This window comes from Carassius carassius, chromosome 21, assembly GCF_963082965.1.
Source record: "Carassius carassius chromosome 21, fCarCar2.1, whole genome shotgun sequence".
NCBI classification, from domain to species: domain Eukaryota; kingdom Metazoa; phylum Chordata; class Actinopteri; order Cypriniformes; family Cyprinidae; genus Carassius; species Carassius carassius.
The window spans coordinates 23,089,835-23,207,561 of NC_081775.1; the positions used below are offsets into that span (position 1 = coordinate 23,089,835).

A 117,727-nucleotide genomic window follows, 5' to 3' on the forward strand; every position below is an offset into this window, starting at 1 on the left:
AATATCTCTGTCTTATCCGAATTTAATTGGAGAAAATTATTTGTCATCCAATCTTTTACATTTTTAACACACTCTGTTAGCTTAGATAATTGGGAAGTTTCATCTGGTCTCGTTGAAATATATAGCTGAGTATCATCAGCATAACAGTGGAAGCTAATTCCGTATTTTCTAATAATATTACCAAGGTGCAACATGTATATTGAAAATAGAAGGGAACCTAGGACGGATCCTTGTGGCACTCCATATTTTACTGATGATAAATGAGATGACACCCCATTTAAGTAAACAAAATGGTAGCGATCGGACAGGTAGGATCTAAACCATTTTAGAGCCTGCCCTTGAATACCTGTATAGTTTTGTAATCATGAGTATGTCATGATCTATGGTGTCGAACGCAGCACTAAGATCAAGTAAGACTAGAAATGAGATGCAGCCTTGATCTGACGCAAGAAGCAGGTCATTTGTAATTTTAACAAGTGCAGTTTCTGTGCTATGGTGGGGCCTAAAACCTGACTGAAATTCTTCATACAGATCATTTTTATGCAGGAAGGTGCTCAATTGAGCAGACACAACTTTTTCTAAAATTTTAGACATAAATGGAAGATTTGAAATAGGCCTATAATTTGCCAGTATACTAGGATCTAGTTTTGGTTTCTTAATAAGAGGCTTGATAACCGCCAGCTTGAATGGTTTTGGGACGTGACCTAAAGATAACGACGAGTTAATGATATTGAGAAGCGGTTCTTCGGCTACAGGTAACAGCTCTTTTAGTAATTTAGTGGGTACAGGATCTAATAAACATGTTGTTGGTTTAGATACAGTGATAAGTTTATTTAGCTCTTCCTGTCCTATATTTGTAAAGCACTGCAGTTTATTTTTGGGTGCGATGGATGAAACTGAAGTGTTAGACGCTGTAGAATCTACATTCGCTATTGTATTTCTAATGTTATCTATTTTATCAGTGAAGAAATTCATAAAGTCATTACTATTTAACGTTGGTGGAATATTTGAATCAGGTGGCGTCTGGTAATTTGTTAATTTAGCCACTGTGCTAAATAAAAACCTTGGATTGTTTTGGTTATTTTCAATGAGTTTGTGGATATGCTCTGCCCTAGCAGTTTTTAGAGCCTGTCTATAGCTGGACATACTGTTTTTCCATGCAATTTTAAAAACTTCCAAGTTAGTTTTTCTCCATTTGAGTTCAAGACTACGAGTTACTTTCTTGAGAGAGTGAGTATTACTGTTATACCATGGCACAGTACGTTTTTCTCTAACCTTTTTCAATTTGATGGGGGCAACAGCTTCTAATGTATTAGAGAAAATAGTGCCCATGTTGTCAGTAATTTCGTCTAATTCATGTGTATTTTGGGGTACAAATAGCAGTTGAGATAGATCAGGCAGGTTATTTGCGAATCTGTCTTTGGTGGCTGGAACAATAGTTCTGCCCAGACGGTAACGCTGAGACATATAGTTAATATCAGTTATACGCAGCATGCACGATACAAGGAAATGGTCTGTAATATCATCACATTGGGGTACAATATCTATAGCAGTAAGATCGATTCCATGCGATATAATTAGATCTAGTGTATGATTAAAACGATGAGTGGGCCCGGTGACATTTTGCTTGACTCCAAAGGAGTTTATTAGGTCAGTAAACGCAAGTCCTAATGTATCATTTGCATTATCAACGTGAATATTAAAATCTCCCATGATTAGCGCCTTATCAACTGTAACTAGAAGGTCTGAGAGGAAATCTGCAAATTCTTTTAGGAATTCTGTATACGGCCCTGGTGGTCTATACACAGTAGCCAGAGCAAGAGATACATTAGATTTCTTTTGCATGTCTGACAGTGTAACATTTAGCAGAAGTATTTCAAAAGAGTTAAACCTGTATCCTGTTTTCTGGGTAACATTGAGAATATCACTATATATTGTTGCAACACCTCCTCCACGACCAGTCTGATGGGGCTCATGCTTATAACAGTAGTTTGGTGGAGTAGACTCATTTAGACCAAAATAATCATTTGGTTTTAGCCAGGTTTCAGTCAAGCAGAGTACATCAAAACTATTTTCTGTGATCATTTCATTTACAATAACTGCTTTGGGTGTGAGTGATCTAATATTTATGAGCCCAAACTTTAAAAATTGTTTTTGTTCATTTACTTTACATTTTTCTGGTTTAATTACGATAAGATTTTTTCTAGATCCTACTATAATGTCCTCACTATTTAAGACCAAGCGGAATCCTCTGTTCCGCCTCACAGCAAGTCCCGCGTGCTCAGTGATGCAGCTTCACTGTCTGCGGTTTGACTTTACTGAATCAAATTGAGGCCAATACAACTTATTGATCATGAGCCCAACATTTAGCAAGGCAGGAAAATTCTAACGAAAGGAAGACGTATATCATTGAGCTAATGCTGTTAAAGAGAGAGAGAGAGAGAGAGAGAGAGAAACTAGTCTAGGGCTATTCTTAAACTTGGAGCTCATTATATTGAAGTACAAATCCAAACACCAGAAACGTTATGCATTTTATTAATAATGAAATGTTATGCATTTTATTTATTCACATGCTGTATGGTTGAAATAATATTTTAGTTCACAACTTTAAGTTCCGTTGTTTAAAAAAATGCTTTATTGGCTAATGTTTCATAAACCTTCAGTTGTTATGCTCTAAAATCCATGCCATTATTAATTTCACAGTATTTTTACCACCTAAATGACTAATCTTTAGAGTCACAATTCTATAATGGTCAAAATTACTTAAGCCAATGTTATTTTCTATTGACATTATTTTATTATTATTATTATTTTTTTTTTTTGAATAATTGTAGCTTACATAAATAAGTTAAGCAAAACAAATATTCAGATTGGCCCATTATTTTTCTTCTTGTTTTCTTAAAGAATAAACATATTTTTTACAAGAATAAACATGACAACATATTATTAATTAATAAAAATAATTTAAGCAATTAAAACCTTTTTTTAAACTTGAATTTAAATACTATTAAACTAACTTTAAATTCTCAAGAAGTAAAAAAAAAGTTCTAAATGAACTTGTTAACAATATAATTAGAACTAACAATATAATTAGATTTTTTAAAATGAACAATTCCTGTATAAAATGGGACAGCAACCTTTATATCAGTGGTTCTCAACCTTTTTTTCCAACGGGCCGCAATATGGTCTAAGTGCAAGTCTACGCATATAATTTACATATTACGTCAGCAATACAAACCAACCTGATTTATAATATTATAGCCTAACTATTATGATATATAATCTACTGTTGTTTTGGTTATATTCACAGTGCTGGCTCTCTCCGACGAGAGAAATGCAACATTCGCAGATTTCACAATTCGTTTTCGTTTAAAACAATTTTAAGCTTTCTGTAGATATATTTTTAATGTACCTATGTGAGACACCACGATATTATGTTAATTAAAAAATTATACATTCATTATCATGAAAAAATTAAAGTGATGAGATGGTGCCTCCCTGTCATTAATGCACATTAATAATTTTTGCACAAACACTTGAATATGAGCTTCTTATCACGAGTAAAATTCATGCCAACAGCCAACATATTTAGCTTGATCAGAAGGTTGACTGCAAGAGTCGAGCGGGATGTTAAGAGTTTGTCTGTTTCTTTTACTGATTATTTTCGGGGTAAAGCATGATATAAACAGATTCACACTCAATCGCTTTTGCAATAATGCGTTCAAACAAATGTAATCTTACAGTGCTACTACAATCAGCATGCTATCTGATTTTGAAATCTTGAAGAAGTTAATCGATCTGTTTAGATAAAATAACTGACAAAAATATACTGTTATTTTCATCACAAACAAAATTTTCATAGCAGAAAGCAGCAATTAAAGATGTAATGCTTACAATGTTATTAGTTTGGCATGTGATATAGGGAAAAATGTTTACACAAAATAGCTTAAGCCACTTTGAAACTCTCCTGTTATTTTTTATTATTATTATTATTTTATATGCTTTGTTATGAACATAACATTTCAAACATACTGAAATACTTTATTCACGGAGTGAAGGTGAAGCATGTTTCTGGTATCAGTGCCCATGGAGGGGAGGTTGTTGCTGCTCACAGACTCTGCTGCGAGTGAGAGAGATGTTTCACCAGACGAAATGAAGACTACCAGCACATCCGCCAAAAATCAAACTGCAGCAATGCTCGTTCATCGATTTGCTAAGCTTTACTTTTGTTGGTCGCATGGCAGTAAATAATTCGATAATATGACCATGCAGTCAATACAGATATTTAATAAAAACATTAAAACAAGCAGGGCTGTAAAATAAAACAATAAAAAACGCACGCCAGGTCTACACCAGACACAAGTGGAACGATCCAACAAAAGACAACAGAACACAGTGATGGATACATTGGACACGATCCCCATCAGTGAACTGATGCTCGTTCTGTTTATGATGAAATGTTCTGACACTGTGTTCAGATGATTTGACACTATAGTGTGATGTCATCAAGTTTAGACACACTTTTCGCTGTGTGGCACAGATGACAACTTTCGCGTCCGGTGTAGACACAGACAGTGACTGCTCTATTTACAAATAAGTTCTATAAGAAAAAAAAAAAAAAAAAAAAAAAAACTAAACCAGTGGCATAACTAGATGGAAATATAAACTAGAAAAAATATTAACAGGTCCTCCATCCATGACACTGACTCACAGCGGAGCTGGCAATTTTAATCTGAACAGCTCTTAAAGCTGAGTGGATGGTTAGATGCATGATGGGCTAGTATTAAAAAAAAATAAACAAAATAAAAAAATAAAGGTTTTTCCAGCATTTAGGTATAACAGTACTGTTTTTTTTAAATCATCTTGTTGCAGTTATAAATTTGACTGCTAAATGAATGATAAAGAACTATATTAAAACTTGTTTTGTATAATTTCTTCGTCATTTGAATATTGATTTAAAAATCGGTTTAAATCATAAATCAGATTTTTTTTTCTAAAATAAAAAAAAAACTGGGATTTTTTTTAGGCCATATGATGTTACCCTACTTTAAAAGCAAGTAAAGAAGGTTCCCTTTAAAATCACTTTAGTTGTCAATTACTAAAGCTTTTTTTTTACATCGTGTGAATGTTGTTGATTATGATGAGAGAACTTGAGTTTAATCGTGAGGACGTTTTATTAATTCTTTAGAGTTTCAAAGATTTAATCGTGCCGGTTAAATTTTATTCGTTTCTTGTTTAAGGCAAATTAGGCCTAAATAATGGGAACGAAATTATACAGTGCTTTACATTTAAACATGCAACAATTTCTTAATCAGTTTACAGACATATTTTTCCCAATAAGTTATGTCAAAATAAAGGACAGGTAACAAATAACAAAAATGCATGTTGTTTTATTAAAGGAAAAAATATATTTATATTTAAAATATAAATTAAAATATAGGCATAATATATTAAAATATTGACATTTTGCATATTAATCCATGTAGCCTACCCCCCTAAAATAGGCTACCACTTTTAATGCTCCGATGCAAAGTAAACCACAATTTCTTTTGAATAATATAACAGATAATTAATATAATATAAATAATACAGCACACCTTTTAAATGTGTCAAATCTAAAATATGGTTTAATACCATGTATCTTAGAAAATACAAGCACAAACTCAGGCACAGGCTTGACATTTATCCTGCTTGAATTCGTTCTAAGAAATGCACATAACTTCATAAATACCAAACTTTCATCTGTGAATATTAAATATTTAAACTATAGTGTTTTTCTTTCATTTTCCGTGACTGAAGCAGTCAAATGTAACACATCAGCAAGGCAAAACTGACGTCTATTTGCGAAAATGTGCTTTGATGCACTTGTTTGATAACTTGTGGTTAAAGCGCCACTCAGCGGTCAAAAGCTGCAAATGCACTTTATACTGCCACCGCCGCGGTACGTGCGGCGGTAAAAGAGGCGTTTTCAATGTCTACTTAGTGTATGTACCATCGATCTCACGTGCTGACAACATGACGATTTGACAATGACCACATCGCTGATTCATGGCACCTATTCGGGGGAACATTGGCACAGGAAATCCAATTTATTTTTGCATGCTTAATTTCGAATACAATGACTGCACCAAGATTTTTCTGACTCGTTATCGGAAGCAGCTCATTGGATTTGCTAAACAATTATTTAAGTAAGCCCCACAGGGTCTACCCTCGTAGCTAAAACAATTTTCCCTCTGATGGCAAGACGTACCCATCCAATACCACAAATTAAGCTTTTGCCGAACACCAACGGGTGCTTCGCAGATAAAACAATCTCTCGAGAGATTATTTTGCAGATAAAACAATCTCTCGAGAGCCTCCCGGCCAGACAACCTCACCTTTTCCATTAATTCCAACACTACTAAAGTTTTAATCTCAAGTTTACTGACTGACCTGTACATGTTGATGCTCTCTGCGAACAAAGCCTTATGTATTTTTTGCACATATTCAACTGATTGGCTGTCATTGCATTTATTTGCACATTATCAATTTACAGATGTTGGACTATACTATTATCCTACAGCCATTTCTCTTGCACTGCTATTTTATATTTTTAAACTATCAAGTTTTTTCAATTTATATTTTAAGCAGAATTTTACTTGGGCGCCCCTCGTGCTGCCAATATGTCTGATTATTGTCAGTGCTTGATAATTCGCACACTATGAATTTAACACACCCATTATCAATTTTGTTTGTTGTAGCTGTGTTGCTTACATCAAACCAATGTTTTTACGGTTCCATGATTTTTAATTGTAACAGTGGCAAACTCACATTACCAGTGGTCAGGTGTTAATTTGCACTTTAACATTCAAAGTCTGGCAGGACTAAGTTGCATGCTTAATGGTGGCTTAATGCTTAAAGTCGCTTAATAAACCAGTAGGCAATGCACTTACAGAACAGAATGTTATTTTAACAACATAAATTATTATACACAGCAGCAAGCCACCTGTACATAAAAAAACAACAGCATAAAACATTTACTATATCAGGATTCATGATCGTAAACTTTTCATGTTTGGTGTCATTTTAAAGGTCTTTTGGCGATTGGTAAATTGGTCTCAATTTCAAAGTAGCCACTTGTATTATAAGAAAGATGGAGAACCTTTGTAGAATTGTGTTCTGCTGAGAAGGGGGTGTGTCCACCTTTAGGGGTCTGTGTCTATCTATCTAACTCCAAGCCAGGTGTGACCCTGGAGTCACGAGAAACTAACACACCAAAAGGTCTTTATGTTTTTACAACTGATTTGATTATTTATTTGTTGTTTGGTCTGAGTATAAAAGGGAAGTGACAAGACATTGCGGTGGGATTCTGTAGTCAGAAAACCCCCCATTCAGTCTGTGAGAGTCTCTGGAGCTCTGCACATGAACTCTCAATGCTGTGTGTCTCTCTGCTGTCAGGTATGATTCAAAAATGTAACTGTGTTAAAAAACACATTGTGCCCATAAAGCACTATAGTTGTTTGTACTACTACATGTGCACATAAGCTAGTTAAGTTATTCTCTAAATACCTGAGTTATTTGCATTTTAGACCATGTGTCTTATATTAGGATAACTGTTACATGTGTGACTATGTTAAATTTGATTGTCTCCTGTGTGGAACTCTTGGCTGTTTTCCCATATGGCTACAGTGTCTATGTACAGGAGCAGGTTGCCACCAGCTACAATGTAATTCACAATTGCATTATGTTTTATAAATTAGCTTCTAATTGTAATAACTACTAATAAAATGTTATGTTATATTTATATTACTAATAAAATGTTATATTTGATGTATTCTGAACTATCCTGAAATCATTATGACTAGTAAAATGTGAAGAGGCTTTTGTAAGATAGTGTTAAGCTATTATCAGTACCAATTTTGTGAAACAGAATTGTTTTATTATAAAAATATATACACAGGAAAGTTATTTTTACACAGAAGTCAAATACTTTAATCTAAAACTAGCTAAGTGAAATGTTATATGCCTGGTTGCCTGGTTGGAGTGTAATACATGAATATTTAACACAAACAAAAAAAAAAAAAAATTACACTCTGCCCTTTACCCACTGTTTGTTTATAGTGAATATATTTAAACACTTAAAATATATAAAAGTATCAAAAAATATATCCTATACCGTATTATTTTTTTAACTGTATAGTTGTGCAGTAAAATTCACTTTTTAAAGATTCACTTTTCATTCATGAATGTTTCTACTGGAGAAAAGCAAGGAATTTTAAGATGAAAATGATATGAAATGATCATTATAACAAGTAGATAGGCAGCGGCAGCAAGTCATTGTTAATAAGTCATTGCGATAGAACCGAATCCTTTAAATGTTTAATTAATTCAGGAACGAAACACCATCATTTGCTCAGAGACGCAAAACAGCCTGTGGCTTTGTTTGGAATTATTTTAGTCGAAATAGTGCAAAAACAGGCAATATGGTGTCTAAAACCCAAGTCTCTTAATTAACTTCTAGTTTATTGAACTGTTGTAAAAAATAAAAAAATAAACATTTGCAATCATGGTATTTTTTGGAGAAAAAAAAGACTTAATGTGAAATTGATTAACTATAGCCTATGAAGTGTAAAAGTATAAATATATACATTTTCTGCCCCCATGTCTTGAATTTGTGATCATTCTGAATGCATTTTAATAGACTTGAATCATGCAGTGAAAGAGAGCACTAGGCCACACTTAATGTTGTGTGCACTCTAGGTCTTTTGAATGTTTTAATTATTTATTTTATTTTTTGTTTTGAGAGAATATTCATCAAAATAACTCACTGGTTATGGTATGTTACTTAACTAGGCTGTATCATGTTATGAATAAACTAAAACATTTGAATTGTTACTTCAGTGTGTTTCTTCTGAGTTTCTTTATGTGTGCTGTTACGCTCATTTGTTTGAAGTCTCTCACAAAGTGACAGAGTGAGGCTCAACAGCGCCACCTTGAGATCAGAAATGGCCTACACCATCCATTATCAATCTTTGTTTACATTGAATGTAGGCTAATAAAATTAGAAGAATCATTCTCTCGTTAGGATGCCTCGCTGGTAAAATAATAATAATAATTATTATTTGTCACTTATGTTTTAATCCAGGCTACTTGTCTGGTTAAAAAAAAAAAAAAAAAAATATATATATATATATATATATATATATATATATATATATATATATATATATACAGGTCCTTCTAAAAAAATTAGCATATTGTGATAAAGTTCATTATTTTCCATAATGTAATGATAAAAATTAAAATTTCATATATTTTAGATTCATTGCACACCAACTGAAATATTTCAAGTCTTTTATTGTTTTAATACTGATGATTTTGGCATACAGCTCATGAAAACCCACATTTCCTATCTCAAAGAAATTAGCATATTGTGATAAAGTTCATTATTTTCCATAATGTAATGATAAAAAATTAAACTTTCATATATTTTAGATTCATTGCACACCAACTGAAATATTTCAGGTCTTTTATTGTTTTAATACTGATGATTTTGGCATACAGCTCATGAAAACCCCAAATTCCTCTCAAAAAATTAGCATATCATGAAAAGGTTCTCTAAACGAGCTATTAACCTAATCATCTGAATCAACTTATTAACTCTAAACCTGCAAAAGATTCCTGAGGCTTTTAAAAACTCCCAGCCTGGTTCATTACTCAAAACCGCAATCATGGGTAAGACTGCCGACCTGACTGCTGTCCAGAAGGCCATCATTTACACCCTCAAGCGAGAGCGTAAGACACAGAAAGAAATTTCTGAATGAATATGCTGTTCCCAGAGTGCTGTATCAAGGCACCTCAGTGGGAAGTCTGTGGGAAGGAAAAAGTGTGGCAAAAAACGCTGCACAACGAGAAGAGGTGACCGGACCCTGAGGAAGATTGTGGAGAAGGACCGATTCCAGACCTTGGGGGACCTGCGGAAGCAGTGGACTGAGTCTGGAGTAGAAACCTCCAGAGCCACCGCGCACAGGCGTGTGCAGGAAATGGGCTACAGAGAAGCAGCACTGGACTGTTGCTCAGTGGTCCAGAGTACTTTTTTCGGATGAAAGCAAATTTTACATGTCATTCGGAAATCAAGGTGCCAGAGTCTGGAGGAAGACTGGGGAGAAGGAAATGCCAAAATACCTGAAGTCCAGTGTCAAGTACCCACAGTCAGTGATGGTCTGGGGTGCCAGGTAAGCTGCTGGTGTTGGTCCACTGTGTTTTATCAAGGGCAGGGTCAATGCAGCTAGCTATCAGGAGATTTTGGAGCACTTCATGCTTCCATCTGCTGAAAAGCTTTATGGAGATGAAGATTTCGTTTTTCAGCACGACCTGGCACCTGCTCATAGTGCCAAAACCACTGGTAAATGGTTTACTGACCATGGTATTACTGTGCTCAATTGGCCTGCCAACTCTCCTGACCAGAACCCCAGAGAGAATCTGTGGGATATTGTGAAGAGAAAGTTGAGAGACGCAAGACCCAACACTCTGGATGAGCTTAAGGCCGCTATCGAAGCATCCTGGGCCTCCATAACACCTCAGCAGTGCCACAGGCTGATTGCCTCCATGCCACGCCGCATTGAAGCAGTCATTTCTGCAAAAGGATTCCTGACCAAGTATTGAGTGCATAACTGAACATAATTATTTGAAGGTTGACTTTCTTTTGTATTAAAAACACTTTTCTTTTATTGGTCGGATGAAATATGCTAATTTTTTGAGATAGGAATTTTGGGTTTTCATGAGCTATATGCCAAAATCATCAGTATTAAAAAAATAAAAGACCTGAAATATTTCAGTTGGTGTGCAATGAATCTAAAATATATGAAAGTTTATTTTTTATCAGTACATTATGGAAAATAATGAAGTTTATCACAATATGCTAATTTTTGAGAAGGACCTGTATATGTATATATATATATATATATATATATATATATATATATATATATATATATATATATATATATATATATATATATATATATTATAGCTATAGCTAGAAGGCTGATTAGCTGTAGCTCGACCGATATATTTATTATTATTATTGAGAAAATTAAAATGAAAGTTCGACGTGTATTCTACGATTCTCTTTGATGATGCAGTAACTTACCACGAGGGAGAAAAAAAATCTTCGGTCTATAGGTCCATCAGGCATAAGATATTTTAGCGGTAACGTGACCAAAAATATTTAGGACTTATCGATTCTGAATTTAAGACATTTTAAGGCCTTTTATTAGGAAAATGTTATTTAATAGTTTATAAGGACCCACGGACACCCAGGACGCAGGTGATGCGCGCATCTTTCCCGGTAGCACCTCTGGGTGGCAGCAGAGGATCACTCATCAGCTCAAGTTTTCTACGTCTTGAGTTTTTGATATGTCTTGGTTATGGATTTATTATTTTTTTGTACTTGTACTATAGTATGAATAAAAAAATTGTAATCTTCCATTCGGCAAATGGAAGATGACTCGGTAATATGTAATTGTTTTAAGTCCGTCCATTGCTACAATATTGTTCACTGTCTCGCAGTCAATCGCGTTTGTCATACCTGAAACCGTATACGTGGACAAACAAAACTTTTCTTCAAATTTTAAACGAATTATGTGAGAAACCTTTTTCTTTTTATGACGGGAAGATCCGCAAGCGTGTAAAAACACTTTTGATCCGATTGTGATCCGATTTGTGCTTGACATATCGCTGTAGAAATAAGATGACACGTATAGATTATATAATTATTTATATAGTCGATATTGTGGGGCTTAGTTCGCTTGTGCCTTGGACAGGCAGCTGCTTCAGCTCGTTTCGAGAATGCAAATAAAAAAATCAGTTATGTACTCAATCAGTGACAATAAAGTAATTGAATCTGGAATACGAATAATTCAATTTCCATGTAAAAACTAAATATTTTTATAAAATTATGAATAATTTTTTTCATGCCTGATTGTATAAAATCGTTTTTATTTGGGGGGGGGGGGTGCTGTTTTCCATGGTCTCATTGGTGATATTAAGTAATGAAAGGATTGTTCGCACAAAAATGTGAAGTTTGATTAATGGGTTTCGATTGATATGAGAGTGAGAAAATGAAAATGAATCCTTTAAGAATATGTTGCAACAGATTTTCTGAGATGAATGATCCTCATCCTCTCCAAAAGGGGGCAGACTCCACCTAAGAATAGTCTGCAATAGTTTATTATATTACTAATGTTTTTCCTGCTCAGTTCATTTATATGGCTGGGACTAGTTCCAATAAATTTTTAAAAGTAAAAGGAACATATGCAAATCATTTGCAAAATATCTTGCAATTTGATTCTCCAGTATATTTCATAGTGTTTAAACTGAATTTAATGATATTTGAGTCTGAGGAACACCGTATTTATTTAGTTAAACAGTCAACCTAATTACCACAGCTCTAAAATATACAATGATGAGCATTAGACCACAATATTCAAGAGTCATTTATTTTCAGAGATTGAGAATTATTAATATTAAACACTGTACATTTTATACATATGTTGAAGTGTGGTAGATATTAAAGCCATCAACCATTACAAAATAAAGAACTCTGTTTATCTGGGATGATGACAACCAAATGACAAAGCAATACAAACATTTGCAAACATTCACTGACAAAACACAGCAACACTAAATAATTGTTTCCAACACAACAGCCAACAAATCAGAAAGAGAGCTCAGAGAGGGAAATGTGGAAGTCATCACTGATGAGCTGTGGTGGTTCTGAAGTTTCTATCAAACCCTTCCAAAGTCACAATAGGATCTGAGCTGACCAGCTGGATTTATTAAGACTAGTGATGCCTTGATGACGACAAGGGACTATCTCATGAGACTTTGAACATATCGTTCAAAACACTGGGAAAAAAGCACAATTTCATAACATCCACAAATAAACACTCCACAACACAACCCCCTCATCATTTAACCTTCGTTGCTGTGGAATAGCAGCTTTTTGTGTAGTTAAGGAAGCAGATATTTCAGTCCAATTGAGGTGATCCAACTATGCATTTGAGGGGAAAAAAGATGAATTCTGAGAAAGAAAGAAAAACCTGATCGTTTAAAACTGCATAGATAAAAGAAAAGAGAGTTTTGGTCTAAAGGAAGACATTTCTGTTGATGGCCGACAGGTAAGCTGGTCCTATGTTTCTGTGTACACTGAAGACATTTGGCTCAAGCTGCGATCGAAGCCGCCCACCTGAAAGAAAACACTCTCCTCTGTGCCCGGTGAGAACTGGCAACCGGATCCTATGATGTCAGGCACCAAGCTGAAACCTTTGCATTATGAAAAAAAAAAGGTAAATATGGAAAAATTTTAAACTTGTATTAAACTCTCAGAAAAAAAAAGTGCAAAAAAAAAAAAAAGTCCTGTTAGCCCATACAGTTAGTACCTTGAGGTATTAATTATGCTACCAATGTGCATCAATGAGGGGAAGATAAAATTGTCTTTTTGAGGGTACTGGCCAATTTGTGCAGGTTTAAAAATCACTAAGATGAAATACAACAATAATAATTTGTAGGGTAGTGAAACTGGAGACAAATTGATTGGTAATATGAGAAAGAAAAATGACAAGATGACTACAAGCCAGATCAGTTGAGCTGTTACTAACCTTGTTGCCTATTACTGTTGATGAGCTGTATAATGTATGGCAACTGACAATATCAGGTATACTTAATTTTATTGTGATATTACTTGTTAAAAGTATTTATGGAAGTAAAAGTGTAGTCATATTTACTGTTCTGTGCATTTTCATTTTCATTAAAATTTTCGCAATTCAGAGTCGAGCAAAAGTAGGAAATACTAAACGCATTTTATTTTATTATTTCGCACAAGTCACACAAATGTGCAGTGTTTACCAATAGAAAATGACTTGTTTGTGAGCTATGCTTTATACAACGTTAATCTACTGACAATAGACACATTTTTATGCCCTAGTAATTTCACCGAGACTGCACTTTTAGGGGGTATTTGTGTACCTGTGGAAGAGGTGCTGGTGGAACAGCTCATGTGGAAGCCGTTGTGTTGGTTTGTGTTGAAGCTGTGGGACTCTGCAGGTTGATGGCCACCGCTGATGGACTGGTCCATTCTGTAGCCGTCGGCAAAATGGAAACAGCTCTGGAAATTGCCACGGTAATCTGTGAACACATACCCAAACACAAAGTAAAACATCAGAATCAAATGTTATTCAAATGTGTCTTTTTTCCATATGTTCAAAACTTAAACTAGTGACGGCGAAAACCACAGAAAGCCTGCATTCCTGTTTGTATTTCTATTTTTGGACTATTCCCCTGTTTCTCCGGGGTAGCTTCCAGAAGTGTTAAACAAGTAGTCTCTCTCAAAAGGGGGTCTTGGATTTGAGGTGGTACACACATGTACATCTGTGTCCTGACAAGGAAGTCGAACATTTTTCTTTCAAACTCTTTTGACAGACAGCTGAGCTGTTCTGGACTGAGTGGTTTTAGAGCAAAAAGCTTCCTCTTGTGGTTCCAGGCGTCTCTTTCAGCCCACATGTTCTGGCTGATGCACAAAGCACTGCAGACTACGCTAGCACTGAGATTTGCTGAGATTTTTCAACAGGTATATTCCAACAGATCAGAAGTAAAGGCAGGCAAGTGGAACTGTGAGAGTTTTGACTCTTATTTGTGGTACTTGCTTAGGAAATAATGATTACTAATGTTGTTTTACAATGAAATCAAAATGGATTTTTTTTTATTGGATAGTGCAGTGTTGCTTATAAATTACAGTATCTGTGCTCATAATTTTAACCCCATAAACACTTATTAGACTGAAGCAACTTCAGTTTTTAGAAAAAGCATGTCAAAATGTGAGTATCAAATATGATGCATCAGGATTTTGAAGAATGTTCATTGGTTCATTTCTTAATCACTGCATTGCACTGCATTGCACTGCATCAGATGTTTGTCCTACAATAAAAACTTGAGGGCTTTTAATCAGAATTTCATCTTACTTGTTGGCATATCATTATCTGCAACTTCAACAAATTATATATTTTTGCTCAGTTTTGGCCTCTGAATAAAACAGGTGGGGTTTTTTTCGTCGTTGAGTATGTGCTCCATATATCCTATATATCATACCATATCAACTATAAATCCTGATGTATCAAATATGATACTCTTCTTTTTGATTATGTATAAAAGTATAAAAGTCTCTGGCTATTGCATATGTCAGACTTCACAGGGTTAAAATAGTTAAGGAAAGACAAATCACAATTTCCTTTTAATGCCGACTTCACCTTTTATAACCTCATCTTATTGCTCAGATTTGTGTTAGGTAATGTGGCTTCTACCATGACTTTTCAAAGCAATCATACTGAACTATAAAGCAGATGAACAAAAATCCTATAGACTACTGAAAGAGGGATCTGGGGGAACTCAAATAATCTTAGCAATTGTGCAGTGGGCTCTTTTAATTTTAACCAGTTGGCAACTAACTAACAAACACTCAGAACAACCTATAGCAACACATAAAAAAAAAAAAAATTTTTTTAAATAACTTAGAAACCACATAACAACACTTTGGCAACCAACCACAACACCCAAGAATCATCGTGGTGACCAACACAAAGAATGGAAAAATCTAGTTTCATATCCACACTGAAAAAATTGGTATAGGATTTACTTTGAAGCAATTTTCACTTAGAAATTGTTAGTACATTTCACAAAGAATTACAAAGAAGTGCCGAGTAACACACAGAATTAAAATTTTGATGTAGAAAGACTGAAGTAATATTTTGTTGTAAAATGTGATCCAGTGTTTTCTTTTATTTACTTCGAAAAATACTTTTTTTATTATTATTTTTTTTCATAATGAGTTTTACAACCCGAATTCCAGAAAAGTTGGGACGTTTTTTAAATTTTAATAAAATGAAAACTAAAAGACTTTCAAATCACATGAGCCAATATTTTATTCACAATAGAACATAGATAACATAGCAAATGTTTAAACTGAGAAAGTTTACAATTTTATGCACAAAATGAGCTCATTTCAATTTTGATTTCTGCTACAGGTCTCAAAATAGTTGGGACGGGGCATGTTTACCATGGTGTGGCATCTCCTTTTCTTTTCAAAACAGTTTGAAGACGTCTGGGCATTGAGGCTATGAGTTGCTGGAGTTTTGCTGTTGGAATTTGGTCCCATTCTTGCCTTATATAGATTTCCAGCTGCTGAAGAGTTCGTGGTCGTCTTTGACGTATTTTTCGTTTAATGATGCGCCAAATGTTCTCTATAGGTGAAAGATCTGGACTGCAGGCAGGCCAGGTTAGCACCCGGACTCTTCTACGACGAAGCCATCCTGTTGTTATAGCTGCAGTATGTGGTTTTGCATTGTCCTGCTGAAATAAACAAGGCCTTCCCTGAAATAGACGTTGTTTGGAGGGAAGCATATGTTGCTCTAAAACCTTTATATACCTTTCAGCATTCACAGAGCCTTCCAAAACATGCAAGCTGCCCATACCGTATGCACTTATGCACCCCCATACCATCAGAGATGCTGGCTTTTGAACTGAATGCTGATAACATGCTGGAAGGTCTCCCTCCTCTTTAGCCCGGAGGAAACGGCGTCCGTGATTTCCAACAAGAATGTCAAATTTGGACTCGTCTGACCATAAAACACTATTCCACTTTGAAATAGTCCATTTTAAATGAGCCTTGGCCCACAGGACACGACGGCGCTTCTGGACCATGTTCACATATGGCTTCCTTTTTGCATGATAGAGCTTTAGTTGGCATCTGCTGATGGCACGGCGGATTGTGTTTACCGACAGTGGTTTCTGAAAGTATTCCTGGGCCCATTTAGTAATGTCATTGACACAATCATGCCGATGAGTGATGCAGTGTCTTCTGAGAGCCCGAAGACCACGGGCATCCAATAAAGGTCTCCGGCCTTGTCCCTTACGCACAGAGATTTCTCCAGTTTCTCTGAATCTTTTGATGATGTTATGCACTGTAGATGATGAGATTTGCAAAGCCTTTGCAATTTGACGTTGAGGAACATTGTTTTTAAAGTTTTCCACAATTTTTTTACGCACTCTTTCACAGATTGGAGAGCCTCTGTCCGTCTTTACTTCTGAGAGACTCTGCTTCTCTAAGACAAAACTTTTATAGCTAATCATGTTACAGACCTGATATCAATTAACTTAATTAATCACTAGATGTTCTCCCAGCTGAATCTTTTCAAAACTGCTTGCTTTTTTAGCCATTTGTTGCCCCCGTGCCAACTTTTTTGAGACCTGTAGCAGGCATTAAATTTTAAATGAGCTAATTAAGTGGATAAAAGTGTAAAATTTCTCAGTTTAAACATTTGCTACGTTATCTATGTTCTATTGTGAATAAAATATTGGCTCATGTGATTTGAAATTCCTTTAGTTTTCATTTTATTAAAATTTAAAAAACGTCCCAACTTTTCCGGAATTCGGGTTGTAAATCAGTCTGAAGGAAGTGCTGGACTTTTGATGTGTGTGAAGACTATCACCCAATAAAATCAGAGCAAACAAACACAGAAGGTCTCGTACCCTCAGCTGAAGGCAGGTTGTGGAAGGAAGTGTAGGGTTTATGGTGAGTGTGGAGGTGTTGCTGGCTGGAAGAGGAGTTCTGTTGTTTCTCTAGTGTTGGTGGAGGAGACGTGGCGGCCTTCAGGAGACTGATCCCTGGAGACAGCAAAGCTCCGGATAGCCTGCAAGAGAGAAAGTGAACGATAACTATTAAGATTAACGGTGGAAGATAAGCAGGCCAAAACAATGCTATAAAATTTCATGTAGAGTATATAATTTATATGAGTCCTGTGTATATTACTTTATAGTAACTTTATAGCCTCACCCCATCCTACCTTTAACCCTGAGAAAGATCTGAGAGGATTACCTCAGAAAAATAGTCACATAGCCTAAAGTGAAACATTATTTATTTAGTTTATTCATTTATTTTTTATTTACTCTAACATGCTTTATCCTTTTCCAATTCTTGTTAGAATGGAAAGTCAAGAGCCTGGTTTTGATTGCGTACAAGCCTGTTCTTCACTCCAGATGCCACTTATACATAACATGCCCCTGAATTACTGTACACAGTGATGGCTTTGGGGAAGTTATGATAGCTTGCTCATGCTTGCACACAATGGAACAAATAAAGGCTTTGTTAGTGCCATTAGTTGCAGCTGTCACAAGCAAGTCTTCAAATATGCAAAACCAAGTTCCAGCGAGACGTGGAGTGCCAACCCAATGGCCCTGTGAAGTCGTTCCTGCCCCCTAAGTAAAGGCTCTCTGCCTTTAGTGCACACATCAAAGAGTCATATTCAGAATTTCAGAAATGAACAGAGAACAAAAACAAACTCAAAGAATCGCCTGTTTAAACAGAAGTATGACAAACAGATGCTAGTTATGGAGAGATATTATGAGGACATGCAGTTATAATGTAAGATATGGAGGGACAGAGGAAATGAACAAATTAATGCACATTACTGCCTGTTCATTATCCCTAATGATATATGACATCAGCATTTATAAACATGTTTACTTTTCTTACTTAAATATTAAAGACCTCGTAGAATAAATATTAGGATTGTATTGCTTTTTCAATGGACCTTAAAGCTAAAACCAAAGTCCCTTTAAGGGGTATTCTTTACTCTTTGCTAAAACACATTCACTGTATAAGCTAGTCTACTCCCAAATACTGATAAAGTTCACTTTTAGAAGGTTAATATACTGTATGGTTCAAAGATTTGCAGTCAGCAAGATTTTTTTTAAACAAATCAATATTTTTATTCTGTAATTACACAATAAATATAGACATATAAATGCAGTTCTTTTGAATTTATCGAAGAAATCTGAAAAAAATGTTTTATCGTAGTTTCCACAAAAATATTTGGCAACACAACTGTTGTCAATATTGGTAATCATAAGAAATGTTTCTTAAGCACCAAAACATCCTATTAGTATGACTTCTGAAGGATCATGTGTCACTGAAAACTGGAGTAATGACTTCTGAAAATTCAGTTTTGCCATCAGAGGAATAAATTACATTTTAAAATATATTCAAGTAGAAAAAAAAATATTTTAAACTGTAATAATATTTCACAGTATTGCTGTTTTTACTGTATTTTTGATCAAATAAATGCAGCCTTGGTGACCATAAGAGGCTTCTTTCCAAGACATTAAAAATACACATTATTATTTACAGTCTTTCCTGTTTGGAAAAATGCAGCAAAAACATTGATGACTCATCCTGCACTGCACAAATTTCTGTCCAATCAAATGCTCTTGAATGAGAATGTCCCTCCCCCAATATCATGTGCAACCTAGCAGCAAGCAGCCAATGTTTGTTAACTGCTTTTATCCTTTGATATGCCCCATACAAAATACAAAAAAGAAAAACAAATAAATTAGCATTAATTAGGCCAGTGATCTCATGTGAGTGATTTTAACCCTTGTGGATTGTTCAAATTTACTACCCTTTCGGTATGTTCGGGATGAAAACAACCACTCAATTAAACTGCTGTAAAAATGTATCAGATTCATATTTCTTTTCTATTTTTTTTGCATAAATCTGTTAATCAACTTCAGTCCTGATCAAAACTACCAAATGTTTTTAAAAAATCAAGTTCATAAATGAACACTGATTTGGGGGGGGAAAGCACACAAAGGACTTATTTTCAATATAAAAGTAATTGTGGCTGGATTTTTTTTTTACTTTTTATCACAGTCTTGGGCATGTCAAAGATTAATAGCAACATTGGCTTTGATGCATTTTTAGTTTTTGTGCAGCATTAGATTTAAAATTTTTCTCCCTAATTTGTTGTTGGTGGCTGTTTTTGCCCCATTGACTTCTATTATAACGACATTTTTTGATTGCAAAGCCATGACACCATATAATCATGCATTCTTGATTGTTTGTGGTTTTCCCTTTTGGGAAGAGGTAAAATTTGTTATTTTTACAGTTGATCACTAGGTGGGACCATTAACCCTTTAGATAGGCCTGTGCAAAAAAAGGCTTAGTTTCTGGCTTGTATATGAAGCTATATGGAGTATAACAGCATATTATATTGTGTGTGTGTGTGTGTATGTGTGTGTGTGTGTGTGTGTGTGTGTGTGTGTGTGTGTGTGTGTGTGTGTGTGTGTGTGTGTGTGTGTGTGTGAGAGAGAGAGTGTGTGAGAGAGACCTTTGCGCACTTACCTTGATGTATTTCAGAAAATCAAAATGTACACCTCAGCTCTCAGAACTACATGGAGTAAACAAAAAGTGTATTTATGCACCTGCTGCTTGATGACTCTTGATGTAAGTCAATAACTGGGGACGTTCTGTATGCAAATTAGGCGTCAACTAGTTAAATTGTGCATATTTGCATCTAATTGAAAGGGAAATGCAGGTAAATAGGATAAACAAAATAACTAAAGCATATCACCTGGTGGTGATATAAGCTTATTTTATTAACTTATTTTATTACATGGCTTGGTTGAATTCCAATGTAGAATGCGGTCTGTTATAACCAACAGACCCCTGTGCGGAGTATAACAGACCGTTGCCATGAAAAACAGAGCGTTGCTATGGACTCACAGGATTCTAACCGTAGAGACGGAGCGGACTATTTAATTTAGCGGAAGCAATACAATCGGGTTTAACAATCGGGGGAGAGGGAGCGCTTCAGAACTCCTAACCTGATATTTAGATACTATATTTCAATAAATAGATTTATGCAAAAAAATGTGAACAAAAATATTTATCTGATACATTTTAATGGTGGTGAAAGTATTCGGTTGTTAAGTGTTGACGTAAGAAGCGCTGTTTCCGGGTCCAGGCCTCAACTCACTTCACTTGAGAATATGACCTCAGCAGCCGTTTATGAGCACTGTTTATTCATATTGATAATTTAAGCTAAACGCTTTCAAACTTACGATATACACTACAGTCTCCGTGCTCACAGCGTCCCAAACACAAATAATTTTTATATATTTTTTTTATATTTATATTTTCATTGTCTGCTATCTGGGAATTCGGTATGGAGTTAAAGGTTAAGATTATAACTTTTTCGCTAGTATTCTATCACATTGTGAGTTTATATTAGCACCTTTTGTTGTTTTCTCGTGGTAACTGATAGCGCAGACTTAAAAAGCGAATAGACTAAACAAAAGCAAAGTACGTGGATTTAAACACTTGCATGCCATCGTGCTGGTCATTTAATGGTGAGAAGAGCAGCAAGCAACACGAGAAAGGGCTTGACTTGTACCAAAGTTTTAGAAATGATTATGTAGCGTGACCCCTCCAGCGAGCTGTAGCTTATTTGAAGATGGTATTGCATTTTGGTTCATAATACATTATGTTCATAAATTTGATGCAAAGTAGATTTTTTTACAGGATTTTAAGGTTTTAAACTGGCTTTACCATCAAGAAAAGACGAGCATTTCACACATAGACCATCCGTACTTTTCACCATCAAAAGGCAGCAGGTGCATAAACACACTTCTTTTTTTATCGTTTACTCCATGTAGTTCTGAGAGCATGAGGTGCATATTTGGATTTTTTCAGATACTGTACATCAAGGTAAGTGCACAAAGGTCTCTCTCACACCCTCTCTTTCTCTCTCTCTCTCTCACACACACACACACACACACACTATAATTTGCACACACTAAAATATTATACTCCATATAACTCCATATACAAGCCAGAAACTAAGCCTTTTTTTGCACAGGCCTTTCTAAAGGGTTAATGGTCCCACCTAGTGATCAACTGTAAAAAATAACAAATGTTACCTCTTCCCAACAGGGAAAACCGCCAACAATCAAGAATCTCACACACACACAAACACTATAATTTGCTGTTATACTCCATATAACTCCATATCCAAGCCAGAAACTAAGCCTTTTTTTGCACAGGCCTATGTAAAGGGTTAATGGTCCCACCTAGTGATCAACTGTAAAAATAAAATGTTTTACCTCTTCCCAAAAGGGAAAACCACAAACAATCAAGAATGCATGATTATATGGTGTCATGGCTTTACAATCAAAAAATTTTGTTATAATGGAAGTCAATGGGGCAAAAAACAGCCACCAACAACAAATGAGGGAGAAAAAATTAAAATCTAATGCTGCACAAAAACTAACAATGCAGCAAAGCCAGTCTTGTTACTAATCTTTGACATGCCCAAGACCAGGGACGTGCACAGACATTTTGAGGGGCAGGGGCTCAAGTGAAATAAAGGGCACTTCTCATAATTAGTTTTTTTTTTTTAAAACAAAAAAGTATATATATATATATATATATATATATATATATATATATATATATATATATATATATATATATATATATATATATATATATATATATATATTAACGCAACTCTGACTTCCTTTAAAAAAAAAATAATTTAAAAAGTTTTATCTTCCTCAAACTCACGCAATTGTTTTATTTTCAAAAGATGTCTACAAAATAATTAGTTCACAAAATTATGCAAAGTTATTTTTGCACAAGGCACTACATCGTTTTAATTATTTTGGTGTTCAGAATCAGAATACATAACACTTTAAAATTAAACTTACCAAAATAATTGAGTAAAAGTTCAATAAAAGCCAATGTCATGTATGTATTTGTGGTGGTATGGAAAGGTTTCGAGGAAATAAAAAAAGTTAAATTACTTAAATAGTTAATTTATAAATATTGTTATTTTTAAAGTTTAATGTTAACTTATTTCTACTCAGTTTTATTTATTAATGTACCAAATGCAGTTACTCAGATTTACTACATTTTTTAGAGTGTATCCTCCATCTGTTTGCATCTGTAGATTTCTTCTAAATTCACCAATTTAGATTTCTAAATTTCAGGGGGAAAGACTCTTGATGTAAGTCAATAACTGGGGACGTTCTGTATGCAAATTAGGCGTCAACTAGTTAAATTGTGCATATTTGCATCTAATTGAAAGGGAAATGCAGGTAAATAGGATAAACAAAATAACTAAAGCATATCACCTGGTGGTGATATAAGCTTATTTTATTAACTTATTTTATTACATGGCTTGGTTGAATTCCAATGTAGAATGCGGTCTGTTATAACCAACAGACCCCTGTGCGGAGTATAACAGACCGTTGCCATGAAAAACAGAGCGTTGCTATGGACTCACAGGATTCTAACCGTAGAGACGGAGCGGACTATTTAATTTAGCGGAAGCAATACAATCGGGTTTAACAATCGGGGGAGAGGGAGCGCTTCAGAACTCCTAACCTGATATTTAGATACTATATTTCAATAAATAGATTTATGCAAAAAAATGTGAACAAAAATATTTATCTGATACATTTTAAAAGCAGTTTAATTTAGTGGATGTTTTCATACACGAACATACCGAAAGGGTAGTGAATTTGCCCACAGTGTACCGTTTTTGAAAAATTTCAAAGCATTTTCCTAAAATGTGGGTCAAAATAAGATTTGTCACCAAAAATCATTCCATTAGCTCAAACACAGAGAAAGTTGTGGCCAAAATAAGACTGAACTTTACCCCCTAGTGGACGAAAACGTCCCCAACAACGCATAAGGGTTAAACCTTTTTTTTTTTTTTTTTTTTTAGAAAACACTATTGCTATAAGTAACACTTTTTTAAACAAAGGAAATATTTCATGCACCTTTGGAGCATGTACATTTAAACAAACACATTATAAATTACATTTAAATTGCCTTTTGTACTATTGTCCACAGAGTTAAGACCTAGCAAAGCGCTAATGCAAAACTTGGACTCCAATGAGCTGATAATTCTTTTTTTATTTATGTTTCAGGCCTCGCGTGGGAGTGATATTTCCCATCGTTCATTTGCCCAGAATCTGATAAGGATTCCTTGGCTGTTACATCTGTTAGACCATTATGTAGTTTTTCACTCTTGGCCAAATTCACATTCCAAGGACTCAGTTTCATCAAAAGAGCATTTAAAAAAAAGACACTTTTTTTTTTTTTTTACTGTGCTCGGATGTAACCCTATGAGTCATGGGGCTCTTCTCAAACAGCCATGTCCTCAAAAGCTTTGCTAACATATTTCACAAGGCATGCAGCAAATATACATTTAGGAATTAGAGGGTTAGCCTGTGTTCATATGCAGGAAAGCTGTTCGGATCTAGTCGCTGGCTGTGATCTGACATACAGCCATGTGTTTCTGCGGAGAGCACGGCGGCAGCGTTCCCCCTGGGAGATGCTGTCAGCACAAGCTCAGGAAACAGTTATACTGTTCATATTTTTACAAGCAGCCTCTATGTGCAGCTAAAGTGAATCAGGCTATAATCACTGCCAGCTGCAGCTCGCTAAGGCTCCAGGAATGAGGGGAATCTTTCATATGCAAGATTAATCTCTCCCTTCGATATTTACCTTCACTGATCATCTGCTTTCACCTTCGCAGGCTCTTTTTGTGACTACAGCCTGTGTCTCACGTCAAGAGAGACTGTATGGGTGTATGGGTATCTTGAAAAAAGAATCACTGTTTTCATGGAAATATTAAGCAGCACAACTGACCCTTCGCAAAGACCCGCCCCCTTCACGCAGTGAAAAATACATCACGGAGCAAAGAGGAATCCGACACCGTGATGACAGAATAGACAGAACAGGTTATTATTGGTATGCAGCAGCAGCAGCAGTAATTCAACACTGAGCAAGACGGGGAATTGAGTCATGCAAAATTGTACTTATGATTGATTTTTCCTGAGCCTTTTGAATTGGTTATTTTGAGTCAAGAGTGATGGGATAGGAAACTTTGGTCTACTATCTTAAAAAAAGGCAATGAGGATGAGTCGACTTCAGGAACTTCAAAGCATAATGACCTAACCCTTAATAGTTTTCTTGTGGACAAAGTGTTTACAAATGGTATTTCTTCAAAGTAGCAGATTAAGTAATAAAGGCAAAGTGTTTAATACTGACTGTGATTCAGTGAATGTGACTCCATGGGAACATGTTTAAATATCCCAGAGCATCGCTTAGTTGACATGAGTAAGTCCTTACTCAGGACAGCAGACATGATTCAGTGAACATGACTCTTCTGATTATGATTCACTGGACGTGCTCCATGTTAAAAAACATAGTTACTTTACGTCTGGCTCAGAAAGTAACCATCAAAAGGATCAAAGAACTACTGTCTAAATGGGACATAGCAACTTTGACCACAAAAAAAGAAAAGAAAAAAAATAACATTAATGTGAACAAACCATTGGGGGTTTGAAGTTAAGTTTACACTGCTGACACACATTGAAAAGTTACATTTTGGATGATGGAATAATACTGTTATTAAATGCAGGCTGCGAGGTTCATGAAAAGCTCTGTCGTAGTGTCACATTCCAGTTTAAGAGGGGTCAAAGACCTTACAAATCGTGCAACAGAGGTGCTGCTTTGAGGGGTGAGGCAATCCTTATGCTAACAGACACAAATCCTCCAGGAGTCGGCTGGAGACAAAATAGATCAAGATGGAGTTTTTTCCCTCACATCCTTTTTGAATGAAGATTCATGAAGAAGAGTCCTCTGTTCTCAGTTTGTCTTGTCTCACCTGTCAGGTTGTGCTCCGCTGGGAGACGGTATGTATGAGAGAGCATGGATATCCCCGGTGTCTCACGGTAAGCTCTTCTGATTGAAGAACGAAGTGGCCGCTGACTTGGCACGGGTCGGTGGGAACCTTTCTGGTTTTGGTTAGCAAACTAAAGCCACTCGTGAGAGATCAGGCCCTTACTGATCCAAGTCTATTGCTTACTTCTAAACACTCAAAAGCTAAAGTGCTCAAACGCTCAATGCGCAGTCAAGCGGGGAAATTAGTTTTAGATACAATGTATCATTGTAGCTACTGTTTACATCAGCGGGTGATACTGAAACCTGCTGAAATGGACTCAAGTTCAGGGAATTTTATTATTTATTACTATATTTTATGACACAAAATGATGTTTTATTAACAAAGTTGGGGTACTCTGAGTAAGGGGTGAAATTCTGAGCTTGGAAGCCCTCCCCTCTGTCAGCACGCAAAATACGCATAAGCTTTACTCTGTTATATTATATGTATATATATATATATATATATATATATATATATATATATATAGTCAAATTAAAATTATTTCTGTCAAGACAAAAGTTTTCAGGGTCACATGATCCTTCAGAAATAATTCAAAAATGCTAATCTGATGCTCAGTTATTACCAATTGGTACTCAATTGTTAACAATTGTTCTTATTATCAGTACTGAAAACAGTTTTTGTTGCTAATTTGTTTTAATTATATTTTGTGTAAACCATGTTATTTTTTCAGGATTCTTTGATGGATTTATTTTTTATTATTCATTTATTTTTTTAATGTATTTTTTGTAACATTATAAATGTATTTGATTTATAAATGATTATTATTTATTATTATTATTTTTAAATCTTACTTAAACTAAACATTTGAATGCTAGTGTATCATGGTTTCCACAAAATAGTATTAAGCAGATTTTTTATTTTTTTTAACATTGATAATATCAGATTATTAAGGATTTATGAAGTATCATGTGACACACTTAAGACCGAAATAATTACATTTTGTCTTGAGATAAATTACATTTTAAATAAATACATTAAAATAAAAACGATTAATTTGAAATTGTAATATTTGTCAGTATTATGGTTTTACTGTATTTTTGGCAAAAATAATTGCAGCTTTCGTGAGTATAAAAGACTTCTTTCAAAAACATGAAAATCCAACCCCAAATTATTGAACAGTAGTGAACATATGCGTACTCCAATAAAATATGACATTTTTTATATCTTCTCATTAATACAAACCTGTTTCTCATTACCATTAAGGTACACCAGGATCAGCTATTCCTAATTTTACTGTAAAACTGTCACCTACAAAACATGTAAATGAAGCCATTGAGGTGCCAATGCCACCCATTAAGCCCCTCGGCCCTCGAACACTTCTGCCTCCCTCCATCTCAAACTCCACACAACGGAGACCACTAGATGTATTTTCACTGGCATATTTTTTAATATTAGCTTCAGAAAATGACACTAGTATTTGCGAAGTAAAAGGAGTCTAAATGGGCCATTTCAGCCAGGGTAAACACATTTAGCAATGAGGTCAGAGGCTGCAGCAGTGGAGTCAAGCAAGTTAGATAATTTTGTCAAAATGTTTAACGTCCTGCTAAACCATTTGGGAAAAACAAGAGCGGCAGCTGCTGTTGACTTTGGCAGCCAAGTGTATACTCTAGGCTTTAAACATGTAAATCAAAATGCTCCATCTTCAAATGTAAGTAGACATTTCATACCTGGTTAGTTGAAGGTCCTGGCAGAGATGTGGCGTTAGATGGATGGCATAAAGTGTGCTATATGTGCGTATACATTTCTGATCGGGAACCCCAACTCTTAATGAATTCCGCAAACAAGAAGACAGCCATTTTCTTAACACTGCGTTGTCAGTGCGACTGTATGGGGAAGTTATGATATAACAGCTGACACTAGACTTACTTGGTGGATAAAATACTACATTTCAAGCTCAACATATGCTCATTACTTCCACAAAAAGTTGATGTCCACCTTCATCTCATGCTTTGTGTGAAGGGTGTGTATAATCTTACATTTTCGCAGACTTTAACCTTCAGAATCAGTGAAGAGCAGAGTCCTCTATACGCTCGAATATGTCATCGTGACCTTCGGTGCAATTGCATATAGAGTTACAAGTGTATCCTCTGAGCTAGTTTCGATCAGCTCTCATTCCTCTCCGAGTAGCAGTAATTGTTTGTGGAGCTTTAAAATGTCTCGCTTATTTTCTTGAACTTTTTCTGCGTTCTTTACATGACCTGGAAAAACAGCTCACCTTCCAAAAAGGTTTTAAAGAATGACAACTCACTGCTGCCTGGGCACATTTTATGGATGTTGAAGTATTTTTGCCAGAAATTGACGTATCCAATGGGCTTATGCTAACAAAAACGTCACTTTTTGATTGAAATTTCAAGCTGGAAAAAAAACCTAATATTTACACACATTAAAAGTGCATTCAAATATACATGATTTTGTTTTTCCTGGGAATCAAATGAACAACCTTGGCATTGTTAGCACAATGCGTTACCAGTTTAGCAAACAGGAAGAGAAACGGAATTAAAGTACAGCTCATTATTGTTTCAATAGATTCACATGCACTTACAAGCTCTTGAATAAGTTTCTGTTCTAAGATGTGGGGGAAATTAGTTCATTTACTTAACACTGTACTTTTGCTTTTGTTGAACTATGACAAAGAACACAAAAATCCCATTTAAATCTGATGCTTTGAAAGAACAGATTTGTTCTATTTTTTCTCCTTTTCTCTTTCTCATTTCCAGCATCTCTGTTTGTCACTACACACATTGCGCGTCTTGATGACACACTGGATTTGCAGCTCAGGACTTGGCTGGTCCAGAGGGAAATCATGGTTTTTAATGAGAAACAGTCCTGTTAGGGACATATTAGGCTTCATTGTATTCATCCTTTGGAGTGTTCCAGAATACTAAACACAGCTTCACTCTTAAAGATAAAGATGCTTAAAAGGTTCTTCATTGCGATGCCACAGAAGAACCATTTTTGGTTCCACAAAGAGCCAATGAGTCAAAGGTTCTTTAAAGAATCATCTCTTTCTTACCTTTTTATAATCTGAAGAACCTTCTTTCACCACAAAGAACCTTCTGTGAAACAGAAAGGTACTTCAGATATTAAATGTTGACCTACTTTATGGAACCATTTAGACAAAAAGGTTCTTCTTTGGCATCGTGAAGCACATGGTCGGATTTAACAATGGGCTTGAGTGGGCTCCAGCCCAAGGGCCCCGCCTTTGCCCGTATATGTTTGTTTTATTTGTTCGCTACACACCATTTAGAATTCAGTTGCATTTCCACTGCGCACACAAGCAGTGTTGCCAAATCCGCGGTTTCCCCATGGAATTGGGCTACTTTTAGGTTTAATCATAGACAGTAAAAAAAATGGACACAGCGACCCCATTGAATCCAAGTCAATTAGAAGCACGCACTTCCTGGGGGTCGAGCTACTGCGCAGACTCAAATTGAGCTTGATGACCTAGATGTGATGTGAGCAACCTGTCTGACAATTGTTAGTCTTCTAATAACTGTGCCAAGAGAAATCTGAATCACCCACCGAATCTTGCAGAGACGGTGAGCATGAACAGGAGAAAATTTTGGTAAGTATTCGATGGGCTTCTCCTTCGACTTTATGCCTCCACGTCCCCCCGATTGCTTCATAGACAGTAAAAGATTGTCCGTGAGCTTCTCCTCCTGTCCATACGGTAATTTCTCTACTGTGCGACAGTGAGTCGCAGGTTATGATGCAATCTTTAGCCTATTTTTACAAAAACTGCTTCTACGGGGCCATAACGTAAGATACAAGGTAATGGAGCCTTTTATACATTTTCATGTTTCTTTAAAAATAATTAATGGACAAATGGAGTCTTTAAATCAGTAGTGTAGCCAGAAAAGAGACTCTGGGTGTGCATATGAAAATCTGGGTGTGCCACATTTATTCTCAGATTACTGTGCAAAATTATTAACCCTAACCATAACCATGCCCCACATAGCCATAAAACTATATAAATAATATAGCTGCAAGCAGCAATACAAGGCCAAGCCCTGTGAGGCACAGCAAGCAGACCAAGTATTGCGCACAGCAAGCACAGCCAGCACATCAAGTACAGCAGCACAGCAAGCGTTTAAGCACCAAGAGCAGTGCGGAGCCTGAAGAAGAAAACATCAGAAATCGGGGACAGTACTTTTATTACTGCTCGGCCTGAAGATCATTTGAGCAAATGTAGGACAATTATGGACCAATTTTGAAGGAGGAGTTTTTTCCGTAGCCAGGAGTGCAGGAGGAGTCACATCTGTTGATGTTGGGCCTCGGGAGGGAGAAACATCCTCATCAGATGTAACGTTAGGCCTTGTGTCCGGCTGTCCATCAAGCCGAGGTTTTTTGCTAAAAAAATTAAGAAGGGAGCTCTGCAACATATTGCTAGATAGCAATGTGCAATCAAAAATTCTCTGTTTATATCATAGACAGTAAGGTTTATATGCAGCAAAGATCTCTGGGGAGCTGCTGGGGTCACAGTCAGCTGCTTTTTGCTGATTGGTTGGCAGTCCGAATGTCGGCAGATATTTTTTTAACAAAAATAATTTAAAATGTAAATTACATTTTAACATTTTTAGCATTATGGCACCATATATTGGAATCTTATTTTTGTGCCCCTGAGAGTATGATTTAGAATGTTCAGTGGCGTCACAGAACTGCCAGATTCAAACAGCTTTCGCGTGTTAGCTGGCGCTGAGCCAGAGACGGACGCGCTCAGTGCTTGTCATATATCAAGTAAAACAATACATTGATAGTTTGTAAAATACACACTGATGTCTATGGAAGCAGCAAAAACTATCTATCTATTCAAATGTAATTTGACACACACAGCAGAACAATAAAGTTTACTTTATTCTTCTACCAGTTCAACAACCACTTACTTTCATGTATTTCGGGAGAAATTGGGGAATTCAAGTGCTGTACGTTAAATCCGGCTGACAGGACTCTGAACTGCAGCGCTCATCTCATTATAGATCAAGATAATTTATAAAGGTTTTTAAACGAAGAATCGGAATATCAGATAGTTGACATGGTAAGCAAGTTTGTGAATATATTTTGATAAAAAATGAAAAAACGAAATAAAACGAATAGCGATACATCTGTTAGTTATTATGGCTGCGGTGTGTCACGTGACAATCATGACGTGTCGCCATGGAAACAAAAGGTCAGTTAAAATATTTGTAACTTACGCGTGAAAGGGTTGATTTAAAGAAATATATTTTCTAAGTAAACAACAATAGCCCAAGTTTAGTAAAAAAAATTATTGAGACTGTAAAAAATAATTCTGCATCTATTTTTAGGTGTGCCAGCTGCCACTGTGGGTGGCACCGGCACACCCGTGGCTACGCCACTGCTTTAAATGCCTCAGATGTAAAGTTATTCATTGTCAAAGTGACGGCAAAATGAACGGGAGTCAATGGAATGCTAATAGCAGGTGGGGGTCCGCTAGCACCCAGGGGTGCTTCAATAAAATATGAAACCCTGCCCCCCAGGGTTTAACCGCCACAAGAACGTGATATTTAGCCCTTAAAATTAAATTTTTACCAGGGAACCGCCTTGAAATAAGATTGGGCTAGTTTAGGCTAGTTTTGTGTAGCAATTGGGCTAGTTTTGTTGTGAAAGCCTGGCAACCCTGCACCCGAGATCTAAATGGGCCAACCAAATCTACAGCTCACAACTACGACCTTTGAGGTAGAGGTCTTCACGGGTCCAAAAATTCGTGCCCGAACCCGAAAGAGACCTGTAATGTACTACACCGAACCGACCCGGACCCGTCTAATATTTCAAAAGCTGGACCCAGACCCGCGTAGATCCGATAAATGCCTACCCGGACCCGACCCGGACCCGTATATTATTTGAAATCTGGACCCGAACCCGCCGGGAAGACACAGACCCGACTTGACCCGACTGTCACATATTCCACCATAAATTGCTATTACAAGTCAATAAACCTGTTGTGAATATATACGAAATACAGCTTTTTGTCTTACCTAATTTAAAGAGCCGTAGTCTCTCTTCCTTGTCCCTGACTGCCTGTGATGCATTACAATCCTCCGACAAGAAAGTTATTCATGTTATTCCTCTCGTTATTTCAAGTCCAAGCTGAATCCACTCATTATTTCAGCTTCAAAAGTCCACTTGATGTCACGGTGACGGATGACAAATGCTACTGTGCACATGTACATTCTGACTCGAGTTAATTCGCATAATAACTTCGACTGTTTGCCCTTTTGAACTGTAATAACGATCGCTCGTGCAATGCCATGGCCACTGACGTTATTTATTTGCTATCATCTGATCTCTGTGCTCTCTGCTCTGCATCGAGTCTGAATCTGACCACTAAAACTTTAAGATTAAACGGTTCATTTATAATATTATAAAAATGGGAGAAAATGTAAAACGCGGTTTGGCAGTCGAAGTGTCCCTCACTGGTTGCCATAGAAACATGAAATGCGCTCGAGACTGCACATGCGTGCTAGCTGTATCAACCTAAAATGCTTTAACGCAATTTGAGCATCATAGAAAACATTCATGTGACAGGTCGACGGGTCTCGGGTGCACTGTGAAGACCTCTACTTTGAGGCCACAATCAAACAGCATAAACTGGTCTTTATGATTATTTCACATAGAAGGACACTGAATCACGTCTGCACTGATTGGTTTGTTATCACATGGCTACTTCAGCTCCATTAAGCCTTTAGCCCCAAAGAGCGCACATTTATAAAGATAATTATACATTCTCAAATGTTCACACCTCATTTCTTTACAGAGGATGGTTTTATATTACATTTATATTACATATTATATTAAAAAAAAACTATTTAATGAGTTTCTATTTTTATAACATAGCTATGCAACAAGTCCTGTTTTTTTTTTCTTTTTTTTTTTTCTTGAATATCTGCAAGATCACAAATGTACAGTTAACAACAGCTTACAGAATTCCGTTTTGCTATGTCAGAAAAAAAACAGCAGAACCGCTGCATCTCCAAACAGTTTTGTTCCTCAGCATTACATGGACCAGCAATTGATTCATTCAGGCTATAAGTAGTCATTTGCAAAGTTAAATGAATCACCTTTTTAAACAAATCGGTTGATTCAACTCACTCATTAAGACAGTCACTTGCTGCCACCTACTGGCGGCTGTAGTTTTATATATTTCAAAAAGTAGGTTACAGGGGCATCATGCATTCATGATTTTTGAGGGGGCACATTTGGGGGGGGGGGGGGTTTCGGGAGTATAAGTCATTCTACGAAAGCACTGTATAACTGATATAGGCTTATTTTTTTATAATTTTTTTTCCTTTTTATTCAAAACAATTCCAAACATGCTTAATATATCAGGAAATATCTCGTTTCTCAAATATGTGTAGGTAAACGCGTTTTGCACCTTTATAGATTGTTATTTGATCAATATATGGAAATGTAGTGTAATCTATTAACTACACATAAAAACCTGACTTTTTACTTAAGTGCCATATCATGCCATAAAATATTTTTAATACGACTGAATTTGCATTTAATGTAAATTTTAATAACAATATTGTAAGATACTTATTTTAACACTTTCATTTTACAGAGAGTAAAGAACATTTACATTATCAAAAAACATTTTCATTCAGTCTAGCCAGAGTTCAGGCACTCTCAAAAACTACCATTAAAATCACTGAAGCACTTTACATTATGAAACGAATATCTTACTTACATTCGTACGCACATCTGCACTTTTTGTTGTTTCTGATGAGAGAATTCGCTAAATAATTCAGTCAGCGAGCAAGTGAACAAAACACTGCGTTTCAGTGATGACTCTTCTGGACGTCTCTGATTGGCCATTGCATCCATAAGCGCAACAGAATAGTTTCTGATTGGTTATCATGAAGCGTTGTACGAACGGGTCTGTCTCTGGCTCAGCGCCAGCCAGCGAACGCAGATTTGAATTTAGCAGCTGATGCTGTGCACTGAACGATCTATTCTCACCGCTGTGATTGTATCAAATATATAAAAAATATTATTCTGCAATTTTTTTTTTTCGTTTGGAAGCTGCATTTAAAATCCACTTGGCTCAGAAATCTGAGGGGGCACGTGCCCCCTCACTTTGATTGGGCACGACGCCTCTGGTAGCTTATATTATATTTTTTGTAATCTTTTAATATTTCTACATTAAAATGTTATATTTTAAACTTAACATTTATGTAAAATCCATCTATGAATTTTTTTAATAGTGATTTAATTTTATTGTTAATAGCCAGCATGTCTTTTTATTCAGTTGAATTTATTGATTAAATAAGAACCTGACATTAGAGGACAGCGATATGACAATAACGTTTATAATACAAATAACCCAACATCTCTGGCTGTTTTTTTTTTTTTTTTCAACTGAGAGAACAAATCCTGTTTATTATATTATAATGAATATTTAACATTACATTTAAACTTTGACTATAGCCTAGACATGTTGCATATGAATTGTTCTGTTTATGAACCTCAAAGCATGTTTGTGCATTTTGTGTTACTCCATAATGATGTTCTATCTGAGGGCATTTGTAGTGTAGGTATAGGGCCAAACATAATTTTTAAGAGTGTTGAGGACAGAGAGTAACAGAGGTGCACTCAAAAATCTTTTTTGGCAACATGGTTCTGCTTTAATTGCAAAGCACTGACACAGAGTGGGTTTATGTTGTGTTAGGGTGACAAAGGAAGAGTGCAGCCGCATGGATCAAATGTGTCGTAGGGTGTGTGTTTTAGGTGCGTGTTACAATGAAAACAAACGCTCTGTATGGACAAGGGAAAAATCTGCCGGTGGTGCTTTGGATGGTAAATAAATCCAGGCCCCTAAATCAATATGGTTCATACACACAGTGAAAAACACATTAGACAGCACACATTACCAAAGAAAATCTCCTGTTATGAGAAAAACCTTGCAATAGTAACAAGATCTCGATGTGACTCGTTATTCCAAAGCAATTTGATGACATCAAAAAGCAAACATGCATTTTGTAGTTATTATATTTTAAAATAAAAAAGCTTATTATTATTCAGTGTGTTTTTCAGAGTCTCTTTCTGCTAGTTACATTGTTACACCAGTAGTGGCTCCAAAAGATTGTCTTTACAAACAAGTCAATGAATCGACACATCTAATTCTTTCTAAAACCGATTAGTTCAGGAATGAAAGAACTGACTGTCTTTATGAGTGAGTCAATAAAACATTCCTTAAACCAATTAGTTACACCAACACATTAGTAAAACACCAGAAAAATACTCAATGATTCATTCAAATGACTGAATTATTCAGGAATTGATCAAAAACATGCTAGTGACTTACTATTTCTACTATATCTATTATGGCAAAAATAGTAAGAGTAATATGCTAGTATCCTATTCTGAATTCAGCCACTGATTCATTTCAGAAAGAAAGAAGTGACCGTCTTTATGAATGAGTCAATAAAGCATTCCTTTAACCAATTAGTTCAAAATATTGATTTATACCAGAAAAAGTTATGAGCGAGTCAATTAATAATTTACTCAATTACTCATTCAAATGACTGATTTATTCAGGTATTTATAAAAAAAAAAGTGTTTGAATTCAGAAAAAAAACACATACTAGTGACCCATATTTGTATTAAATATTTACATGGCAAAAATAATGTTTTATTCTGAATTCAGCCATGGATTCATTCCAGAAAGAAAAAAAGTGACCTGTCTTTGTTCAAATGAATCATTGAAGAACATGCATTCATTCAGGAATGAAACAAGTGAAAATCTTCATAAGTGAGTCAATTAATAATTTACTCGATAATTAATTCAAAATCACTCATTCATGCCAAACTGAAATCAATGAATCATTATCCATTCATTCAAAAACAGAGGCTTAATTCAGCATACCACTTAATAGTTGTACTAGGGCTTATACATGTTTTATGGCCAAAACAGTTAGAGCTGTGTGCTATTCTGAATTATACCACTGATTTTTCCAAAGAGAAAAAAGTGACCCTGTCTTTATGAGGGAAGCATATGATTCATTTAAAAACATGGATTCATTTAGGAATGAAACAAGTAAAAATCATTATTTGCGTTAATAAATCACTACGTCAACCATTTACTTCAAAACATTGATTTCAGAAAAGTCTCTTTATGAGTGAGTTCATTAATAATTTACTCAATGATTTATTCAAATTACTGATTCATTCAGAAAGTAATCCAAAACAGTCGATGCGTTCAGAAAAGCATACAATTTAATAATTGTACTATTTGAAATATGTCTTCAGTTTTCAAAAAACAGTAAGAGTTGAATGCTAGTCCTATTCTGTATTCAGCCACTGATTCATTCCAAAAGAAAAAAAGTGACCCTGACTTTATAAATTATTCAAAAGATCCATTCCGAAACAAAGATTCATTCAGGAATTAAACAAGTGATAGTCTTTATAAGTGAGTCAATGAATCATTTTCTGTGACTAGTTCAAAACTACTTATTCATGCCAGATTGAAACAAGTCTATCTTTAAGAGTGAATCAATGAATCATTAACTTAATGATTCGTTCAAAAACAAAGGCTTAATTCTGCATTCTATTTAGTGTTTGTGCTATATGTTTAATTGCAAAAACAGTTAGAGTAGTGTGCTAGTGTGCTCTTTTGAATTCAGTCAACTTACTGTCATTATGAGTGAGTCCAATACACTAAACTGATTCACTGAAACAATGATTCATTCAGGATGAAACAAGTGACTACTGAGTGAATCATTATAGAATTACTTTTTAATCAGACTAAACAACAGCATTTCATCATCATTCATTTCTCACTTTGTAAGACATCTCAGATTGTTCACAGAGCATATCGCAATGCATGGTGGGACAGCCTTTCTGTTACAGCTCACTCTAGTGCGTGTAACTTTGCCTACAGTGATATCTGTTACTGTGATGACAAACGTCATCTACATTGATCTCATCCACCCTGCATGTACATATGTCAGAGCAACTGGGAGTAAACGTGATGCTCGGAGGGTTAGGTACTCACCCTTCCCGGGTGTTCTCGAGGCCAGACAGCGGGGAGAGATGGTGGGGGCTGCCAATGTTGCTGTCCAGGCGGGGCTGCCTGGGGGGCAGGTCAGGTCCAGAAGAGAGCAACTCAAGTGGGGCTCCATTGTGTGTCGTGCTGGAGCCGGCGTACAGGCCTGGAAGACAAACAAAACTAATGCGCAAAACATGCCTGATAAACCTCAAGGAGCCCTCAAGAACGGCACATTGACCAAATTAAATCTCCACAAAACAGCCCTTAATGGCAACAAGCACTTGTTATGACAACCCAAACTCACCACGGCCCTTTTGGATGAAATTAAATGTTCCTGTTCTGTGCTGTGCTGTTAGCAATTTACTGTACATGATTTATGTTGCCGTGTGGCATGGATTTGATTGACTGTTGCTGTTTTGAACGTAACATCTTTGACAGATCGGTTCAATTTTAATGGAATGGCAGAACTAATAAGTAGAGACAGATCTACTTGAAGCTACTTGTATTGAAATGAAAGGAACAGGTAGGCTGGATCTTTAGCCAAGGACACATAACCTTGAAGTGAAAAACAGTGGACACATCAACTTCATCTGCAGTTTATAATGGAAATAACAGTGTAGATCAGAGCTCCAACTGCTCCAAATGTCATCCCGCCATAGATTATACTGCTGTACGCAAACCAGGCCAGATGAAAATGATAGTCGCTCATTCCGCAAAGGGGCTTCTACCGTCCCCAGGCTTCTTGTGTAGCTTGAGAGACTGACAGGCGGACACTGTTCCCGGTTGCTCCGGCTGTTAATGTTTTCTTCTGAATTCGCCCAGTAATTCATTTCCCAGAAGCCCTCTGGAGGAACGGCTGTACGTTGACGGTCGTCAGTGGCTCGTTCCAGCTGTCCTTCTCTTTGTGCTCCTCTTCAACTGCTTTACGGTGGAAGCGGGGCCCATTTGACAGTTTTCTGAACTGGTTACAAACTTGATTCATTACCCGAAATCATCAATCAAAGTCTTTAAATGCTTTCCCCTTTAGCCCTAACATCTGCTACCATACTGGGAAGCATTCAACAAGTAATGGCCATGATTGCTTTAGTTGTTATTTGCTGGAGAGATGGGAGGGGTGCACCAGGAGGCAGAATAAGACTCTAATGGCTGAGAGTGATCGTGAATTTCTAAATAATCAGCACATTTATTCATTAATGTGCATTTAATTATTAGTACAGGTTTTCATGAATTCATTCTAATTAAATGCTTTCATTAAGGCAATTTTCTAATTTGATTTGTGACTTTTTTCTATCACACAAATGCACTTACATTTCTTAAAAGTTATATTATATAATATAAAAGTTACACATTATTAAAATATTTTTTTTTTACACACATTGGAAAATACATATTATACATATTTGTATTGGAAAATACATAATTAGAAATAATATAATTTAAATAATATAGATCAAATATATATATTATATGGTATTATATAGATATTATATATATATTATATTTTAAGAATATATATACCAAAAAAATGTCAAATAGTATTTGATGTGTGTGTGTGTTTATATATATATATATATATAGTGCTGTCAAACCATTAATTGCAATTGATCGCATACAAAAAAGTTTTTGTTTGCATAACTTGCCACACTGGTGGTGGATGAGGAGATACCCCCTGACTATGTAAAGCGCTTTGAGTGCCTAGAAAAGCGCTATATAAATGTAATGAATTATTATTATTATTATAATATATATGTATGTGTTTAATATATAATATTTATATGTATTTCAATATCTATATTTATATTCATATGAAATATATACATGCATGTGTGTGTATTTATATATACATAATAAATTTACACAGCACACATACATAATGTAAAAAAAAAAAAAAGTGTTATTTTGGATGCGACTGTTAGTGTTGAAGGAATGTTAGTGTTGAAAAATCCATAACCCACTTTCTCACAGCATATAGTTATGGCATGTTTAGCATATGTTCAAACAGCCAAAGAGATTGCACACATACGTATGAAGCAACCAAATGCAAACCTACACAAAGACACAACAGAGGACTAGAATGCACTTTATATGTGCAAATTACAAAATGACAGAGGTACCCGCTCCCAACTTTGCTTTACTTTTTCTACTGGCCCCAGAACAAAGCATAGGGAGAGGCAGAAACATCTACCTTAAATGCAGGCATCTTGGCCAGACACAACCACAACTTCTCCTCTAAACAAGAACAAACAGCCACAGTAACATAACAGGTCCTTCAGGCTAAAGACATTTGCACACTGAAGCAACAACTTATCCCCTTTGAACTGAGCGAATGAGAGAGACGGTGCTAGCCAGGACGTCTATTTTTCCCTGGCACATGTTGGCGGTGATTTAAGCTGCTGCACTGCAAAGTGTGTTTTGTACAAGGATGCTTTAATGATGGGGAGTTCTGCAATTGTCCTTCAAATTACTCTCACACGGACAGTTCTACCTTTCTCTTGCCTGAATTGGTGCTCTTAAAGCAATAGTTCACACAAAAATCTAAATTCTGTAATCATTTACTCTCAAAACCTGTACAATGAATGTTCCTCCACAGAATTCGAAAGATGACATTTTGAAGACTGTTTTCCATGCTCTGGTTCTTCTGTGCAATTACAATTAAAGAAACTAAAAATTGCTGGGGGGGGGGGGGCAAAAGCAACTAGTAAAGGTGGTCCATATGCTGTGTTTTATACATGATGTGTGAGAAATCGTCTGAAATTTAAGTCATTAATCACTGATTACTGTGGCTAACATCTCTCTGGAGGTAAGGCAGCACAATTCGGAGAAAAAATGATAGATAGATAGATAGATAGATAGATAGATAGATAGATAGATAGATAGATAGATAGATAGATAGATAGATAGATAGATAGATATGCACAATAACAAAATCACAATTAAAATAATAATATAATATTATTACAATATATTTCTTATAGGTTTGGGAACATGGTTGATTTTATCAATAAATAAAAACTTACATTTCAGTCTGTTTCTCACAAAAACCATCATCTGGTTTCAGAAGACCAGAATATAGTCACATGGATCACATTTATGATACTTTAATGGTGCTTTCACGTCCTTTTTGAAGCCAGAATGCTTCAATCCCCATTCATTTTAATTGCACAGATGAGAGAGAGCAACACCATTTTTAGAAAGTTTCCTTATGTGTTCCATGAAGAAAGGTTTGGGATGACAAAAAGTTTGTAAATGATAACAGAATTTTCATTATGGGGGAATTAACTATCCCTTCAGTATTCTAGGCTTTGCCTTTTCATGAAATCTCCTCTGCTAACTATTGCACTACAGTCTGGCCAGCATTATGACAAGAGCAATCAGAAGAACAAGAAAAATGACTTACAGCGAGGACCATAACTACTGTGGTTTAACTAATGCAAAACAAACAAAATACAAAACATGCAAAACCTTGACCTCTGACCTCCCTCTCAAAATCTAAGAGTTGTGAGACATAGCTGGGTATTTTAAGGTAAGTGTCCGCTAGGTCCGAATTAGCTTAAATTGCATAACATTGGAAGTAGCATGGGAAAATGTACATCTAACCCAGATCGCGCATTACAGCTGTTTGCAATATTATCATGGCATATGGTCTTCATAACATTACAATCCCCTTTATTCTGTCATGTCCATTTGAGCTGTTAAATCGTAGCTTATTGGTTTTGGATCACATAAATGGTCCTGCAAGTGAATGTACACTTAAACACATCTGGGTTTTGGTACATTCTAGGGTGGAGGGAACAATCCTCTACCCATCTCTACAAAACATCCCAGGATACATAAATTAGACAGCACGTATGCTCCTACAAAAACAAGCAGTAATGGATTCTATAGACCAAGATATACAATCATTTCTCCCAAGGTTTTGAAAGCAGCAGTTAATCTCACAAGTTCAAATATAAAATTACAGTCAATATAATCTTTAGAATCATTAAAATCACCAGGTTAAAATTGATACTATGCATGCTATGCGTCCTAACTAGTATTCAAAATTAAAACTACTGTGTATCAAATCTTAAAAGGTTTGAAATAAGTATTCCAAAAGTACCTGGATTGTTTACTATTTTAAATGGAAATTTGAGGTCCTGATCCGTGCACACTCTAATGGCTTATATTGCCCACAACAAATGATAAGGTTGGGAGCAGGCTTCACTATGTTTTTTTTAGATTTTCAGAGTGCTGGCCTTATATAACACATATGAAACAAAGTAAAGAGGTGGAGACCGTGAGAACCTCCTCTTGCAGCGAGAGGCTTGGCATATTTTTAATTTGAATACTTGCATCCCGCACGGGATGAATGAAGATCTGTCACTAAGCTGTTTCCTATAAATGCAGGTTAATACTACATGTGTATGGAATGTGTTAAAATTCTTGATGTATTATGTGTATTATATTGCAGTATATAGCGACACCATTGGTCCTGGTATCACTTTTGATGATGATGACGACGATGGGTGTGTCAATGACAATGGGTGTGGGTATTTAAGATTGGTTACAAGCTTTCCTGATTGCACACTGAAGAAGGCACACGCCGAAACGCGTTTGTGCAAAATAAACGTTTTATATGCATAGTGCGGCCTCTTTACTTTGTTTTATATTGCCCACAACCCACTGCATGTTGGAAAAGTATTCAATTAGAACTATGACCACAAATAAAGTGTTAAAAACTACATGGTGACATACTGTAATGCAACAGTTAGAGAGGGGGTTTAGGTGATCAAAAATGTATATCCAGAAAATATATTTATTTAATGTGGTCCACGTTATATTTTATCTGTAACATCACAGTGAATTTTTTATATGTTTGGCCATTAACTTTGCATCGTTAACTTTGTATCAAATGAATCATTATGCTCTCCAAATGAAGAGAGTTCTCAGTATGAACCACATGCAGATCAATGTGGTACTTAATTTCTTTCTAAAACAGTAGAAAAAAATAATAAATCCTGCACACTATATGTACTTGCAAATCTATCAAAAATAGCAGTCACACTTTATTTTAAAGTCCAATTCTCACCCTTAACCATTAACTATGACTTTTGCCCACTGCTTATTAAAGGGGTCATGTGATGTTGCTAATAAGAACATTATTTTGTGTATTTGGTGTGATGAAATGTGTTTATGCAGTTTAAGGTTCAAAAATCACATTATTTTCCACATAATGTACATTATTGTTTCTCCTCTATGTCGATTTTGACAAATCTCAACGTTCTGAAAAGCGAGGTGTGCTTGAGTGAGATGCCAGTGGATTCGACGAAGAAGCGGCCGGGGGTTGCGGCAACCACATGTGATGGACCCAGGGCTGGACTCCGCTCCCTCCAAAGTGAAAGCTGATCCGGCGATCCACAGAGCAAAGTTGATGTATTTCCTCAGCGACCAGCACGATTAGCTCTAGGCCTGACGAAGCGGATATCGTGCTCCTTTGGAAGGCCAAAAAAAGTAGTTGCCCTTTAACAATGAAACACACATCTTCTCCACGAAATGGAGCCGGCGGCAACAGAGAATAAAAGGTACGCCTTATTTCTTTGCGTGAACATTTGGGCAGCGTTTTGCACATTTTCCCACACAGTGACGTAGAGATGTGGAGGCGTGTTTAAAAGAGACGTTTTAGGGGGGTGAGGACAAGTTTGAACTTTTATAAAAAATATCTCTTTGGATTTGAGACTTTAGTCTTTGAAACTGTACAGATCTTCTTTGTGCACCAAGAGCTTGTAACACTCCAAAGAGAAAGTAAAAATTTAAATCGCATCATATGACCCCTTTAATAGATAGTAAGTTTGTTGTTAAGTTTAGGTATTGGGTGGAATTAGGGGCGTGGAATATGGTTATGCAGAATATGTGCTTTATATGTATTAATAAACAGCCAATATGTTATTAATAGGCATGCTATAATAAGCAACTAGATAATAGTGAGAAATGGTCCCTATATTAAAGTGTTACCAAAATAGCTCTATTCCTCAAATATGCCTTATGAAGGTCATAGTACCAAACTGTTGGGAGTGACTAAATCTATTTTTAATACATTTGCAAGTACCTATAGTGTGCAGGATTGTTTCTTTTTGTTTTGATTTTGGACCTGTTTTTTTGGTCATTTTTCCTACTCATCTATCGATTGATTACCTACAGGTGTGCTTGGGTAATTGTTGACTGATATCTCCAGTATGGTAGGAAATTAGATTAGACAAAACATAAAGGATGTTTAATGTGAAACATGACTGACGAGGTAGTTTAAATAGTGACAGAATGCATGCAAGTACTATGTCCCAAAATATTTAAGTATTTACATTTTCTTCACTAAAAGAGAATATACTCTTAGGGCAAAATACAAGAAGGCAAACTGGGATGCACTATTGTAGTAACAAGCCATTTGACTTGAGACATCATGTTCATAGTACAAACGAAGCTGCACCCAAGTTTAATACTCATGGTATGAACAAAAATAACAGTGTTGCTTGTTTTAGCGAGCAACTCTAATTACAATTATAATCCATGATTGAAATTAAATATCCATTCCATCTTATTTATTTTTATACTTCACCCACTTTACATCACTGTCAAAAGAAAGTGCATACAGTGGATAAAGTATGCCGTACCTGTGAATATCTCCTGCCCGAGTGCTGGGGAACGGCCTTCTTTCCCATTCAGAGAGTGCTGGGAGGTGGCAGGACAGTGGGAATGCTGGGAAGGGGCAGGGCCATGAAGATGCTGGATTGACAGACATTCGCTCAGAGCTTCAGATTCTAAATGGGGGCAGGCCCTTAGCTGTCAATCAAAAATATAAGCAATAAAAAGACTAGGCAACAAAAATAGAATGTTGACAGGAAGAATGCACATTAAAAACATATGGAACGTCTGTTCTAGAGTGTGATGGTGTCAAAGAAGAAATTAAAAGAGTCCCACTTGTGTAAAATGGACTGAGCCCAAACAAAAGTCTTAAATAATACTCAAACTAAAAAAACACATCAGTATGTGGTGGCATCCCACACCAGCCAGCAAAGGAAATGACAAGCTTAGAAAGGAACGATATTTCACCGCAAACAGGATCCTTTGATTGAAAACATGAGGGGATGAGGGGAATGACATACCCCACATACACATCCATCGCCCTGAGTACAGGTTGGGATGCCACATTACCAGCTACAGAGCAGTGGAGGGCTGTCTTTTGCTGGTGAGATTAGCATGCAAGGCTGATTTTTCCCTTCGCAAGTCAATAAAATCAAAGTTCTGGCAGTAATCATGCGTTATATGCGACATTTGTTTATAGTTTGGGGAGTCATATGTGTTTAGGACTTTTAGACTGACTTTGAAAGCTCGGATTGTAGCATGGAATTATGTTTAACCGGAAAATGATCTTCGGTCACATGAATTCAGAGTGGACTGAACCTGCAGACAATTCCTCGTAATAAACAATAGCCGAAATGAGCCATGACATGCAACTTGATCATGTTATGTCATTTTAATTCCACTGCAATTAAGATTTTCAAAATAAAAGCTCACCAACTTGTGAATTAGATATAAAACAAACACATTTTAATTACACGCAAACTGGCAAAAGAGCACAAACCGCACGTTTTTCAGTTCCCAGCCATTCGTCAAAGGTTTGGTGCTTTGCCGCAGCGTGCTATAACAGGCGTCGCTCACGATAGATGGAGTGGGAGTGTTTGTTTGACATCGGCCCACAACATCTGGCCACTGGGGTATAGCGCTGCACAGCTTATTAACAATGGTACACGCTCACATGTGTTTCCGCTTACAGCGGCAAGCAAGAAGAACGCATCAGTCGGCTGTCGTTTAGACCAGTGCAACAATGAGGCCATTCTGCTTATAATTACCTACTTTAATGAGGAATGCACTCTTCACCATGTAGATGCTGAAATGTGGTCAGAGTTGATCTATTGTTGGGGAAATGATTTTCAAAGACAAACCTAAGTAGAACCAACTGCACCAAGCCGTGAAAAAGACACAATTGACCAAGAAAAATATCTACTAGAAATGTTTCTCAAGGCTGAAGGCAAGAGCCAAAAAGCTAATTGTACTCTGATGTGCTGATGAGATGATTTGAACAGAGACCATTCTAAATGAGAGAGAGAGATGTTAAGTTTTTACCCTTACCTTCCTACGCACCTGCTGCTCTTTGGCGGAGTGGATCTTCACATGCTTGCGGAGAGAACTGGGGTCTGTGTAGCGTTTAGTGCAGCCTGGGATCTGACACGCATATGGTTTCTGAAACAGGAAATGCACAATGAGTCTGAGAATCATAATTATACACAGTTCAGCCACAAAGAGGGCACAGAAACACACTGCTATGGACACGAAGACCACAAAATCATTACATTATGACAGCGTTTATAATTGAGAAGCTATAATTATATAGTTTGGAACAGACATTAGAAAGAGTGCACAACATTTATGAACAGACCTGGAAACACAAAATACATGACAATTTAGTCAAGCAACTATTTTAAACTCCCAAAACAAATGTTGTGTTTTTATAAATGAAAGTCTATATAAAGTCATTAATTCTGTATTAAATTTATAAATATTAAATAAATTTAAAAAAAAACTGTTAATTCAATTCTACATTTTAAACCTGGAACTGAAAATTGCATTTAAATCTGATAGATAATAATTTTGTTTTTTTTTCTGCACTTTATGGGTTACTAATACAGATGTCAGATATGTTCTTTCTTCATTTAAATTTGTGTTAAATCTGACAAAAATTTACTTTTGAAACCCACTGAATAGGCCTACTTTTTTCAGCCTTAATATTTATACTTTCAAACTGTGTGTAAATGGACAAACACAAGTGCAATAACTTATTGCTTTGAGAGTTTATAAATAGTCAAAGTTTAAGAGGAAAGACAGTATCCTACCTTTCAGCTGAGAGGACATAGGAAGAAGAAAAGAAGAATAAAGATTGTTTGGTAAATCTCAGACAAGCATACAGGTACTGTAGAAACACTCATTTACTGTTTTGCTGGTAACAAACTACTATGCCAGTTTTGTATTATTTTGCATTTTCTCAGCGTTAAAGTGTTTAAACGTACATTTTAAGATATATATCTATGTACCCATGATTCTTAGTGGTAAACTTTACTGAAACACTCTCACTCGGTCCAAAACATGCAGTGGTGATTTTCTCCCATGCATTTTACACTGGTCTTTTTTTTTAAACAGAGGCAGTCATTAAAGTGTAAGTGGATAGGCTTCCTTTATTAGCTCCCTTTTCCTACCTTCCCTCATTCTCTAAATAACGCTGTTTTTACAAGCTGCTCGCAGGGCAGCTCGTCTCTGCGCATTTATTTGTTTTCGCTGTGCAATGCCATATAATCCCCCTGCTGTCTAAACGCACTGAAAACAGAAACCGAGAAAGTTTAGGAATGGAAAAAAGAAAAAAGGCTGTCAAGAATAAATATCATTACAGTCCAAGTGATTTTTTCACTGTATATGAGGCGTGTGGGAAGGCTGTGACAGCGTGCACAGGAGAGTTAATGTGCAGCGCTGGGCATCTGGAGTCGGGGGGCTAATTGGCTGTGGCAGTGTGATGGTAGCGCAGTGCTGGAACTGTACTGCGATGAGATACAGCACAGGGTTCTGCCAGTTAGTGAGGAATTACTAAATCAAGCTTTCCCCGACTTTTATTTTTCCTCACATTGTTGGAAATTGGATGCAAGACATGCCTGCCTCTCTCGGTTTCTTTTTTCTATCTCTCTCTGCCATGTGTCATTGCTATCACAAACGGAGCATGGTGTTAAACGATGTATGATAAAACGTTTCACCTCGTCAACCCATAGAGACATAACCTTATGGCTGTTTTGTGCATGCAAAATTAACATTTGGGTCAAAGAAAGGTAGCAAACAGCACATTTATGGGTTTGATTGTAAGATCCATTAGGTTGGGGACTTGAGTGCTTAGGATTTTTGCTCTGAACTTGAAGACCCTTGGATCACCCATGGTTCACTCTTTAGTTTTGACGAGATACTAAAATTAAAATAAAGATTAGTTAATATTTTAAAAGTAGTTAGGAACACAGAAAGCTACTAACAAAAGCAGCAAACTACATTGCATATGCAATATGTAATTATATTATATAAAAGTCCTAAATTATATGTAAAAAAGTTGAAGAACAGCACTATTTAACAAAATAATAAAAGAAAAATGCTATGCACAGACTCAGATTGTTTCATAAATTGTTTGGTTAACATTACTTGTCTAAATTACCTGATTCATTAGAATGAATCAGCATTCCCAGAGCTTTATATCAGAGAGAATCATTTAGGATGAAATAAAAAAAATAATACATTTCCAACTCTAAATATGAAAGTGAATGATTCTGATACGCTACAATGAATCAGAGTGTTGAATGTTATATATGAATAAAAAAAAATTGATGGAATGAGTTTCTAATTGTATATAAGAAAGAACCATTAGGATTTACCAGATCACTAGAATAAACTTTTAACTGCTTTTTAACAACTTTTCAGTGCTACAATTCACTAGAATTCACTAGAATGAACCAGAGTTTCCAATCCTATACAGTATATAAAAAAAAACATTGATGATGAACCAGATCACTAGAATAAACTTTTACGTATAACTTTCATCAACATAAGAAAGTGAAGACATTTTAGGATGAACTGATTTGTAATATTGTGCCAACTTTTCAGTGCTACATAGAGAGAGAATGATTTGGGTAGAACCGATTCAATAGAATGAATCAGACTGCCAACACTACATAAGAGGAAGGAAGACCATTTAAGACAAACCGATTCACTAAAACAATCTTTCCAATGAAAACTACTGCCACACTTAAATGCATTAAGCATTTAGTACAACTAGGCTATTAGTTTGTGTTTTAACAACACTGCTGATTTCTACATTTAGGATGATGTCAGTAAAGAGCAGAGGTTGTATTCTTGTGTTTTGATGCACTTCTTTTTGAGTTGCAGCTATGAAAGGTTAGGGTCAGTTGTATTCATTTACTCACAGTGTCCAGATGTGTGCGCTGGTGCTTTGCCCTGTCGCTGGAGTTGCTGAATGCTTTCTGACAGCCCGGATGCTGGCACAGGTATGGCTTCTCTCCTGTGTGACTCCGCAGGTGAATCTTCAGATTCTCCAGCCTTGAGAAAGCTTTGTTACACCCTTCAAACTGCGAGAGAGAAATATGACATCAGGAAACATCAACAAGCTTTATATTTATAGAAATGCCAGCTTTTTTGAAAGATGGTGGTTTACCAGGCATTGCCTTTAATATGTGCATGAATGTGAACAAAGCTTTCAGGTAAACATTTGAATCAGAGAAAGCCATTCAGATTTGTTTTTCCACGTCATTTTTCATGTCAGCACTGGTCTGGCCAATCAAAATCTGTAGACAGTCATTACAGCATGGCCCTCTGCAATCTGCAGTCTCTAAGGCACCTGTGTAATGAGGCTCAGGACATACTGATAGTACATGTTGTCTTGTAATTTAAGGGCCTCATACATCCTATGCAATCTCTTAGCTCCACCCACAAAATGTCAATAGCTCTCCAATCAGGCGCCTCGGATGGGACAGGGTTGCAGATTATTGAGGTGTCAGAGAGAGTGAAACCTGACATGGCAGCTTTGGTCTCTATTGTCCACTGACCTCTTACTGAGGCCCCCGCTTCTATCGCATCTCCAGTTTCACTGAAGGAAAGAGCCTTCCATTCTTCTAATGGGCCCTCAGAACATCATTCGGGCTCTGGCCTCCTTCAATCACTCGCAAAAGGCTTGCTATTGATGCCAGGCCATTTAATACGGGGCGAAACCTTAGACTGCCACGCTCGGGATATATTAAGTGACCTGTATTATACAGTGTGTGTGTGTGTGTGTGTGTGTGTGTGTGTTTGTGTGTGTGCAGAATTCTTATAAGGAACATTAAAAGCATGTGGAAACTAGAGAGAAAAAGTCAGTTTCATACACGTTTCGCACACTTTTAGACACACAGACAAAACTGGATTTACAAAAAAAGAGAAAAAAAACTTTGGTTCTGCACAAATGAAATGTCACACCAGCGACACTTTGCCGTAAATCCAGTAAAATCCAGACTATTAACCTTAAAAATATGCAGTAATAAAAATATATACAGTATAGTATGTGTAAAAGTATGATAATATAAATAAAGAGTAATTAAATTATTTGGTGTGAAAATTATTTCTCTAAATTTTTCGAGGATTACAATATTTTGCCTTTTTTTATGTTTACTTCTCAAGGAACTTTAATTTTGTCATTATATCCAAAAGTGTGGAAATATGCCTTAATCATTTCTAGTTAGGATACACATAAAATACTAGCAGTGTAAATTACATTATTTTTAAAATTAAATGTATTCCTATGATGGTAATGTAAATTTTCAACAGTCTTTATTTAAGTCTTCAGTGTCACATAATGTTTAAAAAAATAATTCTTATACGCTAATTTGCAGTGTTGGGGGTAATGCATTACAAGTAACGCGAGTTACGTAATCAGATTACTTTTTTCAAGTAACTAGTAAAGTAACGCATTACTTTTTAATTTACAAGAAAATATCTGAGTTACTTTTTCAAAAAAGTAACGCTAGTTACTTTGTATTCCCATTTTTTGACTGACAAGCCTCCTGTTCCCATATTGGGAGAAATCGGAAGAATGGAGGCGTTGTGTGCGCTGTGTGAACATGATGTTACTGTAGTTCTAGACTAAATGTGAATGTGCATTAATTCATCCCACTCACAAAAAAACAAAACAAAACAGATTTAGTATTCATCAAAATTAATCAAAACAGTGAAATGCAAACTCAGAATATGACACAAACCTGCAATAACTAAATATATTAAATAACACAAATGTATCTATTCCCATTTTATTAACAGTGTCTTTGCTGCTGACCTTTAATGATCCAGTTCAACCATACTAATAATTAAAAAATGACTTTAGATAAACTAACAATTGTGCTTCATTGTTTTTTTTTTTCATTGCTGAAGAGTGTTGAGCCTTCTTCTCCTGTGTTCTACTGTACAGACGTGAATTTACTTTTCCTTCAGCCTGAGGTTTATTCATTACACTTTTTGGTGTGAAAGGGCTTTTACAATTGCTATAAATAGAACTTCTTATATTAAAAACAATCAAGCCCTGCTCATATTTAAAAAGTAACGTGAAAGTAACGTGAAAGTAATGTAACACATTACTTTCCATAAAAAGTAATTAAGTAACGTATTTAGTTACTTTTTTAGGGAGTAACGCAATATTGTAAGGCATTACTTTTAAAAGTAACTTTCCCCAACACTGCTAATTTGGTGCTTAACATTTCTCATGATATTAAAAAATATTATGCTGTCTAATATTTTTGTGGAAACTTTGATAAATTTGTTCAGGATTCTTTGATGAATAGAAAGTAATCATTTGCAGCATTATAAATTGAAAAAATTGCATCCGCTTTTGATCAATTTAATGTGTCCAAACTCAAAAGTGCCAAAAGTTTTATAGTTTAAACATCCACAAATCAAACTTCTTATTAAATTACATAAAAGTTTATATATTACATAAAACTGAATTTTTCTTCAAAACAAAGTTTTACTGGAGATCTTATGTCAAGTAGTTAAAGTTGAATTAATTGCAGAGATAAGATGTGGGGTTTGTGAAAGGAATATCAATGCAATCGGCCACGCACTTTTACACATTAATTTCACACAATGGAGCGACAGAGTAGTTGAGACACTGTATGGGGCTTTTGGACGTGCAATCCTCACAATGTCAACTTGGGCCTGTGTTATTCCACAGCATGAAAACTGTCTGAACATATGCACTCACAACACAGAGCTTAATAAAGTCTCTGAAATCCAGGCAAGTTTGAGATATTTGCCCTGTACTGACTCCCAAAATACAAGTTTTCAAAATAAACTCGTTTACGTAAAAACGATTACGTATGTCCTAAAATGTGTGTATTTATGTATAGGGGAAATAATCATTCTTTCACTGCTTGTTTTACCGTAATACCAATTTCAGGCTAAATTGAATTTATGAGTCCACAGAGAGAATCCTGCTAATCGCGTAAAGCCCGCCATTAGCGTGAGGATCGGCTGCCAATGGAGCGAGGTGCAGAGCATTTTGGGATACCTTTCAAACACAGCTATGCATTCTGGGATGTCATGCAAACATAACAATCTGCCACATGTTTAATCCACATGACTGGGAGGAACTTCTTTCTCTCACTACTCATGTCTCTCATTGTCTCTCCACTTATCTCTGGATTTTTTCTACTTTTATAGAACATAACATTCTCTTTTGTATAATAGCGCAAAAATTCATCTGTATTTGCCAAGTACTGAACATTATTTTCCAAATAATTCTAATGCAACCGGTTTTACAACTGACGTCAACATCTATCAAAACATCCCCAAATGTTAACCGAGGAATGTGAAGTTTCTGAGATACACACAGACGTTTATCATAAAAATCTGAGAGAAAAGTGAGACTCCAAACATGCTAAATATAGGTAGCATTTTAAACCAACCGCTATAAACCAACTATGACAGCTCCTAAGTCTCCACAACCCTTTGAATTTATTTGTGAAAACAGTTTAGCACACTAATCACATTAATTGCCATAAACGTGTTTAGCTTTCCCCTTCTAAAGGCCTGTGTGAGGGTAAACAGAGTGATAACCGTCGAAAGTGGATGGTGGTAAGTCATTTGACGCCATCTTTCCGAAGTGGGCCTCAGGATCTGCTGTATACACACAGAGTGATAGTTCGGGCTGACATTTTGGTCAGAGGCGCACAGCCAATCACGGATGATTGCGGGCCACGCGAACCCTAACCTGATGACTATATGGGAAATGAAGCATGATTGCGGCCGAAAACGTCCAACAAGGCATCGGGCAGCTAAAAGCCCATAGTGTACACAAGCAATCGGAAGAAAAAACAGTTCATTAATACCCTTAAATACCTGTAGAATACAAGCCCGCTATTATGGTGCATGTAAAAATAAGGCCACGTCGTGTCGCTTATCGACGTCACACTGCGCTCTGATGGAATTAAATGAACTGAGAGGAAGAGAAAATGTGCTTATTATGGGAATTGCATTCAGGCCACATTCTTTCCCATGGAGTCAAAGGTCCATCGCTGTTCCTGTTAACATTCAGAGGTGCTCTGAAACATAAAACATATTTCCCCATTATACTGTAACTACCAATCTCACCTTCCCTCAGGCTTGCTTTTATTCTGACATTAAAACCTTTAGCAACTAACAAGCATTAAATACATTATTACTCGTAATTAGTGGGCTAAAAGGCAAATTTTAATGAGCACCATGACTTTTCTTACACCCAGACACATTTTCTGTAATTCGGTGTGACATCCAAATTGCCTCAGCGCTCTCAGATATGCAATGTCTGCAGGTTCCCGCGATGTTCTGTGATCAGCACTTGTACAAAATCGATTCTGGTTCCTGTTGGAGAAGGAGAGGTGTTACGAGGTTTACCGCTGAGCGCCTGGAGTAACTATGACCTGTAAAAGAGAAACCGCCGACACGTCTTTCGGCACGGAGCACAGCGGAGCTCACTCAGACGGAGTGGCTAAAAACTACAGGCGAAAGCGAACATGTGCCTTTAATCTGCCTGTTTCCAAATGCCCCCTGGCAACCACAGCAAAGAGCAGAAAAACGTAAATGGATGAAATTATATCCATATGATTCAATGAGACAGCTAAGGGGAGACAGGTTTCTCATGCACTTCATCAGGGTACAAAATTAAACACAGCTTAGCTAAAACATTCGCATTACATAGTTTACACATATCATTTCCCCATCCAAACGCCACTCGGTTTAGCAGCCAGCTTCATCTGTTGCTAATAGGAGGCCTAATATGAATCAAAGATCTGGTTAATTTTTCTCTCTCACTCTTTTTTTTTTGAAAACATATTTTTGGAACGAAGCTGATGTGAATTCACATTCAGTTATTCTCACGAATCTTTGATTTTTCTTTGTTGCTCTTTCGTCCGTTACTTTTAAATTTCAAAACATCTGATTTATACCTGGTGTTATGCGTATACAAATCCACAGCTGACAAATGTTGTCCAGATGGGATCGAAAGCTTGGCCGATAAACCGGTGGAGGAAGTAGTCATGTAAATGACTAGCAAAATTGCTTCTTCGAACAGTTTTTTTGTTCTCATGCAACACTGGTGAAACCAGATTGAAACCCATGTAGACTGTATATGGGACCTTCACAGGAAGCAACCTATGATGACTAAATTGGGCCTCTCGTGTAGTCATTAAGCAACCCCCCACCCCACTCTGAGCAACGTTTTTGAAGGAAATTGAACTGAAGGTGTATTATGGATTCTGGCCTCGTCGACATGGAAGTCAGGCAAGAGCAACTTATGCTACATGTGGGAATCCTGAACAAGAACATGCAGGAAACATATGGGTCGTTATGGGAGCACTTAACCCAGTGTCGTTCTGGGGCACACTGTCAAAGTGTTACCAGCCAGGAGACACAGTATCCACCAAAACTAGCTGTGATCTTCTTTTGACCTAGAAATAAATTCATATTTAGACAGGTGAAGGTCTCCTTCCGGGTCAACTGTTGCTTCTGAAGGTTCTCTTCCTTTCTAAAAGCCTTTAACCTGTAACTTCTAGTGTCCCTCACCTGCTGCAGTAATCTGAATTTATGACTAGGTGGCGTGCTCATTTATACATCCTGAAAACAGACTGAAATTGTTGAATAAAGTCAATATATTTGTTTTCTTTGCACACAAAAAGTATAAAGGTTGAACCACTGATGTCACAAGGACTATTTTAATATTGTCCTTACTACCTTTCTGGCCCTTGAACATGGTAGTTGTGTTGCTGTCTATGCAGTGTCAGAAAGCTCTCGAATTCCATAAAAAAAATTTGGTTGATTTTAAATTTAATTTGTGTTCCGAAGATGAACGAAGGTCTTACGGGTTTGGAACGACATGAGGGTGAGTCATTAATGACATAATTTTTGTGTGAGATATACCTTTAATAATATATGTGACCCTGGACCACAAAACCAAGTGTAAATTTTTTGAAATTGGGATTTATAAATCATCTGAAAGCTGAATAAATAATCTTGCCATTGTTGTATGGTTTGTGAGGATAGGAAAATCAATAATTTTGACCCATATAATGTTTTTTTTTTTTTTTTGGATATTGCTACAAATATACCCCAGCGACTTAAGACTGGTTTTGTGCTCCAGGGTCACATATCCACATTCTATATTCATCACTAGTAGTAAATGCACACTGCTCTTAAGTAGGGCATCTGCCCTCATCCTACCCTACATGTTACAGGCCTAAACACCTGGCACCATTAACTTAGTGTCAAATTTATTTAATCCTTGTTTTCTTTGTTAAACTGAACACCAAAGAAGCCAAACAGCGTTCTCAGTTTCTCTGGCCATACTGTGGAAGCTCTCAAAGCGCTGATGGATACCAAGCACAATCTGTCACTCCAGTAACCGGCCTCTCACTCTATCTGTTCTAAGTATCTCTAATAGCTAATTAGAGAGTATTACACTCGCCTCGATGCCTTTACAATACCACCGAGCCATCAATTATCTCCCCGTTTCGTGCAACATGACCCAGGACACAGTGAGATGTGATGAATCTCCTCAACATGATATGTGCATGCAGAGGGACAAATCCAGCATTTGACGCAGAGGGCTCTCAGCGTCCATTAACAGCCGTCAGTCCCCATCTACTCAGCGGTGGCGTAAAGTGACAGATACTTTGACTTTAATCGCTCAGAAACTTCCCCTTTAACTGGTCAGCGCGAGTAACACGTCGCTTTTAATATGCTGGAGTGTGCGTTTTTCCTTTTATATATTCAATTTAGGAATTACACTTGCTGAACTTTCTAAGTGACACCACACAAACTCACAATTTTCGCATGAGAGCTCTTTATTATAAAAAATTGGCTGTCAGGGTCATGCCATACTTCATCAGGTTCAAATGTCATCAAAACTCTAGGCTGAATACCAAAAAAGGCCACATTTCACAACATCTCTCATTGTATGACATGAATATGTAGACTATAAACTTTCCCGTCTTTCTCTCGCCTTTTCTTTCCACCCTCCACCCTGTTGGCATAACGTCTACAGTTGACACAGCTGGCTCTGTCTCATGCCCGCTCTCTAAGTTACTCTATATCTCCAACCTGACAACAAATAAACATCGCAGAGTGCCTTGCACCTGCCAAGTCAAACGCTTCTGCGTCAAAGGCTCTGTCAGATTCATGAACAAAACAAAACTATTCAACTGAACAATAGGTCAACATGGCAGGTTAAATGTATTGAGAACAGTCAAATGACATCTAGCACAGTTGGACAGAGTTGGAAGCAGAACATTTACGCCCGCCAGAAATGTGATGAAATTCAACTACAATAGAGAGAGCTTGCGTTGTTGTCTTTTGGGAGCCTGATTGTTGCATTTCCCCTTCAGGATTCTCTTGTTTTGTTATTTTCTCCTCAAAAGTGCAGTAAAAGGGCAATTTATCAGGTCATATTTCACCACAGAACACATTATTAATACTGATACGTCATACAGTATGACTCCACATTAAATCATGTTGAATCACAGTGGAATATGAGGCATAAGGTTTTGAACTGAAAATAAATATGTAATACTTATAAAATGAAAATCTAACAGTGCAACAAAAAAGGAAGAAAGGTTAACTAGATAAAACTATTCTGAAATCAATAAAATAATAAAAATAACATATCCAACTGTCATTCAAATGCACACAAAATCAATAACTCAAATCGGGGACAGTAATACTTATGAAGATACAGTAATCAACATTCAGACCAAGTCATTATTAAAAATTACCATCACGAATATTTATATCTAAAGTCCAATTTCACTTCAAATACCTAAAACAAAATCAGTAACTCAATTGAGAAAGACAAAAAAGAAAGAAAAAGAAATAGACCCAAATAACAAGGCCTCACTGTCCTGTGATATTCCACAGTAAACGTTTTCATATTTATGGAGTATTTAACTTGAAATTTTTCATCACACACTTGTTTACCTTAGCAGTAATATGAGTCTGGGGCTGGCACTCAATTCCCTCTTGGTATTTGCGAACGAGACGCTCACGGTATTACAAAGCAGTGTTTTTTTCAATGCTAATATTCCTTTTCCATTGCTAATATCCTAAATTGTGCATGACCTAATCTAAGTTTTGGCTTTTCTATGCTGAAATATGATTTTGGCTCATCCGTGTCACTTGTTCTGGTTGTATTTAAGCTTTGAAGAGGATAATATCCAGTCTTCAAGGAGCCATAGAACGTGCTATTTTCTTAATATTTCACTACTGTGGAAACAATGGCTGGACATTATACAGAGATTTGGAGCATTTCTTTATGGTCACATTCAAGTCCATTAAGAAACTGAATCCTTTTTAGCTTCACAAACCTGTCATTTTAAATCAAATTTAAGGGGTGAATAGATGAGGCACGAGTTTTGAGGTCATGTAGAATGTATCAGAATGCATCATGAGACCTTTAGAGAAGGAATGAAATCATTGTTTGGAAGACAAAAAGTCTTTTGCAGTTTGTCACCAAAATGAACAAGACAAGAGTTGTCTGTGCTACTGATCTTTGGAAATCCACATCAGTGAGCTGCACACAATAAAAAGCCACATGTTATCTCAATGAAAACTCACAGGGACAAACAAAGCAGTGTCTTTCAGATGGAAACCTTTCTGTTGGTGCAATGATACCAAGGTCAAGGGTTCGATTCCCAGAGAGTACATGAACTAGTTTTAAAAAATGCTATATAAATTGCTTTGGATAATACAATGTGCCAGTGTTTGTGGTCTGTAAGATTTTTTTCATGCTTTTAAAAGTCTCTTAAGCTTACCGAATGTATTGGACCAAAAACACAATAAAAACAGCAATATTGTGAAATATTATAACAATTTAAAATAACTGTTTTTTATATACATCCTGTGACGACAAAGCTGTACTTTCAGCAGCCATTATTTACACAATTTGTAATAATAAAAAATGATGTGAACACGTTAAAGTATTAAAGGGCAGAAGTTAGTGTTGGTATTAAGTAAAAAAGTTACTGATATTATTATTGGTGGAAATAGTCCCTCACAGTGTAGCCATGGTGCTGGCTGTTTCTGTGCTGTACTTCCATACCAACTCTTGAAATAAATCTTGACAATATAATCAGACAAGTGCTTGGACAGAGCGTGGACAGCTCTTCTGGTGGGGAATGAATAATTTCATGGGGAGAGCTCTAATTGGCCTGTTGAATCCAGCTGCGCGTCAGCAGTAAAGCGCACCATGTCCTAACCGGATCTCTATATAACACCCCGCTTGAAATGTGGAACCGAATCAGCACACCACATTCTTACTGCACCCCCCCCCCCCACCGCCACCCCCCCAAATCCACACCCATAACCGTCGCTGTGGTGAAGGGTTTATGGGAACAGTCTTTTGGTTAAAGAAGTTGCTCTGGTTACATCCATCTGAGTGACAGCAGATGACAAATGAGACAGAACGCTGTCACAGTCCATAATTCTGTAAGAGAGATGCTGTCACAAGCCTCCCACACTTAGTTTTGGGCTCTGTTCAGACCGTAGATGGGTTGTGGTTTGGGGCTAGATGGGCACCATGAAGTCTCCAGTTATGTGGCTGTTTATTAACTGGGTTGGTTTGGTTTTGTGAGATACTCGGGATCCTAACCTGGCTCTCTGTGCTGCTAAGTCCCATGGCCCATCTGTGTACCTCAACAAACCCTTTCTGAGAACACTGGGATATTCAGTCTTACCTCAAAACTGTCCGTGCTCTGTTTACACGCCGGGGTTTATGGTGAATGTTTGCGGAAAGGCTGGGTGCGATGTAAATAGCGCCTTGACTACTGTTATTTATTTTTAGGAGTGTTTGGCAGATGATACTTGGCGTAGGCTATGTGTCAACATGCTCTCTATAGTGACAATGAGGAAGATACTCTAAATTAAACACATTTACGACTGGCCCTGTGTACATTTAGGCCATAAAGGGCCCACACTGAGACATTAAATCACCATTATACAAATTTATTACCACATTTCTAATGTGTAACTAGTGAAATAAAAGCACTATAGAAACACTTTCAGCACTTAAAATTCATAATAAATAAAATAAACTAAAATAAATACAAAATATATTTATTTATTACCATACTGTACCTGTGACCAAAATGGTAGAGACAAATGTCCTTTTTTATTAAAGGAATATTCTGGAATCTACATAAATTAAGTTCAATTTGCAACACTTGAGACTTCATGTCTCAATTTGAGAAAAAAAAGAGTTGACAAGTGACATAACATTACAGCTAAAACCTTAATACAACTGTAACAATTATGAGAAATTTACAGCTCAAATTATATAAATGTAAACAATTTCTAAAATTATAAGATTCACATTTGTACTTTTACATTTGGAATTGGGCCCATTTGTTTTCATTGTAAGTGCCTCACTGTAACTCTTTTTTTAAGTAAATCTTTTTAAGAAAAAGAGTGATACACTGACATTTTTATTTGTTGTAAGAAACATTATGCTGTCGAGTGAGCTTAACTTGTAAAATGTGAACCCATCAGTCAATGCATATCAACTTGAAAGAAAAGTGTATGACCAAGGAGCATAAGAAATATGGCTAGCAGCTCTTTAAAATATAAAATAAGCTATAAAAATACAACTAAATTCCAAATATCTGTATTTAACTAGCAACATTTCCCTTTAAAACAGCTCAACATTTTCTTTGCACACTCTCTGCCAGATTTTTTATTGTCACCTGGCTAGATTATGTAAAACCAAGTGATTTTCCACACGTTTGTGCTGCAATGCTAATAAACAATTACAGAAAAAACTGACATAGGTTATATTGGAATACTAAAAATACTGAAATCGAATAATAAAAGCAATACGGCACTAGTATAAATTAATAGTACTATACTGGAAAAAAGCACAATAGTAATGATAATAATAAAAAAAAACTTGCAGTGCAGTAAATAAACAAAAATATATCTCACAATATATCTCAAAACCTAGAATCAACGAGTCATAATTTAAAGTTCAGTCAACCTTGGACCTTCAGTCCACCTTTTTATGTAGATATTCAATGGCAAATATTATGTTAATGGCGAATGTTTCAAATTTCCATTCACAAACCTGCTGGAAAGTCCTTTTTTAAGCCTCTTTCTCCATAGTTAGAATGATGGGGCTAAATGAAGCCAGTTTACCTGTGTAGAAAGCCATACATCTGTGTGCTGCATCTAGCAGGATATATTGCTCAAAAAGCCTGAGGAAATTTTGCCCATTAGCTGTATTTATTCCCCTCAGTATATTAGCAGACGATCCACCCCACTCGAAGGGTTAAAACGATTAAGCACTTGGATTCGGGACAGATATGACACAGTGCTAAAATAATGTGTCTCTGTTTCACATTTCAGGTATATAATTAAATGTCACGAAATTACTTACTTAAAATATAGCATTCCAGACAAATGTAATTAGCACAAAACATGAATGGTTATACTATTCTTTGATAACTGGCTATGCGCATTTAAAGCCCTACAGCCATCAGGTGAATCGGCTAAGCTGAATGCATCCCATAAAAATAAAGTGTGTTTAGCAGAAAAAAAAGAGCTACCAGATATTTGACAATGATTATGGGTTAAGTAGCTATTAAGAATGCTTAAGTGGCAGAATGTCAGACAGGAAGAGAGAGGAGAGGAGGAGTGACTGGATTGCATTACTTTACAGAATGACTGGAAACCTTTTACGGCTTGACAAGAACTTGGCCTGGTGTATTTGACAAGGAAAACAAGCACGATCCATCAATTCCCAGGCCTTTCATTCCACTACTAAAACATCAGTCTCCTGACAAATCTCAGACATTTCATGCCAGCAGTTTCATCATGCTAATATATGTATCACATATGGTCTCCGTTGCATAGCTATTAGCATGACGGAAAGACAATCGAGTTGTAGATTGGGTCTGACAGCAAGCAAAAAAAAGAGGTGGATTTGTTGATCTTGAAATTAAAGATATAATTCAACCGTAACTTTCATGTGATGAAACATTAGAGAGTTGAAGGTTGCAAATTATGAGCCGTAATTGTAAAAATGATTCTGACCACGTGCATTCTTCTGCAGTACCATCTGGAAACTTGGATTCGAGTGAGATTTATGACGTTTCTGAAAACTCATATGAACAATGATCGTGCTGGAATCATAAACTCCTCCTTCTTATTAAATACCCCAAAAAGAACAATCTCCCAAAGGAGCCACTGTTTAAATCCAATTCACCCAGAATGCAAAGCTTTGGCAAATGGAGTGGAAACAGATAGGAAACAGTCCTCGAGTCCTGCTGCTTCGGTGCAGGTAACTGTTGCTACCTGCTAGCATAATGGGGCTTAGAGAGCTGGCAGTTGCTAAGTTAAGTAGACAGGGCAGTAATGTCAGCAGCTCATTCTAGTACATCCACATTAGTTTCAATGCCACTTTCTGCCTTTGCCGGGGCAGAATTCAGGTGGCTCAGGTTTCACTACTGCATTTAGAGAAAAAAGTCAGCTCATGCACAGGCCATCCGTTTTAATTAGTTAATGGCGCTAGCCGTTGCATTTCCAGCATCTGTGTTGATTGCTTACAATAGCGTCCATTTACTCCAAAACACGCCATTTTGGCAAAGGTCTGGGACGGCTGCTGCTGGAGAATTCTGAACGCTTGTCCAAAAATCTGTCTAATAAATCTTTATATATAAGTTTGCCGGTTTCACACTAGTGTGGGGGGGTTGAGAAAGGAAATTCCATGATCTATGTTTTTTCCAGCAGGTTGTTTAAGCCAATTTTTCTTCAAGTAAAGGCCTGTATGTTCAAACATCGTCGTAAAGGTGGCTCCACATTTAATTTCGATGAGGTAACAAAAAAGGTGTGGTTTAGGAAGTTAAATCCTAATATCCGTTAACATTACAACATGCAGCAGTCAAATGATCAATGACCAGCTGTCTTGTAATGGTGACGACGACAAAGATGGGTGTGTACTGCCCAGAAACATTTACTGCTTCATCAAGTCACACATCCAAACTGTATTGCAAAAACTTGCACACCCTTCCCATGTGATCTTGTAAATTTAATATTTCACAAATGAGAAGCATTACAAAAAAAGAGGTCACTTTTGAAGATGTAATATTTATTAAATGAGCAATGAGTAAAGTAATAATTAAATAATATTTTTTTAGTTATTCATAATGTATTATGATTAATAATACTGATAATAACAATATATAATTTTATAAATGAATGTATTATTATAATTATTTCAAAATAATTATTAAATAAAATATAATAAAAAAATATGGGTTTCAATCCCTGAATAAACAAAAACGTTTTATTTGAAAAGACATGAAAAGACTGAAAAAACTGAACAAACAAACAATCCGGTTCCAAAATACACTGACATTTTTGCATGAGACTTATGCCTGAATGAATGTCAGCACAGATGACGCAGGAAAAGCCAAATAGTAAAATCTAAAAGGTTGGAGGAATTAATACAGAGTGTTATTATGACTATGAGAACTCAGTGACCGTTTAGTACAGTAGTAAACACACACTAACCACATAAAATACAGACCAGCATAGCCCATACTCTTAACCTGTCACAGCAGGAACAAACTGCAGAAAATGGCAAGAGAACCTCAAGTCGACTGCAATAACGCTAAACCAAAGCCAAGATAGTAATGAAATAACAATAAACCAATACATTCCAGAGGAAATTCAATAAAGAAACCATCATTAATGTCCAATGTTGTAGCATGGATCTGCTCATCAAACATGATCAACTGGATAAGTAACTGAAGTATTATCAACAGATACGCTTTGATGAATATTTACATGAATTTCATGAGCTGCTGGGATAGGTGATCTGAAATACAAATCCAGAGTTGAATCCAGTACAGCATTGACGTATAAGAGCCCTGGGACAGTGTCGGGGCAGCAGTCGCTGGATACATTTTTAATATTAATGCAGACAAGAAGGGCAAAAAAGCAACAAGCTAAAACAAAACTTGAATTAGACATGAAACACAACAGGATATTGCTGTGAGATTATGTTGTTTCCTTTTAGATGCCTTTTGCCTCTGCTGTCCGACTACCACAAAACAGCCCGCGGCACTTTTTAATTGGACTGGGTGAACCGAAAAAGCCTCTCAAAGTCTGCGAAGCAGTTTTAAGAGGTCTGCCGAGCTCAGTGATTGCAGATGTAGCTGTGTTTTACCGTGCCGGGGCATAAAACCACGTCCAGGTATGGACGGTGACAAAGCTGAGAGTCAGAACCCCGTCCTATGTTTGTGATAATGACTTTTTCCTGCCAAGGCGCTGCATGATACAAATGAAATGCAGCAAAGTTGCGAGAGAAGACAAAGCAAGGAAGAGAAAGAGAGGGAGAGAGAGAGAGGAATGAGAAAGTGTTATGTTTGGTTCCAGGGAAATCGTGCCTCGTGCGCTCTCTGAGGAATCTGCAGTTGGAAAGATAATAAAGGGATTAGCTTGGTTTTCTGAAGCATTTGCTTCTAAATCAAAACGTCTCATCGGTTTCCTCTGCACAAATAGCTAGAATACCAAAATATCTTTGTATACTGTGCAAAGGCCACAAATGCAACATTTTTCAGACAAAAGCTGCTTCCTGCAGAGGTCACAGGAAGACATCGATTCAGAGGAAAAAATGAAAACACTTCACAACCTGAGAAAGGTCAACTAGTCAAGTATATGCACTCATCCAATTTGTGAAATATAAATAAATAATTATTATTATAAAAAAAAATATATATATATATATATATACAGGGGCTAGGGGTGTAACGTTACCCAAAAATCACGGTTCGGTACGTACCTCGGTTTTAAAGTCACGGTTCGGTTCATTTTCGGTACAGTAAGGGAAAGGAATGCAAACATTAAACTGCAGGTTGTTTATTACTATACACTTTTTTTTAAATACTTTTTAATAAAATATAACTATAAAATAAAAAAGAATAAGAAATAAAATACTGCTGCAAAGTTCTCCACTAAATAAAATACTCTCAGTCTCAAACCAATATCATATAATAAAATATAATGTAAAATATAAATAAATAACTATGATTACAGTGCAGCATTACCAATCCCAGCTTGTAGGCCTGCTTCACCAGAACCGTGCCGTGCCTGCTGCTGTAGGTGACAGGGAGACCGCCGACAGACCAGTCTCTTGTCTTCATGACAACAATATCTATACTTCATGTTGAGCATAAATATAAAGCCTACTGATAAAGGACAACGTCAACAGTATTGACGGCAAAATAGACTATGTTTGACAGGTGATCGATAATTATTCATTTATTTTTTAAATTACATTTATATCTGAATTTATGTCAACCTATAGACTTTCAAACATCAAAGTGTCATGAATTAATATGTATTTGTGTACAAAATGACATATAAACATATTTTCCTATTCTATTTTGCCTGGAAACGCAGAGAGTCTGCAAGCTCTAACCTGTTAACATGGGAGCCGAATTAAAAACGGACACTCCACGCAGCTGAGACGCTTGTGCCACGCATCTAGTGTGTCGCCGGCCTTAGAATCAGCTGCAGGGCGGGATTTGCGCTGAACGCGGAGACTTCCGCCACTTAATATGTTCGTTTGGAAACACGAAAATGTACTTATGTTCCGCGCACAAAATATTGCATTCCGTCATTCGGTACACACGTGCACCGTACCGAAAGCCCTGTACCGAAACGGTCCGGTACGAATATGCGTACCGTTACACCCCTATATTATATATATATATATATATATATATATATATATATATATATATATATATATATATATATATATATATATATATATATATATAACTTATTACTAACCCTACTATATACTATTTTAGTATGTAACATTACATTACTGAATGAATCAAGATGAATTTTCATTCAGAATCACACAGTTTGGGTGATTGAGTCTATACAATAAAAATTTCCCATAAAAATATCATGTCATATAGCATTAGTATTAATACCATTAAAGTCACTTTAAAAAAAAAACATCAATACTTGAAAACTTGAACACATTATTTACTTTACTATTTCCTTAAAAAAATGTTTAAATGCAAGTAATTAATATTTGAAAGCACTAAGTTACAAAATAAAATCAAAATCTTTCTGAATAGACCTGAAAGTAGCACACTAGTGCCAGTTGGGATTCATTTAATGATCCACTAAATTTGAAATCCTTTGACGTTTGACTTAAATTGACCTTTTCTCATTTTCGCACAGGAAATATTAATGTGATTCTAGTCCAGGCCATCGGACTGCCTAAAAACAGAGACTGAACTTGGACAGAGTTGACTCAGTGAGAGGCCTTCGCTACATCCAGAGACAATGTCCAGCCATTTTACAACAATAATGCATTTGTTCCTATCTTAGCATCTGCTTAGCATCGCAATGAATAAAAATGAGTGTTTGTTTGTTCTGACAGGTTATACCATGTCTCTTGCCACATAGTCCAGGCAGAGTTTTGAGAGTAAGAACTCCTACAGCACTGTTTTAGCCTACAAGTATGAGCAAGTGAGAAAATGTTTCAGAAATTCTGCTATAAAAAAAAGAAAAAAACAATAATACTCAAATACATATATGCAACAACAAAGCAACGATTCTCAAAAATGATTTACAGAACTACCAAGTTTATGCTGCAGAGTGTGCAGCAATGCCGAAAATGTAGTTGCATGGATTTGAAGGAATTTATAGGATCCAATTACATCTGTCAGTCCAGCTGCTGTGAGCTCGGAGTAAACCAACGTCTTCTCGAGAATAAACAAAACTCATCATTAATAACCTCAACGGAACTACTTAATGCTACCCTTGTAACATGCTCCAAATATTAGTGTACAGCTGTCTCCTATTGACACGGCTAAACTGATAATTCGGATCCAAAAAGGCATCCTGGGATTTAAATAAATAGGCCGACTTCGAAAAACAAGCTGTTAAAGTATCTGTAAAATAAAAGGATTTTTGGACATAATCTTGTGTATGAAATTGAATATATCTGACAAGAAACCTAACGTTCTCCAATTGTGCAATAGAGGGGAATTTTGCTAGTCATCTCCTCTGCGACTGCGTTCTTACAGACTACTACATTTTTCCAAGTGTTTAGTTTGGATAAACAGCCAATTCGCTTAATACTTGTGGGACGGCTAAACATTTAAACATCCTATTTAAAGGGATCAAGTGCATGCATTGTTTGGTTATGTTAAACAGATGTGTAGGGTTTTTTCTAAGATCTCAATCATATATATATATTTTTTTTAAGGAAAAGACAGAAAGACACAGAGAGAGAAAGAGATCTTAAGAAAATAAATAGAGTTTCACCCTACACAAATTGTGGACTAATTGTGTATTTGGACTTGTGCATTGCTGGGGCTGGAGCCATTTTTCCACTTGAGCTGAGAATGTCAGAAAAGGCACTTTGACATTGATTAGTGTGTTGACTTGTGGAATCTGAGAGTTTTACCTGGATGTCTTGGGTTTCACCACAACACTATTTATACAGCTAGACTACAGGTCCAATTAAATACCCAAACCCTTCAGTGGAAAATTAGTTGTGCTTTCAGTTGAAATCATAATTTCTCATGCCATGTGATATGGTTGTGTAAAACTAAGCTGAGGAAAATAGGCATAGGTGGTCCCTTGAAAGCTGTTACGAAAAATGAAGCTAGGAGAGAACTTCCAATTCTATTCCTTGAATAAATGGACATAAAAAAAAATTAAAAAAAAAAAATTGTGGGTCCTTTAGAAAGAAATTTGGTTTAATAAAGCCTAATGAAAGAGTTATTTGTCCTTAGTTGATAATACATGCTTAAAACTGATTTTAAAACTGACCTGCTTAATTAAAAATAATTACACAGGCATTTGGTTTCCCCAACTTTCCACTCAAATTTAAGCCAATGAGCATTCCAAAAAAAGCAATTCAGTCCGAAATACAGCGCATGCATTTTCAAGGCCATTTTCAGCTGCCAGCTATAATCACCTCTATGAATTTCATTATGGGGTACTGCTGGAAATACTGTGCTTTTGACAGCCAGCTAAAAATGGTAGATACTCACCATGCATTTGTTAGGTTTCTCTCCAGAGTGAACCCTCATGTGGATGAGCAACTTGTAGCGGGCATTGAAGGGTTTGTAGCGACGGACACATCCGGCCCAAAAGCAGGTGAAGTCCTCGCCCTTGCGCTGGTCGATGTGGACCTTCTCGATATGCCTAACCAGCTCCTCCTGCTGCTCATACGCCGCGCTGCAGTCAATCCATCGGCATACCTGCTTATCGCTAAATACGTCCTCCCTGTCGGCCACCTGCTGTTCGACCAGGCCTGTGGGTTTGGGTTGTGCCAGCAGGCCTGAGGGTGGAGACTCCTGCTGGCTCTGAAAATGCAGTAGAGCTCCTGGGCTGGAGCCCATGTACTGGTGCAGGTGGTAAGGAGGGGGCATGGGCGGCCGTGGGGGGCCTGTTTGATGGTGGTGGTGATGGTGGGAATGCCCACCACAGTGGCTTCCGTGGTTCGTCAGATAGTGATAGTGATGCTGAAAGAGCTCCTCCTCACTTGGAGAGAACTCATCCACCGGTTCCTGTTTCAGCGTCGCCGTACAGCCGTCCAGCACAGCACCGGGCTGTATGAGAAGTCCAAGCCCGTCGCTGCAACCCACGCCGGGCCCTGGATGCATGGAGCCCACGTCCTCACAATGCTCCACCGATGACACCGAGGAGGATGAAGACGAAGAGGAGAGAGGTAGGAGGCAGGACGAGGTGGAAGGTGACGGCAGCTGAGGGCTTGGGATAGGCTTGTGGGAGAACGTGGCAGCGGTAGGCGACGACGAATTGGTGCACAGGCCGTTAACGCAGGACATCTGGGAGGAGCAGATGTTTGCGCCAATATCGATTCCCTCCGAGGCTGACTGGGAGGCCACCGAGAGGCAGCGTCTCTTCAGTCCGCTCGTGTTCGGCCTTGCTGAGTGACGCGAGCTCGGGGACAAAGCCGGCAGGGAGGAGCCATCTTCATTATTAAATGGATACACAGTCACCGCCATTGCTGACAACGAGAGAACTGTTGCTAAGCTACCTTCGCCGCCACCGCTGCCGCTGCTCAGACGGTCCAATTCCCTGCGACCTGCTCCCATCCCTTCTGAAAAGTCAACCAGGGCCGATCCCAGCTTGAAGCCTTCCTGTTTGATGGGGTAGGACGGATGACACCCATTGATGCCACCGGACAGAGACGATGAGCTGAGAGACGTCTGAAAACCAGCAGACCTGCGGGAGAATGAAACACACCCAGAGGAATATGAGGAGCATTTAGGCAGAACCGAGCAGAAAGAATATGCACACTATTAGCGGCCTGGCTTGTTGAAAGATAAAGGCCAGGGCTTCTCAAAGCACTGCCAACTCTGCACTGTCAGACACCAAAGGAACAGACAAGCTCTGTGCTCCGGTCCTGGCAGACCTGCACTCTCAATCATCTCTGTTAACACTGACAATGTTTGACCAAAAGCGACACGATTGGAGATTCGTTTTGTAAACCCTTACAGAATCTTATTAGGTTATACTGTTTGGTTTGTGCTGATCAGAAGCTAGTTTTTATGTCCCTCTCTCTCTCTCTCAAGAAACAGCCATTGGATGGGTTTCCACTGCGGTGTATTTTAAAACACCGGTTAGTTCCACCACAAATGCTCCTGAGCAATTCCATGAATAAATGATGCAGGAAATTTGGCCTGAACTATAGTTATGAATGGGTATTTAAAAATAAGAAAAGAGAGAGATGAATACAAGCAGGTTGTCATACTCAAATCATATTCAGGGTATGACAGGCTTTGATGACACAAAAGGAGTTAACCGAAGCCTACATGTGAGCTAAATAGAAGTCACCTGGTTTTGGTGGTATAATGGTGGGCCTCTAAACGCTCTGTGTTTACAATACTCCCCTTTATAGTGGAAATCTTTGCTTATCCCATCACCCCCCACCCCATGGAGGTCATATTTCTCAGTGCGTCGCTGTGATCTTCCACATAATAATTCCTGTCAGTTTGCTCATTATAGATTTGTGTGCAAAGCTCCGGGATGATGTGAGAAGGGCCCTCTGTCCCAGCAGCCTGTGAAAGATTTTGTCTAAGTCCCCTTTTCACTTGGTTCGGGAAACCGCTAATGTTAGAGCGCTGGCTGAGCCGAAGCCTCAAGTTTGTCATGAGTCGCTCCATTCAGGCTAACCACTTCCTGTCTGGCTGAAGCAGTGACATTCAGCGACAGTATTGGGAGAGTTGGATGGCATGTTTGAGTGAAAGCACTTTGGATAGCGTCCCTCGCTGAAACGATGGGTTTCAACTATACTGTGGCTACACAGAAGCCAACAGAAATCAACGGCAGTCTCTTTTCCTAGCCATTTAAAAAACAAACGCAGCCAAGAAGTGCCATCAGTGCTGCAGTGTTTTACTAGCCTGTTTGATTTGTTCTGCACTACATTAAAGCTTTATTAAACAACCTACTTTATTTGCTTTGCAGATATGTGTTTACATTTCTAATGTAATTAGCAGGACTATAAACTTGCAATCTTAAATACTTTACATGCACTTTACTAGATCCTACTCACATGAACTGCGAATCCTGGATGTCTCAGAGAACAAAAAGCAAATACATGTTTGTTTTTTCATTAGTAATGGTACTAATATACCATTTAAAAGTTAAGGATCAGTAAGATGTTTCTTATGCTCACCAAGAATGTATTTATTTGATCAAAAATAGAGTAAAACAGTAATATTGTGATATACTATATCAATTTAAAATAACTATTTTCTATTTTAATATATTTTAAAATGTATTTTATTCCTTTGTGTGCAAAGCTGAATTTTCAGCAGCCATTACTCCAGTCTCTGGTATCACATGATCCTTCAGAAATAATTTTAATAGGCTGAAACTATGATATTGGCCCAATTATTTTCAGGATTGTTTGATAAATAGAAAGTTTAAAAGAACAAGATTTATTTGAAATATAAATATGTATCTTTGTAAATCTTTTGTAAATCAATAAATGTCTTTACTGTCACTTTTAAAAATAAATGCTGAGCCACCACCACTGCTCGGACGGTCCAATTCCCTGCGACCTGCCTTTAAACAAATTAATGCTATATTGCTTAATAAAGCATTAAATTATTTCAAACCAACCAATAAATACATTAATAAATAAATCTCACTGACCCCAAACTTTTGAATGGTAGTGTAAGTAGAAGGAAGGGGAATTGCTGTTTGTCATTTCACAAAATAACAATGATTCATTCATGAATATTAATTAGACTGCATAAATCATGATGCAAACAGTTTCACAGTTCCATAAAATAAATGTACATCAGATATGTAGTAGATTATTAGCTAATTTCGAAAAGTCAAAATTGAAAGAAATAACGTTATGCTTTGCCAATGTTAACATATATTATAAATAGCACATTCAGTTACTTTTTTAGCCATAAAACCACAAAAGTGTTGCACAGTGCTAGTCTCACCTGGCGTCTTGGTGGGGGCTTTCCTGCAGGTGAAGAAGGTTCTGTGTGGGTGGTCCACAGTGGCTGCTGTGGTGGTACAGGGCTCCAGGCTGAACTGGCAGGTTCTGTCCACAGCGCAGCAAGGATCCTTCTTCTGCTGTAAGCTCAGGAGTGCTTTCCTTCTCTGAACAGAATGAGATACATCCCCCATTCACTGAAACAGGTGGAGAATACGACAGCTATATTAACATTTACAGATTTTTAAAATGATTCACCAATCTTTTAAACCCATTGCACGACTTTTTTAGGAGTACTTAATTTTAACAACGAGACACAGTCGGTGTCATTGCACAGGGAGAACTCTTAAACTGAGTGTAGCAAATGTAATCACAATAAAGATAAATACGGTTTAAAAATATTTCCAGAAGGAAAGCTGACACTCCTTTGGAGTCCAGTGTGGGTTACCACATTATTGAAGTCTTTTACTAACTCGATTTTAGAAATTTAATTTGCTCGCAATGATGAAATTATTAATGCAACACCCAATGGATTCTGATCAAAACCAGCATGTGGATAAAGCCAAACCAAAGACAAAAGAGGTTCTGTAAGATATTGTTTCCAAGTACACAAAATGAAAAGGTGACAAGTAATTGCTATAAAGCAAACAACTGTGAGGAAACAAAGAAATGAGTGTTGAGAGGTGAGAAGAAACGAGAGAAAGAGAAAGAGAAAAAGAAAAGATGGAGAAGGAGAAGGAGGTCACAAGACACGCAGGTCCTATAAAGCACATGCTGGATCCACTCAACTCTATAAACAGAAGAAACACACTTTTTCACATCCATTCTAGTTTTCAAAGAACAATAATGCTTGTTTATTAAATCTTGGATCATTTTTTCTTGGCTTCGAAATCCCACAGTTGGAATGTCAAACTGTGTTTGTGTATAACATCACTGCTCGCTGAGCTAAAGCCAGGGCTTTCTTGGTTCATCTGGCGAGGATTGAGAGGTTTGTCAATGACATTGGAATAGTTTGTTTCACACTAAAACTAACATTCTTTTAATTATATCCTCCTGTTCTTTCATCCCTTAGCATGCTACTATGCTGTCTTGCTCATTTTAAACAGAAATTATATGGTGTTAAACCTATTTTAGGCTTGATTCCTGTATGTGACACTGATAATCGGTTTCACAAGACGTCTTTAAATGCCACAAAGTCAAGTAGAGGTAAACTATACTGCTGATGTGAGGTGCAGAGAGAATATAGCCAGAAGCCACAGGAATTTTCAACACAAATCTGTTTTACAGATTTTCAGAATTGCTCAATATCATATCTGGGATGCAGTTCTTGCCACAAGAGGCAGCTTGTGAAAACAGTTTTGCTGTGAGCCATTTAGCTAAGACCCTTTAACCCCCAAAATAGCTATTTAAGCAACCATGAGGAACAGAAGACACAAATAGGATTTTTTGTTTCCAAATAACAGTAGAACCTTTGGGGCACTTTTGATTACAAGCATAAAAACGATCATGAATAGCAGATGAAATGCCTTTGCTGAAGGTGATGATCGGAGTTGATTGTCCCCAATCGACGCGCTTGTGCAACACAGAAATGTGCATATCCAACCTGCAGAAGACGAGGCAAATGGCTCAGTATCAGAATACTTCACACTCCATGATTCTTTTAATGCATTATTGTCCAGTTCCAAAAACGTGCTGCCAAGTTACATCAATTCCGATCCAAGTTTGCATTAAAATCCTTGCTCTATATAGAGAGAATTATGGGAGAGGTTTAAAGACGTGATGCTTTGTTACATTAACAGAATTAGTTACGCCAAGGCTGCATAAGAGAAGCTCCTCCACATTTGGAAACTTGGACAGAATGTTAGATTGGATTTATATTGAATTTGCAATGGTAATTCACTTCTGGGTATTGCACTTGGTTTTGGTCAGAAGGTGGGAGTCTGTGAAAGCTCCAGTTGTGAAAGCTGGAACAAAGAGAAAAAGAGAGAGAGAAAAAAGAACGAGGGATTTTAATGCTCAAAGAGGAGTGGAACATATAGCCTACTTGTACTTAAAACATTGGTATCATCAGATGCATGACCAAGATAATTTTTTAATAATCCATGAAATATATTTTTTAGAAGTATATAATATAACATAATATAACATAACATAACATAACATAATATAATTATAATATAAATATGAAGCACGGCTGCAGGCTGAAGCACAGCAATGTTTTATGTCAGCTATCCAGATGTGGAGATGATACCTCATAAAAAGTCTTGATATATACACAATAGAAACCTCCAGAAGAGATTTTTCTCCCAGACTTTTTGTCTGTATCTCACACAGTGAAATCAAACTGAAAAGGATGAAGGACGAAGAGCACATTGGCTCTCATCTATACCTGGAGGACAGACAGAACACAGAGAGGATGTTTCTTCAGCTCTCTTGGAAGATCTCTGATCTTGACCGAATGTAAGCCAGGGTAAAGGAGGGAGCAGGTTTGCAAGCATTCAGAAGCTATTAAGGAATGACAATCTTGGGTGTGAGATCACTGCAGTGTGGTGCCAATAACACCTGAGGGCAAAGCCAGAGAGCTCCGTGATGAAAACCAGACTGGTGTGCTGGCCTCATTCACAAGAACACAAGAACACAATCACAGAGCAGAAAAACACTTCCATTGTCATCCTCGTTTCACATGTACAAAAGAAAAAGGCTTTTAGACTCTGGTCAAATAACAAAGCTGTTTTATAAGACAAACACTCCCATGCTATAAATCCATCTTATTCAGACTTGTCAACTTTTAAAGAGGACCAGAAAACACTTCCCATAACTTTGGTGACATCAGAGTCTCTGCTTCCAGTCAAGCTCTGCTTTATTTTGTGCAAATTCATCTGTCATTTGGTCAATATAGTTACAAATTATTTGGGAAAATTAAAAACACAATATTTGACCTGTAGATCACATTTTTAACATAAAGTTAGAAAACTGTCAATTTGTCATGTTCACTTTGCATATTTTCAGTGTATGAGTGTGTTTGCACATACTTGCATCAATTATATCCCAACAAAGTGAAAGCTCAGGTTAAAAACTGTGTTTTATCAAGTTAGATATAGATAAGTAATTTATAATAAATAAAAGAAAAATAACAAATAAGTAAATCATGGTTCCACAAAAAATATTAAGCAGAAAATACTGGCACAGTAGAAAATACCTTTTCTGATTTTTTTTTTCCAAGTGCATGTCTTTCTTCAAATATGTGATGTCAACAGATTGAAAAACAGATTTAAAATCTCATGTAAACATATTTTTCTTATATGCCATATTGTTGGGTATTGTCAGGGTATTGTTGTGCATGTAAACATTCAGCATTTGATTTTATGAATATTTTAATGATATTTTGATTATTATTATTAATGATTATTACTGGTTTGAGGCCAAATGTCAACTTGATGTCCAAAATCAAAACTGTAATCCAGAAAAGCTACTTAGAATCATTGCTTTACAGTAACATACAGTAGGAGTAGACACAGTGCAACCCCCCACCACTGGACCACGGGGACTCCCTGCATCTGATCAGCAGATGGGTTGGCCATTATTAAATGTAATTGGTGGTAATCTTAGGTGATTTTTTATTTCGGTGACACTTCATTTTCTACAATTCTCGCCTCTTGCCTTTCAAGTCACTTAAGTGCAGCATTAAGTGCTGGAGTGAGACCGAGCTTGTGCCAGCATTTAATGTTTTCAAGTCTTCAGAGATGCTGGCAATGGAAAGCAGATGTCCGAAGATGCTGGAATACTGAACAAGACGGGGATTCAGAGAGGATGGGAGAGAGCTGTGCATATGCGCATGTGTGCCAGTGCACGTATGTGTGTATCAACTCTAATGTACGTCAAACATGTAAGTCTAAAGAACAACAAGCTGCCAAAACCACAAGATAGATGCATCTGGAAATGCACTGTGACATTTCTACTCAGGCCACTTTAGCACCATAAATCATAGCATCCACACTTAAACAGTTAATAACGATCAGTACTCTCTGATGCAGTCTTCCTCTTACATTTGCTGCTCTTTTTCGGCCTTATTAACTCATAAGTGGGGCTAGCTAAGATGGGCATAACTATTACTAGTGTTCATATTTGGGGTTAGGGATTAAACGTTTACATCTGTCATAACTCAGATCATGCGGTTGTTGAGAAAAGGTTTTACCTGGTGGACCATTAAATGAAGAAAAAAAAAATCTTATAGACTTATATCATGTGACATTATTAAGGCTTGGGGAGTAAACCACCTTGCAGCCTTCAATTAATATGCTAAAGTTGTATACAAAAAAATGTAATAAAAAATAGTTACTCCACATCCCATCCAGTGTTCTCCTCCAAGGCTATGAATACAAACATACTTGTATGAATGTATAGTAATTTCAATATTGTCCATTTTAAAGCTAAATTTAACTTAAATATTTTTTTCAATATTTTTGCACTGCACTGCCTTGCCTTTTTCTTTTGCTCTATGACTTCCATTTGATGCACATGCATAGGTACAAATTTTGTACAAGTTATGACATTTTAATTAAACATTAGAAGGTTAAACGTGCATGGTCAAATTGTTCACAATAGAGTTTATAATATGCATTTAAGAACTAGATTTGAATTTGGGTGAATTGGGTGAATTTTCATTTCGTGCTTACTTTAAGTGCAAAGTGTAAAGGCGACTCACTTGCTGTCAGAATGAGCATTTATGAAAAATAAAAATACTTGCATGAATTTATAACATAGATGAGAATATAGCTTTCATATAAAAGATACCTGACAGTACCAGATGACAGTACCTGACATGAAACATTTAAAAATGCTTGGATCTTAATCTTTTTCAACAGTAAGTTGCTCTGTGGCCATCCGCCATTTGCCAAATATGTATTTTTCGTAAAAATGTGTTTTGTAAAAAAAAAATTCTGTGCACTGCAAAGACCTAACTAATTGAAGATAAAATGTGTCTGTCATTATTAATTGAATCTATTACTTGATGTAGCCCTACTTAGAAAACCCTAACAACATAGCTCCTCTCCTCTCTTTTTGTCTTTCAGAGACTAGGTCAGACTCCGGAGCAGTGGAGCTTATACTGGATTTTCTCACAGTCTTCAACAAGACTGTCCTGTGCAGACGTTACATATTATGGACGAGAGCCTTGTGCATGTTTAAATCTCATAACTCATGTCTATACTTGTGTCTCCACACAGACCCGGAACTTATTTGTTTGCTTTGTAATGAAGGCTTGATTGAAAACCTGAGGGTACAACAAAATGAAAAATAACAAAGTCTGGGGAAAGGTTCCCTTAAACAGGTGCCTGGCTCTCTACAAGGGCAGGGGGCAACTCGATTAAAATACGAGGGCCTGAAATGACTTTGTTTTTCTTGCTGGATTATTGGTACCACCAAACCAGGTTTTTCATGAGGATAAAATTGGTTTGTTATGCCAGTTTCTGTATGAAGACAAATCTTGGTTAGTGTTTCACTTTTAAACTCCAAGATGTCACTTTTAGCAAAAATATATTCTACAGCCAGTATTTCATATCAAAAAGAAATAAAGTACACCAAAAGCAAAGAATATGATGGCCGTTTTATGGAGAAACCACTTTTGTGTCAGGGTTATTGTCGTTAACTAAAACTAAAACTATTGAAGAAAAAACTTGATTTGAAATAAACTAAATGACTAAACTAAATAAAAATGAAATATATGTTTTTAAGCTACTTGCTGCTTAGTCTACATTGAAGTACCAAAACAACACAAATTAATAGAAATATGTAAATTAACTGTATTAAAAAAACTAATAAAAATGACAAAATGTAAAAAAATAAAAAAATAAAATGTAACAAATTTAAAATATGAACAAAAACTATAATAGTGTATAAATTAAACAAATCAGTTACACTAAAATAGCATTACATAGAATAAATTATTTTTTATATTTAAGATTTTCTTTTTTTGTCATTATTTGTCATATGCAAAAACCTCCATGGGCCAAAAAAAAAAAAAAAACATAAAAAGCTTATGGGTTTGGAACAACATGGATGCTGACTAAATTCTAACAGAATTTTTATTTGTGGGTGAGCTATAACAGCACAGCAAAGATTTTCTCTTTTGTAACAAACCACATGTAAGGCTTTACTTTCAGTTGCACAGACAAAATTAATTTATAAATAATAGGCTTAAAGATCTGCTGTAACAATATATCCGCACAAGAGTTCATCAAACAAAAGAAGATAAATTGTTTGCTCGTGAGAGGGACAGACGCAGCTGGCCACTGATTTCGTAATAGCCTCGGCTCCTAAAACAGTCCGAACTGACCGCAGACTACTGAACACAAACAAACACAAAACACTGCCTGCACTACTCCTACGGTTCAGTGACTAAACCGCACGATTGGACAAGAGAACCTTATAAATCAAGCCTCACAGTGATTAAAGCATTACACAGCCATTTCAAAACTGTAACACACACACACACCTAGGCAAAAGATGATCTGTCCTGCTTGTGATCAGGCCAGTAACAAACTTCTTGACGTGCTTCCAGACATTATGATCAGTTGTTGATGTTCTTCCATACCTTTATTGTAATTACTGGGTTCCACTTGGGCATGTCACCACCTGCTGGTGACTGGCTGTCACTGGAGGAGCCTGTGAGTCTGTCCTCTGTGGACTGACGTGGGTGGATCTGGACCACCATCACTTCAGTTTCCAGTAAGCTGCGGGTGAGGCTGGGTCAGGGTGGTGCTGGAGATCCTGGCAGAGATTTGGCGGTACCCATTGTGCCAGAGATGTGGTTCATGGCTCCAGGTTTTCAGTTTGTAATGGATACGCTCTCATCAAATCAAATAAGATACAATGCGACTCCTGCCACCTAAATGACTTTTAAAACTGTCCAAATCCACAAGCATTTAAGTCTTCTTTTTCAAAATCAACAGTCATCTTCAATGCTGCCCTTATGATCATTATATTTAGTCATTTTTGTCATGACCCTCATCAGAAATGTCAGACCTTGTTGTTAATGTCATTTTGCTTAAGCGAGGTTGGTCAGCTTTGAATTTTGGGTTTGTTTCCAGAGCTAAAGTCTCTTGGAAGAGGTTTGGAGTCTAATGAGACATTAGCTTCAAAATGGGATTTTGTTACCACCACAGGACAAATAAATAAACGGTATCGCAACTTTCAAACTCACAATTCTGACTTCATAACTCACAATTTTGAGTTGTAAGAAAAATAAAAGTCAGAATCATGAAATAAAGTCAGAATTGTACTCGTAATTGCAAAAAAAAAAAAAGTTAGGATGTTAAAGTGGCGGTTACCTTTTTTTTATTGTTCTGTAGCAGAAAAAAAAGAACGGCAAAACGTAAACTCAGAATTCAATAAAAAATAGTAATTGCAAAATGTAGACTTTTTGTGAAAAAAGTCACAATTGCGAAACAAATTCAGCGAGATGTAAACTTGGAATTTCAACAACAACAACAAAAAAATTATTCTGAGGTTTTTTTATATCTTGCAATTCTGTCATTTTCCAACTCAGAACTGTGATGTAAATAGTTGCAATTCCTATTTCTATTGCTTAATTCCGCGGAGGAAACATGCTTCCATAATTCAAATAGCAACCAGTCAACTAAAATGATTTTTTATTGTTCTATTCAATTCTATTGTCTTAAAAAAACTAAATTAATTCATGTCCCCTTAAAAATAATGCAGTACAAAAACAGAACAAGAAAAAACTTGTTTTACAATGAACAGTAGTAAGAAACGGGTTCACCAATAAAGTTCTCGTTTTATGGTCAACTTACAGAATGAGGTTACTGGAAAGGATTTTACATCAGAGTCTCTTAAATCTATAGAGTGTAAAATACTGGGGCTGATTACAATGTAAATGTGTCAGTAACACAGGGCTGCGGTACATTCCTGTGTCTTGTGCCATAAAATGTACTGCTTTAACATTAAGACTCAAGGTTCCTCATCACAGGCTGCTGTTTTGGCTTTTATGAGATCTTGACAGCTCTTTGGGGCTCTGTAAAAAACTTTGGGACCTCAGAGGCCCTGCGATACTGCTGCAACTGTATGGGTTGCATTACATTGTTTCTATTTTGTGTGTGTGCATGTGTGCAACGTATGTAGAAATATGTGCGCATGCGACTATTTAGTTTTCTAAGCTTTGAGTCAAGACAAACAGGCCATGTTTGAACAGAAACAAAGCTTTTCTTCTTAAGCAAAATGCTTTGGTTTCTCTTTTTCCACTGTGAAGTCATATTTAATCCTGCAAAGATCATGTGAAATTAATTCCATTTGCAAAATTTCTTTTAACACTAAATCAGGCTGTCAAGGTTGTGACTTAATAATAAAGTTCTCGCATAATCCCTATTATGAAAACTGCCCTTGCAATTAAAAGTGAAATGCAGTCTTGTACGGAATCCAACGTTCTAAGCACAGATTCCTGTATTGTATGAGTCAAGGCTAATATTTTCATTTAGAGCATTCCTAAGGTATGACAGCTAATGGTCAGCATGCCATTTCCAATAAATACATGACGAAGGGAGTTTTACTATACTCTCAGCTGTCCTATTAGCTTGAAATAAAAGGCAAATTGACAAAATAACAAGTCAACCAATACAGAGTCGATGGCTGTCCTAACACTGTCTGTGGCACGATCTGAACACAACTGTATTGGCCCACGAGTATGGCTTTCACTTTATGCTGCTTCCAATATTTACAGGCAACCCTGAAACTTTCAGAGAATTCGATTAAATGCAGATGGCAGGAAGTTCCACTCAAATGACAGTGGCCAAATTCAACCACAAAACATGAGAGGAACCTCACAAACACACATTGCATATACTCATTCCAAATGCTAGAACACTTGTCTGAAGATAAAGAAGACTGTATTCATACATCATTACATTCAAGGCACTGATAATGTCTATTTCAAATACATCATTCAAGTTAATCATGGTTTACACATATGATTATGAGTGGCAACAATCGTTTGGGGAACCCCTTGACAGTTGCAGTTTAATGATATAAGTGCTTGTAATTCAGTCGTAAATAAATCGAACAATGTTTGACAACGATTGTATTGTTTTCTATGCAATGCAATTCTCTATGGGATCCATTGTATTTAGATGGTAAAACCAGATGGTTATGTGAGGAACACAACAGCAAATCGTATTTCATTTCCTATGTTTTGTTATGTTTGTTTTAGTGGACCAAAAAAATAATGGAAGCTTTCTTTCAGAATAAGACCTCCAAAGCAATCGGTATAATCGGTTTCTGGCAGAGATCGGGATGAAATCTTACTACCAGACTCTCAGACTGACTAGTCTTGTTGGGAAGTCGTGGCCTAATGGTTAGAGAGTCGGACTCCCAATCGAAAGGTTGTGAGTTCGAGTCCCGGGCCGGCAGGAATTGTGGGTGGGGGGAGTGCATGTACAGTTCTCTCTCCACCTTCAATACCAAGACTTAGGTGCCCTTGAGCAAGGCATCGAACCCCCAACTGCTCCCCGGGCGCTGCAGCATAAATGGCTGCCCACTGCTCCGGGTGTGTGCTCACAGTGTGTGTGTGTGTTCACTGCTCTGTGTGTGTGCATTTCGGATGGGTTAAATGCAGAGCACAAATTCTGAGTATGGGTCACCATACTTGGCTGAATGTCACTTCACTTCACTTCACTTCATTAAGAAATGACTTGGCTCCATCATATTTTCTGAAGACTTTTTAAGCCATGATTTGCTTTGACAACAGGGGCAGAGCTTTTATTTTTATTCGATTATTCAGCTTGTTTCATGTTTCCCGCTCCAAGCCCCATGCTTTCCTATTACAGTGTGCTGAGATGACCAGTCCAAGCCGAAACAAGAACATAATCCCTGCTGATATCCCCAAACAAATGTTATCTGCAAATTCACAGCAGATGACAGAGCTGGCTGTACTCTGCAATGGTAAACTAACTTAGTCATTATCAAAGCTCTCTCTCAGTCAAGCATCATGGCCATGGTTAAGACTGTTTCAAGCATTGAAGAACACAATAGAGTAATTCAGCCCAAGGCAACTTTGCAAATAAATATAACTGTCAAAATTGAGTCCATGCTGACTCTTGATTCTTTCTAATATGAATGTTGCATCAGAGAGCTCAAAATCAATAACTGTGTTTACAAGAACATCATTTTCCAATTAAGCTCCAGATTTTGGTCAAAGGAATATTTCACTAACAAATGAAAATTGTCATCATTTTATCACCAATTTGGCATTCTAAACCCACATGAATTTCTCTCACGGATCACACAAGGAGAACATTTTAAGGCAATTTCCAATGCTTATCTCTATGCAATTACAAAGAAGCTTCAAAAGGGTGAAAGAACAACTATTAAGGCATCCTAAAAGTGGTCCAGAAGACTTTTGTGAAGCCTCATTTTAATAATATTTCCAAAAACTGCTGTTTTTACAGTATTTGTAATCAAACAAATAATTATATAAAACATTTTAAAACTGTAAATGGCTACTGTATTCTATACAGTCAATCTTCTAAATAAGGTGTTTAAATGATGCAGACAAACTGATATAGAAATATTCTTGTATAATTAAACAAACCCAATGTTTAATATGTAAAATAACTTACTTTTGAAGTTTAAAAAGAAGCACAGGGGACCAAAAAAACACATTTCATATTCTCAGAATACATCCACAGGGATGCCTATGTTTTTCCCTCAACCTGCACAGAGTTTCCCTGAACGGAAGTGAACAAAACAATGTGACTCTTTTTTGTTTTGCAGGGTATCATCCTCACAAACCAAAGGATCACTCTAAACCGACCCATTAACCGACCCACCGACAGGAGTTCCCCCCTCAACTCCTGTCCCGCTCAGGCCCTGGTAACCCGAGAAGGGACAGATCAGCAGACAATATACATCATCACACATCAAACGGGGCCCTCACAATGCAGACGTCCCCAGAGAGCAGAAGAGAAGGTAGGGCATCCGTCAGCACAGGAGCCCCATGTCAGGAATAACACGCCGGCTGCCGGTTTGAGAAATGAAGGCTGAAGAACCAAAAAAAAAAGCAAAGCAGGGGCGCCCATGCATAAAAAAGCAGGGCATCATGGGGTGATTTTAATGGAAATTCTTTCAATATTAGTACAGGGTTTGTAGGGGAAGGTGGTAAATAAAGGGGTATTTATGCAGACAACGTGTCATATCCAACTGAGGAGATGGGCCCACCATCTGCGTGGTTTAAGAGCAAACCTATTCTCACTGTGCAAGCATTCAGTGGGTGTTTTTTCTGCTTGCTTGATAGCCATCTTTTACTAAACTACATGTGGTAAACAACATCATTACAACAAAATGCCTTTAGTTATGGCTCAACTAACAAGTTCACGGTTCGATTCCTGATCCAGAGCTGCAGAGTTTGGCTAATGTATCATAAACTGCAAGTCAGTCAGCTAGTGTTTTGTGGATCTTTATTTTCTCTCAGGGCTGCAAGCATGACTTAACACCAGCATTTTCACACAACCTGGCATCAGCCGTGCGTTTATGAACTATAAATCATATTCATTTCATCCCCGGACTTTTCCAAAAAAGACTCCAAACCCATAAAGAGTTTGTTTTTCATTTCAATCTGAAAGAGCTTTGAAATGCAAATATTTGTTTCCTTTGCAAGCAAAAAAACAACTCAAAATTTGTGGCGAAATATGAATTCTTGCCATTTTACATCATCGCTAATACAAACATGTTAAAAATGGGTCCATGGTGGGTTCCTACGCTCTTTTTTGTGTGCTCTTAAATGAGTGAGTTTTGGCTGGCAGTAGTGTACATATCCTAATGATTTTCTAACCAATTATTGGACTTGGTCCCTGCTTTCAGAACTCCTGAGGCTTATAGAAAGCCTGCATCTATACTGTACAAACGCGATTTGACATGCAGGCAGTGGTCAACTTGGCATCCCCAGTCTATCGGCAAGTCTAATAACCCATGATGACATGCTACAAACCAAGATATTTTACAGTAGTTAGTGTCGTTCATCCTATAGCGGACCACATTTAGAGTGATTTGATTTGGTCTAAAAGTATGTCATGTATTTCCTTTATGTGGACTGTTGTTTGTTCAGTCAAGGTTGTGTGCATAATTTGACTTTTAAGACAAACTTTTAAGGAGTAAAAGAAAGAAAGTCCTTAATTCACAGTGGCCCATCTAGTTAAAAATATTGACTGAAAAGTTTGTGCTCTGCAAGCACTCACACATTTTGAATCCATTTATCAAAGAATAACTAATTTATCATTTTATCAGCTTTTAACATTAAGTGTTCTGGCATGATGTACATTTTATCAAAAGTACAAGCAAGCAAAACGAGTCACTGAGATAATGATGAGAAAGCATGTACATCGAAAGCTATTATTACGCAAGTTTTTTTTCAGCTGGCTTCCCTGCATTTTTCTGCCATCAAGTAATCCTCATAGACAATCCTTCTATTTGTCACTGGAGTCAAGTCAAAACTATATGGAGTCAATTAAAGCACAAAGTGATCTGAAGATGTGGCTAACCCCATGTAAACAAAGAGAACATATGAAAATACAACTCAAAGTCCTTTTCAAGATGTGTTGTTGGCAGCGATCTGGTGAATTGGAATGAGAAACATGTTTAGAAAGCACCGTGCTTCCAATCGCAGAGGTTTTCAAGAAACAGAGGAGGAGAGCGTGGGAGAACCAAAAAGGCCTTTGAAATGAAGCCGCATGTCTAACGTCATTTCTGTCCATATGCTTCACTGATAAGATGTTTGCAAAAACATGTTGTAACATTACAGAGACGGGACTGCTAGTTTAATGAGTGATTTGGCGTAAATACTAAAGTAAATGTCGAGATCCATATGGATACATCAAGTAGGCCAATCAAGATCTGGTTGGTTAGTATGGCCCTGTCAGCCCCTGCTGGTAGAAGCTGTATCTACATTTTTCTTCATTGACATACATTCAATCATTCAGTAGTTGAGTACTGTAACAGGAGAGATTAAATATGAAAAAAAAAATGTATCACATCTTTTGACATGCCATTTTCTGAGCTACTTAAATGACAAAAGTTTTTAAATTAGCATTTTGTAAATCCAAATTTTAGATCTAAAATGGGACATTTCACAAAATTAATTAGTTTTGAATTAAAGTCTTTGTATGATCTGAATGTCTGAGTTATGTATTTTATCATTTTAAAGTTTCATATCTCTTCTTAATATAATACTTGAAGCTGTAACATTAGAATCTGAATATTTGCAGCTAATTTCACCTAAAAAAAAGAAAAAGAAAAAAAAAAGAGTTCAGATCTCTTAAATACCATGTTTACAATTCAAATTTCTAAAACTTACTTTTTAAATTAAAGCCATAGACACAATTTATTAAAGGTTGCATGACCAGGTTTCAAATATACAAAAATCATTAGCCATGATTGCTAATGGAAAATTTTCTCTAGGTAATCCTCTTGACGTCATGCGTTAACTTGGCAGAAACGTCAATCACTGTAAAGGCTCACAGACTTGTTTTGACAATACAATCCTCTAGGCAGTCCACTGTCTCCACTTGAAACATCCTTGAAAATAAGTGGGCTGATTCTAAAGAGAAACCAGAGCCTCCAGATGAGCGCGAACGTCTCCGGTAAGGCTCGCTCACATTCACAGTGTAACCCTGCAGACAGAAGGTATGTGTTAGTCACTGTTTGATTCAGACATATTTTTGACGAAGGCTCATTCAGAAGCAGGGGCTGTTTTGACTCGGTCATCTTTGAGAAAGCCTGGTCTTGGAGACTAGCGGCATTTGCAAAAGATTAGCAGGCTAGCTCTCATCTACTGTGCTCGGGTCAGGTAGAGTGCAGTAAGCAAACAGTTATAATGCTGATATCTCTCCATCTACGCCGGGTAGAAACATTCCTACAACATGGACAGCCCTGTAATCCAATTAAGTCCCGTGAAAGATGTGACCTTTGGGCACGAAGGTTAGGTTTTCAGGTATCCCAAGGCAAGATTTTTGCAATGTAATGCAATTTCTTTATGTCGCAGATCAGAAAATCCCTTTTGATGAATCTTTCTACAGCAAGTACCCAAGCATTAAACTCTCAATCGATCTTTCTGTCAGTGTAAAGAGCAAATATGCTTTGTCATTGCGGGAACAGGCCCAGTTGGGGTGCGTTCGCAGTGTAACACAGCGAAAGCAGATCACTCTGCCTCAACCTATCATTAGCCAAAAGAATAAATGCAAACCAACTGTGCGAGAACAATAAAATAATTTGTCAAGGGAAAAGGCTGCAGATAAATTCTGGGACTCATTTTCCAGCTGGCCTGAGAAGAGAAACTGCTGGCCAAGTCCACAGCACCTGGCTGTCAGGGCTTTCATAAGGCCTTACTTCATTTCAGTTTTTAAAAAGCAAAGCAGTTAGGTCATTCACAACACCAGTGTATTTTTTTCTGCATTAGTCAACATATGACTTTTTAGGGCAAGAATCAAGTAAACAGCAAAAAAAGAGCTAGGACAAAACGAGAGAAACATACCACACTCCAAACAGAATATTCGTGTCAGAAACGGCAAGTGATATATAACAACTCTTTCCTGCTGCCTGTGTCATCTTTTTTCTTTAAATAGGAACCTTGTGAAGTTGGGCATTGCTTTATGTGTAGATTTAGGAGCGCTAGCAAATCAGTTATATGGTAAAGCATAGCTGCTGTAAACCGCGAATGTGGAGCCAAGGGAAGGCCGTAAATGTCAAGCGTGGCCTGGACAACAGAATGACCTGGTTCTGATTAGGCTGAAATTGTTTTCGTTTCCACACACACGTGTTAGTTCAATAAGAAACACACATGCATGAGACATGAAGGTTACGGGTGACAGATGCGCTCAATATGGATTCCTCGCTCCATCACTTACAAATGTGACCTGGAGGTCACCAGGCGTACTTCCCATTTTTCCAGTACCAGTGATGTTCCTGTCTTTGACTGCTAACAGTAGCGTCCCTTAGATATCTTAAAGTGTCTAAAGTGATGGTAAAGTCATCTGATTAGCACGCAGAAAGGGCTTTCTCATGCATTCTATAAGCACACGCCTGGTTGAAAGAGAAATCGAGCAGTCTGCCATCATGGAATTTCTTATTTCTCAGTGGAATTAATGCTGTGTCAGCACTAGAGATGTATCTTAACATTTATGGTACATTTGCTGCATGATGATGAGTATGTTCTCACACACACACACACACACACACACACACACACACACACACGCACGCACATATAGGGGTGACTCCAGTGGAACGTTTGGCACAAGACAAGTCCTGGAAAACTCATCTGTGAGATTGTGGTGAGGGCTTAAAGGGTGAAATAGTTGGGGAAATATCTGTGGTAGATGATAAGTCAGCAAACTCAGTGCAGATTGTAAAAGGCTGAAGTCAACATTCATTCCTCAAATTCCTCTCATCCTGTTAAAGGGCCGGGATGCATTAAGTCTCTTTCCTCTCATGCTCTGCTTTCTCATGAGCTATTGCAGCCATATCTCAAATGCTTTATTAGGGATTTTGTTTCTCTTTATGCATTAAACTGTAAGGTTCATTACACATTCTACATCTGAACTGCATATTTACAGTATTTGGCATCCGTATTAACTACATTCACACTGTCAAAGTAGGCAGCACAGTGCTGCGGCACTGAGAGTATAGATTCAGCAATAAGACTATGCATGTGGGATTTAAAGAAAACACACTGAAAACACACTGAAAACACACCATAAACCGACCAATCCCAGACTACTAATCACCAATTATTTGAAAAAAAGACAATACAAATTCTACACGCAGTGACAGGAAGAGAAGAGAATAGTAAAGATTTTAATTATCCTTACCAATTCTTAGTCTTTTAAGAAATAACTTTTTTTATTTATGTTACACAGATATTTTAATGACTTTTTAGAGGTAGTAAACAAATTTATACATTAAACAAAGCAAAACAAAAACATGAAATATTGTTTACTATTAATTATATTATTATTATTTTTACAAATAATTGTATCCTTAACACATTGTCAGCATTGTCTGATTTTTTCACAAATCATTACTGTATGTTTTGAGTCATTAAAAACAACTGCACATAGTTTATAAGTCATTTATTCTGTATGTTTTAGATTCATGTACAGGTAACATACAAGTTTTTAATTCAGGAACTGGACTACATTGGTTGCTTTATACATTTCTGATTAAATGACACAAAAGAATCATTCTTAGGAAATAATATTTCTTGTTGCGTATTCTGTTCAAATCATTAAATAAATAGGCCTAATGCAAAATGAACCCCAGAGTGTTTAAGCATCTTATTCCGTCTGCATCAGTGTAACCATGCAGATGGTTAACAGAATTATTTATTTATTTTTTTCATTCTGGTATATAATTTTTTTTAATATATTTATTTATGTTTTAAATGTAACCAGTTATGAATAAGAACTAGTTTGAAATAATTCTAAATGGTTATTCCCAAGTAAAACACCGCATGTCTGCCATTGCTGTGATGTGCACGCCCTGCAGACACAATCTGGTCTACATTTTTACAAGGCACGTAACAATTATTGGTCAAAAGTTCTTGTATTTCACATTCAAATTCCCATAAAGTAAAAACAAAGTGAAGGATCAGGAAAGAAAAACGATTGGACAGTCTGTGTCGTGGGAAATTGTGTCGTCTTATCATTCGCCGGCATCTTTGTCTCCAAATATTAACCTGCCAAACTGCTGATTTCAATTTATGCTTTAAGTCTGAGTAAACACCCCAGAGCACTGTGTGGAGATGAGACAACAGAGTTGTCTGACAGAGAAAGTTTAATAATGTTCGTGTTCTTTTAACATTGCTCTGAGCATGTCTCCGTCTGAGTAATCCAACAGCAGCTCGACGGAAACAGGAAGTAGGAATGCTCAAAGCTTACCGATTCATGACTGTAGACGGTCTGTCTTGGAATAATTATTAATGTGTGTCAGTTCCTTTTTTTGGCCTTTGAACTGCAAAAGGTCAAGTTTACTTGACACATGCTCAGCTGGGAAGGCAGTGAAATGTGAAATTTCTGTGGCTGAACTTTACTAGACAAAAAGGCAATGAAAAACAATAAATACACAAAGGTTTTTCATCTTACTAGCATTCACTTCTCAACCATCGTTACATGCACAACAGTATGAATATATACAATTTACAGCCTTCAATGATTTTAAAGACGAACGGCTCCCATCACATAATCCAGGTCTGTTCGTAAAAGTGAAGTGTTTTCATTCTAAACAATCTGCATTCAGGGCCCACGTTAGGTTATTAGCCTTAAGAAATCCCTGAGCGTAATGTAATATTACACTCGGTTGGTGTTGGATCACTAGAGGACGAGAGAATAACTAATTCTTCCAGAACCCGGCGCTTTATTAACAACCAGCAATAAAGTATATAAACTGCACTATTAGACTTTATAATGTATTTCATAGCCCTCAAGGGTCTTTCCAGCCAATCAGATTGCAGACCGAATGGGCACTGCCCCATGGCAGCTTCCTGGCACAATAAAACTACTGAACAACAGAGAGGATATAACCGTGCCTACTGGAATGATTTCTGCTCTCTACTAATGAAGGAATAAATGTTTATGCATTTGACCACTAGGATGAAGCCAGCACTCGATTGGACATCTGATGTGCCCAGACTTGTAAATAAGAAGGTCTAAGGACTGGCAGAAAATTCCTTATGAATCTGTCTACATTCACTTTGTCCTCTGTATAAATTAAAGGTGGTTTGTGGGGCCAGATTTTGTTTGAACCAAAAATCTGCTGTAATCTTTGTGGTATTTCTCGATATAAAAGAATAATACTTATTCTAATAAAAGACCCACCAGGGAACTTGGCACAGGTTTTGGTATCCATATTTATGTTCTATTAAACAGGCAAGTGAACTGGGCGGAGTAGAAAAACAGCTGTATTGGTACAAAGACCAGCGGGGTGTCAATCGCCATCCGTCACCTTTAACACTAAATCAACAGTGGATACGAAGGGTCCCAGCCACCTAGCCGTATTGCAGCATCCCGCTACGGGAAGCCGGGGCCCCCATGTCCATTTTAGGCCTCACGATCAATGCCGCCACAAAGAGGATTTTTCTTTGATGGAGCAAACTAGCACCGGGCCAAGAACAGCAAGTGCCACTGTCAAATGTAAATCAAAAAACCACCCGCGTGCACGGTCACACGCTCGAGAAGTCTGGAGACGCAGTTGCTGCCGTCTAAAAATGCATGAGCAATTCAGCCCATGTAGATGTGCGGTTAGCTGTGGCATGTCCCCCTGGCACAGGCCAAGAGCGAGTAGCCCCTTCATCTCAGTACGGAGTCAGGGAGACAGAGCGAGTAGGCAAAACAATCAGATCCATTTCACAAGAGGCAGGAATTCGACCCCTATATCAAAAAGCAAGGGGGAAAAAAGGTTGGAGAGTGTGGGCGCATTTTTATGAGTGATTCTCAAGACATGGTCCAAGCTAAAAATACATTTTATGATGTATAAACTAATTCCAATTCTGTTTTTCCTCCGTTTAAGCCCAGGTCCAGAGCACATTTCCTCTGGTATTCCAGCGATATTTCAACACTTATTCAAAACAGATAATATTTTTTTTTACAGAATTATTGGTTTGAGGGTTGTATTGGCAGGGCAAGGGTGCCCTTGAAATGAAGGATGATTCAAGCCGTTTCTTTGGCTTGGTATTACACATCCTGCAAGCATTTAAAACAAAACTGGACATTGCTATGACATCACAGGTGCCATAAAAAGCCTTAATTTTAGTTATAAACCAACCAGTAATAAAGGTGGTCGACCTCTGAATGTTTTACCTCAGGATTGATTAAGTAGGCTGAGGTTTTACATATTATTTGAAAAACAACAACGTAATGATCCCAAACCATAATGATTAAGTGTCAGATGCTGTAATCTTCTAAAACCACAAGAGCAGCTTTCATCAAAACGCTACTCGATTAGAAAATAACATGTTTTTCAAACTTTTTCTGCACATTATGCCTCACTGACCGCATCTTTCTCTCAAGAATAAGATTGTAAACTCCCAACTAAATTAAGCTGAATCAACACTCATGACGGTCCTCTAGAGACCTGTTTGTGAGAAATGATTCAATGGCTTCCATTACAGCAAAATGGCTCTCAAAGGCTTGGTGACTGACGCTGAAAAATGTTCAGTGATGTCATCGACCAGGATGAAATATCACTGCACATTGATCATGAGGACTTTGTGAATCAATGGAACAAGCTGCAAATGCTACAGTTTCCCCACACAATCAATTTATCCATGCCTCACTCTGATGTCATAGGAGTTCCCCAAAAGACATGGGCCGCAGTCAAGGAGGATGTGTGGGAGTGAGAACACAACTGTATAGAGATCAAGCATGTGCAAGTGTGAGAGAGAAATCCCAAAAACCAGAGAAACTAACGAAAAATCAGGAGAGAGCAGATAATTGCACAGCCCACAACTGTTTACCAGTGATGCAACCACCGACGTCAACAGTTTTTTAAACTTGAGTGCAATCAGCCACAGCAACTAAAACAAAGCAATCTTGTGGACAACACATGTTTACAGGAAGTAATAAAGCTAGTTGTTGTATATAAAGCATCCACCTATAAAATCACCTGAATGAGAACTTCTAAATCTGATCAGTCTGAGAGCTTTACACTTTTTTAAGTCAATAATGGCAGCACCACACCACACATCATGAGACATACTGATTATCAGCCAAGAAAGCACAGGAAACTTCATCAAGCTATAGGAATTCAACAATGAGTGCAAATGCCACATTTTACAGAGTGACCAAACGGTGCTGAGTTTGTATATGTGAGTGGGAGTACACGCATTGCCATAGAAACCTGAAACACTATACCAATAACTCCCTTTAGAGTCAATTACTCATTTTTTCATGAGCTGAATCAACACTTTGACGTGGGAGTTTGTCTGTGAATACTAAGTATTACCTTGTGTTAAAAAAAAAACACAAGCACTGACAACCACAGCAGCTCTGAGAATCATAATCTCATTTGCTGAAAAATGACACTGAAGTTTTAAAGGTAACTTGATGGGATGAATTCAGGATGTTCGATATAATATCAATCAGCTCAGAAACTGGAAATGTGTTGATTCAATGAAAAATGATCCCACTATATTTACCAATGCACCACAAATCAGGAGTTGACTTATCCAGGACACAGAAAGCCAAAGAACAATTTAATTCGGCATGGTCGAGAGATTTTGTCCCATAGGACAAGTGCTGCGTTCTTAGGATCTTCATCATGATCATGTGCGATGTCTTGCCAGCTCACTGGTTGTATGGCCATAACTTTCTCATGATCTTGCTGAATTGTACAGTACAATGTGAATGCTGCTGCATTAAAGGCATCACCCAGATCACTTTATCTTGTATGATAGCATGGCATTTCTACAAAACATTGTCTAGATAAGAGCTTGAAACTACTTGGTTACAAAATGATTACATAATTAAATAAATGTCTTCATTAACAATGAAAACAGCACATGCTGTATATATATACTGGTTTCAGACATATACTTTTTGCCATTACTTTTGCCTCATTCAAAAAAGTAGACATGCATAAGTATAAATCCGACTATGGGCCTGAATGAATAAAAATTCTTATAACTGAGACCTGAAAATTGGCTGCAGCACTACGTGCCAACTAAAAAACATGTGCAAGAGTAATGGGTGAAAAAGAGTATTCTTCTTCAGAAAAACAAAAATCGCCATTTTCCAAAAATAGGTAGGACTTATAGGTATAGGTCTAAAAACTTGTACATTTTCTTCCATATCACTTCATTTACTGTACAATCAAGCATGTTCTGCCACTGCAGTTGAAATGAGCACGGATGAACTGTGGTCTATACTCAAAAACAGACTCACAGATGAATGCAGAATCATATAATATTTAATTGCAGTGATATTTTTTATTTAACATTTGAAAATCATTGCACATTTCAAACAAGTGGGATAATATCTGTAACCTGTTCTCTGAAACATATCAACAAGATCACGCAACACACTACACAAAACATTTCATTAAAATCTATTCCATTCCTTTCCAATATGTAAATTAGGATGCTCAAATGCATACTGTATCTAAAACATCTGTGTTCCTTTCTGTCAAATACATCTGAGAAACATTGAAATTATTCACCTTGGACGGGGGTGAGTTGTAGACCCAAGTCTCAGAAATGCTGAGACAAACATTTGGTTTGAATTTGTCAGGCAAACGTCATAATCAAACCCTCTGACTCTCTTTTCTGACAAGGTATTATTACTAATACAAGTCAAATTTGTATAATCATAAGTTGAAGTAAGCGGTTAGCTTTCCCAACCCCCGCAATCCCATGCCACTGTAGCATCATCTAAACAGGGTGACCACCCTAGTCCATACCAGAGAGCCCTGTTCTTGAGGGATGCATGCTCAATTACAACTAGCATGAATTGCGATAATAGTGTCACATACATTTAAGCAAATATAGCTACTAAAGAGCTTAATCAATAGAATGTGTGTTCCTTCTCCAATGAAAATAGGGAGGTAAGATGCAAGTATTAAAATGATTTTGCGATTAAATATGAATGAAATTACTGAATCATTCTTTATGTTTTGCCTAGAGTGATCTCCCAGTGCAATATCACGGTATTCTCCTTTACTCAGCCTCATAGTAAACCTGTATGACTCTCTTTTCTGGAACACAGAAGATGTAAGGCAGAATTACAGCCTTAGTCTATGACTATTCACTTTTAGTGTATGAAAAAAGATGCAAGAAACAGTGAGTGAACCTGAATCACTAAAATCTATGTTTGTGTTCCACAAAAGCAATTAAGTAAAGTTTGGAACAATATGAGGACGAGATTGACAAGAGATAACTCGATCAAGTATTTTGTCAAATGACAAACCGTGCGAGATTAATCTAACTTCGTTATTTAACAGTTTTTTTTAAGGTTCCGTTACTAGGCTATGCGCGACACATTAAACTTTTCTCAAGACACGATAAATTCTAGCAAGGAGGAAATGTGTCGAATTGTGCAAAAAACAACGCGACAGAATGATTGCACAATTTTGCTTTTTGCGCTTAGACGTTATTGTAATTACGCCCACGTACACACGCCAATATATCCCCATGTCCTATGAAACAGGTAAGATAAGGTAAGGTAAAGAGTGTTTACACCTTCCCTGAAAGGACAAGATCCGCATTAACTAAATTTTCTTCAGCAAATGTAAATTTCTGTCTGATTTTTAATGTAAGCTATATCTGGCTGCTATGCAACTAAATTCATTAATAGGCTACATCCAATACATCAAATTGTATATGTAGTCTAATTCATTTTTAGTTTTTTATAATCTATTATTTTTTTTCTTATGCATTTATTTAGCCTATTATAAATTAATTTATTTTATTTTATTTTATAATTTTTATTATTATAAAGCCATTTTAAAACTAACGGCTTTAGGCTCTGTTGTACAGATTGACATTTAGCATATATGTTCAATTAAACGTTGCAGAAGCCGTTGTAAGCTAGAGCTAAATTTATTTTAATGCTAAATATTTTTATTGCTATTTTATACATGCATTCTTATTTGTGCTCAGCCATAGCTGGGATCCTTTAAATCCATTAACCAGATTAAGACGGCGAAGTCCCGAAAAAAATCGGTAACAAATAAATAAATACACCCGTATAGACAAATGTCCGCAGGTACATACCCTCCTCGGGTGACATGGTGAAACAGTGAAGTTTGGAGGGGTGATGCGCGTGGAGTTTGAGATCTTCAGATCCGCAGCAGCACATCTGTACCGAGGCGGGATTCGAGCCACAGCCGTCAGCAGGGACGCGTTTCGGGCAGATGTCTGTTTTACCGCTGAACATGGAGAAAGTGAGCTCGGTGAAATCTGTCTGATGACTGACCATCCCAATAAGCGAGGCAGATTTCTGCATCTGGACCTCTGACTTCCAAGTGTGCATGTCAGTCCCCATATAATAATAGTCCTTATCGCTTCTTGTACCTGTGGGACGAAGGATCATGGACTTGAAATTCACTTGAAAGAACAAACTCTTACAGCTCTCAAAGGACGCTAAAACACGATAAGGATATAGTCAATCATTTTTATAGCCTAATAAAGTAAAACACACTGAATAATTAATGTTTTCATATGTTGTAGAATAATTTTAAAACATAGCCTACCTGATTAAACCCTCCAAAGCAAGAAAGAGTGGATATTTTGACTGGATGATGATGACTCTTAACTTCTGCGTCCAACAGGCTGTTAAATGTGTTCTTACCGACTGCATCCTCTCTCCTGTTTCAGCATCAATTTTATGAGTTTTCTATAACATCAATTCTGAAAAGCGAAACATGCGTCCCTACTTTGATTGACAGCTCGAAGTGCCAATGAATATCCTTTGCTGAAAGGGGACCAATCGGGAACAAACTGGATGCATGTTTTGTAAATAGTGAAATTGATCTGGAGCAGCATCAAACTTGTACTAATAATTTGCATTTTACAACTAAAACAGTTCTGTACAACTTCCTCAGATAATCAAGCCATGACAGAGGTGAGATTCGTCATCACACAGCAACAAATAATTTAAGATCTATTGTGTAATAGACAAAAGATCATTAAGTGTACACAGATGAATAATAAATATATCTTAGGCTATTACCTAGAGAATGATGTGGAACAAGCGTAAAAATCATATGTTAGGCTATTTTTTCAGATTTTCGGTAGAGAATCGCAGAGAGTAGGCTATTTAAAAAAGTGATTTTTGAAAAAGGCAAAAACAATAGAAAAGTGTTGTAGTCAAGACATATCAACAGTGACATCTTATGGACATTTTTAGAAACTAACATTATACACAGCAGTCGGCTTAATAATTAGGCTATAGTAAAGACCGTGGAACTTTTTTATATACAAAAAATAAAATAAAAAATACATAAACAATGTGGAATTAACATAGTACTTTTTTAAAACCGAAAATGGATCCACTATGATTCAAATACAAAAAATAAAATTTTAGATTAAAGAGCCAAGTTATTATTCTTACTATGGCGAAGGTTTGCTCATGAATATTAATTACGCTCTGTGACGTTCTTACAGATGTTTGCTGAAGGAAAGTGGTCAATAGTCGCCTGGCGAATCAACAAAGCCTGCTATGGCAAAGGTTTATGAATATTTAGTTACAGAGCAAACATAACCATAACCTTTGCCTTAGTAAGATTTGATCGTGAATTTTGGCGTGATGTAATATTGCTGTTATGTGGAGGGGAGTAAGCTTTTGCTAAAACACAGGCAAGGTTCGATGTCTTATTTCATTCATGTTGTGCTCGCCCCACGACGCGTGGACTGATACATTCTTCTCGCGATGGGGATGGCTATGGAAGCATATGGGTAGCGATATTCAATTTGGAATGTAATATGCAAAATGGCAATGCAATATGTAAAATGGCAATGCATTCCTGTATTTACATTTACATTTTCCAATACATTTGTGCAACGTTTGGTGCGAAATGAAAATGAAAATTAAATTACATAATTTTCATTTGCCATTTCATACACCAGTTTTAATATGTAAAATGAAAGCTAATTTTAACGCTGATCATTTAAATGCTATTTTTCTTAAATGCATTAACACTCACAGTCAAGACACTTACGATTGCATTTTCATTCAGTGTCCCGCAATGAATGTAGCAAAATTCAATGTGCACATTGAAAATGCATTCCGAGCTGATCACGTCTCCGCCCCCTCGCGCCATGTCAATCACTGCGTGAACAAGGCGGGGCTTGCAGAAGGTCAGAGACTCAAATCTCAAGAAGAGGATTCAAGTGAGAGAACATGGACAAGACAGTTGGCCCGTGTACGTTTTGATCATTTCGGTTTATGGCTTTTATATTTCATTCGCACTGGTGGGCGGAGCTGAAACGCTGCTTTCATCTGATTGGTCGAATCGCTCCAGCTTCAACTCAGTGACAGTGACGGTGACAGTGATACAGTGAAAATACAGTGAAATACAGTGATACAGTGACAGTGATACAGTGACAGTGACAGTGACGGTACAGTGAAAAAAAATACAGTGATACAGTGACAGTATACAGTGATGTGACATTCAGCCAAGTATGGTGACCCATACTCAGAATTTGTACTCTGCATTTAACCCATCCGAAATGCACACACACAGAGCAGTGAACACACACACACACACACACTGTGAGCACACACCCGGAGCAGTGGGCAGCCATTTATGCTGCGGCGCCCGGGGAGCAGTTGGGGGTTCGATGCCTTGCTCAAGGGCACCCAAGTCGTGGTATTGAAGGTGGAGAGAGAACTGTACATGCACTCCCCCCACCCACAATTCCTGCCAGCCCGGGACTCGAACTCACAACCTTTCGATTGGGAGTCCGACTCTCTAACCATTAGGCCACGACTTCCCTAAAACTCGGTCTTTTCATTCTTTCAGGCAGAATAAGAAGCACCGCTCACTGTTAATTAGCATAATATTTGAATCAGATGCACATAATTCCTGCTGCTAAGACCTGCAAATTATTTCTAGGTTGTAGTATTGTATGAATATTGTCCACTGATAAATACAGTGCAAATAGTTCTGTCTCTTTGGAAAAAAGTGAAGTGGAAATAAAAATCAATAATAGACTGAACAGTTCCATGTCTGTAACATTTACCACTCTCATCTTTTAAGTCATAAGGCACTAGGTATGTGTGTCTGACATTAATAAATAATTGTAAAAATTAATATTGTTACATTTCTGAAATAAAAATAGTAAAATGAGCTCTATGCTGCTCAGTGCTCCTGTAGCCTACCCCAGAGCGCCCTCTCGCGGCTGTAGACGGTAATGTTTTCTCTTGGTTGGTTCTGAATAAATGCGACTTATATATGTTTTTTTCCTCGTCATGACGTATTTTTGGACTGGTGCAACTTATACCAAAAAATACGGGTAACATTATTATTATTATTATTTATGAGAGTAATTGACACAGACTAGAACTTTAATGTTTCACCAAATTCAGCTCAGATCTTCAGACTCGTCTGACTCGTATTGCTGTATAACTGGCCAGACTTACCTTCCCAAAAAATCCTATTTAATTTTATTTCATAAATTTAACTATATTTATTTCCTCTTCACTGTTATCCAAGGAGACAGAACTATTTGAACTGTTTTTATCAGTGGGACAATATTTATACAATACTATAACCTAGAAATAATTTAACGGGGTCTCTTGCAAGTCGCAGCAGCACGAATTATGTGGCCAGCATCATCTGATTCAAATATTATGCTAATTAACAGTGAGCGGTGGTTTCAGACATTACAGTGCCGCACTTGTACTGACTCTTATTCTGCCTGAAAGAATGAAAAGACTGTGCTAAAGGTGGAGCGATTCGACCAATCAGATGAAAGGAGCGCTTCAGCTCCGCCCACAAGTGCGAATGAAATATTGAAGCCATAAACCGAAATGATCAAAATGTACACGGGCCCATGTTCTCTCACTTGAATCCTCTTCTTGAGATTTGAGTCTCAGACCTTCTGCAAGCCCCGCCTTGTTCACGCAGTGATTGACATGGCGCGAGGGGGCGGACACGTGATCGGCTCGGAATGCATTTTCAATGTGCACATTGAATTTTGCTACATTCATTGCGGGACACTGAATGAAAATGCAATCGTAAGTTTCTTGACTGTAAGTGTTAATGCATTTAAGAAAAATAGCATTTAAATGATAATTTTGCCACAGTTTTTGCTTGAACATGTTAGACATATCTAATCATTTCTGTAATATATTTTCATTTTAATTTTGCAACTTATAAAGCGTTAAAATTAGCTTTCATTTTACATATTAAAACTGGTGTATGAAATGGCAAATGAAAATTATGTAATTTTCATTTTCATTTTGCACCAAACGTTGCACACATGTATTGGAAAATGTAAATGTAAATACAGAAATGCATTGCCATTTTACATATTGCATTGTCATTTTGCATATTACATTGCAAATTGAATATATCGCTACCCATATGCTTCCATAGATGGCAGTGTATAGTGTATAGCAGGATATGTATAGTGGGAAGCAGTCACATTCACATGTAGGGCTCAACTTGTGCAGAGCATATGCCCTTTTTTCGCCCTTACACTCCAAAGTGCCCTTTTTGTGGTGTATTTTTTTTCTCTCTAAATAAATCAGTGGTATTAATCACCCTTAGCTCTGTCTGTTTTACAAATATTTAGACAATTTAACACAAAATTGAGCTTGTAACTAAAATCTTGTTGGATCCGCTCAAACTGTAAGTGAGATGGACACAGCGACCCCATTGGAACTCAATTGAGACAAGTGAAGCACATTTTTTTTAGCGATTTTTAGCACTTCCGTTTCTGACGCGCAGACTCAAACTAAGCTTGATGACGTCAGCAACCTGTCTGACAGATGTAAATCTTCTAGTAGCTGTGCGTGCAAACTGCCATCGTTAATCTTGCAGAGACGGCGAGCTTGAGCAGGGAGTTCTTTGGCGTGAGTGAGCAGGAGTAAGTATTCTGATTAATTATTTTGTATAGTATTTTAAAATGTAACGCCAGTACGCCATATTAAGTTAATGCATACTATTAAGAAGTTATGTAAAATTATGTTCAAGAACTGATATGAATTCATACCCAATAGTTATTTAACCGCCCAGGGATCGAATATTTTAAATATAATAAAATTTTTGATGCATATTATGTTGTATAACGTTAATGGGCGTCGAATATAACCACAAAATGGCGTTAACTGTTATCTACACATCTTCATCGCAAGAGAAATGGACGAATCAGTCATATAAAAAAGTTATTCAGTAAATCGCTTGGACAAAAGCGTCTGCTTTGGCCTGTTAAATAACATATAGATAATAAATGGACAATAACGAATGTCACCAATAACATCTATAACTAATGGTTGCCCTTTTCATTTTTCTTTCCTTATAGGTAAAAATACAAACTTTTCTTCTGCTAACACCAGAAAAAGTAAAAAACTAAAACCATGGCTAACTACGCTACTAACAAAGGTAAGCCATATTAATATAGTATCATTTAGAATATATAGTATAAAATATGGAAAGCAACACTGTAAGAGAGAATAAAATAATACATTTACCTTGTGTAATACTTATATTGTTATTATTATTTCAATGAACAGATAAGAGCAAATAATTTGTGTTTTATTGTATTTTTGCATAGACTTTTTTTCTGTTTTGTTCGGATATAAATAAATCAATGGCCAGAGACAAGTTACTTGTGTGTTAAAATCTGTTTACTCATACTGACAAAACAGTGTTTTGATTGTGATTGCTGTATCCTATTAACAGGTCCATGGATCATCGGGAGTAGCTACATTCGTCGTGGGGAAGAGAGGACCAGAGAGACCATCGGGGCCAATCTTGGCCTAGCGGCCAAGGTTTACTGGTTTGGCTGTGATGGACTTTGATGGCACGGACTCCTTCCTTTCTTCTACCGGTCCCTCAGAGGAAGAGCAGCCCCGGATGTCCTGCTGATTCACTGCGGCGGGAACGACTTGGGATGCAGGAAGAGCATCGATCTCGTCGCAGCGATGAAGCAGGATCTGCAACATCTCTATCGCCGTTTCGCTCAGATGACCATTGTGCTGTCTGACATCACCCAGAGACGTCGGTGGAGACCGGGCCTTCCGGGGAAAATTGACAAGTCCCGTAAATGGGTGAACAGTGTCATGGCTACCTTTGTCTTGGGAATGCAGGGGGGTATAGTGCATCACCCTCAAATTGTATTTAACAAGCCTCAACTGTTTCTAAGAGACGAAGTTCATTTATCACCTAGGGGTAATGATATTTTTTTAAATAATTTAGCTGAAGGCTTGAGAGTCTTCATCCAGTTGGGGTGATGCTGGATTAAACCTCTCAGCATGTTTTTAACTTGAAACAGTTGAAGATTGTTAAATTGTTTTGGGGTTGTGTATGTGCCTTTTGTCTTTAGTTTAATACATGTTCACATTAGTAGACATAACACTGTTCAATAGTCACTGCTCTTTCTCCCCCCACCCTTCTTTCTCCCCTCCGTGCCATTCATGTATCACCCTAGCCATCCACCCCATGGCCTCTCACTTTTCTTCCCCACAACGAATGTAGCTAGAGAGGGGATCAGGATTAAAAAAAAAAAAGTATTACTTTTTTAAAATTGTTTTTTTGTTTCAATAAATAAATATTTATTAACGAAATGATTGAATATTTATTATCAAAACACACAGTAGACACTTCAAGAAAACATACTTTGACAGAAATGTCATGTGGTTTTATTACTTATGGTTTAGAACTTCGTAATTATACATATTCAGTCAGTAGCCTTCACAGTGAATATTGATAACGGAGATGTCAAGACCCCTTTAGATTACATTAGACTTATCTTTATTGTCCATGTGTAGAGTACAAGTACAGAGACAATTCAATGCAGTTAGTGTCTAACCAGAAGTGCAAAAAAAGTGTGGTATAGACGTAGTGTTTTATAAACAGTAAATGACATGAAATTAGTATAGAGTTAACCTAGTGGTACGGTTTACAGTAAGGATGTTCATTTCAAATTTATTTGTAAAGCTCTTTTCACAATACATATTGTTTCAAAGCAGCTTTACAGAAAATGCATTTCAGAAATGTATTAATTTAGTGCATAACATATCGCCGGCATCGAGTTGTCTCTTCACAGGCGTCGAGTCGTCTCTTCACAGGTCTTGGGGCATCTGAAGTTTCCATGAGAGGCTGGATACAAACTGGAGCTGACATAGTCTATAACAAAAAAGCAGATGGGAAATAACTAGCATAGCTGCTTGTTCCTCTAGCTCAATTGGTAGAGCACTGCGCAATCAAGCGCAAGGTTGGGGGTTCGATTCCCCGGGAACATATGATATGTAAAAATTGATAGCCTGAATGCACTGTAAGTCGCTTTGGATAGAAGCGTCTGCTAACTGCATAAATTTAATTTAATTTAATTTAGCTGCTTTTCATAATATTAATGCATTTGGTCTAATTTAACTGTAGTATAAAAGGTATGAGATGCATTATGTGAACGCTTGGCTAAAGAGATGCGTCTTTAATCTAGTTTTAAACTGGGACAGCGAGTCTGAGCCTCGAACAATATAAGGAAGGCCATTCCAGAGTTTAGGAGCTAAATGTGAAAACACCTTTAACTCCTTTAGTGGACTTAGATATCCTAGGAATGACCAGAAGCCTCAAATTTAGTGATCTTAAAGAGCGCGATGGATTGTAGGGCTATAGAAGATCCGTTAAATAGCTAAACCACCACTAGTGTTGTCACGGTACCAAAATTTCAGTATTCGGTACCGATACCAGTGAAAATCCACGGTTCTCGGTACCAATTTCGGTACCAAACCAAAACACAAAAATATGCTAATTAAAAAAAAAAACTTTTTAGCACTAAAAATAAAACCAATGCCATTCTTTATACTTATTTACAATTGCGTTTAAAGTTTTTCTACAAGTTATATAATTATGAAAAACAGTAAACAAGTTTCACCCAAATTTAATTTGTCTTTTAATTTATGAAATTTAAACACATTTTATTTCTGGTAAATAAAGGGGATTTTCTATTAAAATTGAAACATGGAAGAAATATTGTGATTTATTTCTTTAAAAAATAAAATTTTGTAAATTTTTTCAACAGTAGTAGCAGTGTCACATACATTTTACTAAACAATAGTAATATTTCTAGCACAATGCCTTTATGTAAAAATTTACTTTTAGGCCTAATGAATGCATATTTGTCATTTTAACTGAACTTAAGACTGGTGGTGATGCTTAAGATATTTTTGGTCATTGAGGGTTTCTGTAAAAAAAAAAAGTAATAGATCATATTAATTATTATTAAAAGATAATACTACTACTAATTCTACTATCATACTAATGTATATCCAATGCACTATGAATTGATGAGCTGCTGGGTTCATGAATATTAATCACGTTGTCTGCGTTCGGTCAAACTGATTTGCTGAAATTAAAACAGGGACGGTACTAAATCAGCACCAGCCAATGAAATTGACATTTGCGCATTAGCTCCACCCACTACCGGAGAACCCGGTATGTCTTTTGCTTGTTCAAAAATGAATATGAATAATTCTATATGAACTCCATTACAGGAAAAGACAATAAAGAATAGTTTACATATAGCGTGTCGATTCAGCGTGGTAAGACTCTCGCTCTCTCTCTCTTTTGCATGTGTGAGTAACTGAAAAGATCGCTTGATGGAGAGAGAACTCTGAAGCTCAGATGCTGAAATTAATGCAAGCGTCATGCGCTTCAGTCTATGTAGTAAACAAACCCGCACGTCTCTGCCATTCATTAATTCACACAGAGACGCGCAGAACACAGATTCATATTTCAAGCAACATTTGCGGCTTAACATTAACAGATATTGGTACATATGGAGATTTGATTTGATTAATTTATGCTAACTTTGACAAATTCCATGACTGTCCATATTAAAATGTAAGTTTCATTTTCATGACTGGATTTTGAGATTCCGTCCTCGTTTTCTGCTTCGCGGAAATCATAGCGCTGAACCGGGTTTGAACGGGTCCTCGGTACTACCGGTACTTAAAGAAACCTGGTACTGTCACATTTAAATCTTTTTAGTACTGACTTGGTACCGAAGTACCGGGTCTTTTGACAACACTAGATCCCACAGTGGATTTATTGTTTGACCTAACTAAACGAGGAATAGACACAGTTTCTATAATGTTCTACACTGGTACTTATATCAATTAAGTTGGGACAGCAAAGAGTGTGATTTGGACTTTGACTTACTAGTCATATGGTGTGTAACACCTTGGAGATGTTGTCCGACAGAAGAGCCGCTCCAATTCTGCTGGGGTGAAGACCATCAGCACGGAAGAGCCTAGGTCGCTCCCAGAACAGATTCCAATTATTTACAAAGGGCAGTCTCTGTTCATTACACCATGACATTAGCTATTCATTTAGAGCAAATAATCTACTGAACCTTTCTTGTCCTAGTCGGTACGTGGGAAGCGGTCCAGACACGATGATCGTTGTCTCAATCAGGCTCCTGTAGTCCTTCTTCAGAACCTCCATCTGCCGCAGCCTGATGTCGTTCGTTCCCGCGTGCAGCACAAAAGCTCCGATGCGCTCGTCACTGTTCAGGATCTCGGGAACCTAGCAAGCAATGTCTAGAACACGAGCACCAGGAAAGCAGTGACTGCGCACCTTACCTTTACCTGAGGTAGCGTGGACGTGCCGGACGATGGAATCGATATGTAAAGTATATTAACGGTAGCATAAGAGCAGAACACATGGGTATGCACTGCAGTATGAACAATATAGACAAATACAAATAATACAATATAAACTACAGATGTTGTCTGAGTTACCTAACTTAACTTGGCTTAACAGCCAGGTGGCTAATTATAACTAAACTATGTATGTGTGCTTTGTATGTTTGCTGCTCTTCACTGTCCTCAATCTGAGTTAAAGTTCTTTCATACTTAGCAGTGTTCGTTACTGGAAAAACTTGGAAACAGCAATCACCAGCATGTCTGAAAAAGAGAAAGGATGAACAGCATCTTGGCTTTAACTCTCAACATCTAGCCTGGTTTAGTTAGAAGCCCACTCACCACGTCAAGGTGCAGGCTCAGAGTGGGTACACAGGACAAGACAAACGTAACAAACAGACACCACAAACAGATAACACTGAAACAACAGAACAATTGAACATTTGTGACCCTGGATCACAAAACCAGTCTTATGTTGCACAGGTATATTTGTGGCAATAGCCAACAAAACATTGAATGGGTCAAAATTATAGATTTTTCTTTTATGCCAAAAATCATTAGGATAATAAGTAAAGATCATGTTCCATGAAGATATTTTGTAAATTTCCCACCTTAAATATATAAAACATTTATTTTTGTGAATGGATGCAGCACTATGGCCAATATAAATTGACAACTTTAAAGGAGATTTTCTCAAGATTTTTCTGTACCCTCAGATTCCAGATTTTCAATAGTTGTATTTCAGCCAAATATTGTCCTATCCTAACAATGCATCAATGGAAAGATTATGTATTCAGCTTTCAGATGATGTATAAATCTCAATTTAAAAAAAAATTACACATAAGACTGGTTTTCTGGTCCAGGGTCACATTTCAGTGTAACATTTGAACAGAACGTACTGTATAATAAAAATAACAGTTCAACCTTATAACCTCATGTAACTTGTTGATAGCATATGTGTAAGTAAAGCAAGTGTGAGCGAATTATGAACATATTTAAAGGCAGATTTCTCACAGCAAATACTTATGCCCCGTTGATGCGGGCTCTAAGCAAAGCAAGTGTGAGCGAATTATGAACGTATTTAAAGGAAGGTTTCTCACAGCAAATACTTATGCCCTGTTGATGCGGGCTCTTAGCAAAGCAAGTGTGAGCGAATTATGAACATATTTAAAGGAAGGTTTTTCACAGCAAATACTTATGCCCCGTTGATGCGGGCTCTATACAAAGCAAGTGTGAGCGATACACAAAAAGTGCTGTTAACATTATTTGAACAGGAAGATGTGCACTAAAAACACCATACTATTGGTGATTGAAAAGTATTAATTTGTTCATCCTCCTTCTCACAAGAGCCCCTGTTACTTTCTCAGTTTCTTGCCTTGCCAAATGATGAAGGCGTATCTTGCAGTACATGGAGGCTGCCATCTTAACCAAGGTGTGTACATGATTGTCCTCAACACTGGTCTCAAACATGTGGTTGTGCAACTCTGAAAAAATATTCTTGTCAGCACAATCACTCAGAACCTGAATTGTAATGGCAGCTGTCACTCCTTTTCCTTGAGGAAGCTTTCCTCCACTGGTGGTCAGAAGTCTTTGAAAGCACCTTTCAGAGGCTTTACACACCTCCACAATGTTTGTTGATGGATTCTGTAAGCCTCCCCTGTTTTTCAGGGCAATGAAAGCGAGCATGCTGGAATCAGAACTCAGTGCAAGAGAACACTGCACATTTTCTCCTTCGTCTTTTTCGCCACAAATCCAGCAATGTAACGGATAGCGGCGTCCTTGAACTCGGATATTGACTCGACATAAGGTAAGATGCTGTAGTCGTGGTCAGAATCCAGAGGGAGTGCTGGTGTGACATTAAATTGACGAGAAGCTGGAACAACTGTCACTGCCAACATGTTGGTTCCATCTCTAATGAAACAGTTCCCTGTTCCATTTTTCACTTGATGTCTCACTAGGAGGCGTTTGTATGCAGCTTTGAACTGTTGGGCAGTTGGGTTGTTGTTGTAGCCTCCGCGTGCCCTAACTGCAGAAAAGAACAGCTCAAGATGATCCTGACTGAGTTTGTAAGTAAGGAGATACTTACAAGGGGCCTCCTGTGCTTCAACCAATGCTTCTGGAGCTGGCAACAAATCCAATGTGACCCGTTTTCCTAGGGCCTGCATGAAGATGTCTCCCAGAGCTATCTCTGAGCTGCAGAAGGAAATTTTCAGCTCTCTCCAACAGACTTAGCATGTGAAGTGTATTACAACTTCTCAAAGGAGCTTTGGAACCCTTTGCCAGAGGATTCCTGCTGTTGAGAACATCAAAAGCTAAATCGATTGTTCTCAGAAATTCAACGGTTTCCTCAGAACCATGAAACTGAGGCAAGTGGAGCTCCTTGTTGCAGAATTCAAGAGCATCTGCAACACTGCTGCTGAAAACTTAAGCAGCAAGATTTACCTTCATCTTCTGATTCCTCCACTGAATATGTGCCATCTTCAGCTTATTACCCAGCCTCAAGCCCCCCGTCTCCTGAAGTTTGTTGAGGTCTTCTAGGTATTTCCACCTAATCTCTTTGCCACTGCCTGTCTGGAAAACACGTCCATCAGCAAAAGCATTTCTCAAGAGTTTCATCATGTGACACACGTCAAAAACCACATGTACAGCCTGCTTTGGATTTGCAGGGTGAGGAAAGAATGGCCTCATGTTTCCAACTGTGATATTGGCTCCAAGAGCCTGCATCATGGTGAAGTGACAAGACGGTCCATCACATGTCAGGGAAACAACGCGCACTCCAATGTCATGCAGCTTGTAAAGACATTGTGTGACAATATTTGCTCTCTTTTGTTCGCTTAACCCATCAAGGACAAAGTAAGCCACAGGGATTTTCCAAGATCCATTAACAGCTACAACCATAAGGACCAATGCATCCTTGGCTACTGGTAAAGAGTCATCAACTTTGCCACATCCTACATCAACATACCCATGGAATTTCCCTTCAGCATATTCAATATGCTTTCTAATGGCCATCTCATCCATCATAAGGGCACAAACAGTCTCCTTACCATTTTTCCTTCTGTCCTCCACATGGGATTGTAGGGCAGCGAATGATGCCTCTGTAAAGCCTGGGTCTGCAGGAATACTGCTGTACCAAGACCTGATTGTTTCAGGATGAGGCAAAACAAGTCAAGTCAAGTCAAGTCACCTTTATTTATATAGCGCTTTAAACAAAATACATTGCGTCAAAGCAACTGAACAACATTCATTAGGAAAACAGTGTGTCAATAATGCAAAATGATAGTTAAAGGCAGTTCATCATTGAATTCAGTGATGTCATCTCTGTTCAGTTAAATAGTGTCTGTGCATTTATTTGCAATCAAGTCAACGATATCGCTGTAGATGAAGTGACCCCAACTAAGCAAGCCAGAGGCGACTGCGGCAAGGAACCGAAACTCCATCGGTGACAGAATGGAGAAAAAACCTTGGGAGAAACCAGGCACAGTTGGGGGGCCAGTTCTCCTCTGACCAGACGAAACCAGTAGTTCAATTCCAGGCTGCAGCAAAGTCAGATTGTGCAGAAGAATCATCTGTTTCCTGTGGTCTTGTCCTGGTGGTCCTCTGAGACAAGGTCTTTACAGGGGATCTGTATCTGGGGCTCTAGTTGTCCTGGTCTCCGCTGTCTTACAGGGCAATAGAGGTCCTTTCTAGGTGCTGATCCACCATCTGGTCTGGATACGTACTGGATCCGGGTGATTGCAGTGACCCTCTGATCTGAATACAGACTGGATCTGGTGGCTACGGTGACCTCGGAATAAGAGAGAAACAGATAAATATTAGTGTAGATGCCATTCTTCTAATGATGTAGCAAGTACATTATGTTATGGGAATAGTTTCCGGTTCTGGTTTACCTAATTAATGCAGCCTAAAAATCCTTTAACGGATTTGGATATTAATAGCATATTAGTATGTTATGTGTAAGCCAGGTTAAAGAGATGGGTCTTTAATCTAGATTTAAACTGCAAGAGTGTGTCTGCCTCCCGAACAATTTTAGGTAGGTTATTCCAGAGTTTAGGCGCCAAATAGGAAAAGGATCTGCCGCCCGCAGTTGATTTTGATATTCTAGGTATTATCAAATTGCCTGAGTTTTGAGAACGTAGCGGGCGTAGAGGATTATAATGTAAAAGGAGCTCATTCAAATACTGAGGTGCTAAACCATTCAGGGCTTTATAAGTAATAAGCAATATTTTAAAATCTATACGATGTTTGATAGGGAGCCAGTGCAGTGTTGACAGGACCGGGCTAATATGGTCATACTTCCTGGTTCTAGTAAGAACTCTTGCTGCTGCATTTTGGACTAGCTGTAGTTTGTTTACTAAGCGTGCAGAACAACCACCCAATAAAGCATTACAATAATCTAACCTTGAGGTCATAAATGCATGGATTAACATTTCTGCATTTGACATTGAGAGCATAGGCCGTAATTAAGATATATTTTTGAGATGGAAAAATGCAGTTTTACAAATGCTAGAAACGTGGCTTTCTAAGGAAAGATTGCGATCAAATAGCACACCTAGGTTCCTAACTGATGACGAAGAATTGACAGAGCAACCATCAAGTCTTAGACAGTGTTCTAGGTTATTACAAGCGGAGTTTTTAGGTCCTATAATTAACACCTCTGTTTTTTCCGAATTTAGCAGTAAGAAATTACTCGTCATCCAGTTTTTTATATCGACAATGCATTCCATTAGTTTTTCAAATTGGTGTGTTTCACCGGGCCACGAAGAAATATAGAGCTGAGTATCATCAGCATAACAGTGAAAGCTAACACCATGTTTCCTGATGATATCTCCCAAGGGTAACATATAAAGCGTGAAGAGTAGCGGCCCTAGTACTGAGCCTTGAGGTACTCCATACTGCACTTGTGATCGATATGATACATCTTCATTCACTGCTACGAACTGATGGCGGTCATATAAGTACGATTTAAACCATGCTAATGCACTTCCACTGATGCCAACAAAGTTTTCAAGTTTATGCAAAAGAATGTTGTGGTCAATTGTGTCAAACGCAGCACTAAGATCCAATAAAACTAATAGAGAGATACACCCACTATCAGATGATAAGAGCAGATCATTTGTAACTCTAACACAATCAAAACACAAAGCTTTCACGAACAAACTGATAGGCTTTTGGAGAGTAGAAATGGAGAGTCATGGCAAAAGATCTCAAATTATCAGAGATTCTTTGAGATTTAGTCTTGCACTTGGCCCTTGTAAGAATTTCTTTAGCAACACCACTAAAGGAAGCCTCCAGCATATCAGCACAGCTGGTGGAAATAAGCAGCTTCTCTTTCAGATCAGTGACAACTGAAGAAAGAGACTTCACTTTCTGTTTCAGTCTTCTGACTCTCTGCGTTTGAAGCTTAAATTTTTTCTTGTAAGGACGCAAGCTACTTTGACCAAATGACACCTTCCTCTTTAGAGGACTGTGGGATTTTTTCAGTGTGTATGCACCATGATCTGCAGAATGGCTATGGCTGCAGCTGGCTACACTCATCTCGACTGTCAGTGGTTCACTGCGAGTGCAACTGATGTAATCATGGTCATGACTGAAGTTCCTGCATTTAACAGCTTGTGTGTTAGAGTCAGCCTTACTTGACCTTTGCCTGGCAATGGGGGTAGAAGATGGTTGGCACAGCGTCTGCTTTAAGGGTGTTTCATCCCTGAACAGGGATGAAACAGTCCTGTTTGAAGTGAAGGGAGCAGAGGCGAGAATACTTCTTTGGTCTCCAGTTCTTTCTCTTGACATAGTGTATCCACTGCTGCAACCTGTCTTTGTCATTGAAGGGGAACCTGACAAGAAAAAAGCATATCACATTGTTCAAGAAAATGAATTAAATGGAAATTAATATCATTTACATTTAATGAATTTCATGTCATTCAATTCATCCAATGAATTAAATGGAAATTGAACCAAAAGGATGAGAAGTGATGGATTGTTTTTTTTCTCATAAAATATCTGCATGCCATGCTACCCAAAAATGATCTCACTACCCCCCACCCCAGTTGAGAATCAATTGCAGTGACAATGCAAAAGCTGATCTGTCACTCACAACCAACCAAAACAATAAAATGTGGCTGTGGTGGTATATTAAAATTGATAGAAAGCATTCAATAGGGCACTATAGGCTGTCCCATACACAAAAGAAATATATTGAAATATATTTTAAAGTGTCAAAAATATATGTGGCATATATTTCAAATACATTGAAATATATTTGCATTGTTGTTCACTTATATTTATCATTTTGAAATATACTCTGAAATATAACAAAAATATGTTGTGAAATATATTTACATTTATAACATGTAATGTAAAATATATGACAAAATATATGGTCATAAAATGTTTAGCTTGCTAAAGAAGGGTCGAAAATGTATTTTGATCATAGTAATTCCTCTACTTTTTCCCCTATACACAACAGTAGGCTACCATATTTCACTACTGAATTATGACACACTTACTTACACTTAAATTACTGCAATGTAAAATGACAGATAGTTGCTTTCCTAGGACTATTAGGCCATATTAGGTGGCACGTACCTAACACTAAGTGCAATTATTAGATTTATTGTTGTTTTATTGACATCTTTCCTGAAGTCATTTAAATATTGAAAATATGCACAATATTTATGATGCAAGTACAACAGTGACACTCCTACAGTGAAGTGCACTTAAACAATAGATAGAACTCAGTGTCTAACACTGCATACACACACTAAATAACTGTATTCAATTCTGTTAAAATAGGGGGAAAAAAACTCTGCATTCTGTGTGTTATTACATAAAACTGTCATTTTAGGCCAATAAAGTCAGTAAAGGGGAGGCCGTGGCCTACTGGTTAGGGCTTTTGGGCTTGTAACCGAAGGGTTGCCTGTTCAATCCCGACCAGTAGGAAAATGTGGGTGGGGGAAGTGGTACAGCACTGCTCTCCCATGCCCACATCCACGGCTGAAGTGGTCTATCTTAAAAAATAAACTGAAAATGTGTTTGTTTGTGAAAATGTTAACTTTTTACATTTCAAAATATATTTCAAATGAAACAATTTGCAAAAGTGAAAACATATATGAATATATATGTAAACATATTTACATATATTTAACTTAAAGGGACAATAAGTAACTTTTTAGGTATTTTATTATCTAAAATCAATATTTTATTCATAAATATGTCCACAATGGTGTACAAATACCTATGCCAATGTTTAAACTAATCCTCGTAAATGAAGAATTTATTATCTTTATATACATGGGACGGGTAGGTCGACGGAGGCTTCCATGTAGTTCCGCCATCTTGCAAAACTATAATAGCAGAGTGGGACAAAAAGTACTAAGCCAACGCGTTTTCGGTCAGAGCCAGAAACGCAGGTGCAGAGCAGTGAGAGGCGCTTGAAACTGCACCGGCAAGTTTAAAAGTCTGGATTGCATTCTTGTTATGGACCATACATATGCCGCGCCACAGGAGAAGAAAACATCATCGCCAAAACGAAGTGCTATTAGAAGACATCCTGTCAAAGCTTTTTGGTACATATCGCCTACCGTAGATGCAATGCGCATTTGAAAAAGCGAGGCGCTGGAGAGCAAAATTAGTTTGAATGCAAAATACAATTTCACCACTAGATGGGAGTTATTCCTACTTAGAGTCCCTTTAAATATATTTATTGGGCCAATTTCAAATTTTTGCATTTATTCCAAAAATATATGTCAAATATATTTCTTTTGTGTATGGGATATGACACACACACCCATATGAATATGCACGTACAGACATGTGCATGCACAAACACACACATTATGCACATACACTCCCTATATTAACAAATATATATGATTGACACAGCCATTCATTTAAAATAAACCTGTTGTTGTGGCATATCACTTAGAGTACAAGTAGTTTTTGGGCTTGGTTTCTGAATTGCAGGTGTATGAGTTCGTGACCTATGGTCATGACTGCATCTGGCTGCTGATGAGGCCGAAACCAGCACATCCAGTGCATTTAATTTTAATTTACACTATTTTATATATCCTCTATATTGACAAAATATAATCTATATTTTACCTATAGCATTTTATAGAAAATAAACATGATTGAAATCAGATACTCTTACTGTACTTTTAACTTAAGTAACGTTATGGTTTTCAGGTAACACTCTTTACACCTCTGCTTAGGCCTATATAATGATGATTCAAAAATTCATAATCTTGCATTATACAGATGGAGAAAGTGTACTTACCTGAAAAAGCTTAACTCGGAAGAAGAGACTTGCCTCTTAGAACACATGTATGCTACACAGCAAGACATTTTTGCACGAGGGAAAATATGCTAGCAACAAGTAAATTGAAGTAAATGGAAGATGAAATCACGAAAAAAAAGGCAACAAACAGTTAACCCACTGAATTAACAAAATACCACCTATAACACAATACTTAGATGTCTTGAATGATGATCAGAAGTTTCCAAGGTCGAAGTATCACGGCTTTCCAGAAATAAGGGCTCAGACTAGGCAGGTGTATATAACGTTACGTTAAGTGCAAGCAAGCTGAACTCGAACGCTCAATGACGCATCAGAATAATATCACATATGTCTGTGTGTGTGTGATTTTGGAAATCAAATCGTATTGTATAGTAATAACATAATATAATATAATGATATAATATAATATAATAATATTATAATAATTATATATCATATCATATTACGCTATATATAATTACAATATGACATCTTACATTAAAACATTATAGGCCTGACAAAAGAAGTGGCTAAAATCGACTTTTATTATTATTATCGACTCTGAAATTATAGCCTATTTTTGGATTGTAATCTGCAGTACTTAGTCATTTTAGTTAGCTTATTTTGAACACACACACACACACACACACACACATAATATATATAATATATATAAATAACAGATAACAAAGAACATGTACAATCATTCAAAATTAGTAAAAGTGATTCAAATAGCACATGCACACATACATGCATAAACGCACACATTAAAAAAATGTTCATTTCCTTCTATCTACATCAAACCGAAGTAACCCAACCAAAACACATAAATAATCCCAGGAACCATACTGTCAGTATACAATATCCCCTCGAGTTATTTATTTACATTTATTCATTTTAGCTGACCCTTTTATCCAAAGTGACTTACAATTGCTATATAGGTGTCACGATCGGCGTTACAGGAAACACAGGAGAGGGAACCAATTGCAGGTAAGTCATTTACTTAAAGGGTAATCCAAAGGGGTAAACAGTCCAGGCAGGGTCAAAACCAGAATATCCAAATCCAACATAAACAAGACACGAAGACAAGGTAAGGCAAGGCAAGAAGCGATGGACATGAATAATCATAGGACATTTAACAAGGACTCCGTAACACAGACTCAGACAGACTGGGTATAAATACACAGAAGGATAATGAGGGAACAGGAGACAGGTGGGGAACAATCAATTTCTCAACAAAGAGGAAGGTGACCAAATAAGGGAACAGGAAGTGATAAGGTGACAGACACCGTGGGAAAGGAGGACACCTAGTGGAAACCCAGGGAACACAACCCAGACACTGTGACAGTACCCCCCCTCTACGGAGCGGCTCCCAGACACTCCACGACAGACACAAAACAGAGACCAGGAGGGAGGCGGACAGGTGGAGGCTCAGGGGGAGGGACGGAGGGCCAGAAAAGAAAAACATGGGGAACAGGCACCAGAATTGAAAACACAAAACAGGGAGACCAGGAGGGAGGAGGACCGGAGGAGGTTCAGAGGGAGGGACGGAGGGCCAGACTAACAGAAAGGAACAGGGACAGGAGTGAACACAAAAACAAAAAGCAAAAACAACAACATGAAGCCCCCCAGGGCGGGCAGAAGACCACCACGTCCTTGTGGTCGACGCCAGAGTCCTCCAGGGCGGAGCGGAAGACCACCACGTCCTTGTGGTCAAAACCAGAGTCCTCCAGGGTGGGGCAGAAGACCACCACAACCGTGTAGTCAGGGCGAGAGCCCCCCAGGGCGGAGCGGAAGACCACCACAACAGTGTAGTCAGGGCGGAAGTCCCCTAGGGCGGAGCAGAAAACCACCACAGCCATGTGGTCAGGACGAGAGGCCCCCAAGGCGGAGCAGAAGACCACCACAACCGTGTGGTCAGGACGGAAGCCCCCCAGGGCGGAGCCGAAGACCACCACGTCCTTGTGGACGAAGTCAGAGTCCTCCAGGACGGAGCGGAAGACCCCCACAACCGTGTGGTCAGGGCGGAAAGGGCCCAGGGCGGAGCAGAAGACCACCACAGCCATGTGGTCAGGACCAGAGCCCCCCAAGGCGGAGCAGATCAGCGGTGACTAGCCCTGACTCTGGAGGATCAGCGGTGACTAGCCCTGACTCTGGAGGATCAGCGGTGACTAGCCCTGACTCTGGAGGATCAGCGGTGACTAGCCCTGACTCTGGAGGATCAGCGGTGACTAGCCCTGACTCTGGAGAGTTCACTGGCACCTGACTCGACTCTGGAGAGTTCACTGGCACCTGACTCGACTCTGGAGAGTTCACTGGCACCTGACTCGACTCCGGAGGGTCAACTGGCACCTGACTCGACTCCGGAGGGTCAACTGGAACCTGACTAGACTCCGGAGGGTCAACTGGAACCAGACTAGACTCCGGAGGGTCAACTGGAACCTGACTCGACTCCGGAGGGTCAACAACTGAGACTCTCATCCTGTGCAGCGGCGCTGGGCAAGCAGCCATCTTGGGCCATGACTCTGGACAGGCGGCCCTCTTGTACTGTGGTGCTGGGCTGGCAGCTATCTTATACTGTGGCGCTGGACCGGTGGCCAATTTGGGCATTGGCGCTGGGCTAGCGGCCATCTTGTGCTGTGGCGCTGGACTGACGGCCATCTTGTGCTGTGGCGCTGGACTGACGGCCATCTTGTGCTGTGGCGCTAGGCTGACGGCCATCTTGGGCTGTGGCGCTGAACCGGTGGCCAATTTGGGCATTGGCGCTGGGCTGGCGGCCATCTTGTACTGTGGCGCTGGACCGGTGGCCAATCTGGGCATTGGCGCTGGGTTAGCGGCCATCTTGTGCTGTGGCGCTGGACTGACGGCCATCTTGTGCTCTGGCGCTAGGCTGACGGCCATCTTGGGCTGTGGCGCTGAACCGGTGGCCAATTTGGGCATTGGTGCTGGGCTAACGGCCGTCTTGGGCTGTGGCACTGAACCGGTGGCCAATTTGGGCATTGGCGCTGGGCTGGCGGCCTTCTTGTACTGTGGCGCTGGAACGGTGGCCAATTTGGGCATTGGCGATGGGTTAGCGGCCATCTTGTGCTGTGGCGCTTGGCTGGTAGCCATCCTGGGCAGTGGTGCTGGACTGGCGGCCATCTTGGGTTGTGGCGCTTGGCTGGTTGCCATCCTGGGCAGTGGTGCTGGACTGGCGGCCATCTTGGGTTGTGGCGCTTGGCTGGTTGCCATCCTGGGCAGTGGTGCTGGGCTGACGACCACCCCGCCGGAAGAGACAGAAGTGGCTGGGGCATCCCACCGAAGCCGATGCTGCAGGTAGCGCACGAATTCCCAGAATTCCAGTGTCTCTAACTGCGCCATCTCCTCCTGAGACACTGGATCATCCAGCCCGCCTTTGAAATAGTCCTTGAGGGCCGCATCGTTGTAGCCCATGCCCTCGGCCAGGGACCAGAACACCTGAGCCAGGGCACCCACTTCATTGCCCTCTTGGCGGAGGGCGATCAACCGAAGGTACTTGGTTCGCCGCTCCGCCATCTTGGCTGGGGAACGGAAAAATGACATACCGCTGGTTCCTATTGTGACGGAGTCCTTCTGTCACGATCGGCGTTACAGGAAACACAGGAGAGGGAACCAATTGCAGGTAAGTCATTTATTTAAAGGGTAATCCAAAGGGGTAAACAGTACAGGCAGGGTCAAAACCAGAATATCCAAATCCAACAAACAAGACACGAAGACACGAAGACAAGGTAAGGCAAGGCAAGGCAAGAAGCGACGGACATGAATAATCATAGGACATTAAACAAGGACTCCGTAACACAGACTCAGACAGACTGGGTATAAATACACAGAAGGATAATGAGGGAACAGGAGACAGGTGGGGAACAATCAATTACTCAACAAAGAGGAAGGTGAGCAAATAAGGGAACAGGAAGTGATAAGGTGACAGACACCGTGGGAAAGGAGGACACCTAGTGGAAACCCAGGAAACACAACCCAGACACTGTGACAATAGGTCGCACACCTCTGGAGCAACTAGGAGTTAAGTGTCTTGCTCAGGGACACACTGGTGTCTCACAGTGGATTCGAACCCAGGTCTCTCACACCAAAGGCATGTGTCTTATCCACTGCGCCAACACCACCCCAGGATGAAAGGGATCACATTCATCTTCAAGCGTAGATCTGTAAATAAATAAAGGAACGTTAACCGCGATTGACATTGAGATTTTTCTTACACTGCCTGTATAATTTCCTGATAATTTCTCCATTCCCCGTCAATATACCGGCCGTTACCCATACTCCATTATTTAATGAAGTAGATAAATTATTAAATTTCGTGGATAAAAGCTACTTCATATGTATTCACTTGCCACATACCGAATTATTTCCAATTCCCAAAAAACGTTGTTGAAATATTTTGTCCCATTGCTTTTATGGACTCTATATCTATGGGCTTCTCTCTTGACGTCTCCCCGATTGCCTGCGAGCTTCTCCTCCTGTCTGTATGGTAATTTCTCTACTGTGCGACAGAGAGTCAAGTGGTTATGACGCAATCGTTAGCCTATTTTTCCAACAAAAACTGTTTCTACGGGGCCATAATGCAACAAAGGTAATGGAGCCCTTTATACATTGTCGTGTATCTTTAGAAATAAATAATGGACAAATTGAATCTTTAAATGCCTCAGATGTAAAGTTATTCGCTGTCAAAGTGACGCCAAAATGAATTGGAGTCAATGGGATGCTAACGCAAGTGAAGTTCTGCTACAAGATGGCGGCACGCGGCCAACTTCAACTTCCGGTCGCCTTCATTCCCGCCTGGTGAAACCTCATAAAAGTGGGCAGGATCTCCAAAATGGGGCGGGGGTCTCCTTTCGCAAATGTTACAGGTACCGGCTGGCACCACATAAACAGCTTATATGCTCTCTCTGGAAACAGGAGAAATAAATGAGACCAGGCAAACTCTGCGTTCGTTTTTCGTCTCGCTCAGCAGAAAGAGGGAGGAGAGGATTTATTAGACATTCACATTTTAAATCCTCCTCTGTTACAAACACTCAATGTTCACTATCAAATAAACACGACTTCAAAATAAAATACAATTTGTCTTTTTTTTTCCATCTTTCAGCAAATACTGAGTTTTGAGTGATTAAATAAATCAAAATGACAATAACCACGGTTACCCTTTAAGTTGTATCTTTTTAACTCAAAATAAAACATAGCTTATGTCATCACTTATAAATAAAACATAGTTTGTCACAATTTACATATGGTTCCTAAATGCATCTTCCTCTTCCAGCAAAAGTCATTTTTACTCTTCCCAAAATGCATGAGCTGACAGACTTTTAACTTGTTTTTAACCACTTTTAAAATATAAAATCACATTTACTTTTAACATCAGGTTTTAACCCTGACAAACTCAGTTTTTAACATTAGCTTTTCACAATTTTACACAATATCATACAGTTAGAGAGTATTACGACTTTACAAAAATGTTCAAGGAGCTAAAAAAATAAAACTCTTCAGACGTGACTTTGGTAGTAACAGGTGACATTAACAGGCACGAAAATGTGGCGACTGCCATATGTACAATTATGTCCACATACTCATAACACAGCCTTATTAGCGAACATTAAAACATTCAGTGACATGTCAACATATTACACTTCAGGTACTTATATTAATTTAATTTTCCACCAACCTGGAAACAGGAGAAATAAATGAGACCAGGCAAACTCTGCGTTCGTTTTTCGTCTCGCTCAGCAGAAAGAGGAAAATCGCAAAGCGGACAAAACTGACGTAAAGCCCAGTGGAGCACAATAAATGCCACACTACCCCCTGCTGGCGAACTCCACAATTACTCATTGCCTCTATATAAAATGTTTTAGTCCAAGGATGGTGGAACATGGTAAATTACCTCTGCACAAATATTCCAAAAACATTCAATTTAAAATTCCACAAACTACCACAAATGTGATAACACTTTAGTGGGCATCACACGCTCCCTGACAGAAAAGAATGGCTCCCGACATTTCCAAAAATCTTTATCTCAAAACAGTTTAACTATCTTTCAATTTTTAACCTTGATTCTCAAACCTCTATTCAACAAACAAGCATAGTAGGTGGAATATATGTGGCTGGTGCTTGGTAAGGGTATGGCATGTATGCTGTCTGGGAATAAAGGAGTGGGTGTGAATATGGCATACAAAGAGGCGGGATGTATGGAAAGATTGAGGGTGCATGTGTAGTGTGATGTGATGCTTCTATGACAGGTATATAGGGTGCTGTGTATACAGGCACTGAGTTAACTGTGGTGTGCGTCTGGACTGATGGCTCACCTAATGACTCATATGTGAGAAAACGACGTGGCCTTTTCTCACGAGCTGACCTTCTGAAGTCGGACTGAGTGTGATCTACAGGAGGAGTCAAAGGTTGAGCTTCTGAGTCAGAGTCTTGGTGCCCATTGTTTTCCTCCCCTTCCACAGGTACAGTGAGTAAAGGTTGGTTTTCACCAGTAGGATCTGGTAAGTGTTCAGGTACAGTATTATTTTCTCTCCTTACAGGTGCTGGTTCTGACCCCCGAATGTCTGGATACCTGGTGAGTTGCTCCTGGTAAGTAACAGGTCTTTCCTCTATCCTTTCAGTCGGTCTCCTTAACCAGTATCCCGAGCCAGAATCATTATCTGAATCATTTTCACTGTCATCACTGGTGTCTGCTCGTCTTTGGGTGTCTGTCATTCTCCCTTGGTTTTGTCTGTTATGTGTTTTCTTCTCAGGAATAGATCTGGTGTCAGATGGAGTGACATCGACAGGTAAGTCATTCACCAGCAAAAGGAGATTACGGTGCAGTGTTCTGCTTTTCTGTTTGTCTCCAGTTTCAGGGCAGACAACGTACACTGGGTTCTCAGCGAGTTGACGTTTGACTATGTATACAGTCTTCTCCCAGTATGCTCTTAATTTTCCCGGCCCTCCACGTTCACTGAGGTTCCGGACCAGAACTCTGTCCCCTGGTTGCAGTACAACCCCCCTTGCTTTCTTGTCATACGTCACTTTTCCCCTTGCACTGGACTTTTTGCTATTCTCACCAGCAATGCGGTAGGCTTCTGACATCTTTTTAGCCCATTTTTCTGCAAATCCTGTAGGTGAATATGATTCCCTTTCTCCAACCAATCCAAACAGCAAGTCGACTGGGAGATGTGGGTGACGTCCGTAGAGGAGGAAAAACGGTGAGTAGCCAGTTGACTCATGTCTGGTGCAATTGTATGCATGTATAACATGCGGGAGATGATCCTTCCATCGTAGTTTCTCACTATCAGTCAATGTTCTTAACATCTGGAGAATGGTGCGGTTCAGGCGCTCAGCTGGGTTGCCTTGTGGGTGATAGGGTGACGTCCGCGAGTGGCCAACCCCTGACAACCGCTGTAATGATTGGAACAGTTTGTTCTCAAATTCACGACCCTGGTCATGATGTAGTTTGGATGGATATCCAAACCGGGGTATGAAATCATTGAAGATGCGCTCAGCAGCTGTTTTCCCACTCTTGTTCTTCGTGGGATATGCCTGGGCAAATCTAGTAAAATGATCAAGCACTACTAGAATATATTCATATCCCCCACAGCTGGTTTCCAGATGCAAATAGTCAATACACACAAGCTCTAAAGGGAAGTTAGATGTGATGCTGCCCATAGGGGCTCTCGTGTGTGTAGTGGGTTTCTTAGACCTGATACAGGGACATTTTTGGGTGACATAGTCTTCAATTTCTTTAGCCATAAAGGGCCAGTAAAATCGTTCCCGAGCAAGATGGAGCACTCTTTCTGTGCCTACATGACCCAT

General features: G+C 37.8%; 1 protein-coding gene across 3 annotated transcripts; it reads right to left on the reverse strand.

Moving 5' to 3' along the window:
* Positions 1-12,463: 12,463 nt before the first annotated feature.
* Positions 12,464-92,890, reverse strand: LOC132097903 (zinc finger protein GLIS1-like). Of its 3 annotated transcripts, none has more exons than XM_059503892.1 (11): positions 92,510-92,890; positions 92,031-92,330; positions 69,273-69,465; positions 65,838-67,035; positions 47,673-47,834; positions 44,797-44,907; positions 43,278-43,446; positions 36,640-36,796; positions 17,563-17,723; positions 14,008-14,166; positions 12,464-13,305 (listed from the first exon to the last, which is right to left on the reverse strand). In XM_059503892.1, exons 2-11 carry the CDS (start codon positions 92,299-92,301, stop codon positions 13,172-13,174), a joined length of 2,715 nt encoding a protein of 904 aa, XP_059359875.1. In that variant the 5' UTR covers positions 92,302-92,330; positions 92,510-92,890; the 3' UTR covers positions 12,464-13,171. The 3 variants fall into 3 exon arrangements, with proteins under 3 accessions (XP_059359875.1, XP_059359874.1, XP_059359873.1); XM_059503891.1 differs by having other exon boundaries at positions 69,273-69,435; positions 92,031-92,399; XM_059503890.1 differs by having other exon boundaries at positions 92,031-92,399.
* Positions 92,891-117,727: the final 24,837 nt, after the last annotated feature.

What these genes read in the sequence shown, in the direction of transcription:
- LOC132097903 (XM_059503890.1), bottom strand. Translation starts at nt 92,349, where the DNA reads ATGATCCTTCGTCCCACAGGTACAAGAAGCGATAAGGACTATTATTAT. An exon ending in AGCCCCCACCAAGACGCCAG is followed by an intron (nt 67,036 to 69,272) that starts GTGAGACTAGCA and finishes ATTCTCCCGCAG; the next exon opens with GTCTGCTGGTTTTCAGACGT. An exon ending in CTCGAGAACACCCGGGAAGG is followed by an intron (nt 17,724 to 36,639) that starts GTGAGTACCTAA and finishes TCTCTCTTGCAG; the next exon opens with GCTATCCGGAGCTTTGCTGT.